We start from the raw sequence: 119,062 nt of genomic DNA, 5'->3' as shown, positions 1-119,062 counted from the left end.
AGAAAAAATAATTAATTGTTTGATTTTTGTGCTAAGGTTTTTTCGGGTTTTGTTACTATTAGTATGCAAAGTACAACAGAGTTGGTTGTTTTGCAATTGTCACGTTTTCTACTCTGCTGTTGGTTCGAACAGGTGCGAGCATGTTTTATAAAACACCGAAAATCGTATTTAAATAAACTGGAGTTGTCTGCTCAATGCTGCAACAAGTAGTACAGGACATATAGTTAATCAAATGGAGTCATCAACACTTGAACTTTTGAAAGAAATTAAAAGCTTATAATTTGTGTCTAAATGGAAACAAAATACCTGTGCTATCACCTAAGCAAAACTGCTAGTAGTTATGGTCCTCTAATGGGTCGGACTATTATAAAATTTCTTATTCAAATCACACCTTGCTGCTACAGTAGATGATGCTGCTTATATCAGTCGCTCAAAACTGAATCTGTAATTACCTTGTTTCAGTTAAATGATTATGAATTTTGAAATTTGGAAATATACACAAGCTGCCATAAAACCCGCTGGTATGGCCCCTTAATAGAAACAACTCATATAAAGCTGTGGACTGGTGGTTTATGCTACCAACAATAGTTTTTGAGGTTTGGGTATTGGGCAAGTCCAGACTCGTTTACATTTCACAGAACTAATAATCGAAGAAAATTCAGCAAACACCCTACAAACAATCATTGATTGTAATGCACATTACTCTCTACCCTCATTCACCCATTCAACAGATCAGAGCCAACTTCATCAGTTCATCAGTCAACTTCATCAGTAACTCATCAGTTGAGCTACAGTTTGTTGCTGTTTGCAGCCTGGTGAATATCTGTAGTAGGGGAAAGCAGGCCTACTTGTTACTTCATTTGGTCATTGCTCCTTGTTGTATTCTTCATACTGAGGTAGGCCTAGGCTTACTAGTTAAAGATTGTAAAATGTCATTCTAGTGTCATACCATTGTGTTATCCATGTAGTTTTAAAAACTACCTTACTGATTTTGGCTGATGATAAAATATTCAAATCATCATGGATGAGAGGTTATGTCATATTTTTAGTGTGCATAAATATCTATGCCGCCAAACCTCCTCATGCACTTGCCTTTACACTCAAATTTGGTGACACACAGCTTAGAAATTCAGCAAATGTTTGTTTCAACAAATTATTTTCAACATTCATGTTTGAAACTTTTTGAAGCATTAAGTTTTGTAATGAAAAAAGTTATAAAAGTTATATAAAAATATAATGATTATGTTAATTTAAATAATATCTAGTGCAAGTGACATAGCTTATGCCTTGTATCTCCATCACTCACTTTACGTCCAAACCTACACATTGCCAAGCCTGCACTTCTGCTCACCCGTTTCTAACTTGAAATAACAAAAAAATTTATTAAAAGTTTGAAATTGAAAATTTTTTTTGATGTTATACGCAGTTTTGTCAAGCAGTTATCATAATAGTTTCAGTTGCTCTGGATCAAATTAAACAAAGCACAATGCAGTCTACCATTGTTTCTACATAATAAGTAATTATTGTAAAAAGTAACTTTATATGTTGACGTTTGATTATATTTTGATCTTATTAAGTATCTGTCTTGAGCAAGTCTAGCGTATTGTCATCCTCCGACTGATACTTTGTGTGATTGTGTTATCAATGGCTGCTACACACACTTGAGCTTTATTTAAACTTGGTTTGCTTAGAGTCTATGGTGATAAGTCTATGTTAATAAGTCTATGGTGATAAGTCTAGGGTGATAAGTCTATGGTAATAAGTCTATGGTGATAAGTCTATGGTGATAAATCTTTGGTTGTACATCAGGGATCATTCAACAGCCATCAAGAGTGCTATCAGACGGCGCTGTTACATAACCATATTCTTACGTTTTTTTTCATATGTTGGACAGTCAATTTATTATCCAATCTTTTATTTTAGGTTGTTTATTGATATGTAACAATTTAGTGGTCACACGCTTACTCTCAGTAATGTTCACAAATAAACGTTTTTTTCTGCAAAAGAGGGTTACAATCATCTCGTGGTTTGCAGAAAGGCGCTAAATATATTCAGCTGCAAGAAAATATGGCAGGCTGTGCAGCTACATTAGTTTTACGTGATTTTTCTTTGACAAAGAATTTGTGTGCAAACAGCTTCTATTGTTATGCTAATATGCTAATGAATGCATATTTGGCTGGCATCATCTTACAATGTCTATATTTAGATTTTGCCAAAAGTTCAGCATTCGTTGTCTTTTACAGCAAACCCCTATGGAAGGAAAGTTTCACTTTGCTATCGATCGAGGTGGGACCTTTACTGACATCTGGTGTTTGCTGCCGGATGGCAGCACACGTCAATTGAAGCTTCTCTCTGAAGACCCAAAGAATTACCAAGATGCTCCAAGAGAAGGCATCCGCAGGATTATGGAGCAGGTGCGTGGGAGTTGTCTTCTCATCAGCTTTTAGTTTATTTTAATGGAGTAGACTTGGATGAGACCTCTGCATATTTTAGTTTCTCAACAAACCCTTACCTGCCAGCGTTCCAATAGATCCGAGTTGGATAGCCTGGGTTCGCATGGGCACCACTGTAGCCACTAATGCTCTGCTAGAAAGGAAGGGCGAGCGGACTGCCTTGCTCGTAACTAAAGGGTTTAAAGATCTGCTTTACATTGGAAACCAGGCTAGACCGAGTATCTTTGATCTGGTCAGTATATCAGCTTCATTAGCTATTCTTTACTGTGCTGTCTTCCGCTGTCATTGGCTGAGAATGCTCTTACGCTGCATACATGTTACATCTAGAGCTTCATGGTTTCCGAAAATCGCCAGATGATTTGATATTGCAAATAAATGATTCGCAATATATCGTTATATTATTTAAAAAAAATTGGTAAATTTTTGTTAATATTTTTTTTATATTTTGACATGAAAAACTGTTTTATGTCAAAATAAAAAAAAAAGTTTTATGTTTGAGATAATGAGAAACATTCATTTCAATAATCGCTCACTCTGAAAATCGTCAGGTGTGAGATAAATCGGCATTATATGATTAATTTGTTTATGAGATTGGCAGCATCTCTTTAAGTGTTGGTGATTTTTAAATTGTCTAGTTTGAAATCACCACCAAACAATTACATGTAAATTGCCATATGGTGAAGCTTTAATTAAATCTGCTTTGTATTGCTTATCAGACAATATGCTCTGTTCCAAATTATAATGCTAAGACAGTCTCAGACGGGCGAGTCAGCATTTGCTTTATCAGTCCCGCTTCAGTACACTTGTACTTTCGCTTTCCATAGATTAGGCTACTTGCTAGTTGCCGAAACTCACACACTCACCAACATGTTTTTGTAGAAAATATGTATGCCAGAGTGTCTCTATGAAAAGGTCATCGAGGTGGATGAGCGAGTGGTAATACATGATAATGTTAAACAGGTGTCTCATAGGGATCCACAGCCGCGTCTAGATACAGCTGTCACTGGCGAGCAGGTGCTCATCCTATTGTTTTCTCCACACTGTGCGATACTGATTGAGGCTCTTTCCTATCATGGTCTCCCATGAAGATTACATCCTAGCATGTTTGTAGGACTAGTTGCATTTGTTTATCTTATATTTGGAGTTTTCCTATCAATAGTTGTGTTGAATATGTTCATTTGTTTGTATTGACATCACCTTATTATTTGTTATCGCATATTTCTGAGGCAACTAAAATATTACATTTATTTAAACCTATGCATTTTTTCACTGAACTGGAAACAGTCTGTGTGTTCGACACGCCATACATATTCAATGGCTATGTTACTAGGTAGGCTACTTGCGCTTCTAGCAGATGGCTATCTATTAATGCATTATAGAAAACTACCAGCTGAATATCTGGTGTTGCCCACATAATAAAAAGGTCTTTGCGCAGAAATCCATTTTGATTTAACATGTATTATAATAATACGTGGTTACCATTCTAACTTTGAAACTTCATATCATGAAAAGAGTGTTTTGTGCAGTTTAAATAAATTAAATATAAATGTGAAATAAAAGAGAAAAAGAATAAAAATAAAACAACTGTAAAGGTTTTCAAACCACTGAAAGTTTAAAATTTCATGGATTGAAAGAAGTGTTTTGTTGAAATAAATTAGAAGAGAAAATAAAAATGTAAAGGTGTGTAAGTTTAAATGTGAAATCAATAGCAAGTAATGGCTAAGTATAGTATGTTTTGCTATGATTACAATTCAAAATTATTTAGTATACAATTATATGGTTTCAGTTCGTTTCAGTGTTGGCATTGTAAGGGGAAAATATCGTATAGAGTGGTAAAGAAACCCATAGCAATTATCTAACGCTACCCCTAGTGAAAATCATCAAAATTTTATCTCGGCCTTACGTACTGCACATATTAAAAATTAATAACAAAACAATATGTTAACCTTAGTAATTATATTAGTAATTACCTTAGTAATTATATAATTATCGTATATCTCTTTCAGGCATTGTTGGAGGGATTCCAGCGAATAGCATATCCGCATTTTTGTTTTTCGTCGTAATCAGTACACCAACTGCCAAATTTTAATTTCGAGAAAATTTTTGTTGATATCGACCGGGAAATAAAAGTCGAAAAAAGTTTGCCCTCATATGACGAGGACGGAAAAACATTGGGCTCCATATAGTAAGGCAAAAATCTTACAGCATGAGCAGTAATCCGAGAGCACTCTTTATTAATTAATAATAAAAGGTAAACATTTAGCTTGTGCAATTTCGAAAAGGATATAGAATATATATGGAGCGATGGGTGTGATAAGAATGACTTAGCCTTGTGGTTACGCGCTTGTTGGTAGACTTGCTATATAAATGTCGTGAGTTCTAATCCATTACGAAGGGGATTTTTTGTAGCCAAAACTTTATCGCTATAGCTGGACAGACAAATGACAGACGACAAACTGAGATTCATATATATATAGATAAAAATAATATGTAAACCTTACATTATATGTAAAAAGTAATTTAATGAAGTAATTATAAAGTGTAAAAGTTGACTTTCAACGTTGTTTTACCTTAGCAATGCGTGAATGAAAGTGTAGGCCTGGTTAGTCATAAGTTCAGTACTACAGTTTCTGTTAAAAATATCTGGCATATTTCAATTCAAGTTGCACTAAATATAAGTTAAATTAATCTATTTTAAATGATTCTTATTATTTATCTATTTTATTTTTCCATTCTACTTTACTTTTACTTACAAATTCTTAATGTATTGGAAATTCTGGATCTCATATGTTGGAAATTAACGTATGATGAAATAAAAAGTGCTCAAGTATACATCCCAAGCAGTTGGCTGTACAGGTACATACATATATGGCCAGTGATCGCTGGTACATACATATATGACAAGTGATGACAGGTACATACATATAGGGCGATTGATGACTGACATTAACATATATGGCCCGTGATTGCTGGTATATAGATATATGGCCAGTTATTACCGGTAGTTAATATATGACAGGTGACTGCCGCTACTCGCATATATGACAAGAGACTACAGGTACTTGCGTCTATGGCGGGTAACTACTGATTTAGTGAGTGGTTTTTGGTTATATACGTATGTGTGTAAATGACACATGATGATTGGTACTTATGTATACTAGGTGGCTATTTGGAAAGAGCTTGACACGGAGAAGTTGAGGAAGGACCTTCTCAAGGTCTACTCTGATGGAATTAGAAGTATTGCTGTTGTTCTACTCCACTCATACATGTAAGGATAGATATCAACTGTTACACTCGACTACTATTTACTTTTGAAACAAGTTCTGAAATAGCGGCCAAACGACCTTAGCTTAAAATATTTAGTTCTAGAGGCGGGTTATAGACCTGGACCTCTGCTGTTTGTCGTGTTGCTTGTTTTTGAGCCATAGCAATGAGTATGAGCGCTTAGCTTTTGGCTTATCGATGCTACCGAGTGATGCTTTCTACTGTTTTTTGGTTCAATGCTCATTGACAGGAAACGGCCACCATATTCAGCCTTGTACATGCGTTAGTATTCACAAGTTGCTTGGTGCTGCCTACTTACATCAGTGGAACTCGTTAACTCTCTTTTGAGTCCGTGTGTAACTGTAGCACGGGTTGTTATAATTCACCTAAATTTCCTTGCATGCCATTCTTATCAGTCAACCTGGTCACAGGCCAAGATTGTGAGACAATAAAACCATTGCAAGCTAAATGGCTGCCACTACTACAGTGCATGCATCTATTATGTATGTGTCTAAGTGTCGCACCGACACAGTTTGTTTGATTTGTACAAATTGGCTAGTCGCGAGATCACTCAGTGAGATTCGTCATTATGGGAGTTTATCAAAAATAAAAACCAGTCATTGTAAAAATTCTTTTTTAAAAATGTTCATTAAAAACTGGCTGAAAACTATGACCTATGTTTAATCCCGTTGGACAATATATTACTAGTTTATGAGTGCAAGTAAAACATCTAAAAGATGAAAGAAGGTAAAATCAGCCTGTGAATCCTCCCAAGCAGTGGGGCCCTTGTGCTCGTTCCCTGAAATATCAACTCAAGTTCACTCCAAATTGTACAGTGGAATAACCATCAGTTATAATGATTTGTAAGATAATTGGTTAGTTCTGTGTCATCATGTCAAAGGTTCCATCAGATATTTCAGGAGGGATGTGATGGGTTACCATCTGTATTTGTTACTTATGTGTAGGTATGACAAGCATGAGGTAATGGTGCGAGCAATAGCAGAGGAAGTAGGATTCACACAAGTTTCTCTCTCATCTGTCATAATGCCGATGTGTCGGGCAGTTCCTAGAGGTCACACGGCCTGTGCTGATGCTTACCTTACCCCATCTATCAAGAGTTATGTTACGGGTAGGTAACTGAATGTGAATAGCTCCTTCCATTAGATGATATGTTACAGGTAGGTATCTGTGAATCGTGCAGTTCACTCCTTCCATTAGATGATATGTTACAGGTAGATATCTGTGAATCGTGCAGTTCACTCCTTCCATTAGAGGATATGTTATAGGTAGGTATGTGTGAATCGTGCAGTTCACTCCTTCCATTAGATGATATGTTACAGGTAGGTATGTGTGAATCGTGCAGTTCACTCCTTCCATTAGATGATATGTTACAGGTAGGTATGTGTGAATCATGCAGTTAACTCCTTCCATTAGATGATATGTTATAAGTAGGTATGTGTGAATCGTGCAGTTCACTCCTTCCATTAGATGATATGTTACAGGTAGGTATGTGTGAATCGTGCAGTTCACTCCTTCCATTAGATGATATGTTACAGGTAGGTATGTGTGAATCGTGCAGTTCACTCCTTCCATTAGATGATATGTTACAGGTAGGTATGTGTGAATCGTGCAGTTCACTCCTTCTATTAGATTATATGTTATAGGTAGGTTCTTACACACAGAAGAAAACAAGAAATACATACTCTACAGGTAGTTCGCTGTTCCTTGAATACTCCTATGATTGGTTAGCTGTTCAATAGTGTCAGAGCAGGTGCTTCTCATGTCTTCTGTTTTTTCTAGGTTTTGCATCTGGTTTTGCTGGTGGACTCACCAACCTCAATGTAATGTTCATGCAATCTGATGGAGGTCTGACTAGTGCACGTATGTGAGTATCATCTATGTAGGGTATTTGCACTGGCTATCATAGCTACAAGTTGCTTTTAGTTAAATAAGTTTTACGAACAGTTGCTCGCTAGATATGGAGAGTCAGACCATTCCGCACGTGGCAAACTCACCGCTCGGCTGTTTCCATCATGTGTGAAGCGATTTAGGCTTTGAAGTTGTTTTTTCCGTGTTTAAATATATCTCATTTTTCGTGATTTTATTGATTTCCGCAATCAAAATCTCATATAACACTATTATATTATATTCTTCAAAGATACCATAGTTTGGAATTTTATGAAATCTAGTGTAACCTCAAACTGTTGTCTCCTGTCTCTATTTGACTTTAAGATTCTTTGTGTCTATCCAATGTCTACAAACGGTATATGTTTATATGCTAAAATCTACCACATATTTATTAGATGTATATGTACAAAATGTATTTGTTAGTCTATTAGAGCTTATGTTAGTTGTGGAGGTGATTTATTTATTAAATATCTACATGTCTATTTATCAAGTAGATATCTACACATCAAGTTTAGATATCTGTTATAGTGTAAGTATTTATTCTCAAGTAATGGATTCTGAATATATCTTATCCTGAAGCTATAAACTAACAAAACAAATCTAATAATTCTGTAGCCAATTATTCAACAACTAACTGTTTTGCTCCGATTTTTTTTAACTTTCCTATTCCGTGTTGATGCTAATTGTTCTATATGTTTGCACTAGTATGGTAAAGTGCTTAAACCTTTGCTGCTACATCTGGTGAGGCTTACCCTAGGAGTACAGTTTCATCGCAAAATAGCTTTTGAGCATTTTTGTGCAGGTTTTCAGGCGCCAAGGCTATGTTATCAGGACCAGCTGGTGGAGTTGTTGGCTATGCTACGACTTCTTACCAACCTGAAACTAAAGTACCTGTTATTGGCTTCGATATGGGAGGTAGGATTAGCATGTATACGCACTGGTCTGTACAACTCACCTGTCATTAGACTGTACCGCCAGTAAAATGATTTGCATGCAAATACCTACAAAATAATATATATGTTTATGAGTTTATATAAAAAAAATTGTTTCTTCTTCTGTTTACCCAAATGGGTGGTAATGTCTACACAAGCTCGGGTCTCCTCCCAAAATCCTGGGAGTTTGAGCGCTTGCCTCAAGAACCTAGCTGTTCCCAATTGTGCACTTTTCTGCAGCTGACTTGTGTTGATTGTTGATGGTATATGGCTTGCCATATTTGATGTGCAGGTGTTATTGCCCCCAATGATTCAATGACTACCAGAGCTACAGCTGTTCTTACATGTCAGTACTCGTCAATCTCGTCTCCGATTGGGCATATTTCTATACAATGCCTGTATGATCCATGTTTTTGGTCATTTAGCATTTCTTTGCGCTGACTCTGACAGCATCCTTCACTTCTACTAACAGAGTCTTTCTCTGTAGGGACATCTACTGATGTGAGTCGATATGCTGGCAGTTATGAGCACGTAATGGAGTCATACACAGCTGGAATCACGGTGCAAGCTCCTCAGGTCTGTTCTGTCTCCTCATAGCTCTGTTCATAGTGGTTACCATAACCAGCCCTCTGTGAGTAATTGGAGGATCTAAGGTGTTTCCATACTGGCTAGTCTTTAGCATGGGTGCCCTAAAATACTACTATGTTTAGCTACCTCCAAATGCCTGGCTCCAGTTACTTTTTACCACCGAGGCTAGCACTCAGTGTATATATTCATGCTCTGTTCATATATTCTTTGTGGAGGATGTTTACCCTAAACTGTGATATCTCTATTCTACATTGGTCATTCTAAGTCCAATTGACAACAGCCAAACACTATAATATAGTACAATTGGCATGCTCTTAACCCAAGGGAGATAATCACATGCTTTGTCATTTGCTGAATTTGTATTTTGAAACAAATATATAAATGCTTTGCATTTAAATCATTAGCATATCAATATATTTGGATTAGTTCTTGGTATCCAATTATTGATTATTGGTATTGATGTAAAAATACTTTACTAGTCATACTTCTCGTGGAGTTATCTTCTCAGATAATATATTTAGTAATTCTGAAACTGTGACTACCATCTTGTTTTATTTTAAGTAGCATAAGAGTATCTCCTATATATAGAATGATAGTAATAATAATTATGACCGAAGTTTAAAATTGTATATTCTCATGAAGATTTCCATCCTTATATTTATCTTCAATGTAAGCATTTACAATTTGAATTAAATAAAATTGGTGAATTTGAAACTCTTATTACTTACATATACTCACATTTTCAGTCATCTGCCCAGATATTGTTGCACTATATCGTCACACTATGTCGTCACACTATATCGTCACACTATATCGTCACACTACATTGTTGCACTATATCGTCACACTATGTCGTCACACTATATATTGTACTGCATTATGCATATCTGTAACAGTCTGGCCAGTTAAGTCTCTCTGCTATAGGAATCAGATTTCACCTTATTTTTTCTTCATAACAATGACTAGCTGCTAATAGTCAATCACATGCTATGAAAATGAAAATGTTTACTTATTCTAGAAGAGGCAGATTACAGATTTATTCATAGATGCATGTTTTTTACATATGAGTTGTATTCTCTTGTTATGTTTTTCTCCCATCATTCTACAGATACCTGACTAATCAGCATATTTTATATAAAGATTTTATGGAAGATTACATGTCGGCCTGAATTTGAAGTGTGAATGGTCTTATCTTCCTTAGGTGATTCACTTGTATTATTTTGCAGTTGGACATCAACACTGTGGCAGCTGGTGGAGGTTCCAGATTGTTCTTTAGGTCAGGAATGTTTGTTGTTGGCCCTGAGTCAGCTGGAGCAGATCCTGGCCCTGTATGCTACTGGAAAGGTTTGACCCACCTACTGTCTATTTTGCCTGCTTGGTTTCAGTTGTCACTCATTGACGTGTAACCTGTGTGTATCTGTCATACAGAAGACACTTGCTGCTGCTCTAGAATTGGATGATCTGAGGTTTTAGGGTGCACATGTTTGCTTAGAGGCTATCAGCTGGGCTGCCCTTTGATTTCACCCTTAAATTTTGCAGTTGTGGTTGACTCAACCTTTGCAAAATTCAGTTACAATAGACCCTCCCATAACCTACACTTCTTAACCTAAATTCTACATAACATAAAAAGTTTTTGTAAAGCTTTTGCTTTGTACTATGTAACAAATTCTTCATAATGTTAAGTGGCAAGTTGGTGGCAATCTAGTTCACCGTAAACATTGTCGATTAAGTGGTTGCGTAATTATTCAAAAATACTTACAGGTGATCAATGTGTAGGCGTTAGTGTGTCGGTAAGCAATTGTCACGAGGTGTAGTCTAGTCATTTAATCCTAACCTTGAACCCTGATGATGGATAGATGGACCTCAGACGGACTGTTCTTATGATGTATAGTAAAAATGTTTTTTTGTTTTACTTTATTTTAAAGATATAAACTGTTTTTTGTTATTTTTCCTCTGCAGAATAGACCATGCTGTCTAAAAAAATTTGATGTAAATTGACATTGAGGGTCTGCACGCTCCCCTCAACCTATTTTAAAATTACTGTAATCATGGATAATAAATTAAAGTGAAAGTGATAAGAAAAAGGTGACAAGTTGTCGATAGAAATCAATAATACCACAGTTACAGTACAGTCATTAAATTAAGAATTTATGTCTAGTTTTCCTTTTTGAAAGACCAAAGGGGTGAATTTGGGAAGATCTCAGAAGATGCAATTTACATGTATTTTACAGTTCGTATTATGTAAAATCCCCATAGTGTAAACGTTCCCGGAACGGATTATTTACATTGTAGGAGCATCTACTGTAGTTTTAATATTAGTAAGACTGTAGCCAGTCTCCTGTACTAGTCAGTCCTGTACTAGTCAGTCCTGTACTAGTCAGTCCTGTACTAGTCAGTCCTGTACTAGTCAGTCCTTGCATATGAGTGAATAGCATGACTCAGTTGAGTTCTTCCTCTCATCATATTTCTTTTTATTATTCTCCCAGTTCTTGTCAATACTTTTTATTTAAGAAAACCCTAATTCAGTCATAAATACTGGGAAAAGGTAAAATTAATTATTAAAACATTCTCAAATTAAAGAATATTTATTTGTTAAACAGAATATTCCATGAGGCTGAGAATCTGCTCACATTTGTTTCTGCTAGAAACCAGGTATTCGTATGCAAGTGTGAACGGTGCTTGTTTTGTTGTATCATTTCTGTAACATTTAGTTGAAAGCTCAAATGTAAACATTTATCACGCAATAAATAGATTAGTAAGTCGCATTCGCTGCCTTTATGGATCACATCCATGTTAGACTGGAGTGGCTCCTTGTGCTGATGTAAATGCTAGTTTTGCACCTCTAACTAGCCTGCCTTGACAAACTGTTGTTTTTGTGGAGTTGTCCCCCGTCAAGCGGACGAGCAACACAACAGCTTGTCACAAGACGTACTGCACCTGATGCATCAGCTGCACTTATAGGGAGTTGTTCTCTTCCGTCTATGCGGCTTGGTTGCGATGTTATGTCGGTCGCTCCATTGGTAATCATAACGAATTTCGCGCAAAAATTTATGTAGAAAAAATAAGATTACAACGTTTAACCAGCGACCAGTCTCTGCGGTAAACTTTAGTAGAATTTAAGAATAAAATAAATTGAAAATAAAATCCATAAGAACAAATAAAACTGACTGATGCAAAAGTAGAAATAAAACTGACTGAGTGCACAAATAACACGACATGTTTAGTCGCTGTTGTTGCCTAAGTTCTCAAGTTCTACTAAAGTTTACCGCAGAGACTGGTCGCTGGTTAAACGTTTCAATCTTATTTTTTCTAAATTTTTGCGTGAAATCCGTTATGATTACCAATGGAGCAACCGACATAACATCGCAACCAAGCCGTGTAGACGGAAGAGAACAACTCCCTATAAGTGCAGCTGATGCATCAGGTGCAGTACGTCTTGTGACAAGCTGTTGTGTTGCTCGATCGTTCGACGGGGGGAACAACTCTGCAAAAACAACAGTTTGTCAAGACAGGCTAACCTCTATCCAACTTCACTATTGCTCTCTTGTCTATCAATCTAACCATTAATAGACCCTCTCTTGCTTTCTTGTGTTATATCTTTAGCTGTAAAGTGGTCGGTGGCCTTGTTAGCACCCGTGACCTAGTGGTCTAGAGCGCCTGTCCTACAAACAGCAGGTTGGGGTTCAACTCCCACAAAAGACCACTAGTGGTGATAGCAAATTATCCGATTTTAAATTGCTTTCTTGCAACAGGGCATGTTTCCAGTTGTTGCGTTCCCTTGTTACTGGGCTCTTCTTTTGGGTGGTCATGTCCGACTCTGGAGGCCATGTCTGGACTCTTTTCTCGGACATGGCCATCCAAGAAAACAGCCATTGTATGTGTAACAAGACTATTAACAAAACACACATAGACTCTTCTTGCAGTAAAATAAGTAGACATACGCAATATTCGAAAGATTACTTACAGTTACACAGCCATAGAAAACAGAGTGTACCAACAGTTATATAACTGATATGTTTTTTTCACTATTAGAGTAATTTAAAAATAGTTTAATTGGTACTTACTCTTAATATACGCCTCTGAAAATCATTTTATACCTATTACAGGCTGTTTAGTCAACAAATTTGCCATTTTAATGCTTTGGCCAACTATTGGCTTCAGAAAAAATGTGTATTAGAAATATATTTTTCATATTAAACATATATTTTCACACAAGAAGTCATAGATTAAACTACTACAAGCTAGTCTGATATATTTTAGCACTGGATGCTGCAACTAACTATTTTCATCAATCTAATTGAGATAAAACCCTCAAATTCTAAGCTGACTTTGTTGTTTTACTAGTTTTATCAAGTGATGTCTGAACTAAGAATCTGTATTCTACTTATTAAGTGATTCACCAATTTAGTGTCTGCTGAAAAGCTATTTTCAGTGATACGGCCTTGAGGTATTTTAAGGCTGTTTCTATAGTAGGGGCTTTCTCACCAGTTGTTGATTTGTCATTCCCTAAACTATCCCGCGATTGGTTGCTTAACATTACACAGGAGGTCACCTGACCATAACAGATGCCAACCTCATGCTCAATAGGATATTGCCTGAACACTTCCCTTCTATATTTGGAGAGACGCAGGACCAGCCACTAGACAGAGAGGCGACGATGAAAGCTTTCCAAGTTCTCACTGATGAGGTAAAGATTTGGTTTCCTCACTTTACTCTTACAGTGCCCTTATGCTGGGATACCTCTTCAGAAGGAAAGACTACTTTTTAGGAAACTGTTAAGACTTTTCAGCGTAAGTAATAAAAAGCTAAAAACCATCAGTATCGCCAAAAAATCTGTGAGAATGTAGCGCTGCCTCTGCCAGAATGATAAAGTCACCTTTGACATTCCCTCGCCGACCTAGGGCAATGTTTTGGCTGAAAGAATTCATTTTCTCCGATTTTATCAATGGTTTTTTACTTGCTTGGCTATTTTATGTCTATTGGGTTAGAATATGTATTAATACCTATTTTAAATACCTAATAGGTATTTATTCAAGTAAAAAGTTACGCTTTTCACCAAAATATCGCCCAAAAATTCAGGTTCAGCTTTATACAAGAATAGTATTTATCAAGGTATTTCCTTATTATTCCTTCTATGAGCTATTGCACATGGCAGGACTATGATGTTACATTAGACATGGTTAAAACTCGTCAATAACAATCAATTCATCTGCAAGATTTGCTTGGCGTTATGGCATCTCAAGGAAAGCGTTTGTGTTATGATACTGTTTTTAAACCGAAGATCGTAGTCTGCAGAAGAATATGGAAACAGCTAAAGAGCATAAATATACCATGTCATATGATTGCAATGGGTGTATGATGTTAAAATTATTTTCTGTTTTTCATGTCAACTAAGGTGGTGTAACATACACGCATGCGTCTTATACTCACATAAATATGGTAGTTGTTTTACCGCATGTTTTGTATCCTGGGCTAACTTCATCTTTAGCAACGATGTAAAGCCCCTGCTTCATGTCTGTGAGGTTTGAAGTACTTGCTATTTTATAGATCAATGACTACATGGCCTGCCAAGGAAATGGAGAAAAGCACTTCACCAAAGAGGAAGTAGCCATCGGATTTATCGATGTAGCTAATGAGACGATGTGTCGACCTATTCGAGCCCTGACTACGGTAGTAGAGCTCCTGTCTATTTTCCCAGTACTGCTCTGCCTGTGTATATGTGTTAGTTACACTCCTTCAATGTTGATCTTTCACAAAGTTTCAGTAGATTCTATCAGGACGTATCGATATTTTTCTATCATTTGGGATTTTTTTTATGTTTGAGGTGATCCGTCTGTCAGGAAGTTTTAAGACTAAAATCAACAAAACTCAATCATGGTTGAAACGCTCAGAAGAAAAATATGTGCGAAATGATATAACTAGTTTCTATTCTTGCAATAGTTTACATCGGCTATTGCATTCAAAGTGAAGCATTACGTGTCTCTATTCTGTCGGTTACTACAACTATAGACATCATAATTGCACTTTCACTTGATCTGAGCGTTTCAACCACGATCACGCTTTGTCAGTTTAGTCTTGAAACATCCTAGTAGTCAGATCACCTTAGACATAAAAACAATCGCAATTGATGGAAAAATACTGGTCAATTCTGATAAAATCAACTAAAATTTTTGTGCAAGTTCATCTTTGAACGTTGAATGTCATGAACAGATCCCCGATTGACAGGGCAAGGGATACGACACCTCTAAACATGTGCTCTCGTGTTTTGGAGGAGCTGGAGGTCAGCATGCCTGCGCGATTGCTGCCAGTCTTGGCATGAAGCAAGTCATCATTCACAAGTATGTCTTGGCATAGCTACTCTAGTAGGAGTTGTCTTTTCTGTGAATAACAGCGTGTGAGGATTATCGTATGCTGTCAGTTATTTTGACACTCTCCAATTAGAAATTTTCATCTTTTTATATTTGCCAGCCTTCTTACCAAATCACCTGATACCATTACTACAAGAAACTCTCAGGCTTACATGTACTAGCTACGTTTGCCTGATATAGCAATTAGAAAGAACTTCGATGGCGCAGAGCCGCTTTTGAATTTTAACTCAGTTTTTGGAGTGCTATAGAGTTATTCGTGCTACAATTGCTGTCATCACGGGCCAGTATGCTATAGCTTGTGTAATATTCTAACAAAAAGCATCATTTTCTGACCAAAAGCCTGAGCTTCCAGTCTATGACATACGAAATGGTATGCTGTTGTTCACACCCTTAGTTTATAATATATTGAGTGATACACTTAGTTTATAATATACTAATGAATGCCCAGTGTTGCTCGGGTAATTATAACAGACACACTAACTTTGAGATCTATCTATAGATTGAACAAACACAAGAGAAATATGCTATTTGCTGACTTTGGTGTGAGCTAGATGTTTGACAGTAAGGACTAGCCCAAGAGTTTATTCTGGCAGTGCGTTTAGTAGGGTGTACTAGCCGACGCCTCATCTGAGTGTTTATGTAGTAATGACTCTCCTAATCTATGCTGGCAGTTGCATGAGGACTCCAGAGGTACTAGCTTGACATCTAATGCTATGCTATCAGAGCACTGTTATGGAGTTATCAGTACTCTACCCAGGCCCATTTATTAGGTACAGGGATGACTTAACTCTCTTGTACCTTGAAATGGTAATACAGGACCTCTTTTAAGTTGGAGGTATTATAATATACTAGTACGCTAGCGGTCTGTTATGCCGTGAGAGATCGTCACATGTAATAAGTATATACATAGTTATTCCATGATGCAGCGAGGTGATCGAGTAGTCCAGTGGTAGTGCGCTTGCCTCATAATCAGAGTATCCAAGTTCTATTCCTGCACATGGCTTGTTTTTCCCAACCTCTTACTGTGGCTTCGGACGGATGGGTACGACTCTTATTATAGTAAAGATTACTTTGATCTAAAAGAGATATCGGTTTTTGATTTGATGTGAATGTGATTTTGTGCGTTTTTGACCATTTCTCAGCAAAGTACAGAGAAAGCTGATTTGAACGCTCTGCAATCGAGATTTTTTTATCAATTGCGAAATACAGGTAAAAATCGTGTATACAAAATTTCGTATGAAATACAATTTATGTATTCTCTTTGCTGATTTGAGAATAACATCCTTAACGTCCTTAACATCTGTACTTACATGTATTTGCTATTATATTATGTGCATACATATTGCAAGACATCACTAGTTTTTTCCATGTTATCCGCTATTCTCACCTCTCGGCAGCACCAGGTGTATTAAGATGTTTAAAGTAGCCTGGAACGACTATAGACACTGCTGATGCCCATTTGGTACGAGTAAAACCTTATTCCTTGAACTTACAGATATGCAGGTATACTGTCCGCATATGGCATGGCACTCGCTGATGTCGTATCAGAGCATCAGCAACCCTTTGCATCAGCCTATACACGAGGTAAGTCTTCCAACCTCCCACTGACTACTGAGTGTCAATTGTTCTATTAACTGTTTTGCTTGTTTCACAGTTTCAGCAGCCTTCTACTAATTATTAACTTCTCACTGTTTGAGTGTTTAACAGGCTTTACTGGCAGCGTATGGTGCAAGCATGTGACAACCTTCACTGATAGCATATGGTTCAAAATGTGGTCAATATGGTCAAATATAATACACACGAACTGGTCGCCATCTTGTTCACACATGTAGTGACACCCGCTATATTGGCTTGATAAAACTGTTGTTTCTATTCTCTATCGGCAATATCTTTGTGTCCAACTCTGTATCTTGGTTATTATCTCCCCCTAATATGAGCTTCCTCTTCATCATTGGTTTAAGTGTTGATTTATGGGCATGACTAGAGTGGGCCTGTCTTGTCAGTTATAAACTGTGTTCCTGCCGGGCTATTTTACAGAAAACTTTGATAGGGTGCAGGCTGAGGTGTCGGCACTCAAGCTAGCCACATGCAAAGAGTTATTAAATCAGGGATTCTCTAGTGACTGCATAGACTACGAAGTTTACCTCAACCTGCGTTATAAGGGCACAGACTGCGCTCTCATGTGCTCCCCACCCACCTCAGATGATAAACTACATGGTACACAGCCTATGACCTATGACGGTTTCCTCTCTACATTCCTGTTTAAGTATGTTGCTGTATGTAAAGTGGTCTGACATGTTTTATGTAACTCCATTTCAAGATAAAACAAATTATGCCATCCTCTGGTGAAGAGCGGATCATGTGAACATGTCAGTGCTGGCAGATGCGGCGAGCTCATTTGGCAACTGAAGTTGTTTCCTCGCTGCAATTGCAGGTATGAAACAGAGTTTGGCTTCACCATAGCTGACAGAGAGATTATCGTAGATGACATACGAGTGAGAGGTGTTGGCAAATGCATATCACCAGAGGAGCCCGACCTGTCCGTTGACAGCGACTCAGTTCTTCTGCCTGCTAAGGTACCATGTTGTAATAGGCTGTTAGATGTTTGTCGAGATGACAGATGCAGTGTTCAGGTATTACAGATCCGACTAGGTTTTACTAACTTTTACCTAGAAAGATACAGCCCGACATAAACGCTCTCTGTCATAATCTCAATGCTGAGACAAACGGATTTATTTGTGCTAGCTGACGAACAAGAGGAAAAGGTATATTGCAAAGTGTCTTGGACCATTCAATTAGCCAATCAGCTTAGGCGTCTGCTATAGGAATAGTCTATAAACTTCTAAATTGAACTGGAATTTTTAGGTATACAGTTTGGTAGGCTTTTCCAAAAGCTGTTGGAAGTATTGATCTGTGCGTTTTTCCTTGAAGGAAATTGTTTGGGTCATATTGCCCGCTCTCTGTTGCTGACTCCAAGGCTATGCTTTTTCCTTTGCTGATACTAATGAGTCCTGAGGTTTCTGTGAAAGAAGCAGCTTTGCGCTGGTTGTCATGTTCTTTGTAGTCAGCATCAGCTAAACATAAAGAATAGTACTTACAGCTTTTTATTATCACTAGAGCATTTTGGTTGACTCTTATGTTTGTATTTTTGAAAAGAAAACAGCGATTATCCAATTTTCTGTGTGCTGAAAAGCTATTTTCGGCCGCTCTATATCAAGTGGGACGTAAAATCATGGAGAATTGACTGTTTTTAACACTAGAGCTAGCAAAACAGTCCGGAACTTTGTTTTTATCAAGAGTTTAAGAGTATAATAGAGTTTAATATAGTTTATAGAGTTTAATAGAGTCTATAGAGTTTAATAGAGTCTATAGAGTTTAATAAAGTCTATAGAGTTTAATAAAGTCTATAGAGTTTAATAAAGTCTATAGAGTTTAATAAAGTCTATAGAGTTTAATAGAGTCTATAGAGTTTAATATAGTCTATAGAGTTTAATAAAGTCTATAAAGTTTAATAAAGTCTATAGAGTTTAATAGAGTCTATAGAGTTTAATAAAGTCTATAGAGTTTAATAGAGTCTATAGAGTTTAATAGAGTCTATAGAGTTTAAAAAAGTCTATAGAGTTTAATAAAGTCTATAGAGTTTAATAGAGTTTAGTAGAGTTTAATAGAGCCTATAGAATTTTATAGAGTTTAATAGAACAAATTTTAAAGATTATTCAGCTAGGCTCAAGTAGTATTTCGCAGAGTTTAACGAAATACAGTTTTCGATATCAGTCTTTTCAATAAAATCCCTGTTTTCAACTTCAGCTTCTAATCAACAGCTGCAAATATGTACAGCGCTACTTTATGTCAAGCCATTAGTGTCAGCTTTAGTTGCTCTCTGTCAGCAATATCATTGACTCAGGGCTGCCAACCAAATCTCTGTTGCTATCATTATCAACTGTTGTTTGGGTAGTGTTCTAGGGTCTTGCACAACCTTTGCATTGCATCCAAAGATTTTCTGAGATCTGTGTTATTTGCAGCACTCTCTTGTAGCAGTGTTAATATGTTATAACTGCGTTGATGGGTAAGTGTTATCATAAGTGGACACTCTTGCAATAAAGTAGATGGTCAGTCCATGAAGGTGCGATGTGGGTGAGTGGACAATTCCCTGAACAGGTAACTCTAGGTTAGTCAATACAATTGACCCACAGTACTACCAACCTAGCTTACATCCTTCTCAGTCCTAGAATGGTGGTTTAGTGTTGTTTGTCTAAGATACTATGATGCCTTGTGTAGAGCATCGCTTTACTGCAGGTAATACCTTGCTACTTTGGAAACAGCTACCATGACACATCACTTTACCTGTTCAGAGATCTAAAGCCAGGGCAGATTCTCTCAGGACCTGCTATCATTATTGATGCTAACAGGTGAAGATTTCACAGAGATTAAGAGTCGTTAAGGAACTTTTAAGGATAGTCAATGTTCTATTTCCTAAATCTTGTTTATACTATTCGCATGCTAGAAGCATTTCTCGAAACTGGATTCCCCGTCTTGACAGCATAAGTTGCATTTCAACCATTTATGCCTCATTCAGTGCAGTTTTTTGCTTCTGAAATCTTTTTCATAAAATCAGTTATTATTCCAGGTTAATTTTTTACTGCCAGAAAGGTCAGAAAGGTCATGTGTAATTTAAAACTTTAACATAAAAATGGTTGATACAAGTAAAACCGACATTCAGTCCATGGACCATGTAGCTGTATTAATGAAGCTCATCAAAGGCAACATGCCAGCGTGTTGTCTTTAGAATTGCTATAGAAAGTAGCTAGTTTATACCCCTAGTTCACTAGTCAGCTGAGTGGTAATCGATGTGAATGTTCGCTAAGCGTGCTTTTCAATGAGTAGCAATGCTTTTAGCATTCTTTTCCACGTATCAAAGATACTCTTATCAGGAGTTGTCATTCCTTTGCAGAAGTATTTTGGAGTCATATCCCTTCATTACACAGATCACATGGAACCAAAATTTATTAATTGCCAGATGATTGTAATGCTAAAGAAACATTCTGATGAGTAACTGATGAGCACATATAACGCCATTAACCAACCTAATTATGTATCACTATTGACTTATAGTGGCAGCGGTTTAGTTTAGGTTGCTTGCCTCTTATAAATTTAGTAGAGGTGCGCAACCTTCAGTACCAAACAGTTTCAAGTTAAACTATAACATAATAAACTGATATGTTAGCATTAGAACCTGCACAACATTTTTAGCGGTTAAAATCTCGAATGTTACCAATACCAAGCGTCTACTGACCCTTTGTTCATTTGAGAATATATATTATTGGAGCTTCCTTCAAAAATTAAAACCTTAGGAGTTTTGTTTATTCTCAAATTTTAAAAAGTATTATGAAGGTTCAATCACAGGTCACATATCAATTGTGCTGACTGACCTCTCTGATTTTGCACCCTTTCACGCTTATGCAACAATTAATGTTGCGGTTCATATTATTATACATTTCATATTATACACGGATCAGACCGACTCTTAGACCTATGGTTAGTCAGCTACAGTTCATAGATCGACTCTCAATAACTCTATTATTCTGTTATTAAACTTCTGCTAAGGATTTATTGTCAATTTGAGTCATACGCTGGTGACGGGCATCACTCGTGTGATGTGCTGACTTTTTATTTTGTAGCACAATTCTTGTGGAGCCTCAGTGCAAGGCCAGCATTACTCTAAAAGGAGATATTCACATAGAGGTAAGGCTGTTGGTAGTTCTATGGTTGATTTATGTTTTCATGCTGTATGTTTTAATCAATATACTGATGGTCCTTGCAGGTGCATTCTCTGAGCTCTGTGAGTATTGGCCAAGAACTGGATCCAATTCAACTGGCTATCTTCTCCCATCGATTCATGAGTATAGCTGAACAGATGGGGCGTGTTCTGCAGCGTACCTCAATTTCTACAAACATTAAGGTACCATGATTTATATGCTGCTCCTTCATTTCGCTGGACTAAACGAGTCTGTGCACAATGAAAGCACCAGTTTTTTGGCTCATGGGTGACGGGGTTTTGAATGTTTCTAAGGGCTTCTTGAAACTAATTCAAGAATTGTTCATTCTAATCACACTAAATGGAAATTTTCTGTTAGTTTAGGTGTTGAGGCTAGCTAGTAAATGGTCCAATAATAACATGGTTTTTACAAAACGATGTTACACACGGCTATGTCATGGTTTAAATTGATTGTGATTAGTCAACCGCTTCTTGTTTCATTTTAAGTACCAAATTAAAATGCTTATAGCATTTTTTTAGAATAGACAATCTAAAAGCTGTATTTTACATATTAAATATTAGAAGGGATCCAAAATTTCAACCTATAGTAAGCTGTCCTACATTTACTCTTAGTAAAGGTAAACACTTCATTTTGTTGAATTCTTTTACTTCCATTTTCAGTTGCATAGCTTTCAGTGCTAGCCTGTGCAACTGATATTTTAGTAAATGTTTCCACAAATCTTAGGCTTTTCTGTTCACAATCCTTGTGGCTCATTTGTCTATCCCAACTAGAAGGCCAACAACATGCTAAACATTTGAATGCCTTGTGACTTGTTCTGCTAGGTGTTATATTAAGTTAACGTGGTTTAGGAGAGACTGGACTTCTCTTGCGCGGTGTTTGGACCTGAGGGCGGGCTGGTGGCCAATGCACCCCATATCCCTGTTCACCTCGGAGCTATGCAAGAAACAGTGCAATACCAGGTAATTGATCTAACTTACAGAAGTAACCTTTCACATCTGATTTAACAACGATATTCTGTTCGTGTACTCTACTCACATTATCCTGTCTCTACTCTCACTATAGCTGCTTCTTACATTTACTAGCTTTAAAAGGGAACTGTTCCTTCACTCCGTCGTTCATTCATTTGAGTAATATGTGTTCATTTTATCAAGTAAACTAACAGTTAACAGTATGCTCTATTTCTAACTGCGATAGGAATAGTGGGGAAGGGGCTGGGGTGGGTATTCTTTGCGCATTTGACTTATTGATATTTGTTGATTTATTACTGATGCATTTCAGTAACAGCAGAGATGTTTAAATATTTGCAATAAATTAACTTCAATAGGTCTACACAATTAGTGAGTTCAAGGAATTTTTACTTAATGATCATTTGCACTTAGATCAGAATGTTGGGGGATGAGATAAAACGAGGAGACGTTCTACTCAGCAATCACCCTAAAGCTGGAGGGAGTCATCTCCCCGACCTGACTGTCATTACCCCGGTAAGTTCTAACGGCATTGAAGTTGTCTGTTCCTGCTAAGCTTGCTGCTAACGCTCTCCGTAGCCTTTGTATGATTGTATTGATGATTAGGTATTTCGACCAGAGGATGACAAGAGTCGGCCAGTCTTCTTTGTTGCCAGTAGGGGCCACCACGCTGATATTGGCGGGAAAACTCCTGGCTCTATGCCTCCCAACTCAACCAGTATCTATGAGGAAGGCGCTGTCTTTAAGACATTCAAGCTTGTTAAGGAGGGGGAGTTTCAAGAGAAAGGTGCGTGCACCCACCCAATAGTCCACAGCTGTTTTTCATTTTGCTCAATAGAGCTGATGAGTATTAGGAGGAGGTACTTTTGGCCTTATCCATAGAATGAACATCCGACATACCCTATGTTTTCATTCTTTGAATACTGGTTGTGTGTAATATCACCCTGTGCATGGAAAAGCGGGAAAATCTGGAGATTTCAATTTGCTTAATCTTTTTCTTAGACACTTTTTTGTTATCCTTTCAACTCATAATATTGGTGACATTTGAAGATTCGCTAGTAAAATTCACATTATTATATTCACATCATCATCATATTCACATTAGTAAAATACTATGTTGTTGAAATGAAATTGAGTTCATCACTGAATATGGAAGCAACTAATCATCACTACATAAGCTAGCCCCAAAGAAGTTAATAGATTCCCATCTTAATTTAAAACAAAGCTCACAAACATCAGTCACTACTATTATGTAGCTATACTGGTAAATAACCTAATCTACTATCAATAGCGTACTCTTAGCTCCCTAGCTACATACATGTAGGTTGTGCACAAAACAGATAGATAGTTAGATAGATAGCACAAAACTAGATAGAAACAAGCTTGCAAAAACATTTTTCAAAGGGATAGTGACTTTTACAAAAAAATAAATGTTACTACAAAGGAATGACAACTCTGTATTATTTACTCTCTATGAAATAACACTAAATAAGACCATATCACATTCTACTTATCAGAGTTTACCAATCCTTCGTTTTTTCCTGACGTCATTTTATCGTTGTCGGCCATCTTTATAGACAATTTTATCATTAAAAACACAAAGCTTTTGCAATGATAATTTGAAAACGATATTTCTTTTGTTAGCAATTTTGTTATTATAGTATCAAAACAACACCTAAAATTACTAGTTTAGTTTACTTTAAGTTAGCCACCAGTATTAACAAGGATAAGGCACAGAGTTGTCTCTCTTGATCCTAAAGTTTGTCTCTTATTTGTAGGTTTGCTAACTTAATAGTTTCACAGTCTAACTAGTCCAATAAAATGTATGAGCTGTTGTTTTTCTCCCAGTAATACCATAAAATTCTGCTTAGGTTTAGTGGCTGGCAATTATTTTTATAAGGTAGTAGTGGTGACTAATGAAGGTTTAGTGTTGAACAACAGCTGTGCAAGGTGATGTCACAAGCAACATTCTGCCACAGTTTGTGAAGCATTGCAGGTGGAGAAACTGAAAAAGTCGGTCATTTCATTCATCAAGGATTTCAGTGACAAACTCAGTTGTAGTGTCCTAGCGCTAAGTTATATTGTTATTGCTAAGAAAAGGCTATAACCCAAGTCATTAACTTAGGCTATAGCCCAAGTCACTAACTTAGGCTATAGCCTAGGTCATTAACTTAGGCTATAGCCCAAGTCACTAACTTAAGCCTAGTTCCCATATCGATGGCGAGACTCCGGTGGTAACTTGCGCAGCAAAACGCTTGCGACGCTAGGCTCGGCGGCATTTGTTCACATATAAAGCTCTATCGCTAAACATAGTCGCGGAATCAAATAAAATGTTCGCTCGCCGTGCCGTTTCTATAATGGTGATATTCACCTGTACAGTGCATTTTGGGAAAGTTTTGCCTGCGGCTTTTTGTGGAATTTGAACAGCGCTAAATTATTGCAATGCCGCCGGCAACTACCGGCGGTCCCCGGCGCGTAGGTTCCCATTTCACCACTAATAGCCTGCGGTGCTGTTGCCTGCGCTTTGCAACGTACAGTCAAACATGGATAACTCGCCCACGGATAGCTCGAACACATGGTTAATTCAAACGGTTTCTTTGGTCCGTTCCCACGTAATGATAAATTGCTATAGATAACTCGAACTCAACACTGTTAATTCGAACTGTTTTTTTGCCCAACGGCTACCGAAACGGTTGTTATCGCTTTAGAAAAGCACTTTATTCAAAGCCATAGAGGTAAACCTCATCTTTTCGTAATTCATAAGCGTCGTTATTACCACCATCGGCAAAATATTTTTGTCAACGACTTTTCTAAAGGTTTAGTGAAATTTGATTTATACTGCTATACGATGAATAGCACGGGCTAGCCGGGTCACGCGCGCAAGGATTTTCGCCACGCACATACAAAACAAAAACAGCATGTTGTTTTTGTTTTGTATGTGCGTGGTGAAAATCCTTGAGTGCGTGACCCGGCTAGCCCGTGATGAATAGTTTTCCGACGTTGATTCCGTGTTGACTCAACGTCAGAATGTTGAATGTTTAAAACGTCTTAAAAATTGTTGTAATTAAACGTATACGTTGTCTTAGCTAAAAAAAAACTATTCATCGTTTGACCTAAACACAGAATACGTGTGTACATTCAATAAGTATCTATTCAAAAAGCGTGAGTGATATACAATGTACCGTAAAACCTCGTAAAACTTTTAATTGAACTGCCTCGGAGTGTTGCTCTTAACGAATCCCAGGTAAAGTAAGGTAATCTTTGCATAAACTTCAAGAAAAATCGGCAAAATTGATCATGGGTGAAACGCTCAAAAAAAAAGATGTCTTTTCTTTTGAGCATTTCAACAACGATCAAGTTTTGCCAATGTCAATCTAAAAAACGTCCTGGCAATAACATCACCTCAAACAACAAACCAATCTCAAGTGATAGAAAAATCTCTATACTTTTTGATAAAAACGCTTTAAACTTTACATTAGAAGCATTTAATTTGAAACAAGCCATTTGTGCTTTTGATTTATATTATAGTTTGTATATGTACATTTATCTACTAATAAATAAGTAAATACATGGACTTGTGACAGTGCTCTGATAACTTGAACGCTCTGATAATTCGAACACTTTTGCTCGGTCCCGTGAAGTTCGAGTTATCCATGTTTGACTGTATATGGGAACCAGGCTTTAGGCTATAGCCCAAGTCATTAACTTAGGCTATAGCCCAAGTCATTAACTTAGGCTATAACTCAAATCATTAACTTAGGCTATAGCCCAAGTCATTAACTTAGACTATAGCCCAAATCATTAACTTAGGCTATAGCTCAAATCATTAACTTATGCTATAGCCCAAGTCATGAACTTAGACTATAGCCCAAATCATTAGCTTAGGCTATAGCCCAAGTCATTAACTTAGGCTATAGCCCAAGTCATTAACTTAGGCTATAGCCCAAGTCATTAACTTAGGCTATAGCTTAAATCATTAATTAGGCTATAGCCCAAGTCATTAACTTAGACTATAGCCCAAGTCATTAACTTAGGCTATAGCCCAAGTCATTAACTTAGGCTATAGCCCAAGTCATTAACTTAGGCTATAGCCCAAGTCATTAACTTAGACTATAGCCCAAGTCATTAACTTAGGCTATAGCCCAAGTCATTAACTTAGTCATTAAAACAATTCTTAATTTTTGATGTAGCCAAAGCTTTTAATTTTTACCATGATGAATGCTCTTTGCAGTGCAAAGTGTTGTTTGGCTTAATCAATGCTATGTATCCATTTTAAAACCGATACCGCCTGGTGTTATCAATGCTATGTGACACCATTAAATAGCATTGAAAACCATTACCGCCTGGTGTTATCTACACTTCTTCAAATAGATGGTTACTCCTACTTTAGCTTGCATCGTGTAGCCCAAGTATGTGCACTGCACTCATAGTCTCTCTCTGTTTATTAGAGGTAACGGAGGCACTGAATGCACCAGCCCAACACCCAGGATGTACAGGAACGAGGAACCTATCAGACAATTTGAGTGATTTGCGGGCACAAGTGGCTGCTAACCAAAAGGTCTCTGAAAATTACATAAATGTGCAAGAATTAAGACTTGTCTCTGCAGCATCAAAATCTTAAATATGTAATTTAGGTTGTAAAAATGACTCAGGCAAGACTGCTCTACTAAACATTAATTGCTTGTTCGACTGACTAGGGGCAGTCAGGAATTTTTAGAAGTTGTCAAAAGTTCTTTAATTTGATATGGTGGTCAAGTAACAGCCTGTCGTGTGTACAGATTTAAATAAAGGAAAATTTTAACTTCGGTGTGCGTGTTGGAGAGGAGCTTTTCTCACAGTAGGTAATATCAGAGGACTTCAAGAGGTTCATCTACAGTATTTCATAACTTGCCTGAGTTTATCAGGCTGCAGAGATAACACTCAGTCTAAGATTACTAAGGTCTCGCTGATGGCACTGAATATGTCATAGCTTTTAAACCACGATCAAGCTTTGTCAATTTTAATCTAGAAACATCCTGGCACTCAGATCACCTTAGACATCAAAAATAATTGCAAATGATAGAAAAATACCGACACTTTCTGATAAAATCTACTAAAATTTTGTGTAAGTCCGTCTTTAATGATGATGATATAATATGGAAATGATTGAAAACAATTCCTTTCTGTCATCTACTGGCAACTGTAGTCTTTTTTAGCCTGACTCCTGCAATTTCAGACTAACGCAGGAATACGGCTGGCTGTTGTAGTAGCTTTTATGTATGTAATGTAGATGGAAGTTTTGGTACTTTTGTAGGGCATCAAGTTGATCACATCACTGATTGAGGAGTATGACTTACCTTTAGTACAGGCCTACATGGCACATATTCAGGTCAGCTTTCCTTCCTCTTTGCATTCTTCCTCACTATTTATCGGACTGGCTACGTGTAGTCAAACTTGTTCAAGAATGCTGAATCCCTATTTATAATGGAATTTGTGGTGTTGCCATTTGAAGTTGTTCTTAGCCGAAATCGTTCATGTTCTCAACAGCATAACGCTGAAGAGGCAGTGCGAGACATGCTGAAGGAGGTAGCGGCAGAGACCATGCAGACTTTGGGGACAAATATTCTAAGAGCTGAAGATTTTATGGATGATGGTAGCAAAATCCAACTTACTGTGTCACTAGATAGTGCCAAGGTTAGCTTTAATCCAACTCTCTGTGTCACTAGATATTGCCAAGGTTAGCTTTAATCCAACTCTTTGTGTCGCTAGATAGTACCAAGGTTAGCTTTAATGCAACTCTGTGTGTCTCGCTAAATAGTGTCAAGGTTAGCGATAATCCAACTCACTGCATCGCTAGATAGTGCCAATGTTAGTTTTAATCTAGTTCACCGATTCACTAGATAATACCAAGGTTATCTTTGAAATCTTCTACCTTTCCAAAGATTGTGTTTAAATGCAAAATTGAAAACTATAGAAAACGAGTTTGAACACAACTTGGTACATTGGTTAAAAATGATTTTGATCTTACTAGCTTTGTTTCTCATTAATGTGCAGGGTACAGCGGTTTTTGACTTTGACGGCACAGCAAGACAGGTGGTTGGTAATTGCAATGCTCCTCGAGCTGTCACTCTCTCAGCTGTCATTTATTCTTTAAGGTTAGTATTTTGTTTTCATTTCCTTAATCCAAGTCTAACCAGCCAGGCAGTATTAACTGCTACATTTTAAAAATTTTAAGTATTAGAATCGGTACACTTTTAATGGTTTGATATAAGCATTGGCATTTGTCACAGATTTAGTTAATATCAGAATGGACATCTGTCACGTTTGGTTGATACCATAATTGACACGCGTCAGATTTTGCTAACATCAGAATCGACAGGTGTCAGATTCATCTAATCTGAGAATTAACAATGTGTCAGTTTTGGCTAATGTCAGAATTGGCATGTGGCAGACTTGGCTTGTATCAGAATCAGCATGTGGCAGATTTGCGTAATGTTGCAGCATTTGAAGGTCAGCAAAATTTGTTTTGATTATCTAATTTAGTTTTTATTCAACTTTTTTTAAGTATTAGTAAAGCACTGCATACAGAATCAATTATTTGTAGTTGCTCTAAAATTTTGGAGCAGTTTAGTTTTTTAATTTTTGCTGTATGCGCATAGATGACGTGTTACAATAGGCGGCTGAGAAGGCCATACCCAGCAGTAGTTAAACACTTGGGCAGAATCTAACTTGGGCTTTAATATCGAGCTATTACTATACGAATTTTATAAAATTCTCCTGTTCCATGTTTAAGGATAAATTTTAGCTAAACAGATAAAGAATTACCAGTTATAATTACGTACCGCTGTCATGTGATTATTTGCATCCAGGTTAGTGCAGTTAATGCTGACTTGTCGGCAGCCTCACATTTGCAGGTTAGTGTTGAGAATAATGGGTCAGCATATAGCTATTCTAGTGCAGTAAACTATCAACAGTCAACAGGCTGTGTAGATGAGCATTCAACATTGCAGAAAGGAGAAACGGAACAGATTTTGGTATTAGAATCACTAGATATGGGCTAGTAGCTAGAGAAATAGGAAGAAGGTATTGAAGGGTTATGAAGATAGCTTTCTCTTTTTCATTTAGTGCTCATCATATGAGCATGGAGAAATATTGAACTTTCCAGCAGTACGTGCCGGTATATATTATATGATTAGAGGTCATGTTCAGAATAAAGAATGCAGGATAGCAGACAAACTTCAAATCTTACAACCCTTTAGATTGGAATGGTAGTCCCAACTGCAAAACTTTAATGAAATGATATTCATTTCACCATTTCGATTGTCTTACTTCATTAAATTCAAAGGAAGTTTATTCTATCGAGTTCACATATACCTTAACTACATGCCTCCTAAGGTCAGAGGTCACCAAACTCCACGCAAATACAACCTTGTAATAGAACGAAGAGTCACCCATAAAAAACGCTCATTCAGCCATTTCTTCTTGGACTACCTTTTAATGTTGCTAATAAAAATATCTGCAGAAAGGAAATCAAAACATCTGTACACATCTGCATAGAGAGATATCTAAGCTCAAATAGAAGTAACAATAGCTTTATGTATTAGGGTATTATTATGTATCAATGGACCCTCACTAGACCCTCATTAGTGGATTTGCTCAAGGAGTAAAAACAATGCACTGTTACAAAGTTCATTCCAACGTCTCTAACACTTTCCCACTAGTCTACTTATAAACACGCAATTGTTACTTCTAAATATATATGTCATTTTATTTATATAGTAAATATATTATCATGTTCATTTATAATTAAAATTTATACTCAAAGGTATGTAAAAGCTGTGTCACTGCTCAATAAACAAAATTGAACACAAAAAACTTGATGAAAATTGGACTGGTCGTCTTTGCATTATTTAATTAATGTGAACATAACTCCTAATCAAATGATAGTTTTGTATTTAGATGAGCAGTCCTCAAAAATTAAAAATTGCCCTATTTCTCTGTATTCTGTGAAAGTGTTTTATTTTGTGCTATAAATATTTATGTTTTAATATCTGTATTATTTGTCATATTATCTACAAGTAAACACATGTAGTAAATACAAGCGTAAATAGATATAATACATTTGTCTATGATAAATCATAGATAAGCAGCTGTTATGGGAGTTGCATGTAATTGTATTTTGGTATACTTTTAGTGTATTCTTCGGTACAATACTATATGTTAATAAGGTGATTTAGTAAAGTTTTATACAAGTTAGTTGCATCTTTAGAATCTTCAACTAATTGCAATTGCTGATATGAATAACAGTTCTTTTAGTCTAGCCTGTCATTAATTCAGCCGCTCTAAGCACTAGCATTTCATTGCAGATGTATGGTGGGCAGAGATATACCCTTGAACCAAGGCTGCTTGAAGCCTGTCACAGTTATCATACCACCTGGCTGCATTCTTGACCCTGAAGAAGATGCTGCCGTTGTCGGTGGTAACGTACTCACCTCCCAACGGATTGTTGATGTGATTTTCAAAGCGTTTAACGTATGCGCTGCTTCACAAGTGAGTACAAGTGTGTGGGTATATCTGATTGCTTGATTGTTTGACACCCTGTATGATGTCTGTTAATGTCTGCTCTATAACTGTAGGGCTGCATGAACAATGTTACCTTTGGGGATGGAAGCACTGGTTACTATGAAACAGTGGCAGGTGGTGCTGGCGCAGTGAGTAGTTTTCTCTTGTTCTTTACCGACCCAGGTTTTAACTTGAGCAGAAATAGTCTTTCCTTGTTTTTATCCATCCAGGTTTTAACTTGAGCAGGGATAGTCTTCCCTTGTTCTTTACCCAATAAAGGGTTTAAATTAAGCAGAAATATTGTTTGACAATTTCTTTAAACCGTAGTCATTGGCCAACTATCAGTAAATGCTTACAATCAAATTTATTAGGACTCCTTCAAACAAATAGAATTTATCCTATCATTTGGAGAAAACTCCAAGTTTCTATGGTAATATTTTGCTCATGTTAATAGAATGATTTTGGATGTTTCCAAGTTGTAATATTGTTAGGAAAAAATCTGCCATGATACAAAGAACTGTATTTAGTGCCTCTCAGGCTAGCCAAAGGCTACTGGCAGTTCATTGTTACTTGAGCTCACCTTGGTACTATGCTGGCAAGTCATTTGGTTTCTGTGATTACTCAGAACTGAAAATTTAGTTTATGGTATTGAAGAACTTATAAAAGTGAGGCAGTTTTATGATTGATGTCTGGTTATGGTAGGGCCCGGGCTGGCAAGGCAGAAGTGGAGTGCATACACACATGACAAATACACGCATCACAGATCCTGAGATAGTAGAACGGCGCTACAGCGTTCTTGTGAGCAAGTTCTATCTTAATGAAGGGTCAGGAGGTCAAGGTTTATACAGAGGAGGTGATGGCGTGCTGAGGGAGCTGACATTTTGCAAGGAAATGGTTTTATCTATTCTCACAGAGCGCAGAGTGTTTTCTCCATATGGACTGCAAGGTAATTGTCTTGGGGTTGTCTCTAAATCTCTTTGCATTTTAGTTGTCCCTACAAATAAGCCTATCTTGCATATAAGCCGACCCTATAATAAGTTGGAACATGCCAAGCGTACCTATCAAAGGAGAAGGTTGTGAAAGTGGAGACGCTTTTGTAGGCTTAGTACAAAACATTCCTGATTGGTGAGAAGTTATATAATTAGCCTATCGTGTCCCCACTTATCGAAAGGAAACACTCATCTGTTTGCGTTGAGCCAATGAAAACATGTTTGTATCTCACACTGACCTTAGTTTCGCTTTGCAAGAACATTTTTTATAGCTATTTTTTTCATGATGATTAGACGCGTTGCAGCTACATAGGTTTCACAAATTGTAGATTGGTAACTCGTCTGACTTAGAACATGCTCAACTTGTCAGCCATGGTAGTATGAAGAGGACAAAAAAATGTTTGAACTCATTCTGCAATACATTTGAGACCTATTTATGGCATCAGATGATGTAAAGTTTTATGCTAATTAATTTGTTCAAATGTTATTACAACTTATATGTTATTACAAATTATTTGCACCATGTAAAATATTTGCATGTGAATTATTTGGTAGCGAAAGATTTAATTATAGTTGTAACCATGACTGTTATGTTTATTATTGTTAATGGAGGTCCGAGTTGTAGTCATTAAAATTAAGTTAGCATAATATCATTTCGTTTGCTTTCAGAGTTGCGTGTGTATAAGCTGGACCCCATAGTTTGGTAACTTTTTAGCATTCTAGAATTGGCCCAATGTGGGGATGCACGATAGTTATGAATGCTAGACAAAACTGTGAGTTGAAATTTTAGGTGGGCTGGATGGTAGGAAAGGACAGAATTTGCTAATCAAGAAAGATGGTGCGGTCATTGAGTTGGGTGGCAAATATGGCTGCCCTGTATATCCAGGGGTAGGATCATGTTTATCGATATCTAGGAACTCTTTTTATATCTGACATAAAATACAGAGTATAAGTGCTTTCGCTTCTACTTATAAACCAACCAAAAGCGTCATCTGCAAATGTGTCAATCTTTTTAAGTACATGTAATGTTTAATGTAGCTGGTAAACCTATAGTCTGTGTATTGTAGTAGCACCTTCTTCATTTTAATGCACCGGATATGGTAAGAGGTTAATCTCACAAATTCCCTCTACATATCTGCTTGAGCCGACAATCTTATCACCAGCGTGGCTCTTTTAATCTCCATGTGATTGCGATATGCAACTGGTGCTAATAAGCCGCTATGCTAGTTGTTGAATCAACTCTTTAGTTTAAGATAATCTATTTAAGTTTCATTCTGGCCAGGAAAATTCATCATAGTACAGCCAATGGTAGCTACCAACTGAACCACACCTTCGGTGTATTTGTGGACCTCTTGCTGTATCCAACCGTTGAAAAGGTTGCTTATTCGATTTTAATACAAAACTTAGCTATTGAGAAATTTTTCCCTCGACTATCAACAACAATCTGTAGTTATGCGTGAGCATCTGGTTGGTTGCTTGCTGAGTCCAACTAGATATTGGAAGCCTGTAGTTATTGTCATAGTAGATCGGGTGTGTATCTTTCACTCTTTTTACCAGTTGGTAGCGGATTCTAAGGTAGCTTAACACCGATAGAGACATCTGCATAATCTTATGTTTTTGAACGATACTAGGAGTACCTGAAGACCAAGCAAGGGAAATTTACCATGTAATAAACATTTGCCTAGCTGTCTTTTCAATTTTGCATTGTTACGTCAGGGTTATGAAATAAATGGCAGATTTGTACAAGTATTTCATGTGTGTCTTCAGTTTCAACGGAAATAATATTTCACTATTGTTTTCACTCATTTTTTCTCACTTGGTTACTGCATTTTGTGAAAAGGAAAAGATGAACAAAGGATCATAATAATTGGAGTCATAAAAAATGCTATTTTGGTAGAGAGGCATGCAATAGAGGCTTTAGTTTTTAATCATCTACTTGTTTGTACAGGACACACTACATATGGAAACACCAGGCGGGGGCGGTTGGGGAGAGCCCGGTGATGTTGAAATTAAGGAAGATAAATCATGTGGATTACAACAAAGAGGCAGCGTTTACACATACAGAAGATTGCAGGAGTCAGCATAGTGTAAACTATTGTTTTTTTTTAAATTTATTATTGGCTCACAGTACATGGCTATGGGCCTTTTGATAAACTCATGAAATAATGAGAATAGCAGTTGTGAAAGCTTATTTTGAGATCAAAAATACATCTACTGGCAGAAGCATCTTTGAATAGTTTAATGGCTCAGCTATGTCTTTCTCAATTGCTTTGAACAAGTGATCTATCTCACTTGTACATCTACTCTCCTAGGTCATGATTATATACTTCTACTAGGAAGGTTATCTATCTCACTTGTACATCAACTCTCTCTGGTCATATTTATATACTTTTACTAAGTAGGTTATCCTTCTCACATGTACATCTACTCTCCTAGGTCATGTTTATATACTTCTACTAGGAAGGTTAATCACTCTTTGGCTGTATGTATACTCCTCTCATTGCCATGCAATTCCATACTCCTCTGTGAACCCATATAATCTTTTGGGTTTTTATATAACCAATTAAATTACCAGAAATACCAACACAAGAAAATTAGCTTTGCTCAAAATGTAGGTATATAATTGCGATACAAAATTATTGAATAAATAAAATGTATAAAGACGCGTAATTAAAGATCCAGGTTGTCAGGTATGTCAAACACCGGTGGTGTCTCCAAAGGTGTAAACTGGATGCCATCATCGCGCACCCCTTGACGAGGATGAAGATGTACGAGCTCATCTCTGCTAATCACAGAAGTTTCAGTTTGATCTGCTTCTACAAAAGGATATAGCATTAGTAAAAGCTTATGGTGAACATTGGACAATCATTGTATTTTTTGATGAGCATGGTGATTATGCTGATTATGGTGAGTGGTATTTATCATAGAAAAGAGACAAGACAGACTTGAGAGCCACGAAACTAGCAAAATGCCAACGCGGCACCAAGTTTACCTTTAATGAACTGACCACACTCTCTTCCTTCAGCAATCCTCAGCTCTTCCTGCAGCTGCGCATACTCTGTGACAAGGCCATCAAGGAGCTGCTTGCAGTGGGCATTCTTAGTCTTCAATTTGTCAATTGTCTCTTTCATTTGCAAGTACCTGCCAAAAGGTGCACTTGTTTAATCCTGTCCAATGGGACACATTACTCATCAGAGCAAATACTTGTTGAAGACATTCTCCTATTTACAGACTTGTGTGGTATGCAGATGATTGTTGATGTCGGCCATAGCACAAGCTTGTTCGTTTATATATTTAACCGCAGTGCAGCGAGTTTCGATTTCGAGTTTTGGAGCCTTAGAGTTCAGCATACGCAAATACTTTTTGCAACACTACTTTTTGGGGGTTCCAACATGCAAATGAATTATATTTATTACATTTTTAACTTTGCTCACGAGCATTACCTACCGATAAAAATCAAGGATTATGTTCTGTAAGTTAAGATCTCGTGTATCTTAAACCTTTCGACTTAATAATTACTAATTGGCGTATGTATTAATATATCTACATATACAAAAATATACACATAAATATATGTCCATATATATAAATGTGCATATGTACATACAAGTATTTACACATATAAATACAAATATTTATCCATCCTGTTTAAGTAAATTTGTCATATTTAAAATAATATGACAAATATTCGGCCAATTAGCCATCAATGTCAAACACTCTAACTTTTGTCTGATTCTTATAGTGACATCATTAGAACTTTCAGTTTCATTAGTGAATGAGTTGACTTTTAGCTATGACAAGTAATATAAGATAATGAGTTGACTTTTAGCTATGACAATTATTATAAGATAATGAGTTGACTTTTAGCTATGACAAGTATTATAAGATGGTGAGCTGATTTTTAGCTATGTCAAGTAATATAAGATGGTGAGTTGATTTTTAGCTATGTCAAGTAATATAAGATGAGTTGACTTTTAGCTATGTCAAGTAATATAAGATGAGTTGACTTTTAGGTGTGTGAAGAAATAAGATTGTTTATAAGCTAAATATGTAAATAAACAACTGCGTAACAATCAACAGTGCTAACTTTGAAATTAATTATCTTTAATGCCATTTTGAGCTGAGTTATGACCTATATCACATGTGTTTCCCATTTTGAGCTGAGTTATGACTTATATCACATGTGTTTCCCCAAGGCTTCAATTAGTAGATTAAAAGCAAATGAATACAGAATTTTAACCGGCCTGCTTCTAATATGTATAATAACTCCAAATATGCAATTGCCTCGTCCTTGACTGCTTTTGCTGTGGCAAGCTCAACTAGCTCATTATTCAGTATATTGAAACTGTTTTTTGTTGACAAACCAACAACTCTACTCATGAGGACCCTCATCAACATTGTCAGCTTATTCCTAGAAGAAATGGTAGCAGATTTAACACTTTTAAGCCTTGACCCGCGATAATTTGGGGAATCATCTTCCCACTTGGTCCTACGTCTGAGTAAACTCGGCTACACAGTTTTGCGTTTTTCTTTTTCAGGTTCACAAAGGATTACGAAATTTGGGTCGATTTGTGTGTAATATACTTTTAGTCGAATTCCAAAGTTTCAAGTTGATTGGACTATCAGTTTTTGAGGTATCTCCAAAATACTGAAGGCAAATCTAACCGACTGAGAAACGAATATGGCTGCTGAATATTATTTTCTAATGACACACTGAGTGGAATCTTTGGTAATGAAGAATCAACCTTGAACGAAGCTAAAAAGTTTTTTTCCTCAGCAAAAAAAGCTTTACACTAAAACTATTTTGTCTTTCTAGTCATATACAAACTACATCCTACTCGAGGTAGGCTCCTCATTATGTTTCTTCCATTACCTCGAAAACATCCCTTCTTTGAAGAGTGAAATAAACACTATTTACTCTATTTGATTTCTGTTTTCCCATCAAGTTCGACAAGCTTGAAGCTTCACAGTGATATTTAGTTGAAAAGGAAGTATTCCAAGTGCTTTCACAGTCGATGGAAAGTTGTTAATGATCAGGGACCTGCTTGTATATATGTACAAAAGTAAGCTTCAAAGTATTAAAGCTGTGAGTTACAACAAAAGGATCGTAAACATGGAGTTATCTGTTCTCCAATTGTCACTACAAAATAAATACAAGAATATCTACAAGAATTTCTACTTATCAGATAGCGTGATAAATACTTAGACCTGACCATTACGAAGCAATACTACACCCACCTTTGCCCTCCTTCCTCAGCCTGCAGATCAGATATGGCGTGGCTGCACCGTTCATCTAGACTGTTGAGCAAGTCCTCTTGATCACTGAACTGCCTCTCAAATGTCCTGTTGTTGGCAGGCAGAGATGAATGTTCCGCCGCCCTCTCACACACAGACTTAATATATAACTCTCTTTTCATCTCTTTGGTGATGTTTTGGTCGGTGGTCATGAGCTCACTCTGTCTGTTGATGTGATATTCGAGGTGAGAATAGAGTGCATTGAGAAAAGGCCTCTGAACTGAACACAGCATCATCACATGCTGCTCCTCCAAAGAGACAGAGCTCAGCACCTTCTCCAGCAGATCTTCAAAGGAATGTTGATGGATAACTTACTGCATATTACATGAGCACACTGGTAAAATTCATTTGATGTATTCGCACTCAAAATATGTCTCCAAATGGCATCTGAAAATTTAAAAAAAAAACTCCTAATAGGACTTTATTAAAAGTTAGTAAAGATTGAGAAACATTTCCTTTATTTGAAGCAAAAGGATGCTATGAAAGGTGTCCAGAATTCAATAAGGAACATCGACGTTTGGACAACAAAATTTGGATTGAACATATTATTTACACAGGATACTAGACATTACATTAAAAGCACTGCCCAAAAATGGCAACATTGAGAAGAAATATTCTATGTTATCAAGACATGCTTTAGCACTGACAATATAGTGGCACTCGGATGAAATCGTATTTAAAACGCCAAGTTATATGTTTTTACAGTGAATAGAGAGCCCTGTCAGTATTTACAAGTTTACGCTTGTGAGGACAAAAAAGCCGATAAGCAAAAATGACCAGCTATGAATATTTTCTTAATTTGTTTATTAATTTGGCACATCACTCCGAAGAGCTTAAAATTCTGGAAATAATGCTAGGTAGATAGACTCATAACTTTTGGGAAGAGAAGATGAGAATCACTCTATCCTAAACAGATGGTGCTAATAGTCGCGATATAAAACATATCACATGATTTCAACAGCAATGCACCAGCCACTAGACATCACTTGCAACACAAAAGTTTGCAATACACCACCTTGGCTATCAGCAAGAGCCAGAGATGTGATCCAATTGAAAATGGCTTACCTTGAGCAGATTTGTGACAGCATACAGCTTCAACATAGTCTAGCTTGCCTTGCTCCAGGAATCTTTCTGCCTCTTTGTCATAACTTGCTGCCTGCGACATAATATCTGAGTTACACCCAATTTTTTTTTAGTTTTGCTTTTATAAAGCTTACCTATGTAGCTATATGCGGTTCGAGGATGATGATACAGATAAAAACGAGGTAAAGATAACTTGCCCATACTTGACAGTGATTACAAAAAGAAAGGCAACTAAAAATACATCATGAAAAAGCAACCACCACACAAAACATGGAACCATTTTGTATTACTCATAGAAATGTAACGGATGGTTTGATTGCAACTTTAAGAGAAGTTTAATTTTTTTTGCAACAATTCACCAAGTAATCAAAATGCATACATTAGCACTTTTAACGATTATCTGTTGGTTTGGTTGTTACCTTGCAAATATAATGCCTAAACTATTCCTTTAGCCGTATTAGCCTAACCTATTCTTTAAAAACTTACTAAAGTGTGAAAGGAATTGGCATAATCTTAAGGCTCAAATGTTTGGTAAGATCGCCAGATCATTGTGAAGCTTTGAATTCAATGATAAAAAATTGGCAGTGAAATGAAAAGACTGAAGGCTATAGCTGGCAAGGCTGATTTTAATGCTGACCAAGTATCTCTTTGACCAGAGCTCTCCACTTAACTGAATTTAGATTTAGCATTAGGATTCTTCGACAGTTGTTTGTTTGAACAGTTGGTTTACAGTTGGTTCAAATGTACACAACTTTCATTCAGGCATAGTTGCTCACTTAATTTTTCTATCTTTAATATACCAACAAAATTCTTAAAGCACCAGTTTCACAATGCCTATACAGTTTTTCTGCAGTGATTAAACTCAAAAAACCTATTATTTTAGAAACAAGCCCTTTACCTTTCCGACTGGACTATAGTCATTTATTGTTAACGTTACTGTTAACATTTATTGTTAACGTTACTGTTAACATTTATTGTTAACGTTACTGTTAACATTTATTGTTAACGTTACTGTTAACATTTATTGTTAACGTTACTGTGCTCACAAAGAATTTCAGCATTAATTTATAATAGTGATCTTAAGTAGAGAGCCTTCAAGTATAACAAAGATTTTAGTATCTTTGCAGGCTACATCACACAGTCTAATGATAAGAAGGTGGTCCTCTTGTTTTTGCCTATGATATGATTATTGAATGTTGATGATTATTGCATGTTACCATGATATTTATGATAACATGCGTAGCCACATGATTCACATATGTTATCATAAATATCATGATAACATGATTATTGCAAGCTGATTTAGCCTAAGCAGCTGTGCGTGTAAGTCTGAAGTGCAAACTAAATTAGGCGTGTTACCATGTACGTGCAAGTGTAAAGAATAACACACTAGTTATACTGCTGGTTTCCTGGTAGTAATGTATAGTCAAATTTGGTAAACAGATGATCTTAGGAGTTTACAAAAAATTGGAAAGTAGGCTGCAAGCTAGTATCTGATATCCATAAAGCCGAAGCCATACTAACAGCTAAGCAAAGCACTATTTAAGCTCAATACTTACTTGCGACAGCTTTTAGCAAACACTATCAACAATGGCTTTTTACCTTATGTTAGTTTGCATTGCTTCTGCATTAGTTCATCAGGGTTGTAGCCAGTCTATTTAACAGTTCTGCTTTATGTAGAACTGTTAATGGTTTTGCTAGGGCCATACTCTCATATCATGTAGTGTTTTAGTTAAAGGTGTCATGCAATATTCCGAAAGTTGCATCTGTAGAATTAGAATTGCCAAGGTGTGGTAGTTGTGTGACCATTGTAACACTTCACCGGTTATTATTAAATTTAGTGTAATTAAATGAAAGCATTTTGTCTCGACTCCTCTTCGATGAATTTGGTGGGCAATGTTATTCAATGGTTGCATTTCTTATAAGCCAATTTTAATATATCTCCTTAACCTAATTTTCATAATGAATTTTAAATCTTGAATTTTTTAAAATGGAATTAAATGTTTGTAAAAATAGTTTCACTTTGCACTCCCAATATTGATGTATGGATTGGTATGTATGCACGGGTGTATGAATACATATCAAAGACTGACGATGAGACTAAAGGATAATGTTAATTACATCTTAAAGCTCACTTCCCGTCTCAGCTCTCAAAACGATGAGCGAATCAAAACCTAGATTCACAGCGGATTCAACCTATATTCACCTACATTCATAGTCGCGAGTATCACGACACCGCAGCAAGCAAGCATGCAAACTGACGGTGCACAATTACAGTTGACTAAATGTTTACCTCTGCTAAAGCATCTTGTATCCTCTGAGCAAAACCATTCTTGGCCATTTCATACAGATTTATAAATCAACTCAACGTATGTAGCAACTTCGTTTAGCGTAAAACACGAAACCAATTGAACAAATAATAACGTCGCGTGCGTGTGACTTTAACCCGCTTTTTATATACTGCTGCTATGTCAAGAACTATTTTTAATTTAAACCTGTTTTCCCAATAGTTGTCTCAGACAAAGAGGACACAACTTCTAATAATATCGTCCAGATACATTACAGTTATATCTCTATTTATGTACTATAAAATTAGTTTAATGTAATGCAACTAAAACATAAAGCTAGTAAAATATTTTGTTGTGCATATTAATGCAATTTACGCTAGTTTTGTTGCAAGCATGTCTGAATCATGGTTTTTTAAGTTTGTGTGAAATGTTGTTGCATGACAGCAATGATATACAGCCCCATATATGGGGGCTGTATATCATTGATGACAGTATGAGCAAAAGCAAATAGCATAATAGAGAAACGCCTAAACAACGGTGTATATACACAATATTGCAATGAGCATGATACCTAATATGTCAGAGGACTAGCAATAAATACAGTTGTCATATACCCATTTACAAGTGGATTAAAAACCTCCCGTGGAAGTAACTCATGGAGAAAAATACATCAGTTGACATGCCAGAAAAGCATCAAATAAAACAATACCTCTACCAGACATGACTAAAACAATTGGAGTTAGTCATAATTTCCAATCCTTACACTTCCATGGTATGCAAGTTCATTCAATTGCTAATCCTTTGCAACATAAAGAACAAAACCTGAGCGCAAATTCACCTCACAGGCTAACAGAAGCATCTATCTAAGAGAACAGCTCCAATGACTCTGCCTGTAAAGCCTCATTTTCTCGTCCCTCTGCCCGTGGAGCTGCTCTCTTTTTCCTATGCCTGCTCAGGCTTGTCTTCTGCCTGCGGAGTCTCTATATTTTTTCTGCTTATGGGTCCTACTTCTCCATCATCAGCCGAGCCTCTTCTACTTCACTATTTCAACTGCCAAGCTTTTGTATCGATGGACTGTCTGTCAAAGCTTTCGTTTAACTGTTGAGACTCGCAGCCGTTCAGGAGCAACGAACATGGAGCCGTTCGAGTAACGGTGTCACTTTCATTGGCTATTTTAACCTTTTGTCATTAATATTGTTGTTTAGAATTTTGTTCGTTGTGTATTTTGATTGTTTAACTTATAGAATAATATGAATAAAGAAGTATCTTTACTAGTCATTAACAGTATTGCTTATAATAGTTGAACACCTTCACTAGTACCTGAGCCGGTAATAATCAATTTAGTTCTCACAAGCTAAGCAAAAGTGCACAAACTGTACCTTGTCAAAATAGAATAAAATGATATAGCAAATTCAACACTGATATTGTGTGTAAATTCAGATTAGTTGCACCTAACATAATCTCTTCCAAAGCACTCATTACGATGTCGCTAGCGATTTCATCAAATTGTTTGTTTCGGCATTACCCATGTAACCTCGAGGTTTTCAGCAACATTTCAGGGTTTGAGAGTAACTAAGTAACTCAAGAGCCTCAGGTCGAGCTTCTAAATTCGATCCATCAAAGAATTGAGCTGAAAGCTTTTTGCTTCAACAGGTTTCAAATTGCCAAGTCAGTCACATCTAAAATGGTCTTTGAATGTTATCCAATAGCTGTCTGGTATTTGTACTGTTTGGTTACAAACTGCGTAACACTATATATTGGCAGTTTTAGGTCAAGTCTCAATTTAACATTTTATTTCATCAACTATTTTATTATTATCATAACAATTTACTCATATCCAATGATTAGTATAATTTTCACGTGCAGCTGGTAAATAAATTTAGTCCATAATGATGCAGTCAGGTTTTAAAAATGAATGTTTTATTTTACAAAACTATTTCAATGCCACCAGTTTAACATATTTGAAAATATTATAAAATTGAATTCATACTCATTATTCACAAGACAAAGACTCCCAGTATCTGCAAAACCATCATGTCTGTGTGATGGGGATGCACGAGTATTTGTGAAAAAAAACCTGATGAAGTCTACCAAAACGGGATGAGCTTCATCAATAAAAACTTAGATATTTTAGATAATTGATATTAAAAATAAATGGATAGATTGAGGCTACAATACGAAGTTGTAAAAACATACATGTGCTACGTATACACCAAATTCATTTTGAGAACAACCCTCTCCTCTATAGAAGTTGATATGCCAACAAAGCATAATACATATGAAAATAATGACAGAAATAAATCACTGTTTTCGCAGTGACAAATAGGTAAACATAATAATTGCTATCATGCGTTGTGGGATCGCAATTTAACAAAATGAATTCTGCTGGTAAAAATAAAATTGCAAGAGATTTTTACGACATAAATAACAGAGATGAAATTGCACTGATACATTATGACTATATGCTCGAGTTAGGGTAGCGGATAAACACAGTAGAAACAGAAGAAATTTACCCATTTTATAAAGGGGTGTAACGGCAAGGATGATAAGGACGCACTTAGATTGTTTACAGTTTGTAACATACTTGCAACAACAGGCTATAAATAAATACAACATATTTGTATTTATTTAGCTAAAACATACTAAAGTGTATTGCCTCAACATTGACTTAGAGATTATATGCACTTTCTATGTGCGTGCATTGAGCGATTATAATGTCTTCTTCCATGTCTTCCCTTGTGCAGACAAGCTCAGGCAAATCCTCCTTTGTTCCCAGGAGGTCTGGGGTAAACTTGTCATCCACAGTGCTGCCGCTGTTGTCGGCAGCAAGGCCTCTATAAGGACTATTCTGCATAGAGTTTCTCTCTGAATGAGTTTCCATAACCTGTAAGGAAGAAAGCAGAAGATATTGTCAACAAGATGCTCTTGAGTATGGTATACTGGGCTTCCTAAAACAGAAGTGAATTAAAATGAGTAACATCTAATAACATGTTCAGATAGCAACTGATCGCCACCTCACTACGACTAATCAATTTCACCCAAGGCCTGGCATATGGGTTCTGTCGGGTTTGGCAAGTACAGACAATTTAGTTTCATAGATGTTCCAAGTAGACAAATGCTAGATGAGCAATGTAGAGAAGCGTTAGAGCATAAGTTATCAATTTTATTGAACTTTTTTGGAGTCGTGTACGCATCAAATTTGAGAAAACAACTCCAGATATGTTTTCAAAAGTTCAATTAGAGCATTTGCGGATTATTATTGCTCCAAATGTTTTTGTAAAAATAAATCTTTTAAACATTATAATTGCATCAACACAACCTGACTCGTGTTGATACAATTATTATCTTTGTAAAAACTGGCAAAGTTTCAGATAAAATTTTTTCAAAGAGAAATATGTAGTGTTTCGAAGGGTTTTGAAGAGGTCTGCTACGAGAGTCTACTGCCAAGATGATAGTTATGACGAAACTCCCATTCATACCTTGAATGAAATATGAAGATTGGTGAAAGAAGTACCAGCAGAAGTGACAAGTAAAAGTAAATAGTTTTCAAATAACCTGACTCATACAGGTAGATTACAGGACCTGACTCATAGTGGTAGATTACGGGACCTGACTCATAGCGGTAGATTACAGGACCTGACTCATAGTGGTACATTACAGGACCTGACTCATAGTGGTAGATTACAGGACCTGAGTCATAGTGGTATATTACAGGACCTGACTCATGGTGGCAGATTACAGGACCTGACTCATAGTGGTAGATTACAGGACCTGACTCATAGTGGTAGATTACAGGACCTGGCGGATTACAAGAATGATTCACTGTCAGCATTGAAAGGTGAACTTCACGCCTGAGATTTTAGATTTCCCCATATATGGCTGCTAGAATCTAAACCATTTTTTTGTAAAACCATATAAATGTTGACTTAATTGAATACTGAATAATGAAAAATAGAAGAAATTTAAATATTTACATAGATAAAACTGCTGTGAGCTGAGTATATAGTTTATACAGCTATGCACTCAACTTAAAAATGAAATTTGCATAAAACTCTCCTAGGTAAAGGTGTACTCAAGGAAATTTTAAAAATCCTATTTTTTAATAATAAAATTGATCAGTTTTATATAGCCGCAAATAAGTTGCGCCTGTGGATTTAGAGTCACGAGTGGCAAATATTGCAGTCGTAAGCTAAACTGTAAAAGTTTGACACAAACTACATAATGTGTGATATCAGTGGATCCAATGCAAAGATCACCAATGGCAACTAAAACTAAAAAAGGATGCAAACTGAGTTATAACCTGTGAAACAGAACAACAGTGTGTTAATGTGTACATTACTTACAATGACCTTGCTACTTACAATGACCTTGCTGTACGTGTCTGAAATACTTACAATGACTTTCCTGAGGTAGAATGAGACTGTATTACATGGAAGAAGCAGGATGGTTGATAGAACCCTTAAATAACAGAAGGTACAACATTTATCACACAACAAAGAGATATCCACCACAAATGCGTACATTCAACAATAGATCACAAATCAGAAAACATGAAAAATATATCAATTCAACAAACAGCAACATGCATTTCAAGCTGATATACAGGCATCATAGTAGAGTTAGTAGTTGATAATATATCTGTACAAGTAGTACGAATGTTGTATAAAATGGAAGACATTTCATCATAAGCGATGACTTGTTCAATGACAGCTAAAGTAAACAACTAGAGAAAAGCTAATGGCCGCCAAAAGAGAAGTGACAAGCATACTTATCTATCAGCATAGCATAACAAGTGTTCAAAGATAATAAAAGCGGAAAAGCACACCTTGCTGGTTGAATCATTAAGCTGTTCTTGCAACCGTAACTACAAAATACAAAATGATGACCGAAAGCAAAAGACTGATATGTAATTTGCCATTGGCAGCAAAACAAACTGATGCACAAGCTCTCAAGCAAGTATGTAATGTAGCAAACAGCAGCGCTTATGGAAGTATATATATTAATAAGTAAATAAAAGTGGTGTTGAAACGTGAGAAGCTCATAAATACAGCATTTTTAACATGTATCAATCTATGAACCAGCATCATTAAGCAGTACAAGTTCCACGATGACTCAGGCATGGCAAAGGCAGCAGTTCCTAATGCTTGCAAATAAAATCAAAGGTCACAATACCCAGGGTCAAAGGTCACAATAGTCGTAGTGCTTAAATCAGTAGTCTAAGAGTTAGTTACTCCTATTTTATTCGAATAACACAATCAATGAGTCTTCTTTTTTTATTTAGCATTGACAATGAATTTAGCGCTCATCTGCAAACTCTGTTTTAAAGGTTTCCCTGGTAGGCAGTCAACATTAAACCTGCCAGTTAACATTCATCTTGAGACAACTCTAGTATTTTACGAAATAAGTTGCCTGAAGGTTAGGATGCACGTTTTTTCTTGTATGAAATAGGATTCTTGGACTATATATAATCTTTTGACCAGCCTTTAACAACAAGAAAAAATGGATATTTTTATTCTTATGTTGATTGTTGAGTATCGGATAAAATATTGTTCATGGTCAAGAAACAGCTAAAATGATTTTGTTTAGATTGAACATCAGCTAACAATCTGATAAGAAATGGTACTGTTTGCCAAAAGCAGTTTAAATATTTCATTTTCAACATCAAATTTGGGGGTAACAGTTACAAACACAATGCAGCAGTATGTGAACAACCAACCAATAAACTGTTTATGAGAAGTTGTATTCACAATTCACATTACGATTGAAAGTAAGAAGCACATTTGTATTATAGCTATTGATATAAATTACTCGCCAAGGTGAAACACATTTTTCAATTAGATTGTTAGTATGCTGTTTTACCTCTATGGGTGTAATTAACATCTGTCAAGATTCACAAATATTTATGAAGATTATACATGTATAATAATATAATATATTATATTATTAATATATTATTAGTATTAATATTTAATAATATATTATATTATTAAATATTAATACTTTGATTTTGATATTTGCAAAACAAAACTTTCAAGTAGATTAGCTTGTTCTTCAATAAAACAAAGTCATATTTTAAAAACATTTAGAGCCGAATTTTCAGTGAACCGTCATAGAAAGCATGACCGCCTACCTGGCACTGAAAAGGTTAAGCAAAGTTTTACGTACGGTCTGTCGGTGTCTCAATAGCAAGAGTCTGTGAGCTAAATGTACCACAGGGTTTTCCCATGAGTAATGCCATGAGTAATTAACTCATCTTAGCTATCATCATGGTTGGCCATTGCGCACTCATCTTAGAAACCTTTGGCTATAGCACATGCATCTTATCTATCATTGGCCATTTTACACTCTTCTTAGATATGATTGGCCATTGCGCACTTATTTTAGCTACCATTGGCCATTGCACATGCATCCTATCTACCATTGGCTACTGCACATTCATCTTAGATACAATTAGCCACTGCACACTCATCTTAGCTATGATTGGCCACTGCACACTCATCTAAGCTATGCTTGGCTATCGCACACAGAGTGAGACTGTTTAATTTTTTGTGGTTAGATGCTAGGATACAAATCATACTATTGCAAACTCAGTTTTAACTTTTACACAGACATTTTATGACACTTTCAAAACACTGAATTTCAAGATTGTAGGCATTTTACACACACATAAAAATGTACTTTAATGTTTAGAATGACAGAATTTTGGAAAACCTAAAAGGTCTGTATGAACATCAAAACTCTAGCCACCAGCACTAGAGGTGGAACGAGACAGGTTTTTTAAGTTCGAGACGAGACTCGAGACACTGTCTTGTAAAAATTCGAGACTCGAGACACGAGACAGTAAAATAATGAGCATTTGGTGATGATTTCACTACACAAGTACTAGCTACTTGGTATATATAAAATTATTAAAACTATTTTTAAATTGAATTTTTGCCTGGTGTAAACGATTTAAATACAACATTTTAATAGTGATATGCATGTAGTTTTTGTAAACAAAAGTGACACAAACAGCTCTAAAATACCGAAGTTATATATTCTAAGAATTTTGAGCTTGATTGATCATAATTATTATAAACATATTGCTTTGTACATGTATATTTTTACCATCTATTGAATAGTTCTTACCTTTTAATGTAATGAAACCGATAGCCGTCGCTCTACAAAGAAATACCGCAACTAAAAGAACACACGATAATACTTTCATTCTTATCGTTTCATTAATGTTAAGTGTTGTTTGTGTATTAACTGTAGTATGTGAATTATATTTAAATTGTACTCATGAAATTATATTAATTACTGTATTCATGCACATGTATATTCTTATATTGAGCTAACAAAACGTCATTGTTAACCGAACACGGACTATGGTCGACACAGCCTTTCGTTCGTTTCTCCGTGTCCGGGCAAGTTTTACTCGCGATTGGTAGTATATACGTAGAAGAGGCCCGAATTTTATGAAGGGCAGTTGGTGTTTAGACACGATACGATAAAATACAGACATTTTACCCGCAAAAGTCTTATTTATTAAATTGGATTATCCGAAGAGTAATTAGATACGACCCGGTATCTGTTTTAAGGACACAGAACCGAACTAAAATATAACAGGGCCGTTGTCCGGACTACATGATTAGACTCAGTGGCCAACATAATCAATAGCAACAGGTAGTAACGGACCGGGTATAACTTTAAAGGCAGTTGCCCGCAATCCATTACAATATATGGAGTTGTCGCTACCGTAAGAAGCCATGTTTTAACAACCGTGCGCAGGCGCTTTAGTTCTATTTCCTGTCTCGAGTTTGGCAATAGTTAAGTCGAGACGAGACCGATACGAGACAGGTCGATACTAGAGACGTCTCGTGTCTCGTTCCACTTCTAACCAGCACCTCATTTAAAACATATAAACACTGTGCATTAGCCAATCAGAACTCTCATTATGTAATTACCCAATTAAGCCACTTCAAGTAACTCATACTGCTAGGCGGCGAACTATCATATTTTACTACCACCAGATACATCCACTCAACCATACTGAAAATTTGCTTTGATCTTATCTCTCAGTTACTATTGGCTTCTTTTATTTCTAGGTAGTTCTAATGTAGATGCAGTTTCATAGTGGGACAACTCCTGGCAGGGGCAGTTGAGTAGTGGGACAACTCTTGTTTTTTTAATCATAGCAATCAAATGTACATGTCATTAGTTGACTGAGCAAAGCGTATAGAGTAATATAACACATTATGAGCTCCCAGATAGCACAGCCCCGCGCAAAATATCCACCACTTGGCTAACACATTAAACACCTGAGTGAAATGTTAGTTTAAACTAGTCAGATGTAGTACATCTTGTCTAATGCTCGAAGACCTCAGCGATCCTGAACGATTAGAGCACTAGACGCAAGTCAGAGCAAACATGATTATGCAGCTCATCAGAGCTTGACAACCTAACAGCAAGAGCTCATTGTAACTAAAAGAAGGGAAAATAACAAAAGAATCCGCAGGCCACCACAACATCAATGAACCACCAATGAGCAGATCAACATAACAGTACTAGCCAATCAGTAATAGCAACAACAACCAATAAGTGAGCGGTACACCACAATGCTAGCAACCAATGAATGAGCAGCTACAAGCAACCAATGAACAAGTGACTTACCCGCAGCGCTTCCCGTCTGCTGAACTCTAGTTTAGCCATCTCTATACTGACCCACTCAGGGACCTCTGATATAGCAACTCGTATGCTATACTTGATTGCTAAGACCACATGCTAATAAGAAAAAAGAGGAGAGGTAGAGAGGTAGTAGGAACCATCACCAAACACAATGCAGAAATAGCAAACAAAGGGTAATATTTGGTTAAACTCTGATTTGGGAAATTCAAATGACCTACAGAACAAGTCAAGTTTAAACTATGAAATTCAGAGTTTAAATCGCATATTAAAATTGTGATACTCCATAAAGACAACTCCTAAAATATGTAAAAGTATCACGAGCCAGTTCCTCACCTCCATGATAATGATGAGTAGAAGTCTATGGGCAGTAGGAAGAGGGAAGAGTCGCTGCATAGGCCCAGATATGCCTATAAGTGCTGTGTGTACCACTATGGTACCTAAACTCATCACCTCTAGCACCGTCTGTGGAAACAAATTGTAAATATTGAGGGTAGTCTGAATACAAAAGAGAGGACAACTTCGAAAAAGGACTTTAGGAAAATGATTAATTTTTACTCCTCCCACTCATGATAATCCAGAGAGCGCTGGTAGCACATTTAAATTTAATAGAGGCATTGACAGCCAGCTAGATAAACCTGGTCACCCATACTGATACTCTTGAGCTCTCACAGTACAGCTGATATGAATTGAATGTTATTTTTTTATCAAAACAATTGTGAAAAAATGAATCATGAAAATCATTGATGAAGACTTATGCACAATAGCTTGGCTAATTGAGGTGCAGAACCCAATGCAGGTAAGCGATGAGCAGGGTGTGGCTCACATAGATGTAAAGATCACAGAAATTTAGAGGAAAAAGAAAAACAGACAGCCCAATGACGCACAGACTACTCCAGCCTCAACAGCAGGTGCCACTTTAATACCGTCCTAGATATATCAGTGTTTTCGATTCTCCCGATGTCAGCAAGCAGCTGATTCCATGCTTCCGAGGCTTGGTACGAAGGCTGATGATGCCTAGGTGCTGAAGTAGATGCCAGAAGTAGTAGAACAAGAGAGATATTTGTGTGGAGTAGGGTTGGTGGTTTTAGGAAGAGAAAAACTGTTATAGTACAGGCTGTCAGCATACAGATTTCATGGTAATACAAGTGAGAGGCAGGAAAAATTTCAGCAGTTGAATGTAGGTCATTTTAGACATTAAATTTTTCCAAATATGACTCACATACTTGTAGAACTAGTTACAGTGACCTTAACACAAACGTCTGAAAATAGATCTCATTTATAAAGAACATCAGACAAGAGACAAGGAATGACAATGTAATATAAGAGCAACAGCTTCAACATCTCAAAAGGATTAAATATACAGCTCTAAAAATTGCTACTTTCAGCAGGAGCTTGAAATCAATGGAAATGAATCTAAACTCTGCACGAGAAGATAACTATTACCCATGCTATTTACATTCACCATTTTCATTTACATAACGTCGCTATTGACTCTTATTTGGAAAATGTGGCAAACCATAAATGATATATTACATCCAATGACAAATGCCTACAAGTGCAGATTATATTTTGGAGGTCATATAACCAGCCTTGAAGTAAATTGAAGTTTGAAATCTTTAAGACGGCCAGGAATGAAATGACAAAGAGAGACCAATCAAAGCACTGCTTACCTTCCAAGCACCAATATCCCTCGCTCTCTCACCAAAGGGTCGCTGAAAGCTCATGCAGATCTTGAAGGCATCACTACGTATCTCCACAACATTGTTGAGCAAAGCGAAGAAGCCAGCAAGAGGGAAGACTGGTGAGAACCAGGAGACATAACTGAACTGGATGACCATCTCTAGGTAATCTTCAAATGTCCCTTCATACTATAACATATGCACTTACTTACTCTACTGGTTATATAGGCATGTACTTATTTACTCTACTGGTTATACAAGTATATATCTACTTACTCTACCAGTTATGCAAGTATGTATGTACCTACCTTCTGCATGAGACCCTCAGACTCAGCCTGAGTCAGATTTCCCACAGGAGAGCTGCTAGTTTTTGTCAACTCAGAAACTTTGCTGCCTTCTTGCTGTACAGTGTCAGTGACAGCATCAGCAGTGTCACCTCTAGCAGCTTCCGTACCCACATTGTCAACCATGTCAGTATTGCCATTTGCTGCCATGTCAGTATTGCCATTTGCTGCCATATCAGGGTGCTCTTGGAGAACTCCAATACTAGCATTGGCACTAGTTATTATTCCAGTGTTGGTACTCTCAGCGATATCACTTTCTGTGTCTGCACCATCCGTCGTCTCATCCATAAGGTCTGCACCATCCGCAGTCTCACCCATAGAGTCTTCTGCACTGCTGTCAGAGTGTCTGACTGTGCCAGCCTTGTTTTCTGCCCCGTCACTATCACTCTCCCTGGGTTTGCATCGGTCTTGAGAAGCAGCCTGTACGCAGTCATCACGCAGCTTTGTTAAGATCTCAATATCTGCAATTTATAAAAACAACAACTAGCCTTCAGTCGCATGAGTTTAATGAGATTTCTATGAAATGGGTAGCCTTAGAACCAACTAAAAGCAAGCGTAATAACTTACTAGATGTGGCCCCGACGGCACCCAACTGCTGCTTGGATTTAGATACAAAGAAAGTGAGGAGAGATTCTTTCATGTTGCCAACCACTTGTCTCACGACGAACAGTATTGTCAGTTGCTGTAAGACAATGGGTGTACATATACAGTCAGATCCTCCCTTCTACATAAGAACTTTTCATGTATGATAAAAATTCCTAGAACATGCTTTCTTCGATATACAAAGCAATTTGAATTATGTACGTGAGTAGAAGTGACAAAGCTCGTAAAAATAAAAAATAAAACGAAAACAATAGAAACCATTTAAAATATTTCAATTTAAATTATGTCCAAAGTTACACATTGCATGGCCACACTTCTGTTCATGAATCTCTAAGATAAGAATAAAACCTTCTGCTGATTATCACTTTACTAATTTAGTGTTTACAAATAATTGAGGTTTTCATTATTAGTTTTTTACCTGGCGTTTCATATTGTATTTATTTTATGCTATATGTAAGTATTGAAGTATTGATAATTTTCACATACTCTGATACTTTTGAAAATATATCTTCTGATACTCGAATACAGAGTCTGCAATGCGACGCATTTGCAATTAAATTAGTTCATCACTTGTGTAAATCATGAGCGTGGATTAAAGCACCAAGCAACATCTCAGTGATTGCGTTATTTCATGAGATACTCCAAGGAACTTGACTTGAAGTTTCCTAAACTCTTATGTAAATGTGCCGTTTTGTCAAGTTTTTATAATCCTCGAAATACAATTCAAGCAATAATGGGACAAATTTTAAAATCAAGTGCCATACGATATTAAAGCACCCGATGCTATCAGATAATTCAACACTTGTGGTTAATGAGGTCATTTCAAGAATATAAATGCAATTTAGAATACAATGCGTGGTCTCCATGCTAGAGGTGGAACGAGACACGAGACGTCTCGAGTATCGACCTGTCTCGTCTCGTATCGGTCTCGTCTCGAGTTAACTATTGCCAAACTCGAGACAGGAAGTAGAACTAAAGCGCCTGCGCACGGTTGTTAAAACATGGCTTCTTGCGATAGCAACAACTCCATATATTGTAATGGATTGCGGGCAACTGCCTTTAAAGTTATACCCCGTCCGTTACTACCTGTTGCTACTGATTATGTTGGCCACTGAGTCTAATCATGTAGTCCGGACAACGGCCCTGTTATTTTTTAGTTCGGTTCTGTGTCGTTAAAACAGATACCGGGTCGTATCTAATTACTCTTCGGATAATCCAATTTAATAAATAAGACTTGCGGGTAAAATGTCTGTATTTTATCGTATCGTGTCTAAACACCAACTGCCCTTCATAAAATTCGGGCCTCTTTTACGTATATACTACCAATCGCGGGTAAAACTTGCCCGGACACGGAGAAACGAACGAAAGGCTGTGTCGACCATAGTCCGTGCTCGGTTAACAATGACGTTTTGTTAGCTCAATGTAAGAATATACATGTATACAGTAATTAATATAATTTCATGAGTACAATTTAAATATAATTCACATACTACAGCTAATACACAAAGCAAACTTTAATGAAACGATAAGAATGAAAGTGTTATCGTGTGTTCTTTTAGTTGCGATATTTCTTTGTAGAGTGACGGCTATCGGTTTCATTACACATTACATTAAAAAGTAAGAACTATTCAATAGATGGTAAAAATATACATGTACAAAGCAATATGTTTATAATAATTATGATCAATCAAGCTCAAAATTCTTAGAATATATAACTTCGGTATTTTAGAGCTGTTTGTGTCACTTTTGTTTACAAAAACTACATGCATATCACTATTAAAATGTTGTATTTAAATCGTTTACACCAGGTGAAAATTCAATTTAAAAAGAGTTTTATTAATTTTATATATACCAAGTAGCTAGTACTTGTGTAGTAAAATCATCACCAAATGCTCATTATTTTACTGTCTCGTGTCTCGAGTCTCGAATTTTTACAAGACAGTGTCTCGAGTCTCGTCTCGAGCTTAAAAAACCTGTCTCGTTCCTCCTCTACTCCATGCATCGTATTCTAAATTGCGACCATTGAGACCATCAACTAAAATCTGACAAGGAGAAAAATAAGCTCTCCGTGACGGGGAATCGAACCCCGGTCTCCCGCGTGACAGGCGGGGATACTTACCACTATACTATCACGGATTTGCTGGAAGCGTTTTTCATATCTAGCTTCAAATCTATAATGAATAACACTCGTCAACCTTGATATAGACGAAACTCGTTATAATAAACGATTGGCGTGAGGGCCCGCTTTAGCCGATTGAGTCTATCAAAGGTAAGCCTATATATAGGTCATCGCACCACCATGTAGCTAGGAGTCCCCTGACCAAAACTGGAAACAAAGCGCTAGTTCACAAACAAAGAGACAATTTATATAATCCTATAATCTCTAATGGAGAGACTACAACATTAACAAATCAGAATTACTTTCATTTTAGCAGCTCTAAAATTAATAGCTGCATTATGCACCATTTGAAAGAAAACACAATTTCCTACAGAGTGATTGATGCCAATAATTTTATAATTTAAGACCAGACAAGCCGTTCTTTGCTCAAGTCAAAGCACAAGTTTTACCTAAATTGGCAAAGCCCAGATTCTGATAAGTCTTGTAACAGCAGACAGTTTCTGGTTTGTGTTTTTCGAGGAAGTATATGTTTTATAATAAAATTAACAAATCAGTTCATACTTAAATTAAATTATGCATTAACCTACCAAATTCATTTGTCAAAAAAGCGCATTCATATATATTATATATACAATAAATATAGTATTTAAAGTCTCTTTTAATTTAATAACTTCAAGTGTAATTATATATGTAGATATATATTTTTATATATAGAATATATATAAGATATATCATACATATACAAATGCGCTGAATGGAGTTAGATTATATATAATCAAATATTATTCACATATTTAAAAGATATACGCAATACATATTGAACAATATATAATATATATATATATCTTTTATGTGATATCATATATACATGTAGGTATGTTATTTATTAGGTATAATTTTTTTACGTTTTACCATAGATATAATATAAATTATATATATAAATATATATATGTCATATGTTTAGATACATGTACGTGTATTTCTATTCTTCGTATTTTTTGTAACTAAAGTGTAATGCAAGATATACTCAAAACTTTTTGAGACAACGCTCTAATTGCAATTGTTGCTGTGCTCTTGATGGAGGTGATAAGCACCTTGTGCTCTTGTGAGACGGACAGACATCGGAAGGAAATACATCCACATGCAGTATTCAAATGAATATTGCTGCTAGCCATTACGCTGTTATATCTGTTGATTGTTTAGCAGCACCTAAGACTTTTACAAAGACATCGAAACATAATTATGTGTCAATTTAGGTGAGACTTAAGCTTTGATTTGAGCTTTAAAAGCGTTATGTTATCTTAAATTATAAAATTATTGGTATTATCTTGTAGGAATTTCATCCTCTTTCAAATGGCATACAATATAACAGTCAATTTTAGAGCAACTACAAATGGAAATTATTTTTGTTTGTTAATGTTGTGGCCTCTCCATTCAAGCTTACAAAAAATAGTGGACGTGGCCTGTTTGTTTGGAAACTAGCGAGCTCCCATATACGCTTCCATTGGTTGCGCAACCCTGCGCTACACGGCTCTGGGTCAACATACACAGGAACCATCGCACTGGCAAAACCGATATACACTGTACTATATACTGTGCACTATACTGCTAAATATTTAGTTTATAAAAAAAATTACAGTCTGAATACAAAAACAAAGTGAATATTTATTTAATTTATGTGGATGGGTTGTGAAGATAAGATAAAAAATAAGTCTTAATCATGTCTAAACAAAGAAATATTCACTCAAAACACAGACATGAATAAACACAGAGCACTCGCGTGTGAATTCGTAATCGTAATACTTTACATGAACAGCTTTTAAGCTTTAGAAACTTCTAAAAATAGAAACCAAGGTTAGACAACTCCTGTAACAGCCAACTTGTGACAAAGTTTTTGTCTAAGTAAAGTATAGCAATTGTTTTTTCTGAATATTAAATAAGTTACTGCTTCAAACTTATGTTGTGGTTTTCTGATCACTACAAATCATAAAGTATCTCAATCTTACGAGTGATTTATATACCTGAATCTGCAACTCTCCAATGGCAAGTGGTTTTTGCATTTAACAATTCTCTAAATTTTTATTTGAAATCATTATAAACCGATTATCAATTGTTTGAACGTAACTGCACCTTGACTGCAGCTGTTGAGACCAAATTTGTCCGTCTTATTTGATATCCGGACTAGTGGGGTACGTTTCAACGAGGGTCGACTGTATGCTGCACAAGTGCAGAAAACCGTACAAAAAGAACTAATGTCAATGATTTTCATTCTAAATTTATAAATAGTGTAATATAAAAATTATATAATTTTTCTATTATATAACTTTATATTATATACATATTTTTTCTATATATAATTTTTTTATTATATATAGAAAAACTATACAACTTTTCTATAATTACAACTTTTCTACTTTTCAATATAATAGACTAGCTGCATTACCCGCCTACGGGAACAGATTCACACGCAGCATAAGGTTTATTGAGAGTTGTCTTTCAGACTGTAAAACAACTCCAAATATGCAGTCTACTGAAATTGTTGCTCTGATCAGGGTATGCATATACATATACATGTCAATAATATTGGGGAGAACAATAGAAATCTGCAATGTGTTTTACAGCTAGATGCACGTAAAATCTAGTAAATATTCTAGATTCATGTGTCTAGATTCATGCATCCGTTCACAACCATCTATATTTGCAGTTGACGATCGCGCACTTTTGCTGCCGAGCCCCGCCACGGCCGACCAGTCTTTACCCGCCGAGCAGTTCACAATCGCGCTCTTGCACTCGCAATCAATCGCTTCGCACTCGCAATCAATCGCCTTGCAATCAATCACCTCGCACTCGCCTTGCAATCACCTCGCAATCAATCGCCTCGCACTCAATCGCCTTGCAATCAATCGCCTCGAACTCGCGTTGCAATCAATCGCCTCACACTCGCAACCAATCGCCTCGCACTCACAATCAATCGCCTCACACTCGCCACCTCACAATCAATCGTCTCGCAGCCAACCACCTCGCACTCGCCAACTTATTCATCCGGAGCGCCGCGCCTGGAGACTCTCGCTGCACTCGGGGCGAAAAGGTCTTACGCGCATCCCCGAGTGATGCCATGACCCCAAACCCAAACCGCTAGCTGCATTACCCGTCCATGGGAACAGATTCACGTAGAGCAAGAGGTTTATGGAGACTGTCTTTCATACTGTAAAACAACTCCAAATATGCACTCTACTGAATTTTTTTGCCCTGATCAGACTATGCATACACATATGCAGTCATACATGTCAATAATGTTGAAGAGAACATTGAAAATCTGCGATGTTTTACAGCTAGTCTACAATGCATCAGTCTCAAACCACACAAATCGTAGTTGCCCTATTTGTGTACAGAAAACTGATAATGAAATTGACATTGCTAGGCAAACTGAAGTTCTTCAAACTGGCAGTATTGAAAAGTTTTGCATCTTTTAGGAAATTATACAAAATAATTTGCTATCACCAGCATTTATTGAATGGAGACTTCTACATTAATTAACACTAATCATGGCTCACCAGTTCTTCGTCTATAACCTCTGTTTTGACATGGTATATACAACAGTAATGAGGTTTTGTCGATAAAATTTATATGTATAACAGCACAGAGAGTATGATGTTAATGCAGATACACCGTTAGCACCTTACAATAATAAAACAACGCCAACACGATAGCCTTTTTATGAGGTACAATAAGGAAAACGAATGCATGAAAATATATATATACTGAAAAATATGTTAGGAAATGCTGCATGTGGATAATATGTAGGTATGGCAGAACATGAAGAACATAGCATGACATAACAATAACATAATGTTAATTCAATGCAAGCATGACATAACAATAACACAATGTTAGTTCAACGCAACAATTGCGGATAGACAACATTTCTTTTGTTTTTCTGTCAGGTGTATGAACAAACAGTTTTTGGTTTGTGCCTACTTTTGAGCAGGCGACGTACAGCTGGTCATGGCTAAAGCAGGATGACAGTAAGTCGATACCAGCTGCTCTCTTTTTTCTCATCATCGCCTGTCGCAACCCTCGGAGTACCCGTGCAAGTTCTATAGAAGTAAGTTACAGTAGGCCTAGGCCTACTTGTAGCTGGAAAAAAAAATTAGTAACTCAGCTGCTGAAGGAAATGAACATGTTTACTATCGCGAACAGTGGCAAATCCAACGTTATTATGTAGTGGAGGTGTGGCAATTTATAGACAATTGACAATTGAATAAGTACTTACTTTTTTGAAGTAGAAATTTAGTAGGTAAAAGCAGTGGCGGTACCAGTGCAAGTTCTGTAGTAGCTGTAGTTCTCTAGTACTCGTAGCTGGAAAAAAGTAAAAGTAACTCGGCTGCGGAAGGAAATGAACATGTTTACTATCACAAACAGTGGCAAATCAAACGTTTTTAACCCTTTCACTGAAGTAGACTCATTTATGCATTTTCTATGGTCGATCGCCGTACACGCATTTTTGCGACTTCCCCAGCAATTGCTAGTAACTGAATTTTATTATTCATTGATAACATAACATAACCAACGATATTTAGTACTTTTATGGTAATGACAGTGTTGTCCTAAGATTTCTTTATAAAATTAGCCTAAAGTTTAATTTTAAATCTTTGTTTGGGAATTTCCAACATGAAAACGAACATTTTTGTGTAAGTTATTTAAAGCACATAAATTACATAATTTTTTTTATTATATATTTCAATACATCAGAGTCTTGGCTTTTGAATGAGCCTATATTCAATACACAAAGAATAATAGAACTATGAAAAACGGGGTGTCAAAAGTACGTCCTGCAAAAAAACACTTGGTACTCAAAATGTGACGTCATAATTCTCATTTAGCCTTAGGTCATCGATCCCTTTCGCTGCCATTGAGGCTGCGTTTTTCTGTGACAATCGGTGCTGTTAAACCCGGAGAGCGCTAATAATAAACTAAGATTCTAGATAATCAACAATGCCCGCGATCGTGCTAACGCCCGACCAATACAAACACATGTTCTGGGTTAATTAATTATGCTTCAATAAATTTACTGTCGTTGATAAAGGTAATGAAATCACATCGATTAAATTATGACCTGCGGTTGCGTGTCCCTTGGACTAAATGTCAATCGCACTTTCAGGAGATCACGCAATGCTTGAAATTAATTAGTCTCAGTCATCACCCTCAACATCGCATTAAAAATAAAGAGCTAGTGCATAATATCATCGGGAAAATATAGTATGGTTCTTGGAGTCTGAGGTACTTATCATAGAAATAATATGTATATGGAGAACTAATGACACTGATTCCTTTGTCATCTTCATTCGTTCTCTGGAGTTGTCCTACCTTCGCCTGCCACTAGCGTCATTATCATAGTTGATAAATAAGCGGTAAGAGCACACAACAACGAATATGAGAATTGTGACGTCACAATTTTCGAGACTATGCCAGTAAACTTTTTCGCGATAGAGCTCTGGGGAAATCCTATAAATACCAACCAATGTCTGTCTCACCATGGCAAACATTAGCTCAGTCGAAAGCCAAGACTCTGATGTATTGAAATATACAATAAAAAAATTATGTAATTCATGTGCTTTAAACGCCTCCGAGTTAGAAAACAAATAACTACTTATGTTGATGACATTATAGCCGATTCAGAACTTTGTGATTACACAGATAATTAAAATAGCAATAGCAGCACTGACTCTGATGGTGGTGAAAGTAATGGTTTTGTAAGAATAAGGAACATTGTAGAGGATCATTTTAGCTTCGGAGCTTCACATCGCTTTATCAATGCACAAAGTATAGAAACAATGAATTTTTTGCATAGCACTGTTTGTTAACATGTTGGCAAAATGAAATATATAACCAAAACAAACGTTCTAGATGGAGTTTGAAATTGAAAAAAATATTGCATACATATCATGAAGCAATATCGGCAAAACGGCCGGCAGTAGGCTGATAGCTAAATTTGTACATGGACGCAAGTGAAAGGGTTATGTAGTGGAGGTGTGGCAATTCATAGACAATACAACATTGAATGAGAACTACTCACCTTTTTGATGTATAAATTTAGTACATGAGAACAGCGTTTTATCCAGTGGCCCCAAGAGACAAACGTTCACATGACCTTCTAGGTACACGTTGGCAGTAAATATTAATTACATGTAAATTACTACTCATTAATTTATTTTATTTAATGAGTAGTACATTTGTATAGCTGTAATCTGTATACAGGTTACAGCTATACAAATGTACTACTCATTAAATAAAATAAATTAATGAGTAGTAATTTACATGTAATTAATATTTACTCAGTTCTGCGGCCTACACAAATGTGCCTATACATAGGCACCTTTGTGTAGGCCGCAGAACTCAGGATGGTGCTTTTTAAAATGGCAGCAACTTTGCTGTTTAAAATGGAACAGTGACGTTGGGCACTGTAAAGAAGCGCGCTAACCAGAGATTTCGGATAATGCGCCCTAGCGGTGAAAGAAAAACCACAGAATCGCCACATCTCTATATAACCCGCTTGGCTCAAATCATCAGAAAAAAGTAGCAGTTAATAGTCTGAAAGTACGAGATTTACTACTCATATTAATTCCATTGGCTTCGTACAACCGAATGGAAAAAAGAAAGACCGCTCTATACTTTATTTACTACTCATATCAATTCAGTTCGCACGACCGAAATTCGTACGACGAAAAAATGAAAGACCTCTCTATAAGGTGGACACACACACAATGATTGCCGTTTATATAGTAGAGTACGTAATGGTGATTACAAATAATTATGTAATTTGATTTTTATATTGAATTAAATATTTGATAATGTCTAACAAGTATTAACTATTTATTTTTAATATATGTATGTATATTAATTGTTTATTCAATTTTAATTTACCATTTATTATCTAAATAACAGTTATTAGATTATTTATAAATATGATATATATAATAGTATTAATAATAGTTATATTATTATTAATTTATATAAATAATACCATACTACATTAAAATATCACTTACACTCAGATTACAAGAGCTACTATTAAAAATTTATTCTTCATATTCCATAAATATTTATTATGCTGTTAAAATAGCTAATCATGTCTGTAGCGTTAGTTAGAAAAGTTAACTAACAGGCGAGACACAAAATGACTATTTCCTCTGTCACTCAGACTACATGTACAACCTCCTTGTTCAATGTTCTATAACCTGTTAAAAACTCACCAAGCCTGTCTACAACACTCGCATTCATAAATCTATCAAATTAGATACTGTAATCACTTACATGCCTCAGTCGTTCAAAGTCTTGTATGTAGAAGGCTGTGTAGAAGAGTGACAGGAACGAATTCACTGACTGAAACTGTAACAATAACTCTACCCTAGAAGAAAATCTTGGGAACAATATGACAGGCAGGGCAGGTGGTGTGAGAACAATCCTAGTGGCTAGTATGATCAAGGACACCATTTATATAGTATTATTTACTTTGCAGAAATACTGTGAGAGGTAATGCTGAGCGATACAACTGGTATCTAGAGACTGATACTCGTAGTCAAGTGCTCCCTAATCCTTGAGATGCTGGAAGTACCAACTACAGCACTATGAATATTAATGCACTTCAAAAAACTATAATTACATTATTGGTTTAAACAAAAAGCATTGGAAAATTAATAAAATAGAAGACAGCACAGGCTGGTTGGATTAACAAAACTACCCATGAGAGTTAAATGCTGCCAAATAGTTACTAGTCTGTTTGATTTTGTTTATTGTCAACCAAAGACATTTTGCTATCAATGCAACGGAGTTCTCTCTCACTCAAAGTTACAGCAATACGCTGAGTGGTTATATGTGATCATATTCAACTTGTTAACAGTAAATATTTTATGGAATTCCAAAAATGTCAAACCAAGTACTTCAGGGTGAATAATTCTCCGACTTAACGTTACTGCAAATTCATCAAATTTGGGATATCTCCCCATTTATATCCGTAGAATAAACAGTTATTTAGGTTGTCTGGCTTGCTCATCCATATTTGAACAAGATATGTTTCACTATGGTACACTATCAGGAGACTGTATGGTTGCATGGTGAGTCTGTTATTTCAATGAAAAAGTTGGCATGGAAAGGTTGATATAGACACACAGGCCACATCATAGACCTATTAACTATGCTTATAGTTAATAGGTCTATGGCCGACACACTCCATTCTTCAATGGTTTACCGGAAGTTACAGCTCTGCACTCAATGGTTGCATTTGATCATATTGGACTAGTAAACTACATGTAGTAGATATATAACTTGTCAGTTATAAGCTTGTTATACTATCAGCTACTCAGTTGTAAATTCCAACTCACCACCAACTTACCATGCTAATGCAATGTCTAAATACGCAAATAGCCAAGGCACTATCATTAGCGTAAACAGTGATTTTAACAGTAGTAAGGGTGAGAATTGCAGACAGGAAGTGAAGAAAGGAGTTACTCACGACCATTAATTTGACTATCAGCTGATTCTTATACTCCTCTTCATTCCTGTAGTTCTCTGTCAATAACAAACCTTACACCGTGATTATCAGTGACACGCGTGTATTACAACTAGTATGAGCTTCCTAACCGCCACCCAACATCACAATAGCTATGTATACATAGGCTACTAAAAATTACTACGACAAATTAACTTGCCATCTCTCTTCCATTTGCTAATTACACAAGTACCATATCCACATCCGTGAGCTACCCTGTGTTGTCTTTTATATACTAACAATCTCCCGGGAAAACATTGAACATCAGTCATTGTCTATTGTATCTGGTTGTTCCAAAGTAACAAAAATATTGTTACATTGGAACAATTACAACAAGAACAAAGAACAACTTGTTACTTTGAATCAAAAGTAAAAAGAAATATTGTAACTTTGGGACGTTTGTTCAGAAGAAAAAATTGCAACTGCAAAAAAATTTGCTTGAAAGATTTTCTCGAAATATTTCTTTATAACGCAGAGTCAATCTCAAACTATGTTATATTTTAAAGGTTTGATTGGTATTTTGTAGGTTAGGTTCAACTGGCTTTGGTTGGTACTTACCCTAGCAGTAGGTAGAAAATGGCAAGATGCAATTGAGAGGAAATCAGATATCACGAGCATAAACATTGTAAACATATATTCCATGGAAGTGCAAACAATTCCACTTTTACAAATTTATAGTTATTATCTAAACTCCTCTAAATTGCAAGCAACTATAAAACTTTGGCTACTTAAGTTGACAAATTTTGAAAAGACTCCTATAAAAATGCAGGTATATTTAGCTGTGTAGATGTCCCCACTTCAGGGGTCAAACACGACAATAAAGAACTTTCTGAGCTAGTAGTTTACTAACCCTTGTTGTTGAGCCAGATTGCTATCGCACCATAGATTTTGTCCATAATATTGACTGACACAGCCAGACAGATGCTTGGTACAAATTTGAAAAGGAAAGGCAACTCTCCGGCATCGATTCTCGCTTTGATCATATCATAGAAGGTGAAAAAATTGAAGCAGATGAGGACTACGACAGAGTAGCACAGCAGCATGACAGGCAGACTGACTGTGTAAAAGAACAGATTCCTTTTAGCTTTAGAGTAATAAGGCTCGAGTCTGCCAGTTACGGGGCTCGTTCTCAGCTCTCCCTACAATGTAAATGCACCTTAAATACATTCCTTTACAGAAATTGTTATAACAAAAGAACCTATAGATTCTAAGGTATGTGTTCGATGATAGCCATAAACTCCTAACATCAATGAGATGCTTAGTCATTTCTTTTAAACACATCTACTGCTACTGTTAAAGGAGAAACATCTTTATTCATCTCTAAAATTTGAGCAATAGATAGAATTTGGGATTGTTTGGCCAGTCAAAACTTCAGAATGTTGTAGATTACAATTTGACGGACCACGGCAGATAATAAAGGCATACCTTTTCATGGGCATAAAATACTTTCAATTGTTAATGCAAAGTTTGAAATAAAAAGTCTTCATATTGTGTACTATTAATAATTGTAAATACAAATATTATAGCCCGAATAGATTGGAGCAAATATTACCAAAAGTGAAAAAAATATTTTTTCTGGTTTTGTAAATAGTTCAAAAACTAAACCAATTAAAAATAACCAACCAAACTACTCCCAACATGCATTTTAGTGTTAGCAGATGTAGGTGAGTCATTAAAAGACAAGGTTACCAAACTTTCAATCAAATCAAGGTAATGGCTACAGGTTCAATTTTATGAAAAGATAACTCCTGATAAAATTTGGTTCTTTGCATACACCTACAGAGATGATAACTCCTTATAAAACTTGATTGTACATATACATCTAAAGAGATGATATCTCCTAATAAAACTTGATTGTACATATACATCTAAAGAGATGATATCTCCTAATAAAACTTGATTGTACATATACATCTAAAGAGATGATATCTCCTAATAAAACTTGATTGTACATATACATCTAAAGAGATGATAACTCTTGATAAAGGATAACTAGTTTTCATCTAAACACATCTGACTTTTTGTTAACTTTATTTTCTCGGCTAATGCTGACAAAAGCAAATCAGGTCCTGTGGAAAGAAAAGACAAATAAATAAAATACTACTTTGGGAATTTTATAATACTAAAAAAAGAATTCTTATGATATAAGGATGGTCTATATAGAGAACCGGCAAGTTGTTTATGTATGTTAGTTTGCAGGCGTAGCTATGAAGTAGGTGGTTGGGTATACAGGATAGTCTGTAAGAGAACTTTAGACATAGAGCTTCAGAAATATCAAGACTTGTGGTAGAGCGCAATTGGGCTTCATTTGAAGAAAGATAGCGCTTGATATAGTATAATTTTATTTCAGCTTATTTAGTTGTAAAGAGAGCAAAATATTAATGTTTTTTGATTTTACTTGAACCTATTAAGAAAAATAATTTAAACATACTAAAATAAATTATGCTAGTGGCAGAATATTGCATACTATGTAAATTCTTGGTACTTTAGCAGCTGTAATGACAGCTCAATCAGCATCCCTGTACAGTCAGACCCCTATTTATCATCCTATCAACTTATCTACATCTTTAGTTCTACATGGGGAGTTAACTCCAACAAAAAACAGTTACATACTCAATACTTTGCACCTTCCTAAGCAGAAGTGAAGAGGATGAACATTAAAAGTATTAAACTATAGCAGTGCTACTTAGCCTTATCGTAAGTTAGAGCAAATTATGCAGCGTATCTCTATCCCCACCTTAACCTACAAACCTATGCATCACCAGGTCTACACTTACACTTATATGTATCTATGTCTGTGTAAAGACCTTAATATCATCTCCGCGGAAAGTAATATAGCCTATGGAGAAATTAAAATAGCCTCTGGAGAGAAAAATATAGCTAGTGTAGAAAGTAATATAGCCAGTGTAAATAGTAATATACGTAGCTAGCATAGAGAGCATAGCCAGTGCAAAAAGTAATATAGCTAATGTAAATAGTAATATAGCTAGTATTGAGAGTAATATAGCTAGTGTAGAAAGTAATATAGTCTATGGCAGTATTATAATGAGTAGTCACCGTATAGAGTGGTCTGGGCTCAGCAATCAAGTCATCCTGTTTATCGAGCGTGCCCCACTTGAAGGCAAGTTCAGCTTCTCGCCTCTTCCACAGCTCCATGTAGATGGTAGACCAGACAATATTTACCAATGCAAACATCACATAGTTGATATCATCCTGTTCCTACATGCATACAGAGAATCAAAAAGGAGGCTTTTTGAGAGTTCAATTCGCTAACATTATTGGATAACATTACAAACTTTTTTGCTTTTACCATATGATACCAGAACCGTGAGCAGGCAATAATTTGTAACTAATGCTGCTTTAGAAATGGTGAGCAATGAGTCAGCTACGTGGCATCATTTGCGAATCTTGGTGAGCATGTAAGTTGCGTTTGAAGCAGCAAATTGTGAGTGACAGCACAAACAGCTAGCATAGACAATCTTCAAAGAAGCCAGAGAGTCGGCTGGACAGTTTTAATGGGTCTGCGAGTAGAAGAAGCTCACTGAGAGTGAAGAAGCAAGCAGAGGCACTTTCATACCTGACTGATGCCCGAGTACATCCAGATTAGCACGCCGAGGAAGGCCGGAACAGTCAGCGCGAGTGTGTAGTGGCCAAGGAAGGCAAAGTACATACCGATATGCACTCCAAAGTAGTTCTTGATTTTGTCTGAAATAACACCCGAATTGATGACATCATCAATACCATCTCCAAATATTGCATTTAAAAATAAAACTTTGCCTGTTAAACTAATTGAGTAGCTAGAATACTATAGCCTGAGCTGCTGCAGCCATATTTGCCTGAGTATATCATGGCTACAGTGTCTATGCGATGTTACAGTATGTCTATGTGATGTTACAGTGCGTCTATGCGATGTTACAGTATGTCTATGTGATGTTACAGTGCGTCCATGTGATGTTACAGTATGTCTATGTGATGTTACAGTGTGTCTATGTGATGTTACAGTATGTCTATGTGTTGTTACAGTACGTCTATGTGATGTTACAGTATGTCTATGTGATGCTACAGTATGTCTATGTAATGTTACAGTATGTCTATGTGATGCTACAGTATGTCTATGTAATGTTACAGTATGTCTATGTGATGCTACAGTATGTCTATGTGATGTTACAGTATGTCTATGTTATGTTACAGTATATCGATGTGATGTTACAGTATGTCTATGTGATGTTACAGTATGTCTATGTGATATTACAGTATGTCTATGTGATGTTACAGTATGTCTATGTGATGCTACAGTATGTCTATGTGATGTTACAGTATGTCTATATGATGTTACAGTATGTCTATGTGATGTTACAGTATGTCTATGTGATGTTACAGTATGTCTATGTGATGTTACAGTGCGTCTATGCGATGTTACAGTATGTCTATGTGATGTTACAGTGCGTCCATGTGATGTTACAGTATGTCTATGTGATGTTACAGTGTGTCTATGTGATGTTACAGTATGTCTATGTGTTGTTACAGTACGTCTATGTGATGTTACAGTATGTCTATGTGATGCTACAGTATGTCTATGTAATGTTACAGTATGTCTATGTGATGCTACAGTATGTCTATGTAATGTTACAGTATGTCTATGTGATGCTACAGTATGTCTATGTGATGTTACAGTATGTCTATGTTATGTTACAGTATATCGATGTGATGTTACAGTATGTCTATGTGATGTTACAGTATGTCTATGTGATATTACAGTATGTCTATGTGATGTTACAGTATGTCTATGTGATGCTACAGTATGTCTATGTGATGTTACAGTATGTCTATATGATGTTACAGTATGTCTATGTGATGTTACAGTATGTCTATGTGATGCTACAGTATGTCTATGTAATGTTACAGTATGTCTATGTGATGTTACAGTATGTCTATGTGATATTACAGTATGTCTATGTGATGTTACAGTATGTCTATGTGATGTTACAGTATGTCTACGTGATGTTACAGTATGTCTATGTGATATTACAGTATGTCTATGTGATGTTACAGTATGTCTATGTGATGTTACAGTATGTCTATGTGATATTACAGTATGTCTATGTGATGTTACAGTATGTCTATGTGATGTTACAGTATGTCTATGTGATATTACAGTATGTCTATGTGATGTTACAGTATGTCTATGTGATGTTACAGTATGTCTATGTGATATTGGCTGGACTTACTCAAGCAAACTAAATTTCAGGATAAATTGAAAAAATATAAATGGGAAAATCGGGAACAAAACCTTTCCAAATACAATCACTACAAGTGTCTTTTATCGCGGTTACACCTAGATCTTTGTAGTCATAATGGCCATGCCTGAACCTATGCTGTAAGATCGATAGTAGCACCGATTACAATGGTCACCATGGCAACATTGCATCACAGCAGAAAGTGTTTTTGCTAACATTTCATTACTCTACTAGGACTTCATTTGATTTTTATTTAGTTTTTACTCCACATCAGCTATTGGAATTTGATTCTGGCTTGATTTACGATTAATGACTAATTTTCATGTATGTAAATTAATGTTTGCAAGCACTATCGAATGGTATTGGACAATCCAGTAAGGACGCCTTGGCCTTCACACGACTGAGGCCAATTCTAATTGGTCAATCTATTTGTCCAACTGACGCACTGTGTACTAATGTCGCATCGTTTGTAGTGTCAGTGTGAGTAGTCATCAGGTCTCTAGTCTAATCTATAATGCAAAAGCTGTGTCTGTTCGTCCAAAGCTACACTAAGGGAGGAAAACATTGCCTTTTGCGGGAATTGAACTCGGATATTCCGTTTACAAGCCAGGCTCACTACTGACTCCACCACCTTCCCACATCTAATAATAATTATGCACATAGTTATTACACCTGACAATCTCCCACGGCGCACAGGACTACCATCTCCTAATTTTTCATAATTTCATTTTTCTAATATTTCAAAGGAACTCACTGCAAGGGCCATTACAGCTCGTACTACAAACATGTATTTTGTTCAGCATCGTATGCCTGACTAATCTGGGTGCCACTGGAACATGTAATAGCAGTGGTAATCATAAGAGTGGTGTAATTTACTGGATTGATAAGTGTAAACACAACCATACATTAAAACATTATTTTATCATATGATAACAGTAAATGGAATAGAAGAATAGAAGACTCACCACACGCATTTACATTATTAGTGAGATTCGATGAGCCAGTCTTTTGAAAATTTTAAGGAAGTTTGAAATAAAAAAACTATAAAAGCAGTAGGATTCCTTAGAATGTACTTGCCAAGTTGTTCAACCCAAAGGAATAGAGTATTTGAAGGTGATTTTATGTAAAAACATGATAACGAACGTAGTTCATAAGAACCACAGCTAATAACAAACACGGGTATTTGGTAAAAAACATGCCAGGATTCAAGCCAGGGAGTTGCGGTATTTCATAAAAGGCTAACAGAGGAAGTTATTTTTGTCTGAATCAGTGAGTCAAAATTTAGTTGATTCTATTTTCCAATCAATTTTACTAAATCTGCATTTCGTTTAATAAGTTAACGTTTAGCTCCTTTACTTAGTAACTAGCTACTAAGTAGACACTAACCTACAAAGCCAAATACAAACATACTTTAAGTTAATGGCGTGAATCAAACTGTAGGACCAACTGGGTTTCAACAGATTTAAAGAACTATCTGAAAGGTTTCCTAAACAGATCCAGTTTATAATAATAATGTTCATGTATCTGTTACAAGTGAGAATATCTTTGGTCATATATAAATACGGCAAAACCTCTATTTGAATGTCACCCTTATTTCAACCACCTCTAATAAAACGCCACTATAGACAAAGGGTCGACATATACAGCACGACTCTTTAATTGAACACCGTCTTTACTTGACTGCCACTTTGACATTCTTTGATTTTTACGAACCCATAATAGAAAGTGACCCATAGAAAAGTACCCACAAAATGGTGCTACATCAATGCGGTTACATGGTGCGATTACATCAATAATAAGTAATTCTTTCGTTGTTGCTGTACTGGTTGTCATGGCTTTAATGAGGGTATCTGAGAAAATAGATCGTCACAATCATCAGAACTACAATCTGACTGAAGTCACTAAGGTCTAAATTCAATTGGTTGTCTTCAGATTCCTCCATAATGTGGTTTACAACCTGACCTAAAAACTTTGAAACGTTTTGATGAACGATGAGAATACTCTTCAGAAACACCGTATAACATGACAACAGCCATTCTTATGGCTTATCGAGATCCGTTTTCTAAATGTAAAGCATTACAGTTTTTTCTTTAAAGCGACGCCATTGAAATAATAATTAATAACTGTATCAGATGCACCAGTTTTATCTTTTTCAACATAGACCAACATGTTTCGACATGACACCTTGACGACACGTTGCTGGTGTGTCGCCGATGCTTTCTTAGTGTGCGAAGCCAGCGTTAAGCATGATTTAAATCACTTTGTGGAGGTTTTCAAATACTTGGAGCCAGAAGCAGGAATATGACATGGTAACCCGTCTCTTCCCCAGCTCCAGTATGTTACCAATGTAACTTGTGCCTTCACCAACTCCGGCATGCTACCACGGGCCAGGTTTTCATGCGATGTCTAAGCCATATGATCTTTTTTCTAGTGGCAAAAAGATTGGCTGTTTTACCAATTTTTCGCTTACAAGTTTGATTGTGCGACCAAAGTGGTTTGTGTTTATAACCCGGACTATCTCTTCATGGTTGGGGTTAAAAAGAATTATCTTGCACATATGATCGTGATTATTGATTTGCATAAAGTCTAACGGCAGCACGAGGCATGATGCTTACGTCCCTTACTGGTTAAAGATATTGCACTGTGCTCACAATATGCTTCGCTGCTCTTGCCTTTTATTATAAACCTTGTATTTCTCTTCCAGCAGCACTTGCCACACCAGATGGCTTGAACTGCATGAGAATTAACTTTTTTATTTTCCACATTTCCTTAATTCATAGCTTAATCTAACCACAAGCAAGAACTTCTGTAAAATTCCTCTTACAGCGAAGTCACTGAGGTTTTGCTGTGAAGTAAAAAGAACATCATATCTACAATATTTTGATGATCTCTACAACTTGTGTCATTGGCTGTCAGGCCTTTACTAGTATTTGAAAGCCTAGAAAGAAATGCCAGTGTAACCAGTTCCACTCTCGCCAGTCATGTTTATCATCTTCTCAAGTATGTAGGAATGAGCAACTTATATGCATTTCATTACATGCAATGAGGCAGACTTTGGCTGCCGTAAGCATCCAAATGCAAATTATTAGTTATCAATTATGAATACTGCTGATAGACGCATTTGTGATGGCAGGCAACAGGTGTGTGTTCATAGTAATGCCAGCCATAGTACTCCGTTCTGGTGCTCTGATAGAGTCAGATATATATTCATCAGATATATTGCATATACTAGCTCTATAAACTTTAGGTATCCACTTTTATATGTCAACAGGAGTCTCTGTCCATTTGACATGACATCAGCTCTATCATTTTCTCTCTCGTGTGTCGCACTAATAATCTTCAGAGTAACTGTTGTCAACAAGTAAAAATGCTTGAACAGTGCTCAACTCAGGGCAGTTATAATAGTAGGTCAGCTAAGAGGCAGCGCTGGGTCAGCCCAACATGAGGGTAATTGTATAATGATGCATCTCTATTACTCCAATTTTGTCCAATTTAATACAATCAACTCGCTACAACGGTAATCCTTAAGCAAAACCTTGGGTTTTTCCTCAAGCAAAACTATAGCAATACAAATGGCGGCAAAAACGGAACTGCTATCATAAATTGTAGATGATCCATAAATTAGATAATAAATATTCTGATGCTACTTAAATAATAGTAATAGAAAATCTGGCAAGGACATCGTGGGCTTTGCCTGACTAAGGCCAACTCTTACTGGTCAATCTGTTTGTGAAGGTGGTGCGTTGTTAGCTACAAATATCTGCACTATGCATCAGATATACACTTCCCCGGGCTATAGCTAGGCTACACAAACCAACGAGGTGCATAGCCGACTCACAGCATATATCGTCTGTGGCTACAGACATTACTACAACTGAATGATGAGTTACGTTTACAAATAGATCGTTATATTTTGGCTCACGAGAAAAACGCTGCATATTAACGATGTCAGCAGCTACAGAAAGAAAAAGTTGTAACCAAGCGATAAATCGAACAGCTAACATTGTTCAGTATTCAATAGATTTAGTTGGTTCAAGAATTTTCATGAACTCTTTTGGGAGCAGGTCCAGCCATTCTGCAACCTTTTGTTACAAATAGTACAAATACCCTTTTCCACATAAATAATGTTTCTGTAGAATCCTAAGGTTGTCATTGCTAAAACTTTGCTGAAAGTTTATAAAATGGAATAAGATATAGTTTCAGTGGTAATAAATAATTTTAACCAATTATAGGCCTATCAATTTTTTTTACCGGCTTATGCCAACCCGTTCATTTACAAAGGGCTCATACAGCCATTGGCGATGCAAATGATACATTTCATCGCTGCGTGCGCATGGACGTGCATCGATGTATGTGTAGTCACGGCTTTTCTCTGCTATTGTAGAATTTGCACTGGAAGCAACACTGTCATCCTAGAGACCGTGAATATCAACTACACAGCCTTGTTGCTAGTCTAGCTGAACCTAAACAAGCTTGTCACCAACATACATACATGTATGCAGAAGAAAAGTGGTGTATCTTAGTAGACTGAGTACCATACAGACTAGTTGAATGCTGTTAGGGTTGGTTATGTTTAGAAGTTGTTAACCCTTTATGTATATTAGTGTTGGGTCGGTGTCTAATTTAGTGCCGGATCGGATATCCTTGCACTTTTTTATCGGTTTTCCTGGTATCGGTATCCTCGGTATTTACCATCTTCGGTATCCTTTGCCAACTAAGAAAGTTCGGTATTGTCGGTACTGTCGTTCAGTATATGGTTTTTAGTGTGTGTTTAAACTTTAAATGGTTTAAAGTTTAATGGTTTAACCTTTAAACTATAACTGTCACCAACCAATTTTATCGTTGTTGATAGGTAAGTCAGACACGCTGATTCCCATTTTGTACTCAAAATAATGATTGGTCTACTAACTTTCAAATTCATAAAGGCTTTTTTACAGCGTTTTTATTTCTGTCTCAAAAATAACACGGTCGGCACAACAAGCTCCGCCCATAGATATGTGACGTGTCCTAGCTTTTGTAGAAACGGAAGTTGGGCATGTTTAGTCCGATTTAGAACGATAGCGATGGGTGTCTTAAAACCCACTATTCTCTAAATCCAGCCTGAAAATAATCTCAGTATTTTTTGAAAGGTAGATAACCTGTTTAAAATGGCTCGTGGCTTGTTACAGACTGTTTAATGGGCTGAACGCCAAGAAAAATGAGCTCAAAAAAGCGCGATAACAACGCTAGCCTGTGATAAAATCGCGCTTTTTTGAGCTTTTAAATTCAAAGGCTGAGAAGATTTTGAAGGCTGAACTTAAATAAAAATGCGTTTTGAGACACTCATTTCTATCATTCTAAATTAGACTAAATATCTCCAACTTCTGTTACTAAAAAGCTAGGTTACGGCATCAACCCACCCTGTTTGAGTACAATGATTATAGGATCCACCCGTTTCTGCAATCTGACTCAAGAAATACTCTTAACACATAGCTATGCTTGGAGGTTGATTGAGACCATGTCCTACTTGTGAGGAATACTTCAGACAGAAACTATAAGCTTTTTACTCACTCAATGACTGAACTGAATATTTTAACTAAAGAACTAACCAGAAACCTAATCAAAAGTTTGGAATAACATTTAGTAGCCTATGCAAAATACATTCTTTAGTCAGCGGTATATTGTAACGGCAAGGAAACTCCTTGTTTTAGCAAGCCAAAGAAAAAAAAGATGGAAATATAAGTTTCATGATAGATGTTTTTATTGTTTATTCTATTAAAAATATAGTTATTGATACAAACGTTATGTATAATAGAGAACAGATAGATAATGGCACATAACAAGCATGCCACAAGGTTGTCGTTAGAGTCTTTATACACCCTCCCATCTTTGGAGAAGAACTCCCAGACCTTCAAGGCTGGTGGCATTATCAGTGTAACGTAATATAATAGTAGATACGGTAAGCGTGAAAATGGTCGTTGAATTCGTTCGCCAATGCGCGCTGAGATTAGCATATTCGTCAAAGAGGCGTTTTTGCAATTAACCAGTACCAATCGAAGATTTTCCCGCGCAACAAAAATCTATCCGGATAACCATTTACCGATAGGCTTTTACGAATAAATACCGATCATATCAAACCGGCCGCGGATAACTAGCTGTCACTGAAAATGATTGGTTTCCTCGGATACTGAGAATCCCTCGGTGTCGGTAAGAGCGGATAACCAAATACCGGCCCAACACTAATGTATATCAGCTTTACTGTATGAGCGCTGAAGTTTCTCATTAAAACTTTTCGTCCAATCATGTGATCAATTTGTCAATACGAAATAGCTACTATTATGTATTTGTAAAACTCTCCTAACCCAGTTATGAACAACACATTAACTTACTCTAGTTTTATTGTGTGAAACTAACAACACCGTTCTATAATACAAATTTCTATATACAAGTTTAATTTAGAAACGGTATAAATGTCTTTTATAGACAGCACCAGCAACAATGCTATTCACAAACCAAACTAAATCAAAATGAGTCCTGGAGCTAGTAGAGGTGGTTTAAACATCTATAGATGTCTATTATACTCGAGGAAACATGCTGTTAGAATATTCAATATCCCAAAGTGATAAACTTGGTCACTGCTTGATCACAAAATAGTTTCATGCTATGAATTTTAATCAAAGAGGTATTTACAGTGACTATTTTTATTCTGTTAAGAAACTCAAAGGAGTGCGACTGAAGTGCAACCTTCAACATCACGGAAAATTTTCTCTAATCGAAGTTGCCCAAATAGCACTGGATCTAGCCTCAGAAATCATTAGCCATTAGCAAGTTGGGTTGACAGCAATGCGAAAATTGGGAAATTTTCTGGAGCACAAATTAAAAGCCCAGTACTCATACAAATAGACCAGCATATACATGTAAGTAGTAGGGCTATAGACTTAAACCAAGTACATACTTGTAATTACGATCGGCAGGAAGTACAGAGGACAACTTATTTTGTATGTAAAAGTGATGAGAAATGCTGACTACTTGGTCACACTCTGATACCATGACAGCCGTGGGTATCTTGAAGACACTATACCAGAGACCTTTCACCGTGCGTTCCCTCATGTATTATATTTGTGTCGACTACAAACAGGAGAAACTTGGAGCAAAAGTGAAACTTACTGAGTGGCTGATATGATGTGAAGCGGAAAACCCAAGTCTTTCGCAGCTCCTCCAGGTCGGCCTGACAATGCAGTGGGTAGATTTGCCTGATGAGGCTTAGCGTGACCATGCGAGGGACTGCAAAAGTCATCAATCTACCTAAATAGCATATAAGAACTGGCAGCGTTTTAGACCTACTGGCGGTACTCCGCAACTACTGGCAGCAGTGACCGATTCAGGGGAGAAAGCTCAGTAGCATTAAACAAGACAAAAGACAAACTAGCAGTAAAAAGAACAGGTTCCTAACACACAAAAAATAACCAATACCTGTTGAAAGTAACACAGCAAAAATAAACCTATATAACTGATACAATGCTTTCTACCCATCACCTTCATGTGTATATCCTAGAGACCTTGACCTTTTGGTTCTCGCACAAAGAAGGCAGTTTAATAAATTTATATATAATAATAGAGATATGGGACCAAAGAATTGTACGATACATGTAATTGCATTGCTAAAGTGGATGCCTCTTATTTTAGCCTTTGTACTATAGATATTAAAATGTATCTGCAACGCAACCTATACGCAGACAGAAATACCATGGTAGGCTATGGTGCCCAGATATTGTGCTGAGAATAGAGAGTACATGTATGTAAGTATGCTATTCATGGCAGGAGTAACTTACTAATCCGTGTAAAATGGTTGGAGAGCTGATCAACATTCCAGAATAAAGAGATATGCATTCCTGGCTAGAGCTCTATAATAAGGGAGGGGTGCTATGATAGAGACTGCAAATGTACCCATCCCTTCACTCTCTCCTCTTTCCTCTCTTTTCAACCTCTCCCTCTAATCTATCTCTCCTCTTTCTTTCTCTTCTCTCTCTCACTCCCTCCCTCTCTCCCTCTCTCCGCTCTCTCTCTCTCCCCTCTCTTTTTTCTCAATCTCTCTCTCCCTTAGCTCTCTCTTTACCCTAGCTCTCCCTTTCACCGCTCTTTTTCTTTCTTGTCACTCTCTCTCTCTCTCCTAGGTCTCCCTATCTCACTTCTCTCGCCCTCTCTTACACCCTCTTTCTTCCCTATCCCCCTCTCTCTCCCTGCTCTCCCCTTCTCCCTCACTATCTCTCCCTCTCTGTTCCATCAGAAATGAAACTGATCAAATGTGACGCATAAAACAGAAGGAGGATTTTGTTTTAACTTAGTTGTGAGTTTTCTAAAACATACATAAAAAAAGATAGAGACGTTGGCAAGTATTGGCATATATTGATTGCTACTTCGAGACACCAGCCCAGGCTGTTAGCTACTATAAAGATACAACAGCTGGTGAAGCCAATAAAATGCTGATGCTCAATACTCCCTTATACAGTGAGTTGCCCTGAATACAAAGCTCGCGAATAACAAGAGACAGTCTCTTTCACCCAGGATGATTTTTAGTGATGTCAATTCCTCTCTGACTCTTATAACAAATCAATCATGCAAGTGAATTGGATAGGCATTCATTCATCCATGCCTCTGACACCTTCCGCCCACCTGCCCCACATAGTCACAAGACCATTGATATATAAAGATAATGTAAGAGAATAAGGATACCCATAGGACCTGTGTATTACTTTGTAGTATTCCCACTACCTTCATTCATTTTAGCACGTCCATTTAGCTGAATTTAATTCATTTGGTCCCAATTAACAAGCAAGACTTGCCATTCCGCCGGGAGCTTATGAGTATATACCAATCATTGTCTATACAAATACATCTCACTATCTGGGTCACATTATTTGTGCTGTACACATTGAGCTACCCTAGACAACGCATCGACTTTAGCCAACTAGTTCATCTTCCCCTAGGCACCCACATAATTGTTACCATAGTGTTGATTGACTTTCCAACTCCCTCATGATCAAATCAACCATGCAAATAAATAAGACAGGCATTTACTTGATGGCTTTGAGATATCCCAACCACCTGTAGGACAATATCATGAGATCGTTGATATATAGCAACTAAGTAGCTGGCATATTTTACAATTACCAAATAAAACTTTGCAATGAAACTAAGAGAGACAACTTCTCTCACACAAATTATTTTAAAGGTAAACTCAGGTCAGCTCCTCAGCACAATTTTTCATGAAGCTATGAATACGCAATAACTCTGTGAAATAAAAATAAAGCCATCCATCCTCAAGCTATTCCTAGCCAGGTCTGCCCGAGATTCACTCACCAATAGCCTGGCCTTCAAGCATCACATGACCCTCTATCGTGTCTGTATGGTTTAGCCTGATATTGTTGATGAGGTGTAGGATAACTTGCTGACGCTCCTGACTCGTGAAGAATAATGAAGGCCGATCGACATCCTCATACATTTTAGAATCTTCGACAAAGAAATCCCGGAGCTGACCTCCATGTTTGTCTTTTAGTTTTTTCTTCAACAAAATTTCTTCTGCTCCCTTAAGAAGCCTGAAAAGATGTGACAAGCTCAGCAATCGTGCTGACTAGATAGCCGGCTACCAAATGCGGTGAGTCTTGAAGATAAGTGCGCTAAGGCTCACAGGCTAAGATAGAGAGCGGCAGTGATTAAGTATAAAATTACTAACAATGTAACAATAACACAGAGCTGTCAACTCTCCCGGATTTTGCGGGACCCTCCCGGAATTGATATTACCCTCCCGCAAACATAAAACCTCCCGTTAAACTCCCGGATTTATGTTTTGTGCTCTAGAATAACATACCAAGCCATTTATTTACCAGTCGCTATATCATTAACGTGAAGCGCGTAATCTAATGATAACGAAAGACTCGTTGTATCGCCAAAGACACTTGTTTATGGTTTCGTGTACAGAATCATCGTTCAGTAATTTTATGGCCTTTGAAGTAGTCCACAGGTGTCAAACACAATGCACGCGGCCACATGTGGGCCCGGTAAATCATTTTATGTGGCCCGCGAGCGAGAGGCAAAATATATGAATGCTAGTAAGTTTTAAATACTGTATCATCAATGAGATACGTATTAGTCGATGAATTACAATGTGAAACGATTATCTGAGAGGCGTTGCTTTGTGCTAAAAGCTAAAGAAATCGCGCCTCCTTGGAAAAGAATAAAAGTTGGAAAACCCAGTCAACATCGGCTCGACTTTCACAACGGTAAAATAAAAAAATATTTGATCCTGCGATCGTTAGTGATTTTTTGTCTGATCAGAATAAAAATAATTCAGATGATAGAAGTGATGTCAACTTTTTGGACTTTTGGTATACTTGAAATATACAAAAAAAAACGATCGTTATGGTAGCTCGCTCGGCAACGTTATAGCGTTGGACTCTACTGAAAGGAATGCTTCCAAGCTTTTCATACAGAGACAATTGCGCATGGTTGTATTTCTTTTTGTAGTAGTAGATATGTAAATTAATGCTTATGTACAAAATAATTTGTTCATAGAAATGAATTTAAGTTTGAGCGATGCATGTAACATGCATAGCTCAAACTTAAATCTACTACTTGCTCAGTATTATAGACTATAGTATAAGCGCATTATTTTTAACACGGTGCTCTATTAATTTTACTTTTTAACTTCACAATCTTATTTATTTAAATTATTTCATAGGAGACTACTCGTCTCCTACACCATTCAGCATTGTACCTGGTGATAATTCTACCTCATGCTAGCTGTGGCCAACCCCTTTAGCAGCTTCCATTCACATTGTACTTTTAATAAGCGTTGTTAAAGACAATCTCAATAAACAGTTTTATATTTAGAAAACTGATTTATAATGTCAAATTTACTGTTAGAACATTTGCCCCATCAGGAGCCAAGTGTGCTAGATTTGCACCATTTGACTAGTTATACTAAAAAATTTCCTGGGGACCCCCCTACAGAGAGGGCGCTCGGCACCCCTCTCGAACTCTCCCCGCAGTACCATTCCCAAACAGGTAGATACAGCCCTGCCATCATAGCATCAAGCACTAAGGGTAGTTGGGATATGAGTTAAGCATAATTTTAGAGCTGAAATCCAATTTTAACCTGCCTAGGTCCCCATTTAACAACTTGTCCGCTCGGGTGAGGCTTTAGAGGCTAATTTCTCCCTCATTTGCATAGCACCAGGTTGACAGGTCTGATAACACATTTACAAAAATCCATCTAAAGGTGCCTATATCAGCTGCTATGCAGTAATGGATACATCTATTAATCAACACCTGGTCATGTACATCTATTGAGACAGGTATTTGCAAGGTTTAAAGCTATATACCAAGGCTCATTTTTACTGATATTAACCTAGAGTTTTTGTTTTGGGAATGACAGTGGCAGTAGTTAATGTATGGCTATGTAGTTGGCTATGTATATGGTTACTAAGTTTCTTCCATTCACCAACGGGTTTCACTCAATGAGTAGCCTACAAACATTTTGATTAGACATTATAGCTCTACACGGTGTCAAATTTAAATACCATTCTAAAAATGCATTTTTAGAACATTTTATAAACATCTCACCCCTTGTCACTCAAGGACAGGTTCGAAGAATCGTGATCCTGACAACCCGAATAGCATTAAAAACAGTTAGTAGGCAATCACTGTAACCTATGCTAATGTGCAGGTATAGCACAGAGTCAACCAAACTAGTGACAGATTACTTCAAAGTCAAACAGGTATGGGCAGTGTCATAAAAAACACTTTGCAATAACTAGCCACATACCCTTGGAATGAACATGAGACAAGCATATTTGTTAGTCCAGTTCGTTCATGTTTGCAGATGTTAATAACCAGGCCATTTGCCGACTTCGTTATGGCACCAGCAAGCCAGTCAATAGTATTCGTTGATGCATTCTTTGGAAACTGTATAACCACATCACATTCACTAGATTTGTTCGACTCTGCTGTCCAACTGCCTATCTTTGTCAACTTTCTGTGAACATATCCAAGTTTAGTGCCCAAGCCTGCAGAAACATTCAAAATGTGATTATTTGATCTATGATACAAAAGCACAGCAGAGTTGAGAATTAGAGCAAAATCACTAACTATAATAGACTTATCACAGCCACTTGCTAGTTACTACGGGGTGTTATCTCAATAATTGAGAAACAAACATAAAAAAGCTGATTTATCTTTTTAACTCAGCAGGCTGAAAAATAATCATTTCGTTTTTGTAAAAACTAGATTATAATTAATAATTAAAATTTTCAATTTAGATTCCAAAAGTAATAAAAAATAAATAAAGTTAATGTGGACCGTGTGTGTATCAGTAGCGAATGATATGCACACGCAAAGCTTTGCAACAATAAATCAAAGCATTTATAAAGTAAGATTGTTAGGGTTTCAGTCGTACATTTTTAATAAGCACTAATAGGCCTAAAGGTCATACTCATCAAGGGCGTAATAATTGCACGCTAGACTTACCAGATGCAGACATATTGGAGTTTCCGAAAAATGTGGAGCAGTCATCGATAATCTATTATTTCGAAAAACCAAAACATAGCAGCAATAAAAGCAAGTTTGTGCGTTTCGTAAAAAACAGTATGAGCAACTGTTGCTCTTTAGCCAAAGCCAGGTATGATTGAAGTAATACGCACTCACTCATTAATTAACAATAATCATCCACGAGACTTTTTAATTAACCCCGTTGTGACCCTGCAATGTGTCCAATCAGCACTTATCATAGAATTCTTTACGCGGCGAGATAGTTTTATGGCCACATTCTTTTGTAGAAATCGCCTTCACGGTAATGTTTCGAGGCACGCATAACTATTGAATAGACAACTCCCCTGTTAACACAGGCGTGAACAGTTCAGGTACATGCGCGTATCATTGTATGTACAATGAAAACTAACCACACCAAATGTGCATATATGACACCTTTCGAGCGATCTTCAACTACTTGCTGCTTCAAAAAACATGAATAAACTTAGTTTGTCGCCCACATTAATTATACTTGCCACATGTACTATGGTACGACAGTTGAAGCCAGACTTCTTGAATATGTTTAAACTAGAGTATATAGTTGCTTCAGTCACACTTACTGCATGCCTGGTGTGCAAACTGCTTGTTTTCGGTATGATCTCATCAATAAACCAAACCATCAATTAGGTTGTTTTTTAGTCAAACTTAATGAATTTTGCACATCTTATACAGTAGATGCCATGGGTTTGGTGTACTAACCTTTATCATATTCGAGACAAGCAGACAACATAGGAGCTCCAACAAAATCTCAAGAAAATTATCAAGTACCATTGTGGTATTCTACTGGCTAAATATCAAATATTCTTATATAGTTTGAAGTCACTTCAATACTTTTCGCTAACTTAATATTATACATGTACTAGAAATTGACATGATTCCAAAAGTGTCACACATTTGGAAGAAAACTTCATGCAGCTCGTATACCTTGACATCGATTAACACAGAGTATAAGATAGATTTGGAAATTTCAAGTTGCAACATGCCTCGGTACAGAGAGCAATTGTCCAAACAGATGGTCAAATAATCTCGCTACACTTACAAGATAAGACGATACCACAATAAAGAAAACCCATGCCTTAATTGATACTGTCAAACTGCACATAAACAAGATTAGAACTGTTTTTACAGCAAAAATATATTAATACCATAAAATAAACAAGACATGGGTGTAGAAGAGGGGTGTGGCGCGTAACCAATAGCATAATTAATTGCATGGGGATAGCGCACCCTGGATGAAGTGGCACCTTCAGTGCTCAGCTGGTAAGTTATAAGAAAGCATGAGAAGTATAATTCATATAAAAGCTGAATAAGAGAAAGTGTTCTACAGGTCAGAGGGGAAAGTTTGCTATGTCTCCTGTATCGGCTACAGATATGCCATCAGCTAGATAGGACAGCTTATACTTGAGTTTCACTTTTTCCTACAACATAGAAATTGCTAGATTAAGTTTCGCTTTCTCCTACAACACAAGAAGTACTAGATGAGGTTTCACTTTCTCCTACAACACAGAAAGTAATGGATGAGAATGCGCAAGCTGATATGCTAAAATGATTTAATAAACTTTATCTAACTTCTACAAATAACTTTAAATGCAGAGCACTTGGATCTATGAAAATCCGAAAAGGTTTAACCAATCCATCTTCTTTCTCTGAGCTCTCAACAAAATCCTTACACATTGATGATAGCAATGCATGAAGAGGCGTGACAATTCCTAGTTATTGGGTGATGGATGGAATAAAAAGTCACAACATGGTTGCTCATAGAATAACATATCATTTGCTTTGAAATTTGAAACAACAATATAGCCAGTATTATAAGATAAAATTTGTACATAGAAGTGAAAAAAACTGGGTGAGGTGAAGTTTCAACTGAACATGCATGTACAAACCTTATTTGGATTGGCCAGCAGAAGAACCTGAGTGATGGCGCTGGGCGGGAGAATCGGGTTATAAGCTGGGAGTTCTGTAGCTGAAGGTGGCTGAAGCTTCACTTTCATGGACTGCAGATAAGTATATAATGTTAAGACACAAACAGGATGAACTAGTACACAGTAGTGAATATGATATACTAGTACACAGTAGTGAATATGATATACTAGTACACAGTCGTAAATATGATAGACTAGTACACAGTAGTAAATATGATAGACTAGTACACAGTAGTAAATATGATAGACTAGTATACAGTAGTAAATATGATATAGTATACAGTAGTAAATATGATAGACTAGTACACAGTAGTAAATATGATAGACTAGTACACAGTAGTAAATATGATAGACTAGTATACAGTAGTAAATATGATATAGTATACAGTAGTAAATATGATAGACTAGTACACAGTAGTAAATATGATAGACTAGTACACAGTAGTAAATATGATAGACTAGTACACAGTAGTAAATATGATAGACTAGTACACAGTAGTAAATATGATAGACTAGTACATAGTAGTAAATATGATAGAGTAGTATACAGTAGTAAATATGATAGACTAGTATACAGTAGTAAATATGATAGACTAGTACACAGTAGTAAATATAATAGACTAGTACACAGTAGTAAATATAATAGACTAGTATACAGTAGTAAATATGATAGACTAGTATACAGTAGTAAATATGATAGACTAGTATACAGTAGTAAATATGATAGACTAGTACACAGTAGTAAATATGATATAGTATACAGTAGTAAATATGATAGACTAGTACACAGTAGTAAATATGATAGACTAGTACACAGTAGTAAATATGATAGACTAGTACACAGTAGTAAATATGATAGACTAGTACACAGTAGTAAATATGATAGACTAGTACACAGTAGTAAATATGATAGACTAGTACATAGTAGTAAATATGATAGAGTAGTATACAGTAGTAAATATGATAGACTAGTATACAGTAGTAAATATGATAGACTAGTACACAGTAGTAAATATAATAGACTAGTACACAGTAGTAAATATGATAGACTAGTATACAGTAGTAAATATGATAGACTAGCACACAGTAGTAAATATGATAGACTAGTATACAGTAGTAAATATGATAGACTAGCACACAGTAGTAAATATGATAGACTAGTATACAGTAGTAAATATGATAGACTAGTACACAGTAGTAAATATGATAGACTAGTATACAGTAGTAAATATGATAGACTAGTGCACAGTAGTGAATATGATATACTAGTATACAGTAGTAAATATGATAGACTAGTACACAGTAGTAAATATGATAGACTAGTACACAGTAGTAAATATGATAGACTAGTATACAGTAGTAAATATGATAGACTAGTATACAGTAGTAAATATGATAGACTAGTGCACAGTAGTGAATATGATATACTAGTATACAGTAGTAAATATGATAGACTAGTATACAGTAGTAAATATGATATACTAGTATACAGTAGTAAATATGATAGACTAGTATACAGTAGTAAATATGATAGACTAGTGCACAGTAGTGAATATGATATACTAGTATACAGTAGTAAATATGATAGACTAGTATACAGTAGTAAATATGATAGACTAGTACACAGTAGTAAATATGATAGACTAGTATACAGTAGTAAATATGATAGACTAGTATACAGTAGTAAATATGATAGACTAGCACACAGTAGTAAATATGATAGACTAGTATACAGTAGTAAATATGATAGACTAGTATACAGTAGTAAATATGATAGACTAGTATACAGTAGTAAATATGATAGACTAGTACACAGTAGTAAATATGATAGACTAGTATACAGTAGTAAATATAATAGATTAGTACACAGTAGTAAATATGATATACTAGTATACAGTAGTAAATATGATAGACTAGTATACAGTAGTAAATATGATAGACTAGCACACAGTAGTAAATATGATAGACTAGTATACAGTAGTAAATATGATAGACTAGTACACAGTAGTAAATATGATAGACTAGTATACAGTAGTAAATATGATAGACTAGTACACAGTAGTAAATATGATAGACTAGTATACAGTAGTAAATATAATAGATTAGTACACAGTAGTAAATATGATATACTAGTATACAGTAGTAAATATGATAGACTAGTATACAGTAGTAAATATGATAGACTAGCACACAGTAGTAAATATGATAGACTAGTATACAGTAGTAAATATGATAGACTAGTACACAGTAGTAAATATGATAGACTAGTATACAGTAGTAAATATGATAGACTAGTACACAGTAGTAAATATGATAGACTAGTACACAGTAGTAAATATGATAGACTAGTATACAGTAGTAAATATGATAGACTAGTACACAGTAGTAAATATGATAGACTAGTATACAGTAGTAAATATGATAGACTAGTATACAGTAGTAAATATGATAGACTAGTGCACAGTAGTGAATATGATATACTAGTATACAGTAGTAAATATGATAGACTAGTATACAGTAGTAAATATGATATACTAGTATACAGTAGTAAATATGATAGACTAGTATACAGTAGTAAATATGATAGACTAGTGCACAGTAGTGAATATGATATACTAGTATACAGTAGTAAATATAATAGACTAGTACACGGTAGTAAATATGATAGACTAGTACACAGTAGTAAATATGATAGACTAGTACACAGTAGTAAATATGATAGACTAGTACACAGTAGTAAATATGATAGACTAGTACATAGTAGTAAATATGATAGAGTAGTATACAGTAGTAAATATGATAGACTAGTACACAGTAGTAAATATGATAGACTAGTATACAGTAGTAAATATGATAGACTAGCACACAGTAGTAAATATGATAGACTAGTACACAGTAGTAAATATGATAGACTAGTATACAGTAGTAAATATGATAGACTAGTACACAGTAGTAAATATGATAGACTAGTATACAGTAGTAAATATGATAGACTAGTATACAGTAGTAAATATGATAGACTAGTATACAGTAGTAAATATGATAGACTAGTATACAGTAGTAAATATGATAGACTAGTACACAGTAGTAAATATGATAGACTAGTACACAGTAGTATACTCCATAGAATATGAACAAACAAAACAATCACCTTGGGAACTGCAGCCTGGAATATAACAGATTTAATGGCTGTGTCTCTGGTAGAAGTTATTGATATGACCATAACAGCAACATCTTCGCGGGGCTTGTTTTGAGCAAAATGTATAACCAGCTTCACACAGTCCTTGTCATATACGGAGAGCGGAGGTAGCTCCCCTGTTTGCAAAAATAACAGACAATAGTGTTTAGACTACGGTTGAAACACAGTAGATTTACCATAAATTGAAGTAATTAAAAACACACAAACACAAAGTATAATCGATTAGTTTACAATGAACAGAAGTGAAATGTTATTTAGCCAACAGACCTGGTTTGACAGTGGTGATGGGCACATGTATGTTAGTCAAGGGTTGCACTATTACTGGTGCTGAAACTGTCGGCTGCGCGGAAGGCACACTAGCTGAAAGACTTTTCTCAACATTTGATGCTTTAAGTTGGTTGAGTGATTGTTTCGCTGGCTGGCTGGGTGCGGCCCTGCGTGTGAGATAGATAAAACAGTGCAAAATATATCCTGTAAGAAATGAGTTGCATGTTAGCCTGTCAGCCCCAGATAGCTTATATCTCTAAACATTAATGCTTGATAGCACTAATGCTGGCAGCTCTCAGACACACGCGTATTCAAGGCTAACATTCATAGCAACCACAGATCACCTACCCTGGCAAAGCTACCATTGAAAATTCTCACACCACTTACATCCACACAGGTGTACATATGTTAACTACACTGAAGGCACCTAGGCAGATGGCATCTACGCAGATGGAATCTACGCAGATGGAATCTACGCAGATGGCATCTACGCAGATGGCATCTACGCAGATGGCATCTACGCAGATGGCATCTACGCAGATGGCATCTACGCAGATGGCATCTACGCAGATGGCATCTACACTGATGGTCCCAACACTGACAACACTTACACTAATGACACCAATACTGATGGTACCTGCAGCAATGGCATTAATACGTACCATGGTACTTTTACTCGTGGAATCCACACTGATGGTTACTGTATGAATAATAGTCATCCAATAACACCGATACCCCTAAACTCATCAAGCATACACCTGTGACACTTACACTTATTAAACCTACACCAATGGCATCTACACATATGACAACCACAGACTCTAGACAACCCTAGTCCACACTCATGAGACTTACATCAGCGAAACCGACACTCGTGACACCTACTTTGGTATTACTGGCTGTTGAGCAGGTTTAGTTTTCTGCAGTAAATCCTGACCCAGAAAATCGAGGTCTTCCATGGCTGACTTTTTGCCGGAGTCAAACAGGTTTTCATCGGGTGAACTCGTTGTGTCAAACACTGCAAGAATAAAGACACTACGACTTTATGGCTATGTAGAGTTGCTGGCCTACAGTTGGAGGAGCTCAGGGCATTATTAAGCATTTGTTTCTGAAATAGCTATCGATATACATGTACAATACTGTGTTGTATACATCTCTAGCCTAGGATTCTTGGATACATTTTTACTTTGTAAATGTTTATTCACTGCTGCTGATAACAACATTTTAACAATAGTACTATCATAGTTCGTGTTACTATGTAACACAGGTTAGAGTAGCGATGAGTGATTGCTCTTGTAAACAGAGACAGAAAACAGATAAAGTGCGTCACTAAATTTGATCATCAGACAAACCATATGATTTAACGTATATCTAAATGCAGCTGGATAATTCGGTTTAATACATACATGAGACAGAATCGTTTGAAGGCAGCAGAGGAGCAGCCAACCCAGCATTAGAGGCTGTTTGGCCATCCAGTGATAGAAGTCCAATATCATCACCAGACTCTGAAGCCGGGTTAGCTGAAGCTGAGACAGAGGGAGTGGCTGAGGCAACAGACAATGGCTAAAATAGACAAGAGCCATGTACTAACCATTCTGTATATCCACCCCTATTTAGGTGCTAATCTTTAGCAAACCAAAACATCTTTGTAAACCAGCTAAAACAGTAAAAAGCTATGCAGAACCAGATGAATAGTGAGTCCCAACAGCCATATTGATAATGCAAACATAAATGTTGAAAGGTTTATGAAAATTATTGGCAAGTAAATCGAAGCGTGTCTGTGAAAAGCGTGCATACTCAAAATGGCAATCACATGAGAATGAAATGACTCTATGAAAAAAGAACTCTATGGCAAAGAGGCAGACAAATAACACAAGAAAGCTTGTTAGAAACAATAACCAGACCTGCACAGCCAAAGGAGCGGTGTTAAAGGTGAAAAGATCATCTAGGTTAGAAGTAGCTTTGGTAACAGGTGGCACTACAGATGGCGCAGTAGAAGGAACTGAATGCTGTGCAGCCAATGTAGGCGCGCTGTGGTTGACTAATGGTAATGTGGGGTGATACATAGTAGCCTGGAATTATACAACAAGGGTGGCTGGCAGCGAAGTACTCGATCATAGATATTAATTACCGAGCTGTCAAGTTTGTTGGCAACTATGACAACCGTGTTACACAAATTGTGTACATCACATGATAATGCTATAATTATCATATGAAAATGTGTTTATTTAGAAGGGGAGTGAACAGGTCCATCACTGTCTACAGACTAATATTACAAGTACAAGAAAGGGAGACAAATATATCACATTTTATCATGAGATAATTTGTTTGTGACAAATTATCTCACAAACAAATTTCTCAGCGTACAGTTTGCAGTTTAACAAATGAACTTATAGAATAAAATGTGAATGGAGCGTGAAAAAGCATGATGTGCGCTAAGTCTGTATAACTGTCATGTTTAACTTGCTATGTCAATTTATACTGCAGGTAACAAACACCTCACAAGTCTCCAGGGTCTGGAGAAAATATACCGGTAATGACAAAACTAACTACAAGACAATAAAGACAACCAATTGAAGTTCACCACAACCAACTGTTATTGATAATTGTCAGTCAACCGACTGCCATCTGTTTGCCATCACGGTACCCCACACCATCTTTCAAGTCAGCCAATCCTCATCCAAAAATTCAGTCATTATAAGCCCAATTTTATATCGTTACCCATTATTTTAGAGATATTGATAAAACCCAGAAAATCGCAACAAATGTGATGTTAGCTAAACCTGCACTAAAAGCAGCAACTGCAAAATGTGCAACGCGGGAAGTTAAAATCACTTCCAAGCATGAAGCTCACAATTGTCTAAAAGGCAGCTGTGAAATAAGACAAGTAGAAAAATTATATAAAAGAAATGAATGAAATAAAAAATAGAAATGAGCAAACACACCAAAACAGAAGTAGAGCTACTGTCCTTGACCCTTAGCCTTCCATCCTCACATTAACATGATACTTACAGGTGGGGCCTGTGTTACAAGTGCTGCAGTAGTGGGTGCAGAAGGCATGGCAGGTGCTGATGGAGTTGAGAATAAATCTAGAATACTGCTGGTTGTACTGTTTTGGGTAGTCGTGGCAACAGGGGCAGATGTGAAGCCACTGAATATATCCGAGTTGGAAGTCAATTCTAAAACAAAGGGACCCGTGATAAACTGAAGTCAATGACATTCATTTCCACCACCTCTACTTGTATAAAATGAAACCATGTAATACGACTCAGATTAGAGTGAGCAGATAGCTTGAAATCAGCCTATTCATGCAAACAGCATTGAAATTTTGACTGCAAATCAAGACTCAACCACGGATAACAACTACCATTTGGGTGGACCAACTCTGTGGTAGCTCTAACCTAGGAAAAGAACGTGACACAAATGAAGAGAGAAGCAGGGCGATGAACATACCGAGACCTGCTAAGTCATCTGACAGAGCTGCTGGTTTCTTCTGGTCACCAGCCGCCTCAGCTGAAACATCAATGGGCAACTGGGAAACATATCAGACAGACGAGATCCAAAGTTTTAGCTGCTTGTAGGCTTTATTGAGCCGAATAACCGCTCTATGACAATAAAATGTCAAGGTAACTAATCTGTAGAATACAACTACAGTAGAGGGTTTTATGCTACTGCATCTATGCTTTATCTAGGCATGGTCATCAAATAGGGATAAAGTCAAATTTTGACATACGAGCTTAATGCGTTCCTGGACCGAGCTCAGATGTCAAATCTTTCGCATCTCAAAGCCATATTGCCCACATAAAATACCTATAAACACATTGATCCATTTCCAACCTCTAAAAAACCTTAAGACAGGATATTGCCGTAGAAAAAAGGAGTTTATCATTGTTATAATTCACCACTTACGCTCATGGAGTAACAATTACCTACCTAGTGACAACGATCTGCAATATAATGTAGCATTACAAAGTATAGTACTCTGTGGAGTTCTTACCTTCGAAACAGGCGTAGCGGCTTATCGCTGTGTGTGAGAGACTTGACAACAACATGTTTAGTATGCTACACTTTGGTGATGCGGCTTATCGCTGTGTGAGAGAGACTTGACAACAACATGTTTACTATGCTACACTTTGGTGCTACGTAACATAAACTTTAAATTAAACTTTTAAAAATACCTAAATATAATTTTTAATCTTACACAAGCTTACTTCTAATTATTTCTGCGTTTTAATTTTTTTATTATCTTCTTCCAGCTCTCTTTGCCTCGCTTTCATTTGCACTTTTAGCCGCCCTTTCTAAAACTTTTCAAGCTGATCCGATGAGAAAGACTGAACAATGCTGTTTTCATAATCAGTCACGTAACGGTCGCATCGAGAGCTATCTCGTATCTCAAAGTTTTCTTGTGTCTCAAGGCAAAACTTGCTGAAAACTTAGCTCCCATCTCAAATTTCTTGTATGTTGAGACACTCGTATGTCGAGGTGTGACTGTACTAAATTACAAGTAGACCTAAGCTCATTCATATGAAAACTCACCTTGAGCTATGACCTCTTTGTACCGCTGCGATATCTGTACTACATCATCATTAGCTTGAAGGACCTGAGCTAATAACATACAATATAGTCCAGCAAACAAAGACAAGCGCATATTAAAAACAATTTACAATGTACTTTTGTTAGGAGTCGTCAACCCTTTGCAATATAATGCGCAATTGTAAGGTAAAATCATCATTATATTTTCAACTCTATCACTCTATTGTATAACTTATAGATCTGCATGCGAAAACCTGTGCCAATGTAGCGATTCCGATTGCTTGCAGTTTAAAGCAAGCGGAATCAAATAAAAGAATAGCATTACATACAGCTCACCATCATTTAGTAACACATGATCGTTTAATATGTAGGGAAAATTAGTTCGCAAATAATTATTATAATAAAATCATAACATTATACATGTATGAATGAAATTCATAAAATTCTTAAAATACTACAACATTATTTTCATTACAAGTTAACATTATTAAATTTCCAACATAATTTGTTTGTGTATCCTGAAACAACAATTTACTGCATAAAGTTCTGTTGTATATTGTAGGAATCTTGAGTTCAATAACTAATGTATATTGTAGGAATAGTGACTCCAATAACCAAACCAGAGGAAATGGAAGTGAACACTTAGAAGAAAAACAAATATGAACATAAAGGAAGGAAGTAAGTCGTCACAATTGATGAGACGAAAGTGTTTTAATCAGAGTTGTCAACTCTATGAGAAAAAAACGGCTCCAAATTAACATTTGTAATTAATTTATATCCCTGTTTTTTTCTGAATGCAAAACAGCTAATTATAACAATACAACAAACTCTTTTAGACTATTAGTTGTACCTTTCTATAATAAAATAGATCTCTACTTTGAATGCATAGCTATAGATTGAGATAGGTGTTATATTACGTACACATTCCATCCGAGTCGGAACCCTCCGTATCACTGGCCAGCTTGAACAACTTAGGCCTCTCCGACTCTATATTCTTAAATAATTCTTTGATGATAGCAGTGTCAGAGGACGAGGAGCCGCCAGCCATTTGATAACAGTCAAGCATCTCATTTAACAATTTGACGTTATTCCTCACTGTCTCAAGGAGATTGAACCTGGAGCAAGGTACTCAAGCTATAAAAAGACAGACAGAAGAGCAACAAATGACAGACATATTGATGAAGTAAACCGGTGTATCTACCTCTGAGAAATCTTCTCTTGTTTCTCCTCATCTTGTTTAACCATGTTTTTGATGAGCCGGTTGGCTGCCTGCAGGTCATCGGGATGCTTGCTGCGAAGAAGTCTTGCGAGCAACTGCAAGTAATAGTTTTATGTTAGTATAGTCACAGCTTCCCTAGCTACTCTGCCCCTTACCCTGCCCTACGCTTAATTTTGCATCCAGCCCTGTGCCCAACCACAGTGTAACCAACCCATAATCTGCACTGTATCCACCCACAGTGTAACCGACCCATAAACTGCCATACACACCACCGTGTATCACCTGTATGTCATCCTGTACTCTGCCCTGTGTATATTCAGCCATACCTCGACATATGGGCTTAATGCTTTCCAGGACTCAAATCTCAATTCTCGTATATTAAATCAACTTTTCGTAAATAAAATAACTAAATACAACTTAATTCATTCCCACCTCTAAAAAACCATTTCAAAACAGGAAAGTACTATGGAAAAATGTGTTTTTAATTGTTCCAATTCACTACTTATGCTTGCAAAGTAGCAAATACCCATCTAGTAATTATGATCTGCAATAAAATGTAACATTACTATGTACAGTACTGTATAAAGTTCTTACTTTTGAGACAGACGGTAGCGGCTAACAGCGGTGTGAGGGTGAGAAACATGACCTCACGTTCGGAATGCTAAACTTTTGTGGCACTACGTACAGTATCATAACATAAACTTTAAAATTACCATAAATGAACTTATCTTACAGCACACAGACTTAAAATAAGTTTTAATCTTACGTCACACTAAACTTAATTCCAGTTTTGTGTTCATTTTCAATTTTTTACTTTTGCGTGCTTGGCTCTTTCCGACTCGCTTTCACTCTCACTTTTAGCCGGCCTTTTTAAAACTTTCTTAAACTGATCTAGCATAAAGGACCACACGATGCTGTAGATCCTCATACATACTTGGCCATCTAGCAGCCGCATCGAAAAGTGCATGGAGAACCATCTCGTATCTCAAATTTGTTTCGCTTCTCAAGACAGAGATTTGCACAGATTTTTCCTCGCAACTCAAATTTCTTGCATGTTGGGACACTCGTATGTCGAGGTATGACTATATATATAGATATATATAGATATGACAAATGATGTGGTTTAAGATTTTGAGTAGGCACCTTGGACTTGTCTTCATCATCAAATATGGACTGACTAGTTTGGTCATCTGTAGAATTGGTAGAAGGATCAGCGGCAGCACCTTGCGCATCACCGTTTGTGGCACCCTCTCCGAGTATCGGATCATCATCAATAATGCCTGTGTATATCAATATAAAATAAAACATGCTCAGAGATAACAAAAAGAAAAGATTCAAGCTTGCTTTCAATATACAAATATTCCCAGCCTCGGACACATCAGAAACATTATAGAATGAAAAATTAAAACTACAATGCAGTGCTGATTGGAGCCTGTCAGTTAAAAACAAAATACGGAAAAGAAAATAGATAGTATTCAAGGGGCCACAAGATATAGTATTGTATGGGGTTTGAACGGAAGCTATGTTGCCCTACCTTGGCGTTTCAGCATCTCGTAAGCGTCTAGTATCTTTGGTTCATGACGCAAGTCTAGTGACCACCTGTAGAGAAGCTCTATGCATTTTGTTTTCACCTTTGGAGATGTTTTATCTCCGAAATACTACAAATAGTGATTGTTGAAGCAACTTGCTGGTAAACCACAATAAAAAAGACCAAAGTATATAGGAATACGAGTAAGACCAGTATATAGTTGCTACTGAGAAAGCGTATCTACTGATCAACAACCCTAGAGACCAGACTAAGACACAGAGGTACACTCATCTCTTTTTGCATTTCCCCAGCTTTGTAACAGTAGTAGTTTATATATGCGCCAGACTAGAAAAGCATGCTTGATTAGTCCTTGCAGTGACCAAGTGCTTCTCAGGCCAGCGATCTCTTCGAGTCAGAAGAAATGCAGAAGATGAGCACCAGTGAAGGTAAGGCCGCATGAGGATCAGTGATCAACTCAAATGGCTTAAAATGGGGCCTACTTCATTTGATGGCTGGCTGTCAACTCTTGGGTGAAGCCACCTATCGTCTTAGTCCAGCACTTAGTCTTAGTCCCAGTTACTGCTGGGAAGGGGCAGTAATAAGCCAGTGGTACGCCAGAATTAGTGCGATAACTCCTACTGCTGGCACTTCATAAAACAGGTCGTACTGAATTTCATGGTAACAATAACAGGGAACATGTTCCTTGCCGGACCCTTTGCTAAGGACAATGGACACAATCTAACCATCATCACTGATAATCTTTGTATCTGTGACAATAATAATACTAGTGTAAATGGTACCATGTGTGTGTCCTCTATTTTCCTGGGATGCCTATACATCCAACTAAATGCGCTATATTTTCATCTACATGTAGGTAAATATAGAGAGCAAAACAGTAGAAAAGCATAACTTTAGCTTAAAGCAAAAATATTTACCAAACTCTCCAGACAAATTTAGCGATGCTAATGACATCAAGTTAAAAGGCGTAGAGTGAACTTACCCAAACAGGCCGAATTTGTTTTAGGATACAATAATTATTAACACGGTAAATAATGGAACAAATAAAGCTACACTACCTATAATGACAAACAACAGCAAATTACAGGAAAGCACAGCAGAAGAGAATTAAAATTGCTTCTTGAATCGCAAAAGAAATACAAGATTAGTGATGTCATCAAAACCTGCCTATTCTAAAGTACTAGGCATGTTACTAGTACTAGTATATATAACCCTACATGTTACTAGTACTAGTATATATAACCTTACATGTTACTAGTACTAGTATATATAACCTTACATGTTATTAGTACTAGTGTATATAACATTACATGTTACTAGTACTAGTATATATAACATTACATGTTACTAGTACCAGTATATATAACCTTACATGTTACTAGTACCAGTATATATAACCTTACATGTTACTAGTACTAGTATATATAACCTTACATGTTACTAGTACTAGTGTATATTACCCTACATGTTACTAGTACTAGTATATATAACCCTACATGTTACTAGTACTAGTATATATAACATTACATGTTACTAGTATATATAACCTTACATGTTACTAGTACTAGTATATATAACCTTACATGTTACTATATTACTAGTATATATATAACCTTACATGTTACTAGTACTAGTATATATAACCTTACATGTTACTATATTACTAGTATATATATAACCCTACATGTTACTAGTACTAGTATATATAACCTTACATGTTACTATATTACTAGTATATATATAACCCTACATGTTACTAGTACTAGTATATATAACTTTACATGTTACTAGTACATATAACCTTACATTTTACTATATTACTAGTATATATAACCTTACATGTTACTATATTACTAGTATATATAACCCTACATGTTACTAGTATATATAACCTTACATGTTACTAGTACTAAAATATATAACATTACATGTTACTAGTACTAGTATATATAACCCTACATGTTGTTAATACTAGTATATATACCCTTACATGTTACTAGTACTAGTATATATAACCCTACATGTTACTAGTACTAGTATATATAACCTTACATGTTACTAGTACATATAACCTTACATGTTACTAGTGTTAGTATATATATATAACCTTACATGTTACTAGTACTAGTATATATAACCTTACAGGTTAATAATATTATTATATACCCTACAGGATGAAATTATTCGTGGAGTTAAAATTCGTGAGAATTGTCTTTTCATGGCATATTCGCGGACTAAGTTATTCACGGATGAACACATTCGGGAATAAAAATAATCTGTGAAAGCAGCTAGCAATAGAGTAAAACCTTCACATGCAGATACCACGTGTTTAGGTTTTTATTTAGCTAAGAAATTTATGTCCATCATGCTGAACTATAAATTTTTGACTGAATCCAGAGAGTTTTTATGAATATTTTTCGATGTGGAGGCATTTGGTGAACCAACAACTTGTGGTAAGTTATGAGTTTTTTTCAACGTAAAGAACTACAGGAGAGATTTTTGCAATGATAACGCCCTGCCAAATTCCATATAACTTGTGAAAACCTTGAATAATTTTGTAAAGAAGTGGGATGCCTTGACTATGGGCTTAACTCAAAGCCCCAGCGATGATTTTAAAAGAGTTTGGAACTCATCAACGTTTACTAACTCTGCCTAGCGGTTAGTCATTAATTTGAGGTAGTAGTTATTCTCCTTTGTGTTGAAAAGTAAAGCAAATTATTCGCGGATTTTAATAATTCGCGGAATTGCCAGTACGTGAATTCGCGAATCATTAAATCTATCGAATAATTTCATCCAGTAGGGTATAACCTTACACGTTACTAATACTGTGAGCAATGAGATGATCAAGCTAGTACTGACTTACTTTTGGTGAAATCATCTTGATTATTTCATTGAGAAACCTAAATTTGCCAATTTCGTCTTGAAATCTACGTCCACATTTCCTGACACACTCATCTGTAACCTATAAGAAATACACCTTGGGAGTCAACATTTTTTACTACTGTAGCCTAGGTGAACCCTAATACATTGTTGAACAGTTCAATGTCATTCCAAACCTCGAAGCGAAACCGATCTGTCAGATCAAGCTGGTGTTATATTATTCAAACCATTCAAAATCATTTGCTTTATTATCTAAGCTCGTTCTTAAGACAAAGCGTCTATAACAACAAAACAGAAATTTTAATTGATGCTTGCAAAAGATTATTTCAATAGTACGAGTGCAGATAACTACATTATACCATACAATAGTACGAGTGCAGATAACTACATTATACCATATTGTGACTCGTAATAGTTCTATAGTACGAGTGCAGATAACTACATTATACCATATTGTGACTCGTAATAGTTCTATAGTACGAGTGCAGATAACTACATTATACCATATTGTGACTCGTAATAGTTCTATAGTACGAGTGCAGATAACTACATTATACCATATTGTGACTCGTAATAGTTCTATAGTACGAGTGCAGATAACTACATTATACCATATTGTGACTCGTAATAGTTCTAAGGTTGAGAGATTTTTAAAAAGCGTAAAAACATCACACATTAATTTAGGAGCGGAGACCAAAATAAATTTGATGATTCTTCATTGAAAAGGCATGCGCATATATGCTGGGGGTACCAGAGAGTCTTTAATATGACACGAAAGTAGCAAAAATAATGATTGCTTAAGAAATTTTTATTTTACTAAAATCATTAGAATCAAATAAGCTACATATATGCAACTCATCTGGCTCACAGAGCCAACTTCCTGTATGCAGTGCTTTACAGATCCTGTTGGGCCATGGGCATGTGAAACAGTCTGTTAACGTCATGATGATAAACAGCCCTTTATGTAGAATCACCGAATTTTAAGTCATTTGAAGCAGTAAAGTTCTTGTAAACTGGCGAAAAATGCACATGCGCGCGCACACACACACACATATCTGGCCAAAGTTTGAAAAAAAACTGCGGTCTCGACCAATCATTTGATGACGTATTAAATGCTAATTTGAGTTCCTAAATGCTTTAACCAATCACAATTTATTTCCAGCGTGGATATCTTTCGCACGAAGTATATAATATGAAAGAACATTTTAGTAGTATCTATATTCGCGCAGGCGGTGTTAATATTTAGTAGAACTAGGCCAAGATTTGACCTTAAGTGACAACCTTCGCTAGAATATTTTACCTTTTAAAGTCAAAAAGTTCTTTGAAAGCGTGAGATTATTAGAAACCATTGGAGGAGACGCTTTATTTAATAGAACTACCAAGAAGTTAGAGAACTTTTATATGTAGAGCATTTTAGATGTAAGTTTGATTGTCATTAATTCATTAGCCAGTTGCCGCAAATAAGAACATACAATTATTTTTATGCACCAGCAAATGATTGGTCGAAACTAGTTGTTTGTCAAGCCGTAACCAAACATGCATCTACATTTTTGTCGGTTACAAGAAAACTGATGCTCAAAATAACCTGAGACAAACAGATGACAAGGGAAGGAGGAAAACAGAGTTGCATGGAAGTCAGTAATAAAGACTAAACCATAAGACAGTCATCGTTGGAATGACCGACTGCAAGAGCGAGACATAATTGACTCAGCTTGACAACATAGTATTAACAGACCTTTCCACCTGAAAAACAGGACCTTGAACCAAATGCTAAACTGTTGAGACAGTCTATTTGACAAATAGCCAATGAAATAATAAGATAATCTACTGTTTTTATAAACAAAAATGCTTAAAGATTATATAGCTAACTTACTGCACCAATTAGAACCTAAAGGTTATGTTAGAACATACTCGGGTCAATTTTAAATATTTGAAAGAAGCTTTATGTTATCAAAAAGCGCGGGTTCGCAAAATCAAATTTTCAAATCACTGAAAAGTGAAAACTTACAAATGATTCAAATAGCAATGATTATTTTACCAGTGTACCTGAATTTGCATAAGAATGACAGGCAGACTGATTGACAAGATTCACAGACTCGATACAAAATGGTGCAAATTACTGTACTGTAGATACAATAACAGTCAATGACACACTATAATCTCATCTTATGATATGCAAAGAGCTTTTTCTTTAAATACACATAATTTATGTTAGCATTTTTTGTTTTTGTCTCATGGTCTAATGTGCTTCAAATGGCATTTACTGGTGTAAACAAAGTTACCATCTATCACTTTTCCTTTTTGGGAAGACATTCTAATCGCTTTAATTATATTGTTGAAACGAAATAATTAGAGGATCAACTTTATGTAAAATATTGTTTGTTGAGCAGCCTGTGGCCAATATAGTGCAAAGATATTATGGTCTGGTGTTTATGAAAAGTACCTTTTTAATGTTCAAACAAACATTGCTGCCTTTATGATTAGTAAAGGCTGATACATCTGCAGTAATCCCACACTACATCAGCGATCGTCTGTAATAACATTGTTCACATCATCACAATTCAAAAACCCGTCTGCATTTACATTTTGCATTTTCATCTACAGCATGGAATTCTCGTTATACAATGCGAGCGAACATTGAAATAATAAAACACTAGTCCCGCAGCAACTGTCACTAAAGGAAATATAGATCAAACGATATGCGGCAGCCAATAAGCATCACTGAAGTGGTGTACAGACTGTCGGTAATGCCTGGCAAAATATAGGGAAACTTTGACAGCCGCAATATTTCTCGACATATCAGCGCAACCTCAGTGATCCCATCGGTCTATGGGTGCGCAAAGTCTATGAATAATCACTGAGAGGACAACCCCAACATACTGTGTTCACCAGCCCTTAGTAGTAGTACCTATGCCAACAACAGAACTGCGTTCACTCCACAATATTTAAATTCGTACACCACCACGCTGAGAGATAAAATGGCAACAACTGACAATGTGTATTGAAGAGGTTGAACCTTTATTCCTCATTGTTCAAAACAGCGGACATTTTAATGGGACGCTGATCAAGCTTATCATAATTATAATGCCATCAGTTGACCTCCTAATCAAATAAAACTGAAATCACTAACTTCCACTTGAGATTGAAATATCCAATGCTTATTTAAAATCTAAAATACCTGCTTGCTTCGATAATTATCTATTTGCTTCTAAGTTCTAACTAACAAACATTGTCTTCTCATAAAGCAAGTACTGTGACATCAATAAGGAGTTATACCCTCTATTTAAAAATAGCCTAGCACAGCTCCTCACTAGCCGCAACGTTCGAAATTAAGATGATAAATACGCAACTGATGCTGTAGCGAAAGCCAGCATGATCTTTAACCTTTCTCAGATGTTTTAGTGATTAAAACAAACTAACGACGGCCTTATCTTCAGACTGTCAAGCGAGAAGTAATACTGGTATCAATTATATACGTGTATAGCCATTGAAAAAGCATTCTTCCCTTACTATAAATAAACTAGCTTTGACAGAGAAAATCTCTCAATAGTTTCTCTAATCGCATGATGAGCAGCTTACTGCAAAAGGTAACAAAATAGTCGAGACACAACAGTAAGGACTGAATTATAATATCTAGAATTAAAAATTATGGACATACGCAGAGAGCATTGAGGGACTCTTGCTGTTGTGGAGACTGTATTTTGTGTCCAAGAAGTCTTGCAGCCGTCGTGGGGCCATCTAAATCTTTGTCGATAGCTTCACAGAACTTGGAAACTCGCTGCGCATCAAGGGCACGGTCAGTCGACTGAGTGCACTCATCTAGAAATCATAAGCAAAAGATAAACAAAAACACGGTTTAACGACCAAGCATTGTCAGATCTCTCTAAATCATGTAAAATAATGCTCAACCCCGCAGCATTATAGCATTATAGTAGTTTATGGTATTTCAATATTTGTTGAAATAACAATAATAAATTAGGGAATTCACAATTTGTTCAACAATTTTTTCTTTGCAAAGGTAATAAGCAGTTTGGTAAACAACTCATGAGCATATCACAAGAAACCTAGCGAGTTTTGAAAACACAGCATTAAAAATTGTTTTCTCCCTCTTTAAAACCTATACAGGAGACAAATTACGTGGTAATTTAGTTAAGTTTTTTCAAATATTTCAGAGTGCTTATCTAAAACAATATTCTTATGATCATGGATTTCCTTCATGTTAACAAGTTTAAACTGTTTTAAAGAAAGGTGAGAACAATTTTATTTTCCAAATTGCCAGAGGTTATTAAAATAAACTCCTTTATTAACCCGGATGTAGTATTTGGTAACATCATAACATTACCCCGTATGACAGCATACTCGGAGTAACATGTATTAAATATTTAGTGCCAAACCAAACTACAATATAAATGTTACAAGAGTTTCAATTAAATTAATGCGGTACATAAAGAGCCATTGCGTATTAGAGTCATTATATTTTAAATAAAATTATGCTCAAATTGACTCTTGAAAGCTCTTCACGTGCAAGGAAATCAATTGTGAAACATTTAGGCTCGTTAAATTATGTGATAATTCAGAGCCAGAGATAGTTAACAAGCCAAAGATATTCAGATGAGTTTTATTAGTTGACCAACAGTTGAAGAGTGCTGAACTACAGTAAAGAATACAGTAAGAGAACAGTAAGATCTGTCACTGGCATAATCCGTGACAGATTATGCCAGTGAACTGGTCAGCCAACCAGATAGGAACGAGTCGATCTTTCTTTAAAAACGGCAGCTGTTAATACAGTTCAAAGTCCTAGTGTTTACCCAATCAAGAAGCGAGGAACTAAGAATACATTCTCAAAAATTTACACTGGCCCGATTTACTGTGGGAAAGAAAACAGAGATAACTATTTCCGCACCTATTGTCAAGTACTGTTTGTTTGCATCAAGTACTAGAAACCTTACTTGGCACAAAAACACCTTTCTCAGTTTTACCTGTTGTTCTATAAGCAGTTGCACAGTTCGTAAAGGCCCATTTGTTACAATTTGACTTCGGAAACGTTATGAAGCAAATTGCCAGATGTTGAAAATTCTCAAGCACGTTAGGAGAAGGTGTTGCATAAGAATTGCACAGTTGCTAAATATGCTCTAAAATTAGATGACAGAGACAAGTATATGTCAATGGTTTTACTTGGTATATTAGCCAAGGCAAAGATAACATATTTCTAGACTATAATCAGCTTTTAATGCGCGATTATTAGCACCAAAATGTTTTCAACTGTTAAATTAATCACAATAAATGATGAATAAATATGTTGCCGCCAGTATGCCATCTTGGTTAAAATTATGAAAAAATAAACAAAGAAATAAAGAATCAGGCGCTTAAGCGAATTTTAATCATTTTAAATACGAAACAATATATGTAAACAGCTCGTATCACTTCAGTTTTCAATTTTCTAATTGATTTGCCTATTAACATTATATTTAGAAACTTTGCATACGTCTTCTCTTGGGCTCTAAGACTAAAATAAAATTAGAATCAAATCCTTTATTAGACTGTCTTTTAAGTTATGCCAAGTCTGCTTACACAACAATGTATCCAGTGAATCTGCGTCACCCATCTCGACCAGATAATGTGTTGATTATAGTTTAGGCGTTTGCATATAGCCAGTAAAACGAATCGGCGTTTATCATTTGATATGGAAAGTAGCCGTTGATACTAAAATTTCCTATTTTCTTCCAGAGAGGCAATACTCCCGTTTCCTGCTACATAGTACGAACGGCTTAAAAGCTTTCGGATGAAGCTTGATATTAGCCCGATTACTTTAAAGCGGAATAATTTTTAGTAATGAAATAAATCGAGTTTCTTTTTGTCACGTGATGTCTTTACGTATTGGCGTTGTTTAAAACTACACGTTGCGAAGTTTCGTTTTGATTGTGCCGTTGAGAGTAGGAACACTGAATAAATTCTCTAAATATTTTATTCGTGCCCTAGCACGGTACATGTTAAATCTGAGTTAGATTAAACATCTGATAAGTGTTTGACATATTACAATTTTTCAACAAGTCTGTAAATGTTCGTTTTGTTTAATAGTTTATCGACTAAAATTTTTGTTTAAATTATATTATTTACTTTGTTTAATAAAGTAAATAATATAATTGTGAAATGATTATTGAAAATTTTAAATGCACCTTCTGTGAAAAAATATGTAACAACAGTCTTAATATACAAAGAGTGATATATTTTAACAAAGCAACTTGGAATATTGTGGTGGAAAACAAAACTTCCACCCTCTCTTGTACAGTTAAGATATTTTCTAACAAGGGTTATGTTCTCTTTCTTTTTGTTAGCCACGCCCCTAAGGGAGGCTGGCTTAATTATATCTAATTTGCATAATTTCATGTACATAAGATAGGGTCTCGGCCCTTTGTATTCATTCAATACATTCATTGCAATTGAATCATACTCCTTCTGCTACCTTAAGCAATACAAGGATCACCACGGCATATAGCTATCTCCAAAGACTTGGTCTATGGACTGTGCTGTTGGAATAGACTCATAAAAACACTGTCGACCTCGTCGACCCTGTCGACCTAGTATAAAACCCCTTTTGTGCAATCCCTTGGGTGAAGTGGTTAATGTTGACCGGTAGAGTAAGCCGACCTAGTCGCCTCTACGTGTTGGTCACGGGGAACCAGCACACAACCTCCTGTGAAGGGTGAATGTTGACCGGTAGAGTAAGCCGACCTAGTCGCCTCTACGTGTTGGTCGCAAGAACCAACACAATATTTAGTGATTCTTAATCATTTTCCACTTATCTTATTATATGTCAAATAAATGTTGATTTAGATGAGTGCTTCCAACATGGGAGGTGAAATCGTTAGATCAGTTTTACAACTTTTCACTTTTGTGGTTTAAAAACTTTTCGTCGGCTCTCACAACAACAGAAACGCAATGAAGTTAATTACCTTAATTTACAATCATCGTGCATTATCCGCATATGATTCTCAATTTTCCGCTTTATATGACTGCATACCAGCATCTGCTGCTATTTAACTCCCAGTCTGTGTTGCGTATGAGCAAGATAAAACTTTCAAAATAGTAGCCAGGGATCATTAGAACTAAATGGTTAAGTGAACCATTCAACAAAACTGAATGGCTAAGTGAGCCACTACGAGTTATCTCCTATCACTAGTAGAAAGTCAGAAATGCATAAGCAAATGTATTTAAATTTATATTTAAGTTCATAGAACTTTTATAAAATATTGCATTTCTAAAGATTGCTAAAAAGAGTTGCTAAAAAACAGTTCTTAGAAAGGGAATATGTATTTCAGTTGATCAAATAAACCTTTTCAACTAAGGCATCAATAAACTGTATAATAACGAAGAATGGCTGCTCATCTTGGGATAGTACTGAACTTTGATGAATGCATTACATAGAATGCATACATAGAATATTTATTTCCATGTCTGCAATAAGCAGATAGACCATGCTAGCAAAAGGAATTCAAAGCGTAGACTTTGCACCAAGCATCAAGTAACCAATTGGCTGACTTTATCATGATTGTGTTTGACAGCATTTTCAAACACAGTTGTCCATGTTCCATCTGTTTCAATGCAAAAATGACTCTGCCTAAAATAAAAAAACAAAACAATAAATAAAACAAAACAATAATACTCTTTTTTGTGCTGTTGTTGTGTGTGTGCTTATGGGTGTCTCCAACTCCATATTCTGCACTCTTCAGGTGACTGGTGGTCATTTAAAGAATGGAGAAGAAAAGGATAAGCAACTTTAACCTATTTCAACACTCTAGTTATCTATAACACAATGTACTTATCAGAGCTTAGAGTGCGGTGAGCATTAGGCCTGACTACTTATCTATAGCTATATACATGTATCTATATATATATATATATATATATATAAATTTCTCAAAGTTTGTGTGCCTGTGTATGTCCAGCTACAACTATTAAAATCTTGGATTAAAAGCTCACTGATTGCTGTATTTAAACTGACCGTGATTACAACCACAATCTTCCAACCCACGCGCTTAACCGCTGAGCTATACAGACCTTATACCTGGGTTGCAATTATCATATAGTGTATACCGTATGCACACGCATAAGGTGCAAAAGTGCATGCCAAATGTGTACTTTTGATTATTACCTAATACTTCTTTTTGCATTTGTTATTTTTTGAAATTGTTGAAAAACTAAATTTTTGCTACCATTACTTTTTTTTTAATTAGTAATTTCTAAATGCGCCGTTTCCATTTCAAATGTGGGTTACACTTTTCTATTTCCGGTTTTTCGTAAGCTTTGATTGCTAAACGGAAATATTTTTTTTCTCCGTTCGGTCAGACAAAGTACCAGACAAAAACAGTTCAATATATATTTTTTACATTTGTACCATTATCAAGAGGTACCAGTATCGTCGTATTCAAAGTTTTGATGTACAGCTTCTGCTGCAACAGTAACCTTTGTATACACACACTTCTATGCACTAATTGTTATTATTAATTCAACATATTCAAGATTTTTATTTTGTTTTCTCAGTTTTGTTGTAATCGTAGCAAAACAGATTTAATTTAGATATTACTTGCTAATTATTTCACATTTACATTCAAACACTTTTATCGTCGTTTTATTTTGTTTTTTAATTTTTTAAACTGCACAAATCACTTTTCTCATGATAGGAAGTTTGAAAGTTAAATACTGGTACCTTTCAATACTGGTACAAATGTAAAAAGGGGATATCGGACTGACTTTGTCTGACTGAACGGAGGGAGAGAATGTAGAGGCTATTCCTACTCGAGATAATACAATTGTCCGCGTGAAAAGCCTAGATCCCGATAAAAAAACCGGAAATATGAGTTCACGAAAAAACATCGCGTTTCATAGAGTTAATAGAGTTTCAATTAATACGTCATTTAGCGCGTGCAATCAAGAAAAGGGTGTATACAGTATATATAGTAAGAGCTATGAATTGTAAGAGCCTTCATAGACTCAATGGTTAGGCAATTGGATTGCTCAAATACAGCAAAATGTGAGCTTTTAATTCCAAAATTTTAATAGTTATTGCCGGATATACCGAAGGACATACACACACACACACACAAACAGATGACAAACTTTGAGATTAAAATATATAGACAATGAATATATATAGTCGGTAGTTAAATAGTTGGTTGGTAGTTGAATTCCAGTTATAGCATTAATGCATTTGTAAACATATATGCAACATTTATCTGCTTAGCTACTCTGTCAGCATTGTCCTAATTTTTCAAGGATAAACTCAACTAATAAAGTCCATGCAATTGTTTTGTACCCTAAGTTATCCTTCCATTTTATACACAAATGTTATTATTATGGACTAACAATTAATATCATTTCACGTAATATTTTATCACGATTAAAACAAATAAAATAACCGTAAATAACCCCTATAGGGTCAGCACATGATCAATGAAATGTAAATTAGTATCTGCATGTAAGTATACATAAAACTGTTCAAACAAGCAACTTTTTGTTAATTATTTCCTATCCATAATAGGCAAATTCACGTACATATATGCAGACATGGATTGTCACACAATTAGTAAACTTACAAGTATTCTGCAAGCTTTTAGCTAGTTTGACGATATGCAATTTACATAAAAACTTGCGTGATTGTATATAACTGATCATAAGCCAACCAAACATAGAGCCACCAAACAAAGAGAGCCAGTAGATGAGAAATGGCACCGCACCTGAATGTCTCCAAGAAGCATGAGAGATGATCAGTGAGAGAAGTGGCACTGCTTTTGACTTCAGGCTTGTGAGACGGAGGGTAGAGAGAGGCAGCAAAGTCATCAACAAGTTCACTTGTTGATGATAATTGCTGATAAAATACATCATAGTCAGTGATCTGTGTAACAGTGTCTGCATGTCCATTATTCTACAATCATACAGCTCAAGAAATGTAATAACACGTACTCGATACACACCCGACACAACAAGAACACTAATGCTTCGCTGAAACTAATATTATAAAACAATGAAGTGGTAAGGCAACATAAACCTCCATCGAGAGAAAGTTACAATGCTTGTACCAAGCCTTTGACAATGAAAATAAGCCGATATGGAGAATCAACTTTCCAATAAGAAGGACATAGTAAACAATCGATAGTGTATCTGTAACTGGTGGCCAACATCCAACATATTGCTTCAGATTAACCTGAACTCTGACCACATGATGAAACTCACATATTATATAGTCTCATCTGAATGAGACCACCAGGTGAAAGCCACTGATGCTTTCTGAACAGGGTTAACAGGTTTTTGACGGATGTGGTACAGGAGCAACCGTAATTGAATGCCCTTCCCAAAACCACCAATGGTCCTTGTGTGACCCAAACCCCCGACCTACTGATCAAAATCGTGTCCTACTGATCCATGGCTGCTCCTAGTGATATAATAGACTAAACTATAGCCGTTCATGAGCGGCACTCAAAGAGTGGCCATAAACGAACCAAACCTGCTGATGTGCAGGTTTCTCTGTTGAAACAACAAATATTGCAATTAGTTGCCTAACAGGAATTCTTAGCAAATAATCGTACAATCGAGGAAAAATAGATCAAAACTTGCATTTGCAAACGACAATTTATTAAAAAGCGTAGAAAATGCAGCCACCTCAAGAAAGTAGGGCCTTTTCTGTTAAATTTTGTTTTATTTGCAAACGAGAACATTTTCATATACATTGATAGAGAAGTAGAGTGACAATTTCACTCCATAACAAACAATCAAACTCGTGATTTGGTGGCACCTGTCTAAACCAAAGAGAGTAAGAGAGGGAGGCAGGAGAGGAGGGGAAGGCTAAAGGAATATTACCTTAATGCTCTTCAGACTCTTTGTTATCAGTAGCTTAGCAGTCTTGACGAGACCAAAGCCTGCCACAAGAACAGACAAATCATAGTTAGACATGCTCTCAGCCTCAGTCCGTCCGCTCTCATAGGTGTTCTTGGCCTGCAGTTACACACACAAGTAATACAGTTTTCATGTGTGTAACTGCCATCTGACACTTATCCTATAACACCTGACCTTTTAAGTCAGAACAGAATTTAAACAGCCTTCAATGTTGATTGGGAAGATTATGAACAGAATGATCATTACATCATCACGTCGCTTTGTCAGGAATATTGACTTCAACAAGCCTTTGCTAAAGATATTAGAACAGATACAACCATCATCCAAAACATTTTTCGTCTGAGATGGCCTTTGGTACGAAAATACTGCTGTCCAATCAATCAAGTTGTAAGCCGCTATGCACCCACTTCGTTATGCCTACCATTTCAAGTTCAGTGTAGGCATCGTCAACAAGAGCTAACTCTTGCTTCTGGTAAACAATGAGACTTTCTTTATTGTCTTTGGGCAGATTTTTGCCAGAGGCACACAATTCCCAGACAGCTCCAGTACACTGGGCCACACTACAACAGGTTCCATTCAGCAATGTTTAGACCTAGAACAGAGGCTTTATTGCTCTAGTCTGCGGAATAACTAGCATGAAACACTAGACATTGATGGCTAGATGATCTCAAGGCTTAAACGAAAGTTACTCAAGGCTTACTTTTGTGAGTTCCAGAGGCTGACAGAGAACTCATGGAGAGCGGAAAGAAGAGAGATGTTGTACTTGTACCATTGCTTGAAGAGTGTTTGACCTGTGTGAGATCAAGTACATGAAGTAGAATAGTGCTATCACGGTGCGCCTAGCATGACTACCAAATACCATGGTTGAGTAGCTAGAGCAGCAACAAGGAATGGAGATAGGCAGTTAATATCACAGGGTACATTTTCAGTGCGAGACACATAGACCTATTAACTATACAGTATAGTTAATAGGTCTATGGCGAGACAACTTAATCATAACGCAGTCTGTAAAGATATTCATTAAATTTCTATAATATTCGAGCTATTGGTTCTTTTATGCAAATGAAAAGATAACACCAATACTCTGTATTAAGATAGAAGCTACTTAAATGCCATTGCTTATTCTGACAGCCTGAACAGTACAGCAGTATATGAAAGTGCGTATAGAAAAGTATTCAAATGACATCTAAATATATCAGCTGAATCAAGTTGCTCATAAAGAAGAAAGCTCTATATTCAGGGAGCACTAGAGATAAGCATGGTAATTGCTCTATAAAATAATAAAATATTTTTTGGAAAAAAAATGAAATGTGAAATGATGCGTGAAACAATATACATATGTAACCAAAAATATACACCAAAGTTAGCATAAACCTGAGCACTTTTTTGCAACGAGTCTGTATATCTTTAGTGAGCTCTCTTTAGTCTATAAGAACATAAGCTATACATGCGTATATCTCTCTGTGTACACAGCGACATCAAAGGCACGCAATATACAAGGCAGGTCGCAAATTAGACACACTCAAGTGTATACTACAGTAGAAAAGAGGGAGAGAGAAAGAGGGAGAGAGAAAGAAGGGAAGAAGAAAGGGATGGAGGAAGACAGGGAGTGAGAAAGGATGGGGAAAGAGAGGGAGTGAGAAAGGATGGGGAAAGAGAGGGAGTGAGAAAGGATGGGGAGGAGAGGGAGTGAAAAAAGTAAAGAGAGACAGAGTGATAGCAAAGGTGAAAATCAAGTCTTTAACCAAAGTGGCACTATAAACAGGGAACACAATGAAAGTAATTCTATCCCTCAATAAAATATGATAGCAAGATCCTATTGACATGTTGTGGGAGAAGGGATATATGTAGCATTTGCTCACAATTCTAAATGTTTAAAATTGAATGAACCAAGGTAAGAAAAAAACAGTCTATTAGGATCATGTACAAATAGACTACAAATAAATCTACTTTTGTTTGATTCTTGATATACAATTGTTTGAAACTTTTCTTTGTTTTCTTGTATGCAATTGTATGTACTATATATTATATTATATATTATTATATTATATATACTATATGTTATATTTGATGAAATAAATCACTCGCACACACGCACGCACACACACACAAAGTGGTTTAGAAATAATCCCTACAAGAATGGACTACGGCTCCTGCTGACTGTCTAAACAAAACAGCTTCTTATAGTCAAACCTTGTTCTTGAGGCAGGTGATACAGACTAGAGATCATTGCTAGCAGGCATTGAGTGATGCCATCAAACAAGGACTTTTCATCAGCACATTTTGGAAGAGGAGGTGTGGTGTACATGACAGATAGCTTGGAAACCTCCTTATGTAACAGAGCCAGAAGATTGCCTGTAAAGCAAGTACACGGATGTATTCGCTTCAACTTGAGGTAAAAACTACTTGGTTTAACCTGAAAGCTAAACTAACTCATAGTACAAATACTTACTATGTTTATCCCAGTAAATTAATCTTGAGAAGTTTTTTATCTCTATTTTCCACGCCGTTTCTCCTACAAGCAATGAATAGGAATCATTAGACATGGTAAGCATCTAGGAAGCGCAGGATTATAAAAAAAATAGAAAACTAACATGTGCGATTATTAAGGTTTATTGCGCTCATCGGATTCCAAAACACACAGTATACCAGTTTGAAGAACCGCAGCTTTCTAATAGTATTATTCTTGCCGTTTACAAGTGGACCATTTATGTACGTGTTAAATTTTTCGCCTATAGCCTACATAATTCTAAGCCATAATTTTGTTTTGCCATCTCCTAAAGTGATTGTTCCAGCAAGCATAGATGATACAGAGTAGCACAGAAGACAGTGAATACAAGTTCAGTAAAAAGTAGAGTCGTTGAGAAACATGGCATAAAGGTAACGGGTGCATTTAATAGTAGTGTAACATTTAGCTAGTTATTTTCAAGTGCATGAAAACATCAGTAAATGCATGGATGGTCTCACTTGATGTTTTCCATCAGACTGCGAGCTTCAGAAGTCACTCTTACATGTAAGTAATCGTCCTTCAATATGGTATTTATGGGTTTTACAAAAATTTGAGGCACGGTCAAAATTTTATACTGTGGAACATATCTCTCTTACTCCTTAAGTTTTATTCACTGCCCAGGTATATTGGTACAACAATAATTGGGAGGCTTTTAATTAGTGAAGCTAAAACTTGGTAAATACATAACTATTACATACTTAGAAATGCATTAAAAGATTCAAAACAACACAGCTAAGAGAGAAAAATTTACCTAAAAACTGAAAATATCCTTGTTCAGCAAAAGCTGTAATTTGCTGCTTTTCAGATCATTGTTAAAGTCTGCAAAAGCATATTTTAATGTTTAATTTTGGAGAAAATCCATTTTGCTGGTTACACCGAATGAGTAAAAATATTCTGCAACCTCTACATGCCTACCAGCAATATCATGAACTTAAATGTAATCAGGAGTTGTCACTACTGTCATGCATCTAATAAATAAACAAGGAAAAAGGTGAGATACAAGCAACAGTTTCACTTGTTCATATTTTTTTCATTTGTGTGTCAAAATCAAATTTTAATGCACATCTCTTCATGCGATGGTTCATTCAGCAGCTACTGACTACTGGCTCCCAATTATACATTTGCTTAAGCAAAACTTCATATGAGAAATACATGTAGGGCAAAATATAGGGAGAGCTGTTGTCACATTTCTAGAATAGCTAAAAGTGAGGAGATTGTGCATATATTGCTTTTGTAATATTTAATCAAATTTGATAACAAAACTAGAAGCTATGTAGTAAAGAACTTTGCTGACTTTGACCTATTGCAGTATTGATATAACATATAAATCATATAATATTGATATATATAAATCATATAATATTGCTATAATATATAAATCACATAATATTGATACAATATATAAATCATATAATATTGATATAACATATAAATCATATAATGTTGATATAACATATAAATCATATAGTATTGATATAATATATAAATCATATAATATTGATATAACATACAAATCATATAATATTGATATAATATATAAATCATATAATATTGATATAATATATAAATCATAAAATATTGATATAACATATAAATCATATAATATTGATATAATATATAAATCATATAATATTGATATAATATATAAATCATATAATATTGATATAACATTGCTGGTAATGACAAACAGCGGCTAGCAATAAACCTTAACTCCTCAGCAACATGTACTTAAAAAATCAGGATTGATCACAATGCCCCAATAATTGTAAATTATGATAGTTGGACATGTGTATTTCAAGAATATTCGACTATCTTAAACTAAGGCTGAGTAGATAGATCGTTATATAAAAACAACACCAACAATTTATAGATGTCATTGGTCCGTATCACTGGTCATGCAAATTTTTACTATAATAAAAGGCGTGTTCACCCGTCTGTCCAAAGCCACAATTAGAAGTTGGGAAAAAGATTGCATCGCACGAAATTCAACTCGTAACTCATTATACACAAAAATTACTCCTGACTAAAATAAAATACGTATTCTGTTTTTATCTGCTAACAGGCACTTCGATTAATACAGTGTATGTAGCTGCTTTTTCAAACCATTATGTATATAAAAAGGCTAAATTAATAAAAAAAATCAGTAAGAAAGTTTGTTGCTTTACCATATAAACATCGGAGTATAAGGTCCACATTGCATAAGTTTGGTAATAAAGTAATTGTAATATGTGACGTAACTTTAACTTACAATTCAAATACCGGTAGTTTAAATTAACTTACATATTCTCTATTATTTCTAGGCTTTATTTCTTATTTCTACCAGTGTTTTCAATTGCAAAACTGATTTTAAGAAATTTTGAGTGACATGTTGGCAATTACTCTACACCTCGAGACAAATTTTTACATCGTGTATTCATATTCAATGATTACAGTAGCTAAATAGAATTATAGACCTATTCATAACATTGCTAAAAATGTGTTGGATACCGGTATGTTTGTGGCATTGAACTGAATGATAGAAGTTACATACAAAATACAAGAGAAGACAACTCTAGTTTGAACAACATATTGTTACGTAAGCCTTGTTTACCCATAATCCTTTTTTTGTTTTTGTTTATAGTCCATCGACGTGAATTATGCAATAGAACTTTGACTCTCATAAAACAGAAACCACCATATTATGCAGTATGTAGTAGAACAGCTGATGCAAAGTTGCATTTCCATAAGCATGCATTGATCCAAGCTGCAATATTTCTTTAGTTATCTTCACACAGGTTTTCGAAATATGATTCATCTGGCCTGTTTGAGTACTGATATTGTAAAAACAGCTAAACACCCTTGTTTTTCAATAGGTCTTTCATACAAATATGAAGCAATGCCTAGAGTTTTCTGTGCAATTTGGGCTAGAACCAGTACTGATGAAATCTTCTTTGAATTGTACAATAATAATAATAATAATAATATAATAATAATATATAATATATATAATATAATATATATATATTATATATATATATATATTATAATATATATATATATATTATAATATATATATATATTATATATATATTATATATAATATATATATAATATAATAATATAAATATAATAATAATAATAAGTTTAACATGAAAATCTTATTTTTATGCATTTCAATAAACTACATGTATATAATAGACCATATTCCTAAAAATTGTGCCATAAAACATATCCTAGTCAAAATCTACAATAATTGTTTATTAATTCTAAGTTCAAATAAATCTTAAGTTACTATTCTCAACATTTAAATATATGCATGTGCTAAATTGTTGGAAGTGGTTACACCTTTTTACTCAGGTAAGAGCATTCGTAATAAACTCAAACAATGAAAACCACAAGGTCTTACTCGATACTTACTCGATAGTAATAGTACACTTGTAATTGAGAAAGTGCCTTAGAAGTAAAAATTTGGTTAAGACTTTGGTTCACCTAGATTCCAGCATTAGGCTGCGTTATGTTTCAGTTTGAGATTTAAGTCTTAAGTCTCTAACGGTTTTGGGTAAGAAACTGTTATGAAAGAGGCGAGTCACGGCATATATTGATGTTGGTTCACCACGGGCAGCAGCACGTGTGATTATGACAGTATCCTTTCTGTTAAATAACTAATGGAGATAAAACCCTCATCATTGCAATGTTAGGCGAGCGTTGTGAAAAACTAATCTATGTATCATATCTAAACAAAAGTGCCACTTTTTATAACAAGAAATATGATTCAACAGCTCATCAAATAAATCAAATATAAATGAGAAGATTTTAAGTTAACTCAAATGGTTGCTCATTGAAAAACATTTTAAATCATGGAGACTCTGAACCAGGAATATTTTAGCTAAGTTTCAAGTTTTGAAAAAGCTAGTCCCTTCAGTTGATTACTACTTAGAGAAATTGATAGCCATAGTGAATGTTGAACTTCAGTAGAATAAACTCATGCAATTGTTGGGTTGACTAAACAAATAAAGAATGGGACTGTAGAACATTGTACTGTTCACCAATTTTTTCAGTGTCGTTAACATATAGTCTGAAGGTTTGAGGATATTATTTATTTAACCAGGAGCCAAACACCAAAAAGTGTTATCAGTTATATACCAATGCAAAATAAAGTGAGCATTTGTATATACTTCAGCTGAGTACAGCACAGTTTAAGCCAGTGTAAATTTGAAGTCTACCTTTCAGCAATGATATAGAGCCCCCAGGGGGGCTGTATATCATTGCTTTCAGTATACTTGTTCGAATTTTACACGTTTTCTTATTTGGTAGATTAATTTAGCCACAACATCTAGAGGGCTATATTACTATAGTATTGTCACAATCATAAAATAACAGATCACATTTTTAATTATGCTCGTGATACAAATACAAGTTTCAAATAACAAGCTACCTAGAATACAAAAAGGTTGATCTGTTCAATCTGTACCTTTAATCTGTTCTAATGTTGTTAGTACGTTATTGGTAAATTGTTTGGCAACTAAGTGACACTGGCAGTCTTTATCGCATGATAGAGCAATTTTAGAGCAGTCATCCATGGCGTGTTTTCGGCACGCAGCTAATATTACCGCTGTCTGATCGTTCGCGTGGTCTTTTCTACGAGTCATTTCTACGGTGCGGGTTCCTCACCTACATTATACGTGCGCATCAAAATACTTCTATTGATGAAACGTCATCTATTTATACATCCATATCCGCAATAAACGTCCTGTATAGAGTATAGACGCTCTCTGTCTTACTAAAATGATACTCCATAGAGAGGAGTCAATGTCTTTGCTATTGTTTTGCGCAGCAATTTTTTACGGATGTTTTTAACGCAATATATATACGGTACGTCAATGGGAATTTCCAAATGACCGACAGTTTCGTTTCGTTTTCATAATAACAATAAGGTAGTTTGGTGATTCAACCGCAAGAAATCATGGACAAACTGGGTGAGCAAAATCATATCGTGTCGTAGTAATTTACACCATTATTTTGGTAATATTATTCACTTAATATTGTTAGTATTTCATTGTAGAGTTCTATGTTCGTTGGTATATTGCTTCACGTTTTGGTACAGCGCTTCAGGTAAAGTGCTTCGCTACCAGGTACAGCGACATTCTTGTTAGCTTTTGATTAGAAAACGCCTGAAACACTCAACAAATTTTAAATTTAAAAAGAAATCAAAGTACTAACGAGCTTTTTTGCTATTGCCGTTTTAAGTTGTGCATTGCATGTACGTTTAATTTGCTGTTTTGGTGCCGGCGCAAGGTTGGATATTGTTAGTTAGGTATTTTTACCTAAACTTTTATTTCAAGCTACGTATGAAAACATATCGTAGATTTTAGAATTTTTTAAATGATCTAAAGCACTGTGTATCAAGGCGCAGCTAGTTTTACACTGCTATATAGCTTCACAGTCACTCGCTTTCCATAGAATTACATGGAAATATATATATATATAAATATATATATATATATATATATATAAATATATATATATATATATATATATATATATATATATATATATATATATATATATATATATATATATATATATATATATATATATATATATATATATATATATATATATATATATATATATATATATAAATATATATATATATATATATATATATATATATAAATTTGGTAAGAAATTTATTAAAATTTGACTAAGCAAAAAATTACTAAAAGTTTCGTATTACACCTATTCAAGCCTATAGCTTATGCTGACTTTTAGCCTATACTTTATTGTATATATATATATATATATATATATATATATATATATACTCATGCTACAGACAGTACTGTTTCGGCTATTGAAGCCTCATCAGTGCAGCTCAGAGCTTAGGCAAGGGACACAAATCCCATTACCAATGAGAGTTGATTTCCTGCCATGAAACAACTAGGTTGCCTCACAGACTATATATATATATAGACTATATATATATATATATATATATATATATATATATATATATATATATATATATATATATATATATATATATATATATATTTGAAAAATTATTGCGAAAAAAGTAAACTTTTAGTATTTGCGTTACTAAACGCAAATACTAAAAGTTTAATTTTTTCGCAATAATTTTTCAAATATTTCATACTCCACTAATAATCTTTTGGGTTTTTAGTGTAGAGTTCTCTTTTTATATGCTTTTGCACTTGCTTTTAGTTAATATATATATATATATATATATATATATATCTATATATCTATATATCTATATATCTATATATCTATATATCTATATATCTATATATATATATATATATATATATATAAATTGTTTCCTCACCTCGGTTAACCCATATGGGTGGTAATTTCTGCTCTAACTCGAGTCTCCTACCACAGAGACCTGGGAGTTTGAGCACTCGCCTCAAGATCTTAGCTGTTCCCAATAGAGCACTTTTCTGCAACTCACCTGAGTTGATTGCTGTCGGCATCTGGGCAAGCCACATTTTCTGCGCCGGTGTTATTGCGCCCAGTGCCCCAATGACTACTGGAATTACAGTTGTTCCGACATCCTAGCATTTTTCAATCTCTTCTCCAAGAGGGAGATATTTTTCTACCTTTTATTTTTCTTTGCTGGCTATATTGTAGTCATTGAGTACTGCTATATCTATTATACTAGCCCTCTTGTTCTCCTTGTCCACCACCATTATATCTGGTTGGTTTGCTAGGACATGCTTGTCAGACCGGATGTAGAAGTCCCAGAGGATCTTAGTGCGGTCATTTTCATTGACCTTACCAGAAGCTTCCCAACAGTGTTGTGGTTTCTTAAGGCCATACTCATCACATAGACTTTTATACACAACACCTGCGACATGATTATGCCGCTCAGTGTATGCGTTTCCTGCTAGCTGCTTGCATCCACTGATGATGTGTTGCATGGTCTCAGGCGCATCTTTGCACAGTCTGCATCTAGGATCGTCTCTAGTGTGATAAATTTATGTTTGGAGTTGCCTTGTTGGGAGCACTTGCTCCTAGGCTGCCATGAGTAGTGACTCTGTATTGGCCGTCAGGTTTCCTTTGTTCAGCCGCATACATTTATATGTCTGGTGAAGATCGCCAACCTGTATATATATACCACCCTATATATAGGTTGGCGATATATGGTTTATATATATATACATATATATATATATATATATATATATCTTTCCGTTGTTAAGCATATTGAACAAGATTTTTTTTAAGATTTTTGTTTGGAAATAAGCAAGCTATTACGGGAGTTATTATTGTTTTTTTAAGTAGATAACTCTATTCTTCATGGTGCGTAGTCCTTTTTTAAGCAGAACGCTACTAAACTCCTGTCACAACTGACTCTTTATCAACTTATTCACTTAGGTAATTAAGAGATGAGATTTTGGTAGTAAGTTCTGAAACCATTCATCGCCTGGTGTAAAATCTTGTTAGTTTGCGCTGAAACCACTACACATATTAAAATCTCACGCTACTCATTTTCTGTTAATTAGACCAGTCTTGCAAGAAAAATTTGTACAGACATACTAGTTAATATTTTATTGTCTTTGCAGCTAACTGTCAGCCAACTAGTAGATTCGTGGTTGAGCTATTAAGTAAGTCCTATAAGACAAGAGCTATTATTAAAAGAATGCTTTTTAATTCTTTACGTGTAAAAGATACACACTGTGGGGTTCCATCAGAAATATGTGAATTTCAATCACATAACCTCACAATATTAGGAGACTTGCCGTAATTTTTGCTTTGGTTGAGGTAGGCCTACATGAGAGTAGGGCCTACTGTATATGATACAAAAGGAGTTAGGTTTCGCAAATAAGTGCATGCATGATGATGCATCATTATATGCCATGACATGAAATTTTATAAATACATGTATTAGTATATCATAATATTATAAATATACAAAAACTTGGATATGCTTGCTAATTTTCTATTAAGTAATTGATTAGAGTGTCGACCATATTTATCCGAAAAAGCTTTTAGAGGATAACTCCAAGTTTATGGATGCGTGTAGGACCAAAATAATACTTACACCAATCGATATTCTGAATGTAAATGTTAGGCATTACAAGTGGATGTGCTTTGACTGACTTTCTATTATAGCGTAATGTCGCTACTTTTACTTCTTTCTTTACCCACCTAACAATGAGTCTTTAAAATAAACAACAATGGCACATGATCGTTAACAAAACTGACTGATGATTTAAATAGCCTACACGCGCATAATTTTCCTGTTCTTACATGCGCACTCCTTTTATTGTACCAGAAATTTATTCAAATTCTGGTGGCTAAATATTGTCAGTTTTATTAAGCAAAAAGCAAGCAAAAGTCTGTTTGCAAAACCAGATTAGATAGAGCTAATGGTTTGCACAACACTCAGGCAAAACTAGCCGTATGCAACAGCCTATGCAACAGTGAGCAGCACCTCGCTTTGTAGCATGAAAAATATCGATAGTGATCAATAACCTTCATAATCAAAGAATAGTATAAAAGAGAATTCTCATTCAACCTAAAAATCGATTTAATACTCAGTACTGGCCCAGATTACATCTCAAAGACAGTTCTTGGTACATTCTTTTATGATGCTAGCCAATAACAGCTCAGCTCTCTAAAGTAGGGCATTAATTTGGTGCTTGGTGGCTGATAGATACTACATGCGCAGGTAGCTTGCGCAGGTAGCCTTGATCAGTAAAGGCAAGTAAGTTATGGATAAAAACATGGACCTCAGGAAGATAGAAGGCATTCAGGGCTTAATTATTGAAGGGCCTTTACTATGAGGAAAGGGCGTGTGGTCTATTCAATAATCACAATCACACATGGTTGTATATTACCTGTCACTGTTTGTCTGGCACCTTACAGAATTATAGAATAAGAACAGTAATAAGTGGTTCCTGAGTCTAGTCTAATATCAATTTTCTATGTAGTCAGCAATCTTCCTGCTAAAAACCTCGAGTTGAGTAAATGGAGCATTGAAAGCTCTATCTATGCCTTCCTGTTGCTATTATATATATATACATATATATATGGGCACTGGGCGCAATAACACCGGCGCATAAAATGTGGCTTGCCCAAATACCAACAACAATCAACTCAGGTGAGTTGCAGAAAAGTGCGCTATTGGGAACAGCTAAGAGCTCGAGGCGAGTTCTCAAACTCCCAGGTCTCTGGTAGGAGACCCGAGTTAGAGCAGAATTTACCACCCATACGGGGTATCCGGGGTGAGGAAACAATTTTTTATATATATATACATGTATATATATATACATGTATATATATATCCATGTATATATATACATGTATATATATATACATGTATATATATATATTTTTTTTTGGTTTTTTTATTATTTATATATATATATTTAGCTAGTTTCACTCCTTTTTCATTTCATTTGCAAATAAATTATAACAAGTACTTAAACCATATGCTATGGCCTCAGCATTTGACTCTCCATTCTATCACACACACTCTCTAAGCTCCCGAGTAGTACGAGGCTAAAGAGAGTTGAAAAAGCATAAGATTCTCAACCAAGATTCTTCAGCAAATAATCCCAACCGTTTTTTGTGTCCTCGCTCCTTCAACGAGGTAATACTTATATCCTGAGTTAACTTGGTACGGATAACATGTACAAATCATGCTTAATTGGCAGAAACAGTTAACATGTATAACGAGTAGAGTACCTCTGTTGACGAGTCATACAGGCTAAAATTCATAATTCAAGTAGTTTTTAGTCAACTGGTTTGTGACGCGGAATAGGCAAATATTGATGTGAGAATATGAAAAATAATAATTGATTATAAGAATAATGTTGCTTGATATATCATACGCATGAACTGATTATAAGTAAATGCTGTCTAAACAACACG

The 119,062-nt window shown here is 35.9% G+C and overlaps 5 protein-coding genes and 1 non-coding gene across 6 annotated transcripts; 1 reads left to right on the top strand and 5 right to left on the bottom strand.

Moving 5' to 3' along the window:
• The first annotated feature begins 2,252 nt into the window (after positions 1–2,252).
• LOC137392020 (5-oxoprolinase-like) lies at positions 2,253–34,030 on the top strand. The gene is made up of 30 exons (XM_068078606.1): positions 2,253–2,414; positions 2,494–2,685; positions 3,333–3,467; positions 5,615–5,721; positions 6,683–6,846; positions 7,518–7,602; positions 8,428–8,540; positions 9,045–9,133; positions 10,372–10,489; positions 13,690–13,832; positions 14,693–14,815; positions 15,371–15,483; positions 17,009–17,097; positions 17,551–17,779; positions 17,948–18,089; positions 19,810–19,922; positions 21,192–21,255; positions 21,335–21,472; positions 22,139–22,249; positions 22,670–22,771; positions 22,862–23,042; positions 26,704–26,813; positions 27,549–27,623; positions 27,782–27,928; positions 28,289–28,389; positions 30,601–30,784; positions 30,871–30,945; positions 31,499–31,742; positions 32,576–32,673; positions 33,734–34,030. The coding sequence occupies exons 1-30, from the start codon at positions 2,253–2,255 to the stop codon at positions 33,869–33,871; spliced, it is 3,885 nt and encodes a 1,294-aa protein (XP_067934707.1). The 3' UTR covers positions 33,872–34,030.
• Positions 34,031–34,306: 276 nt separating this feature from the next.
• On the bottom strand, positions 34,307–40,561 carry LOC137392021 (uncharacterized). Its single transcript, XM_068078607.1, has 5 exons — positions 40,457–40,561; positions 38,146–38,236; positions 37,024–37,366; positions 34,778–34,926; positions 34,307–34,601 (listed from the first exon to the last, which is right to left on the bottom strand). The coding sequence occupies exons 1-5, from the start codon at positions 40,502–40,504 to the stop codon at positions 34,456–34,458; spliced, it is 777 nt and encodes a 258-aa protein (XP_067934708.1). The 5' UTR covers positions 40,505–40,561; the 3' UTR covers positions 34,307–34,455.
• Positions 40,562–42,351: 1,790 nt separating this feature from the next.
• Positions 42,352–80,314, bottom strand: LOC137389724 (anoctamin-8-like). The gene is made up of 17 exons (XM_068075806.1): positions 80,153–80,314; positions 79,452–79,692; positions 76,988–77,223; positions 74,795–74,911; positions 65,989–66,116; positions 65,469–65,630; positions 63,262–63,550; positions 62,376–62,431; positions 61,178–61,252; positions 51,709–51,823; positions 51,106–51,602; positions 50,789–50,986; positions 49,452–49,580; positions 49,104–49,214; positions 45,277–45,315; positions 44,846–44,909; positions 42,352–43,335 (listed from the first exon to the last, which is right to left on the bottom strand). Exons 1-16 carry the CDS (start codon positions 80,163–80,165, stop codon positions 44,877–44,879), a joined length of 2,439 nt encoding a protein of 812 aa, XP_067931907.1. The 5' UTR covers positions 80,166–80,314; the 3' UTR covers positions 42,352–43,335; positions 44,846–44,876.
• Positions 53,809–53,880, bottom strand: Trnad-guc (transfer RNA aspartic acid (anticodon GUC)). The gene has a single exon. It is a non-coding gene; the product is annotated as a tRNA-Asp (tRNA).
• Positions 80,315–81,000: 686 nt separating the features above from the next.
• On the bottom strand, positions 81,001–101,496 carry LOC137389682 (ADP-ribosylation factor-binding protein GGA1-like). Its single transcript, XM_068075761.1, has 17 exons — positions 101,353–101,496; positions 99,440–99,600; positions 95,765–95,863; positions 92,890–93,013; positions 92,499–92,635; positions 91,338–91,450; positions 91,058–91,251; positions 90,140–90,208; positions 89,057–89,116; positions 88,616–88,782; positions 87,508–87,675; positions 87,010–87,166; positions 86,489–86,621; positions 85,604–85,770; positions 85,289–85,452; positions 82,099–82,209; positions 81,001–81,630 (listed from the first exon to the last, which is right to left on the bottom strand). The coding sequence occupies exons 1-17, from the start codon at positions 101,384–101,386 to the stop codon at positions 81,541–81,543; spliced, it is 2,148 nt and encodes a 715-aa protein (XP_067931862.1). The 5' UTR covers positions 101,387–101,496; the 3' UTR covers positions 81,001–81,540.
• A 1,501-nt stretch (positions 101,497–102,997) lies between these two features.
• Positions 102,998–113,788, bottom strand: LOC137391573 (cyclin-D1-binding protein 1 homolog). The gene is made up of 8 exons (XM_068078087.1): positions 113,631–113,788; positions 109,124–109,186; positions 108,865–109,026; positions 107,372–107,462; positions 107,093–107,231; positions 106,636–106,770; positions 105,516–105,703; positions 102,998–103,399 (listed from the first exon to the last, which is right to left on the bottom strand). Exons 1-8 carry the CDS (start codon positions 113,737–113,739, stop codon positions 103,300–103,302), a joined length of 987 nt encoding a protein of 328 aa, XP_067934188.1. The 5' UTR covers positions 113,740–113,788; the 3' UTR covers positions 102,998–103,299.
• Positions 113,789–119,062: the final 5,274 nt, after the last annotated feature.

This window comes from Watersipora subatra, chromosome 3, assembly GCF_963576615.1.
Source record: "Watersipora subatra chromosome 3, tzWatSuba1.1, whole genome shotgun sequence".
Taxonomy (NCBI): domain Eukaryota; kingdom Metazoa; phylum Bryozoa; class Gymnolaemata; order Cheilostomatida; family Watersiporidae; genus Watersipora; species Watersipora subatra.
The sequence above is the reverse complement of the archived record's forward strand: the minus strand, read 5'-3'. Positions and strand labels throughout refer to the sequence as shown.

Bases quoted from the DNA above. Each gene is read 5' to 3' on its own strand.
- LOC137392020 (XM_068078606.1), top strand. From the start codon at position 2,253: ATGGAAGGAAAGTTTCACTTTGCTATCGATCGAGGTGGGACCTTTACT. The intron at 5,722-6,682 runs GTAAGGATAGAT...ACTTATGTGTAG, and splicing joins GTTCTACTCCACTCATACAT to GTATGACAAGCATGAGGTAA. The intron at 15,484-17,008 runs GTATGTCTTGGC...TTGAACTTACAG, and splicing joins AAGCAAGTCATCATTCACAA to ATATGCAGGTATACTGTCCG.
- LOC137392021 (XM_068078607.1), bottom strand. From the start codon at position 40,504: ATGGCCAAGAATGGTTTTGCTCAGAGGATACAAGATGCTTTAGCAGAG. The intron at 38,237-40,456 runs GTAAACATTTAG...ATTATGTCGCAG, and splicing joins TACAAGATGCTTTAGCAGAG to GCAGCAAGTTATGACAAAGA. The intron at 34,927-37,023 runs GTGGGTGTAGTA...ACCTTTTGGCAG, and splicing joins GCTGAGGAAGGAGGGCAAAG to GTACTTGCAAATGAAAGAGA.
- LOC137389724 (XM_068075806.1), bottom strand. The intron at 63,551-65,468 runs GTGACTACTCAT...TTTACATTGTAG, and splicing joins AGCCCAGACCACTCTATACG to GGAGAGCTGAGAACGAGCCC. The intron at 45,316-49,103 runs GTAAGTCACTTG...TGTATTTTGTAG, and splicing joins GCAGACGGGAAGCGCTGCGG to TTACGGTTGCAAGAACAGCT.
- LOC137389682 (XM_068075761.1), bottom strand. From the start codon at position 101,386: ATGGGTGACGCAGATTCACTGGATACATTGTTGT. The intron at 92,636-92,889 runs GTAGGGCAACAT...TGATATACACAG, and splicing joins CGAGATGCTGAAACGCCAAG to GCATTATTGATGATGATCCG. The intron at 87,167-87,507 runs GTCTGGTTATTG...TGTCTATTTTAG, and splicing joins CCGCTCCTTTGGCTGTGCAG to CCATTGTCTGTTGCCTCAGC.
- LOC137391573 (XM_068078087.1), bottom strand. From the start codon at position 113,739: ATGGATGACTGCTCTAAAATTGCTCTATCATGCGATAAAGACTGCCAG. The intron at 106,771-107,092 runs GTAGGCATAACG...GTGTAACTGCAG, and splicing joins CCTACACTGAACTTGAAATG to GCCAAGAACACCTATGAGAG. The intron at 103,400-105,515 runs GTGCGGTGCCAT...TTTTTATTTTAG, and splicing joins TGCTTCTTGGAGACATTCAG to GCAGAGTCATTTTTGCATTG.